At 35.6% G+C, this 144,179-nt stretch overlaps 6 protein-coding genes and 1 non-coding gene across 12 annotated transcripts in view; 4 read left to right on the forward strand and 3 right to left on the reverse strand.

Moving 5' to 3' along the window:
* The window catches only part of LOC117321600 (FAST kinase domain-containing protein 3, mitochondrial-like), an 11,610-nt gene extending 9,076 nt beyond the window's left edge, over positions 1-2,534 (reverse strand). Inside the window, exons 1-3 of one of the 5 annotated variants that reach the window (XM_033876076.1) lie at positions 1,154-1,271; positions 832-908; positions 224-355 (exon numbers count right to left, since the gene is read on the reverse strand). In XM_033876076.1, coding sequence (XP_033731967.1) covers positions 224-329 — 106 coding nt within the window. In that variant the 5' untranslated portion in view covers positions 330-355; positions 832-908; positions 1,154-1,271. The other 4 variants (XM_033876072.1, XM_033876074.1, XM_033876075.1 and 1 more) reach the window with 4 other exon arrangements.
* A 218-nt stretch (positions 2,535-2,752) lies between these two features.
* On the forward strand, positions 2,753-2,825 carry Trnar-ccg. The gene has a single exon. It is a non-coding gene; the product is annotated as a tRNA-Arg (tRNA).
* Positions 2,826-16,201: 13,376 nt separating this feature from the next.
* LOC117321601 (myosin-2 essential light chain-like) lies at positions 16,202-23,691 on the reverse strand. The gene is made up of 6 exons (XM_033876077.1): positions 23,613-23,691; positions 23,482-23,509; positions 20,905-21,045; positions 19,787-19,951; positions 18,591-18,668; positions 16,202-17,470 (listed from the first exon to the last, which is right to left on the reverse strand). Exons 1-6 carry the CDS (start codon positions 23,613-23,615, stop codon positions 17,442-17,444), a joined length of 444 nt encoding a protein of 147 aa, XP_033731968.1. The 5' UTR covers positions 23,616-23,691; the 3' UTR covers positions 16,202-17,441.
* Positions 23,692-31,883: 8,192 nt separating this feature from the next.
* LOC117321602 lies at positions 31,884-39,786 on the forward strand. Its single transcript, XM_033876078.1, has 5 exons — positions 31,884-31,997; positions 34,220-34,347; positions 34,985-35,146; positions 38,970-39,016; positions 39,673-39,786. Exons 1-5 carry the CDS (start codon positions 31,939-31,941, stop codon positions 39,727-39,729), a joined length of 453 nt encoding a protein of 150 aa, XP_033731969.1. The 5' UTR covers positions 31,884-31,938; the 3' UTR covers positions 39,730-39,786.
* A 739-nt stretch (positions 39,787-40,525) lies between these two features.
* On the reverse strand, positions 40,526-64,628 carry LOC117321604 (TBC1 domain family member 13-like). The gene is made up of 15 exons (XM_033876081.1): positions 64,576-64,628; positions 64,372-64,445; positions 61,196-61,236; positions 60,703-60,764; positions 58,882-58,963; positions 58,343-58,425; positions 56,953-57,112; positions 56,527-56,658; positions 52,770-52,836; positions 51,920-52,021; positions 50,683-50,826; positions 48,208-48,289; positions 47,728-47,785; positions 47,469-47,542; positions 40,526-46,486 (listed from the first exon to the last, which is right to left on the reverse strand). The coding sequence occupies exons 1-14, from the start codon at positions 64,593-64,595 to the stop codon at positions 47,480-47,482; spliced, it is 1,170 nt and encodes a 389-aa protein (XP_033731972.1). The 5' UTR covers positions 64,596-64,628; the 3' UTR covers positions 40,526-46,486; positions 47,469-47,479.
* A 79-nt stretch (positions 64,629-64,707) lies between these two features.
* On the forward strand, positions 64,708-89,561 carry LOC117321603. 2 transcript variants are annotated; one of them, XM_033876079.1, is made up of 6 exons: positions 64,708-64,811; positions 68,617-69,473; positions 70,221-70,250; positions 72,892-73,077; positions 86,099-86,248; positions 88,858-89,561. In XM_033876079.1, exons 2-6 carry the CDS (start codon positions 68,618-68,620, stop codon positions 89,538-89,540), a joined length of 1,905 nt encoding a protein of 634 aa, XP_033731970.1. In that variant the 5' UTR covers positions 64,708-64,811; position 68,617; the 3' UTR covers positions 89,541-89,561. The 2 variants fall into 2 exon arrangements, with proteins under 2 accessions (XP_033731970.1, XP_033731971.1); XM_033876080.1 differs by lacking the exon at positions 88,858-89,561 and adding an exon at positions 87,169-87,353.
* Positions 89,562-89,689: 128 nt separating this feature from the next.
* On the forward strand, positions 89,690-93,131 carry LOC117342258. The gene is made up of 3 exons (XM_033904342.1): positions 89,690-89,752; positions 89,806-90,948; positions 91,785-93,131. The coding sequence occupies exons 1-3, from the start codon at positions 89,690-89,692 to the stop codon at positions 93,129-93,131; spliced, it is 2,553 nt and encodes an 850-aa protein (XP_033760233.1).
* Positions 93,132-144,179: the final 51,048 nt, after the last annotated feature.

The following is a 144,179-nucleotide window of genomic DNA, read 5'->3' on the forward strand; positions in this document are numbered from 1 at the left end:
AAAATTGCATGACTTTTGACCAGGACATGCGGTCACTTGACTTCTCATTTAATTCCAACCAAACTTGCTTGTAATGTTATAACAATTGTTCATTAATGAAAGCTATAAAATTTGACCTTAACGGTATATCCATTTGACCATGACAAAATCCAGAGTGATTACTATAGGGCACCTGTATCTCCCATACAGGGCTGCCCTAATAGATTTGGAGCACGATACTTACCACCTTCCTTCAGGAGATGGCTGATAAGACCCAAAGGAAATCTGCCTGCTATGGCCATTCCTATGGCAAATCGCATATTGAAGATATCTGGTTTCTCAATGGTCATATGATTAGATTGTCTCCTCACATCATCTGAAATGTTCAGCTTAGGATAGTGCTCTGCAGACATTGCAGCTTCCCCTGAACTTAACTCAAATAATTTTGATAAATTGTCAAAACAACATATACATGTTTCCGATTCTTCTAATCCATAATCGGCTACAAATTCACAAAGAACTGCCACTGATTTGACTCTAATGTTAACATTGTTTCTGGCTAATTCTTCAATTTGCTTTATTATGTGATGCACAAACAGTGTGTGATGAAACCTTACTGTAGTCAGGCATTTTATAACTGTGACCAATTCTTCAACACCTGTTTGACAGCATCCATGATTTCCAATTGCCTCAAGTTGTTCCACTGAGTTTAAGTGAGATGTATATCGATACATTTGCCGAAGGAATGAAGACATATGAAAATCATTATTTCTCTTTAACTTTCCATTGTAATTAAAGAATAAAGACCAAAATTTTCTGATGACATTATCAGAGGTGAACTGCTTCCCACACCTGTTATATGCACTGAGCACCATCTCGGCTTCTAGCAGATCATACATCTCTAGGTGTTTTTCCAGAACTTTCTCCACCTGATGAAATAAAGTGTGTTTGGTGTATCCATACAGAAACACACAAAACATTAGTTGAGAAATACTTTTTGGATCCCATACAGTGGTATCTTTCTCAAAGTTATTGTTAACAAATTCTAGGTAAACACCTAAAAGCTCATGACAAATAAATTGTTTAAACTTTACACAAAAGGCAATGGTATCCATCACCTGATTACATGACAAGTTACTGAAACTCTCCATAGTAAAGTCTTGTATTTCCTGACCTGTCCAAATCTTTAGCTCTTCTAGTTCATTGCTCCTTCCATCACTGGGCCAAAGAACGCCACACATGTACTTAACATTTTTAGTCACCTTAGCATATGGTTTACTTTTAATATCTTGATGGTATCTTGTTGTCTTTATATGAGGAATTCTGGCTTTCTTTTTATGCTCAGTATAACATTGCCTGTGTACGATACACCCTATAAGAGGGTGTGGCTTTTGGTTTGGTGGAAGACAGTTAAACATCCCTCCACTTCTCTTGCATATCTGTAACTTATCGCTGTTAACAAATCTTTTGAAGTAGACGAAGTTATGCATCCTCATTCCTACATGAATGATCCTGGTCTGCCAAAACGCCATAATCACTGTTCAGAGTTGTTCACCTACAACATATAGGAAGGCAAAATATAAAGAAAATGTAAGACTGAAATAACATAGGAACTTCCCAAGTTTTCTACTGTAGAACTTAGTAAACAAGAGGATCAATATATATATTCCGGTGTTACCTTGAATAGCTAACCTGTGTAGACTTATATAATTATTTCAGTTGTGTCTTGACATAGACATTCCAGTTACCTGTGCAGGTGCGTTGCCATTCAGACCAGAGACTTGTATATCACATGTGATATACAAGTCTCTGTTCAGACCAAATGTTTGTCGGCTATGGTCAACATTTCTGAAATTACTGATCAACGCCGGTCATTTATTGATAACTAGTCTGCATTAATAAAACAAAATATTACAATTATATACTCTTTTATGATTCCGTTATTATATTTGATGATATTGAATATTGATGCTAGCGTAGTATGAGGAGTAACCATATTTTTATAAGCTTCAAGTGTCATGATCCACCTTAAAACAGGGTGACAACACAGGCATTTACTTCTGATTGTGATTAGTATCAATAGACAAAAATATTTGCCACTACTCTAGTATATCAACATAGTAGGAGAAGGGGCTAAATGTGTTTTTTGTTAGTTTTTTTTAAATATAGATAGCATATGCAGACGCCTTGTTAGGACAAGTCTACTGCAGAAGTACATAAAACTGTAAAAATCATCAGGTCCCTGTGGTCTACTACTGGGGCACGTTACAATAATAATGTATACATGAAATTATTAGAATGTACAAATACATTATTATAAATTATTGTAACGTGCCCCTGTGGGTCCACTAACGCAGTGAACTTAATTAAAGTTCTTCGATGGTAATTTAAGTCATCTTGATTTCAACAGAAATAATTGCAATCTACAGTTTTTAGCCTAGCATCAGATAATGATATATCAGAGATTGTGTATATAGGGCAAAACGTTTACGGTTACAGGATACTTACTTACCAAGTTGGACTAGGTAATTGAGCATCGTGCACGACGACCATATGTAGCCGCAGTTTCGGAGGTACAATTTTGCCGTTTCTATTGCATTATATGAATAAACTGGTTGTTTTCTATTAGTGCGATCACATGTACTGGCAATTTCAAGATATTGCAGTAAAGTTGAGACAATATTTTTTAAGTGTGTCTTAAAATATATATATTTAACCATTAATCACCCTTTGCAGGGTTTAAAAAATCCATATTCACACAGTTTTGGCCGTAGACCCTGTGGCCTAATGGATAAGGCGTCGGCCTCCGGAGCCGAAGATTGAGGGTTCGAGTCCCTTCAGGGTCGAATTCCCTTTACAATTTTTTATAATTACATTTTTAATATTAATTGATGTTCAATTGATAAATTTCAAAGGCAGGTCTAAAAAAGAGATGCATATCGTACATATATACGCTGTGTGAAGCCACACAATTGGGGATCCGGTATTATGGGATACATGTACTGTACATGTGGTGTCGGTGTAGCGTGTACTTTGCAAGTCCGTGAGAGTTGCAAGTTCCGCTTCCGGTACTTGTAAGTTTCACGGAGGGGGCACCGGTCGCCGTGAGAGTTGCAAGAACCGTGAGACTTGCAAGCCAGAACAGTTTGTCATTGGAACAGGTCATGAGTTGTGTGTTTTACGTCATTAAATATGTTAACAGATATTGCACTGTTACAATGATCGCGTTACAATGTCGGCGGCGACTGTCATTGCGTTTTTAGAATGACTGTGTACAAAATAGCCAGTGTAGGCAATATACTGTACCTGCATATCGATCGGAGTTAAATAAACTCTAAATTACGCCATAGGGTAATCTTACCTGCCGTGAAATATTGGTCAGATAATTATATATTCTACCTGCTGTTTTGCCTGAGGAGACAGAGGGAGGGAACCCCCGGAACAGCATGATCAATAGCCTACCCCTGACAACAGGAATCGGACTGTCGAGATGATGGGGAAATAAATGGAAATGCATCAATTGAAAATAGCATTCTCGGTAATTAAAAAAGAAAAGAACATTAAAATCTCAGAGCAAGGTTACTTCTTTTTTTTTCTTGCAAAGTACATAATTAGACTGACTCCCTTTTGTCATTTCATTCAATATTAACAAGCTGGAACACTTGCCCACTTTCTTCTGTTTGATAAGTAATGGAACACATTGAGTTTACTTATTGCCGTTTTAAACAGAGCCTTGAATTGAAACTCTACCAGGCCTATTTTTGAAACATTTACAACATGTACATTCATAACGAACGTTATTTCAACTAATTTCACAAATATATTACTATGGACACATATTACGAGCACATCATCATAACAGGATAAAAAGAAAATAATGTCCTTTCTTCGTCAACAATTCTGCAAGCCAGTGTTAAATATGTCTAATATCACCGGTTTAATGGTTTATAATGGTTATTTAGGAATGAGCACACATGATTTGGCCATGAGAAATGCAAGCCAGTGTTAAATATGTCTAATATCACTGGTTTAATGGTTTATAATGGTTATTTAGTACTCAGCCAATATGAGCCAACCATGAGAAATGCAAGCCAGTGTTAAATATGTCTAATATCACTGGTTTAATGGTTTATAATGGTTATTTAGTACTCAGCCAATATGATCCAACCATGAGAAATGCAAGCCGGTGTTAAATATGTCTAATATCACCGGTTTAATGGTTTATAATGGTTATTTAGGAATGAGCACACATGATTTGGCCATGAGAAATGCAAGCCAGTGTTAAATATGTCTAATATCACCGGTTTAATGGTTTATAATGGTTATTTAGGAATGAGCACACATGATTTGGCCATGAGAAATGCAAGCCAGTGTTAAATATGTCTAATATCACTGGGTTAATGGTTTATAATGGTTATTTAGTACTCAGCCAATATGATCCAACCATGAGAAATGCAAGCCGGTGTTAAATATGTCTAATATCACCGGTTTAATGGTTTATAATGGTTATTTAGGAATGAGCACACATGATTTGGCCATGAGAAATGCAAGCCAGTGTTAAATATGTCTAATATCACTGGTTTAATGGTTTAAAATGGTTATTTAGTACTCAACCAATATAATCCAACCATGAGAAATGCAAGCCGGTGTTAAATATGTCTAATATCACTGGGTTAATGGTTTATAATGGTTATTTAGGAATGAGCACACATGATTTGGCCATGAGAAATGCAAGCCAGTGTTAAATATGTCTAATATCACTGGGTTAATGGTTTATAATGGTTATTTAGGAATGAGCACACATGATTTGGCCATGAGAAATGCAAGCCAGTGTTAAATATGTCTAATATCACTGGGTTAATGGTTTATAATGGTTATTTAGTACTCAACCAATATAATCCAACCATGAGAAATGCAAGCCAGTGTTAAATATGTCTAATATCACTGGGTTAATGGTTTATAATGGTTATTTAGTACCCAGCCAATATGAGCCAACCATGAGAAATGCAAGCCAGTGTTAAATATGTCTAATATCACCGGTTTAATGGTTTATAATGGTTATTTAGTACTCAACCAATATAATCCAACCATGAGAAATGCAAGCCAGTGTTAAATATGTCTAATATCACCGGTTTAATGGTTTATAATGGTTATTTAGGAATGAGCACACATGACTTGGCCATGAGAAATGCAAGCCAGTGTTAAATATGTCTAATATCAGTGGTTTAATGGTTTATAATGGTTATTTAGTACTCAGCCAATATGATCCAACCATGAGAAATGCAAGCCGGTGTTAAATATGTCTAATATCACCGGTTTAATGGTTTATAATGGTTATTTAGGAATGAGCACACATGATTTGGCCATGAGAAATGCAAGCCAGTGTTAAATATGTCTAATATCACTGGTTTAATGGTTTATAATGGTTATTTAGTACCCAGCCAATATAATCCAACCATGAGAAATGCAAGCCGGTGTTAAATATGTCTAATATCACTGGTTTAATGGTTTATAATGGTTATTTAGTACTCAGCCAATATGATCCAACCATGAGAAATGCAAGCTGGTGTTAAATATGTCTAATATCACTGGTTTAATGGTTTATAATGGTTATTTAGGAATGAGCACACATGATTTGGCCATGAGAAATGTAAGCCAGTGTTAAATATGTCTAATATCACTGGTTTAATGGTTTATAATGGTTATTTAGGAATGAGCACACATGATTTGACCAGGAGAAATGTAAGCCAGTGTTAAATATGTCTAATATCACTGGTTTAATGGTTTATAATGGTTATTTAGGAATGAGCAGACATGATTTGGCCATGAGAAATGCAAGCTGGTGTTAAATATGTCTAATATCACTGGTTTAATGGTTTATAATGGTTATTTAGGAATGAGCACACATGATTTGGCCATGAGAAATGTAAGCCAGTGTTAAATATGTCTAATATCACTGGTTTAATGGTTTATAATGGTTATTTAGGAATGAGCACACATGATTTGACCAGGAGAAATGTAAGCCAGTGTTAAATATGTCTAATATCACTGGTTTAATGGTTTATAATGGTTATTTAGGAATGAGCAGACATGATTTGGCCATGAGAAATGCAAGCCAGTGTTAAATATGTCTAATATCACTGGTTTAATGGTTTATAATGGTTATTTAGGAATGAGCACACATGATTTGGCCATGAGAAATGTAAGCCAGTGTTAAATATGTCTAATATCACTGGTTTAATGGTTTATAATGATTAACATCAAGTCTTTTATTGAAGCCTTGAAACTTAACTAACCTGGATACGTAGTGTTATTTGAAAAAAATATGCTATTAAGGAAGTTTCATTTAATTTTCTTTCAGAATGTTTACCAATTGATTATTCAAGTGTAAAAACCTTTTCCGGAAAGACGTGTTCAAGTCATGGAGGGAAATAACAGATTAAGAAGATTCAATAATAGAGAAAAAATATACTGAAAATACCTATTAAGTTTATTAAATATTTTAGAGTTTATTTGACAAACAATGGTTAAAAAATTATAAATGACTAACTTAAAGATAAATTTAACTCTTCTAGGAAGTATAATTTTGTTGAATTTAAAAAAAACATGATTTAAAAGCTAACTTTCAAGATATTACTAACACTAAAAAAGCATACCGTATGTCCAATACTTTAAATACTTTGATTAGTTATCCATATATATCCTTAAACTTAGAAATATTCAGAAGCATAAAAGAGGAACGTAATATTTTTTAGTTATTTCTTGAGGCACAGTTCATCCCTTTTGGTTTAAACAAGGAAACATGCATTTTTGGTTTATTTTAATCAAAATAGTATTAGTTGTAGAGTAGATAATGTAATGTAATACCATAATTTTAATTATAAAACAATAACATCACGGTCAGTAGCTGCACTTAAGAACCTTATCAAAGATACATGTACATATCATACTCAGAAATGTATATATACGTATTGCTTCAAACAAAGGTGAATTATCTTTATTGAAATTTCTTACTGGATCAAAAAAATGGGAAAAGTTAATTAATATTGCATGGTTATACCCTGTCCCCAGTTTTTGCCAAAATATGAACACATAACTTTAAAATATTTTATTAATGTATATTTTCATATACATAGTTATACTACTTGAACTCTCTCTCTCTCTCTCATATATCTTACTTTCCAATCTAAGACCTCTATACATATATAAAGTGCCTTCTTTTCTTTTTTCAATCACTTCTAAACAATGCTCATATTTACTTTAATATGTATCTCTTGTATACTTTTGATTTATTGTACTGTATTACTTATTCTCAAATAAATATTGTTTAAACTAATATGTATCTATATAAAACAGACATAATTGAGACTTCAATAGTGGGTCAATTTGACATAACCATACTAAAACCTGCTGTTTAATATCATTTCATATTCATTGAATGAAAGGAAATGTGTGAGAATTAAATTGTTTATGTATGATAAATTATTTGCATTTTCATAGCATTCAACAAATACAAAAAAAAAAAAAAATACAAAAAAACAAAAAAACAGAAAATAATTCAGAACCAAAAAATGCGGCAATGCATGAATTTAATTGCTTCATTACACTCAACTAGATGGAAAACTTCAACATTGTAATTGTACAAATAATCAACAAAGTCTAATCAAAGGTTAACTAGCTGAAATAGCTAGGTGTGGATATAACAATAAATGGAAATAAGTACATTCCAGTTTAATACAGCATAAACTCAACAACTGTACAACTTCATTTTGTGAATTGAACACATTTAAAAAACAAAATCCAATTAACCATCAGTCATAAGCTAAATTTGTAACAGGAACCATGTGCTGAAATGTTCTTGCTTCACTATATGAAAAGGTTAATTAATGAACAATTTGGTGTTTAACCCAGTTGCTTACATTGATATATGTACATGAAATTAACTATGTGTTTCTCATTCAAATGAATCACATGCAAGGATGTTCCTGCTTTTATTGCAAAATATATATAGCCATCATCAGAATTTCTTCAAAACCAGAAAGAAAAACAATGACAAAACAACACCAATTTTGGAAGGGTTTTTTTTATGCCTGAAAAAATAAATTATAGGCTACATGTACTCTGGGATATATGCATTATATTTCTGATTCTTTGTGAAATAATGTATATTTATTCGCAAATTTTGTTAAGGTCTAATAATAAAGTACATGACAAATACAATATAGTAAAAAGTACCAAACCTTTACCATGTATTTCCTTTATAGTTAGTAGGATGATGTCTCATTTTAAATATATTGATAAATTTCTTATAAAAAATGTTTAGTCTAATTTTCTTATTTAGATAAAGCTATTTTATTAGAAATTGATTTCAAAGTTCTCAGACAAAAAAATTGGAGAAATTCTGATATTGACTGTATATTTTATATAACTGTTTGGTACACATACCTCTCAGAAAGAACTTGCTGGCTTTTAGCTTAAAGTTGTCCCTTCTATTTCTGGCAAACTTTGTAGAGCTGTCCTTGAGATCATCTGGGTAAGAACTACAGGTGGATGAAAGAAAACAGACTAAATCGTGATACTCGTCTGGGTCCATGTTGTAGATGTCATTGAGAATCGATAGGAGCATCAACATTTATATCATATATTTTTCTAGAAGAATTTGATTGGTTGATTCTGTCAAATTAGTTTTTACTGTCAGTGAAGATGCTGTCAAATGGAATATACAACATGGCAGACGAAAAGTCTAGGACAAGAGCTAAAGGAAACCCCAAAGTGGTTTAATAATTGATACAAATATTACACAGGTAAGTGATTCCTGGTCCCCTTCTACCCTACAGCTCCACCTCCCATTATGGAGAACAATGACTTGTTTTTTTAACCAAACATAGCCAATTATATGATTCTCACCTGAGATATCAAGGGTTACAGTTAATTAGGGTGACATTTACACACATATTGATTATGTGTTATGTTTGGCATATAGGTCAACATGCGCTTAATGTGCTATTTCAAGAATTAAGAAATAAATAAATTTAAATTTATTTCAAACTAGATCAAATTTAAATGTAACTTCTGAAAGAGTTACATTTACATACAAACACTTTCTTCGGAAATCTCACACCAAAATATATCTATCACTCTATTATAAGACACATATAACACTTACTATCCTTGTATTATTTTTTTGATATAAATGCATATCAAAAATGGTGCATATTTTTGCTCTCAATAAATATTATATATATGTACTTCTGTTCTTTGAACTCTTAAAATGGAAGTTTTGGCTGATATGGCACATCAAAAGAGAAATTGTTGGATAAAACAGGAGGAAATCTAAACATAAACATAAAGCTTTAATTAATACAACTGTTTCAAGTTTTTTTTATTCATCATCAAATATTAAACAAATTTACTCAAAAGTTGTTATAATTTTTTCATTAAATTAGTTCTATAAGCTTATAATCACTTGGGTGTCTATATAATATTGTTTCATAACCTAACTCTGAACTCTGAATGAGCTGGACGTAATAGTATAAAGTGCATCTCATCTTCTACATTATTTTTTTACAGACTGTGTACAGTACAAATTCTTTCAAATCTCGTAATGTCATTATAGCACCGAGACTCAATGTAAAGAGAACATGCCTGTATATGAAATTTACTTAATATTTGTTTGGTATTGGATTTAAGAGACCATAATAAATCATTATAACTGCAGTGATATTTGACCTATTGAACTTGTGCTTGCATTTCTCATGGCTGGATCAGGTGAGCTCACCTCAAAATTTCCATAATCAATCATTATAACAGTGATATTTGACCTATTGAACTTGTACTTGCATTTCTCATAGCTGGATCAGGTGAGCTCACCTCAAAATGACCATAATAAATCATTATAACAGTGATATTTGACCTATTGAACTTGTGCTTGCATTTCTCATGGCTGGATCAGGTGAGCTCACCTTAAAATGACCGTAATAAATCATTATAACAGTGATATTTGACCTATTGAACTTGTGCTTGCATTTCTCATGGCTGGATCAGGTAAGCTCACCTCAAAGTGACCATAATAAATCATTTTAACAGTGACATTTGACCTATTGAACTTGTGCTTGCATTTCTCATGGCTGGATCAGGTGAGCTCACCTCAAAATGACCATAATAAATCATTATGACAGTGATATTTGACCTATTGAACTTGTACTTGCATTTCTCATGGCTGGATCAGGTCAGCTCACCTCAAAATTACCATAATCAATCATTATAACAGTGATATTTGACCTATTGAACTTGTACTTGCATTTCTCATGGCTGGATCAGGTAAGCTCACCTCAAAATGACCATAATAAATCATTATAACAGTGATATTTGACCCATTGAACTTGTGCTTGCATTTCTCATGGCTGGATCAGGTGAGCTCACCTCAAAATGACCACAATAAACCAGTTCAAGTTATATTTGAAAAGCATTTAAAGATAAAAGTGTTAGCTTTTGAAAAAATATTTTGGTCTAATCTGATCTTAAAAGATCTAGTTCACTGATACTACATAATTGATACATATAATCTTGTACATGTAAATAATTTGTTTCTAGGAATCAAATCAAGTTCTCTTGTGCTGATGAAGTTGGTTTAAATGAAATCTAAAATGAAATAACCCAAATTAATATTAATTGGAAAGTTTGTGTGCTGTTTATAAACTAGTCTTCCAGGTAAGATAATTGGAAAGTATATGAACTTACAGAGAGTAACTGACAATTTATAATTCATTTCAAGAATGTTCAACAATTTTACAACTTTTCATAAAGGTTTGATATACATATACACTGCCCATAATAAAATGGGTTGTTAAAGGTACACGATATATATATATATATATATATAATATACGACTTCCACAATGATCATGTCAGGGTATCAGGCCGACCATCACTGTACCATTGAAACGTTCTTTTTTAAGAACGCCGATGTGGCGCAGCGGTATAGGCTGCGGATATTTCTGCCTAGGCGATTGGGTGCCTAGATCGTGAGTTCGAGGCCCGGTCAGGGCACGAGTCAAAAAGTTGTCTAGCTTCCTTCGTCATTTGTGTTTCTAAGCTATATATATATATATATATAAGGGTCAAAGAAGTAATATGAACAGTATAATCCAGATAACACTCTTTGAACTCTTTGATATACTTTCATGTGCGGGGGAATTCAAAATATCTCTGCCGTTGGTCGCATAGCGTTCTAGTGTTGAACATGATGCAGTCACGCTAGTATCCGCCTTCGGCCCACGTTTGCCGAAGGGTTCATTGTGGTTTCTCCAGTTACTAAAACATTATTCTTATTGTATTTTATTGTATTTCCAGTACTTCTTATATAGATTATGTGATTGTATTTGTAATTTTTTGTGTTTTGATAAAGGGGCGGATTGCCTCGAAAATTTAACAAGCCTTATTGTTTACACTGTTTGAATTACTTCTTTGCCCCATATATATATATGATGTAACTTTAGGAATGATTTCATTGATTTTGAAAACAGAAGATTTTTTTCATTTTTGAAGATTTTTCAACAGCACATATACATTTACAATTTAATTTTATTCATACATCATGCATACATTCCTTCCATTCTTCATAAATTCAACACATAACATAGAAGTTGGCCCTTTCAGTTTCTGCAGATCAACAAGTTTATAAGTCTGGATTGAAGAAAGTACAAAACTTTATTGTAAATAACTGGCTGATGATACTCAATCGTATAAAATAGTAAAAGTAGTATTGTATATATATGCTAAAGGAAATGACCATATCTATCTTGCAAAATGCCCATGCCCAATAATAATCCCAGCCACGTCAATTGTAGTTTAATGAAAATGCTTACAAATACAAATACATGTACCTTAAGATTGCCCTGTCATAAACTTACTGTGGCTATACTTTATGTGAATGTTTTTTATTGGTCAGCAAGGCTTATTACAAGATAATATTTTTACATGGTATAAAATTACCATAATCAGAAAAGTATATATAATATTGGGTCAATTGGTTTAATTTGAGTCAACGATAACTATATATAGTAAGCCAGAGGTCCTGTGTTTGATCCCTAGCTCTCAGTTATGGTGCTGCAAGTATGGACTCGTGAATAATGAATTGCATTACATTTAAAAACATCTCTATAACTTATGGAAAATCAAGGAAACATTTTAACTTGAGAAGGAGTATATAATGAGCATGCATACAGTGTTTTTCCTGTCTGTATAACTGTGTGCGCAAAAGACTCCATTCCCCATCTGTTTTAGCCTTATTTTCCCCAAAAAGGCATTATAAATACCCAGTTGTGTCCATTGATTAAAACTTCCAAAAAACACAAAAAAAATAAAATGGCAATTTACAGAAAACTACTGATCAGAGAAGAGGACAGTTAATGGTAAAAATTGGTGTGTGTGCCATGATATATACATCTAGAATTTAAACTGCATTATAAAACTTGTAAGCATGATATACCAGGGACGTATAATAAGATGTCCCTGGATATACTAATGAAAGAAGGCCATGTTTTTTAACATAATTTGGTCAATTGAAATTTTCCAAAAACACTGTCACAAAACTTGTTAGTCATGCAGAGGTCCCTATCGTTTGCTACATGTACCTTAATTGTAAAAGCATTGAAATAATTATACATGTAATTTATCATGGGAATATTATCTGCAGCATGGCCGTATATTTACCTGGTAACATATTTAAGATATAACTTATAAAATACACAAACTATATAATTTCAGATGGACGGTTGCTCATTGAATAGTATGTTATGGGTTAGCTTCTTGTTGTTTCTATCTTTAAATTGCCTATGTCAATAATGTTGGGAAATGATCTTTTACTTGTACACGTGCTAAGCACCTATGCTCATCCAAGGAATAAGGAAATAAAAAAATAAAGCAGTAAATTCCACAGTACATTTCTGCTATACTTACCTTTAATTTTGGTACACCTGCTTTCCCAACCGTTATATTTTTTTCTGCGTTGAATCTTTGTTTACATCTTGTATGCAAACGAGGTGTAACATACGCCGCTCACAGACAACGTTTTACAGATGCTAGCGTAGTATTCGCGGGTTTCCCGACACACTTAATATAATTATGTGATTCCAAGATCTTCACTGTGGTGTTTTCGAATGTTGACACATTTGATTATCATCATTAACAGTGAAATACTTGTATTATGATCTGAAAACTTGTAACTCTCACGGCGGAAATGACAATTTTCATTGCACATGCGCGCTTGCAATTCTCACGGTACTTGCAAAGTACACGCTACATCGGCATCGAAGCGGCAGGGTGGCCATCAAGGGGAGAAAAATCACTTGTATCTTTTTCTAAGCATATATATTTTACTTAAGATGATGTGCACGGATTGAGGGATTGTTTCGATGACTTATCTGTCTAAAATAGGTAGTGCAATTCCCTGCTGAATGTGCAAACACGTACACGTATGAAGAATTTGTGTGTGATGAAAATATGAATTATGGATACTTACTTACAACACTTACAACATGTATAGAAATAATTTTTCTCTTCTTTGTATTTGTTTTTTATTTTTCAAAATTTGTCATTACTGATGGAAAGTAAAAAAAAAAAAAACGGGGGGGGGTTCTCCAACAATGTTAGAGGTTTTACACGGCGAGATAAACTTTTGACAGGCGCCGTCGCAGTCGGCAAAATCATATCCGATAGAAAAAGAGCCACCCACATGTTTAAAAGGTATCATCATCATCATACACTCGTCATTATTATAAAGTATAGTCATTATTAAAAACAATTGTATGAGGTACATACTTATATTATCATATCAATTGTTTCCGATGTACAAGTACTGTGCACGTGCTCACTGTCACGTGATAGAAGTTGACATATTCCACCAGATATTTACTTATTGCTCATTCGTTGCGTTGAGTGAAACATGTAAAATGTATATTCAGTGGTTTCTCGTTGAATTCCACATCTCATAAAAAATATAACCATATTTATATCAGATTCATTGACATGATGAAGCTTACGGAAGATATGCCTTACCCGGACCTCAAATTTGCGGTATGTTTTTGTAACGCTGGGCGACTACATTTTAGCGTGAGTACGGGCCTCTGTATTTAGCGTTGCCTATAAGGCACAATTGTTCTAGTCAAGGGATCTATCTACCTGGGACATAATTGCAACAGAATTCATGTACATGTATTTTTTTTTTTCGTAATTGTCGGTGTTTGTTGTAACAAAAAACATTTTAGCAAGATCAACCTTTGGGAAAATACCTTTTTCCGCCCTAATTGGGGTCAAGAAATTAAGCGTAATTGTTTACTGGACCAACGTAGTAGTGTATTGTAATATTTAGTTCTTGGATAATAATATTACTGGATGCGAGATGGATGACCATATTGCAAGACCAATCCGTGATACTATCTCTTCGTTTTATCCTACTGATTAAGGCCAATAGTACAGAAGGGGTGGGGTTAAAACTATGAAGTTGTATTGTATGAATGCTGAACTTTAAACTTATCTCATAAAACATCCATCTAATGATGACTTTTTCAAGACCTCGGGTAATCAGATAAAACCTGCTTGTTCCAGAAACAAAAATTTTTGTTTGTTTGTTTTTTGTTTTTTTTTAATGTTCAGACATAATTTTAATGATGTTCACAATGTTAGATCTTTGACAGATATGTAAACTGATCTTACCAAAACCAGTATTTCAGGTAAGCGACGCATATTTTGAGCATCTGCTGGCCTTTTATAGTTTTTTTAATTAGAAGTCGGAGAAATATGTATGTAATTTAATAATAACAAACTTAACACAAATTTTAGCATTATGCTCAATATTATTTTTGTATGTGCATGTACCATCGATTGTAAACAAAAATTGAATGAAATGCCATATTTTTGGAAGTAAAACATGAACTCGTTTCGCTTGTAAGTTACTGTTTTTTTCTTCATTTAAAAAGACCAAAGAAAAATCATTGTCAAGGTAAAAGGATTGCAAGCCATATTGATATAGACTGGCCACCAGACCCTAAGTTTATTTGTTAAGAATTGCCAAGCTAAATTCTAATACTAGCTTATCTGCCCCTAGTTTGAAACTTAGAATCAGACATATAATAGGGACCAAAATCAAAAAGCTCAATTTTATTTTAATTTTTAATATTCTAAAGAGAGGGGACCTGTCTAATAGTAGATGCAATGGAATTTTTTTTTTCAACACCCCAGCTCAAAAAAATGGCAAATCTGTGCTGTATTCTAGTTGGGCTTTTTTATACTGTTAATTTTCCATACCCATCATTACACAAAAATATTAGACTCCAAAAAAGGTTAAAAACGACATTTTCTCGTTTTCTTGAATTCAGGAGGCCTGAAAGACATTTCCCCAAAGGTCAATTTTGGTTAATGTTTCCCCTATGATAATAATGTAGGTACCTACCGTTATAAAAACCAAGAAATAAATTATGTTGCAAATATGTCTCGCTTTGAGCTATATTTTGAGTAAATTTACTGGACTAAATGCTTATTTTCAGTTTAGCTCTACTTGTACTTGTGTACATTCCAGAATACGTTATCTTGATATCATTTGCGGGCATTTCTTCTTGCTTATTGTGTTTTCATTACGATGGCCGTCAGCAGCTGAAAATACTATACGAGTTATGCATAAATATGTACAGAATGACTAATATACAAATGAAACTTTTTAAAATGTAATATGTACATAAAGTCAAGTCTTAACATGTACATAATAATCTCAAAGGAATGTTTAAAATGTTCCAGAATTTTGTTCAGTCCATTTTGAGAACACATGGATCATTAATTGCTTGAAGAGATTGCTGGTTGTAGTCGTGTTCTGTTCACCCAAGAGGAATTGTAGAAAATAGGTGTTGTTCAGGAAAGCTATGATTGCGCAATCATGTTACAAATGGCAGCCGTATCAAAGTTTTTGACCTTTTGGTCAGATGACCTAAAAATAGAAATTTTCCAAAATTGAATCTATATTGTCTTTGTTAATAGATTCCACATGAACATCCTTCAATGCCAAAAATTAACACAAGAAATGATCTGACTGAACTGTAGACCACTGGAGAAAATATAATGTTTGTTGTCAAGTCCGTTAATGTCCATCTCATATCAGTTTTGGTATCAGAGACATAATGATGAAGTAAAAACAAGACAATATTACAAGTAATAAACAAACACACAGAAATATATTTTTGAAGCTTATTTTATTAAATGATGTATTAAATAATTACTCAGTAACTCAGTGGTATGATATTGTTGACCATCTAACCCTAGGTATAAATACATACATTTGCGATATCTGCTTCATTGTTGAAAATGTATATACATTCCACAATTTCTTTGTTCGACTCGCCAAAACAAACTAGATTCTCATCATGAATACTGATCAACATCATCAAATACACTAACATACATTCGTGGAATCAACAAAGGGCATACACATCAATTCAGGATACCAAAGACTGTACATTTATATGTGTATGCTGTAGCAGAGTATTACACTATCCAGAAATGCCAGAGGCAGAACTTTACATCTTGTTGTAATGTTTCAAAAACTTAAGTTAGGGCGACAATGAGAAGCTAGAGATATATAAGTAAGGATATATGGAATGACTAAAATATGCTTGTACTAATATCTATAATAATATAATGGTCCATAAAATTGAAGACATTATACATATAAATGAAATGGCAAAAAAAAAAAAAAAAAAAGTTGTTCCATCTCTTACCAATCCGTCTTATTACTGTGCGTATTTCCTTTTTGCAAATAATTTATACCATATATAATGGTATATCCATTTCTTTTCGAATTGAACTAAAATTAAATAAAGGCAAACTCTGTAACAAACTCATCTGATGATGTAACATAACTAAACCAACTTCATGTACTTGCCTTTCTGCCTTAACAAGTAAAATCAATAATGGTGTCAAGTACATAAACTGTAACTTATCTGGGTTTACAGGGAAATAGTTCTTGGAAGGAGGATTTCAAATATTATATAGCACTTGTCAGGGTTCTATACAGAGCACACACTCATCAACATCCATAAAGCTTATACTGCAGAGAAATGACATGTACATTTTTTTTCTTAAAATCGCTTTTCCTTATTATATAACTAATAATGGAGATTCCAAAAACTTTTTCATCTTCAAATATAAACTGAAAATTTATACAACCAAATTGTACTACAGTCAGATCTTCAACCCAGAAATGAATTTAAAGCGATGTTATGAACATTTGCAACCACACTCTAGCTTTCTGCCATTTCCTATTCTAATGCTGTCCATTCATACAGCCCATCCTGATCCTCCCATCGCTCCTCATACTGCTGTCTATACAAGGCATTAGGATAGTAGGTTTAGTTTATCTAAGTAAAATCCAGGCCATCTCCGGAATGACTTGTCAGGGTAATCACACTCTCATCTTAACAATTCATCACCATCTTGATGAATTCTGCAATAAAAAGAAAATCAACGGCTCTCTTTATCATTATAAACAACACAAGTTTTAACATTCATTGTACTTTTATACCTTAACTCAAAAAAAGATGCGACATCTCAAACAATGAGTAGTTATGATGATTTAAAACAAGAATATGCTGTTGTATATTTTTAAACAATGCCAACAGTTACACAATTTATGCTATTATCACCCTCCAAAATGTTGACCTAATTTTTTTCTTCTAAGTATTATTGTGAATAAATAACATAATTAATTGCAACGAAGGAAATTCTAGTACCATACCCTGACTACAGACTAGGTCTTAAAAGTGATCAATATTTTTCAAATGTTGGCTTTAGATATGCTATAGGGTGACTGCACTTTTGCGCATTTTTATGAGATAGTGCATAGCTTCAGGCGATGTAACATCTTCAAAAGCAATAGACTGAAAATAATGGTAACTTGTGTGACTCACTCTAGGAAAATGTTAATCAACTCTCTAATCAAGATTCCTAAACATACCCTGATGCAGCTTGACAACCTAGTTCTGACTTCCAAACAATTTACAGTAGATATTAGGCCTTGGGAGCTCAGAAAATGGCTAAGATTCTACAAATCAACTTAAAAAGATGGCTATTTCCCTCACAAGCAGAAATTGGATTCTATTGGCTATTTTAGGATAGCAATTAGTAGAATAGCACTAGCATCATAGAAAGTTTCTGAGTTTTCTGGTCCAGCTTCCAGATGCTTATAGTTTAAGCAGCTCTGAACCTTAGTAAAATGTTCAATGTGAAGTACATATAACATACATATATTTACTTTTATTGTTTTGTATTACTTTTCTTAGGTTGTCACTGCCTTTTCTTGACCACCTTCATACTTTCAAATTCATACTGACAGAATATGAAGGTTGGTTAATACTGGACACTGACAAACAATGACCTGTGTTCACTTTCATATTTAGCCAGTGCCCTACATTGATATAGACTGTAAGTAACGTGTGTTGACATTCACTGTACTATACAATTGACTTTTAGTAGCCTTCATTTTCATAAGTGACTAAAGTTGACCTTCAGTTTATTTTTGACGTGTTCTGCCTTCTGGTGCTGTGAGCTACTGAATGTTGACTTACCTTCATAGTTGACATTTCCCTGAGCATCCTCCTGTCCTTGAAACAGTTGGTCACAGTCGTCATCTGTCATTCTATCACCTGTATACCCAAACATAGACAACATATATTCAAGGAAATAAAAAAAAAATTCTTTTACTAAAGTTGGATTTAACACAAACATTGACATGTGTATCATATTTTCAATACTTCACATTTATAAAGGTAGAAGAATTTATGCTTACTTAAAATTAGTTACCAATCCTTGTCAACATACCAGTAACTTAAAATTAGTTACCAATCCTTGTCAACATACCAGTAACTTAAAATTAGTTACCAATCCTTGTCAACATACCAGTAACTTAAAATTAGTTACCAATCCCTGTCAACATATATACCAGGACCTTAAATCAGTTACCAATCCCTGTCAACATACCAGTAACTTAAAATTAGTTACCAATCCTTGTCAACATACCAGTAATTTAAATTAGTTACCAATCCCTGTCAACATACCAGTAACAGTGTATGGAATTATATATGAAAATTCCTTAGACAATATGTCTACAGAAAATTCAAATCCCATAGCCCAAGTCATTTTTCGTTAGACCAATTTTTTAAAACATTGTTGAAAGTAAAATAACTGTCACAAAAATGCTTGCATCATCCAGTAATAACACACTGTTATGGGTAAAATAAACTCTATTGTAAGCTCTGATTTCATATGATCATTTGTCAGAAAATAATGGAATGTTGTTTTCATGAAATGTAATTATGTCAGGGCTCAAACTTTTCATAGCCAATGGGGCCAACACTTTGAAATTTTACATAGACCGACCAGGTTTTCTATAGCCTCGGACCATCGGACCACCTTTACTTTCGAAAACACTGCCAGTAAATTAAGATTAGTTACCAATCCTGGTCAACATACCAGTAACTTCTCTGGTATGTTATCATAACTCAACAGAGTGTCAATACAGATTTTACTAACATATTTACCCCCACATAAGCCCCCTCTCCTATTGGTAAACCTTTCCTTTTTTAAAACAGATGATTCTGTAAAACTGAAGAAGGGGGCTTATTTGTTGGTAGGGAGTTATTTGCTGACAAATATGGTAACATAAAGCCCTTACAGCTTAGACTTATTAGTGTGTACATAACACTGCAAACTTTTGTTATTTTTTCAGTAATTATAAGGCTGCAGTTGAAACTGTCTTGCTTACCAAGAGATGTAAGTATATGACGTAATTCTGCTGATGAGATAAAGCCATTCTGATCTTTATCAAACATTTTCAGACCCTCAATGTAATCTTCAAGTGTGGCCTGGTCTCTGTTCTTACTGATAGTCTGAAGAATGGGGATGAAAACCTCAAATGAAACTCTGGCATCTGAAATACAAGCATTTTATGTCTGACATTCGATACATTTAATATCAACATGATGAGCACCACAAACGGATGAATTTGTCAATCTGGCAGTCCAATATTAATTGGTAATTACATCAATGGAAATCAGTGCAATCATGTTTGATCAATATCCGTAAGTATGTCAAGTTATTCACTACATGTCATAATTATAACAAACACCAGAGGATAAACTGCATTATTTAGTTCAATCGAAAAATAGTTTGTACAGGCTTATCCCTTGGTATATAAATGCAATATATCTTATTGTTTTACATTTCATTTCTTTCTTTTTTTATTTCCATTTCACATTTGGCATTTGCAGGCTTTAAGAGTTATACAGAGAGTATAATACACTAAGGGAGTTTTTCCTGTAAATGGCCCTGATTGAACAATTTGTGCATGAATATGAAGCATTTATTCTTCAATATGTATTTCCCTATAAGAACAAGTTATTTTATAATACTTGTTAAATTTCAAATCATCCATCTTTCACCCCGAAATATTTCAGCTACTGAGATTGAAGGTCAAATACCATCTAGCACGATATAACTGAAAAACTTGGAAAGAGAAAATGTGTTGTTGAAAATGTTAACATTAAGTTATATTGATTTATATATTAATCACTCTTATTAGCCCAAACAGAAGCATGTGAGGGGTCTTACGGTGGGAAGAAACCAAAAAACCCTGAGAAAACCCATGTGGTTGGGCACGTGTCCCCTATACCTTTTCACATCAGAGGTGAAAGGCAAGTGTGTTACCACTTGCACTGTGCCACAAAGTACCTGACCACCCAAGGTGGGCATTGTTGCTTGAAGAAAATGAGCATCAGTAGTATAGATGGGTGCTGCTTACATGTACAGCATCAGTAAATATATGAGGACATTCCATTGTTCTAAAGTTATCAATCTTAGAAATGCCTACTAAGGAGGACATACCTGGATTACTACTGTAGCCACATTTTTTCACTTCATGCTCTGTGGGATTCTGACCCAGTGCCCTCAAAACATCCCCAAGTTGAGAGGCTGATATCTTTCCATCTCCCTTCTGATCAAATATGTTGAATGTTTCTTGGATTTCTACATAAAGAGAAGAAATTCTTAAAATACATTGTTTTGACCTGTAAACAAAAATGGAATTACATACTTTATATGCCAGTAAGTTGAAATCTGTACACAAGTTGGGAAGACCAGGTTGTATGCAGAGGTCACATCACTCTAAACTTTCGGATCACTGTTTCACATTTCTTCCACCTACATCATTCTGTCTTGGAATATCAAGATTTTCCACATTCATCAACTCTAGCAATACAATTTCAGGAAATTAACTTAGTATCTTTAAGCTTGCAAACATTTAACAGGCTGGCGAAAACCACCAACTTTGTATAATAGTTAGTAAACACAAACTTGCCTATTATACGCCAATTTGAGGTATAGCTTTATTACTAAAAATAGCCACAATCACTTTTAGCTCAACTTAAAAAAAATAACATTCATCCATGTCACATTTCATTAGTTATCAAACATCATACAAATGCAACAATAAAAATCATTTGCAAATTGGAAAGTACCAAAAATTTATGTTATACTTCCAATTAAGTAGCGTATAAAGTTTCTAAGTGGACAATGTTTTCAGTAAATCAATTATATTTTCGCAAATTAATTAGTATATTGCAAAATTTACAGTTTAAGTGATTTTGATTTTTATGATATGTTAACTTATGTTATATTTGTGTTCAAATACAGGGCTTATTCCCACTGGTTTTTGGAAGGGGCCTGTTTGTTTCATTTTGAGAAGAAAATCTATTTATTGTGATAATTTAGTAATTCTACTATTGATGTAAATTATAATAGTGAGTTATCTCTCTTAGTTATGTATTTGTGTAATTTCCACTGTTCATCCTACTCAGTGTTTAGTTTTTTTTTTTTTTTTTACATATTAATTTATTACAGTGATTCATTCTCTAAAGCATTTAAATGCTGAACTTCTCTCTGCAAATTGGGTTTTGAATAAGTATTTAAACTGTCGAATGTCGGAAATGAATTTGGAATAAAGAACTCATTAACTTTAAATACCGGCATTTCTAGTGTATATTAGCAATTAATAGAGGAAACTTGTGACAGACGGGCTGTGGTTTGTCGGAAGTGGCTTGCATAGGCCTAGAACGAATATTCATACCCTGCCTACAGTTGCTCTCCAGCAGGGATATGAAGTCCCTCCAATTGCCGATAGTGTATACGTAGCAAGCCCCGATGTGATTCACATCGGGCAGTATTAGCTGTGGTTTAATTTTTCTCGGATAAAAAAACACATGTAAATTGATTATTCTGATATCTATTATCAATATTATATTCAAGCCACAAACCTGCACATGACATCAATTGTTTGACAATGAAAAGTAAAATCCGAAACGAGCAAGACACACGGAGATATCAGTTCAAACATTTACCGCCATCTTCGATACAAGTGTGAAGGTCAATTTCCTTATACGGAAATCAAAATAAATTGATGCTAATGAGATTTCCCGCGACAGTAAAACATATTCGGAGTTATATACCTTGGTGAGGAAGGTCAATTCGTTCTGAAATTCTTTCATTACGCAAAGTAAGATTCGCTTTCTTCACAAGAGTTACAAAACAGTGGTTAAATATCTCTGATTGCGTATTTATTTATCGTAGTAGCTTCATCCATATATGGTCATGGGTTCCATATTTGGGTTAGCATCCTCGCGAGAGTTCTTCGAGAAGTATCATGGCGGATCACGGAGATAACTCTGAGCAGAATGATATCAGAATATGAGAATTAAAGATTTCCAGATTAGACGGTAGGCTAATACATTGCAAAATTGTATTAGAAATGTTTAATTATACGAACTATTACTTCAAAGTTACACGATATCCACTATTTGTAGCATTTTCGAGGTTCACCGTTTTGTAACACTACCGTCAATGGAAGGGAATCGTAGCTCTGACGACGACCATCTGTCCGAAATTGTCCGTCCGTCTTCCAGAGCTACGTTATCGCAGCTACGACTATCTGAGAAATTGTCCGTCCGTTGTCCAGAGCTACGTTATCGCAGCTATATCTAGTATAGCCTAGGCCTAGGTCTATATAAATACCCAGTTAGCCTGCCCAGCAACCATTTCCGGGATAGGGATATCAGAAATTGCCCGTCTGTTGTCCAGAGGTGTCTACAGTACGTCTAGTCAGACTTTCCTCTGACCGGACACTAGCCCCGAGTTTCCTCTCTGGAAACTCGGGCAAAACACAAATATCTGATCGCGAGTTTCGTCTCGGGTTAGTCTGTGCCCACTGCCCAGAAACATTACGGGTTCCACTGCACAACAGGAGAGCATTTATTCAAATAATTGTAAGTTATGTATTCAATAAATGTATATATTAAAGATAGATGATAGATAGATGGGCTACTTCCGGCAAGAGAGGTCTATGTAGGCCTAGTTATTTTTATAGGACACACCCGTCATGGGATGAGTAAAGATATTTGCTAAACTTACCAGACAACTGATCTTCAGACATTTGCGACTGAAAAGATACAAAACACAAACATATCAATCAATGTAAATGATGAAATTACAATGAATACATCGATAAAGAACGACAGAATATGTCTTTATATTCAACTTACCATCTTGAAAGTTTACTTCCTGTATATCCTTATTTCCGTTTACAATGTATTATGGGTGCTTACGGTCTTACTAAAACTAGTCGATAATAAATTGACAGTATAAACATCACCTAATATTTACATTTACTATTAGAACATCAAAAATTATGTATTAACAGTCAGTTTGTTTATAAAATAAGCATATATATGCTTTGAATTATACCCATACATGTATTATAACTTTAAAAATATACCTTCATCGACTAGTTTTGTCTATTTCCTTAAGTTGGTAATGCCCATATATGGAAATGGAATTTAAGCTATTACTCACTTCAAACAAGTTTTCCCTTATAGTTTTCAGGTTATCGTTACGAAATAAAGGAACGGCAACATATACATGGAAGCATATCATTTTACAAAATATAAATATTTATTTTTAAGCACGGATATGTCCAGGTGTCGCTTCTTTATTTTTAATTTGATTTTAAAATAAGATACACACACCTGTAATTACCACCAGGTGCGTAGGTGGATAGGAAGGATTTAGACCGGGCGGATATCACCACGGTCCGTGGTATGTCCGTTGTATCACTACGACAAGGCTTGCAAAAACAAAATTATATGGCAAGCCAAGTTGTCATTTATTCGCGGAGTAATATGTTGATCCAGTATTTTACCAAATTATATAAGATGTCTTATATGTTTATCAGATACCTTATTTTAAGTTTATAAGATATCTTATATAATATATAAGATATCTCATAAAAGATATATAATTAATATATCTTATATCTTTTATAAGATATCTTATAATCTTTTCTTCATAAAATATCTGTATATGTCTCTGATAATATATAAAATATCTTATAAAATATATAAAATATCTTATTTAATTTTCTTTATATCTTATCTCTTTTATGAGATACCTCATATATTATATAATATATCTTATAAAGTAAAGTATGTAAGATACTTCATGTAATATATAAGATATCTTATAAAGCATACAAGATAATATTCCGTGAAAGATGTGTCATTCATTCATTCATTCATTTTCATTCATTCATTCATTTATCAATCTACTGTTACTCGAGTTTAGGTTTAGCTATAGAGGATAGAGATCAAATAACGAGAGTGCAGCTCTTAAAGAATTTGCTATGTTGTCCCGATTTCAAGACCGTGGACGTACAACTTTAAAGTTCTATAGAACGTGAAGTATCCAAAGAGTCTTTGACAGTTTACACAGTACAAAACCTTGCCTTGGTAAGGAAACAATGCTATATCACAGGGATGGCCAGTAAAGTTAGCGTCCATACCCTCGATGTACAACAGATAGAAAGGTAGATCTCCTTATGAACTAGCAGGTTTCTATCAATGCATCATTCCAATGTAGATAAATAAGATGATGTGTCCCGAGATTCTGGTATAGTGAGATTTAATAAGGATTACAATGGCGGCGACATACGTGTGATTAAGATGTTTTATATGCGAAGTAAACGGAGTATATTATGGCATTAGAAGTCTCGTTCAATGTCCGTACACCAGAAATAGGTACTATGGAGGTGTCGATCGAAGGAGACACAGGTAGGTTTTGCAAAGATATGCAGTATTTCATACCTTTGTACCATGCTTTAATCAACGCACCATGTACCCAATCATCAAACCTTAGTACACCTGATCATGTTTGTTTTGTGTTGGTAAAGCATTTACAATGACAACAAATCCGACAAACACGTAAACTTATATATACCATAATGTATTCAAATAACATGAAAAATATAATCGGTGAGATGTTAGTTATTATTGTAATGTGGTTTGATAGGTCCTAGTTAGATTACGGATGTGTATCGTGGCACTTGGATGGTTTTTTTTTCAACTGTGCGAAATTTTGTCAACATTGTCTTATTCACGGTGGCACCATCCGGTTCACGAAATCGAATGTTCGGGTCAAAGACGCTCTTTCCAGCGGAGTGCTACATATAATATATATTACGTGAAAGAGTGGGGACCACGCGCACCTGATAAGATTCGAACTTGGATCACATCTTGTGATAAAAAAGTATGAGTAAAAGTGATCTAGCTGTAGTGCACGGTGTTACACATGCTGGAGCAAGTTGTTGATGACTGGCCTCACAAGTAGAGAATAGTTGTAGGTCCGACATTATGAACTAATGACAGCTTGCGTATTAACGGGTAACACATGGTGTTGCCATGCAGGATGTATATATCATTGGCATCAATTAATTGGATATCTGGATCACAGGGATTTGAGAATTACAGTATACATGTATTTTACATTAAAATTCGGTAAAAATGACTCCCCCGGTGTTCATTATGTCCAAATACATGTAGACTGTAATTAATTCTCAAGTCCCTATGATTGAATCTTCAGTGCATATTACTATCACATAATGCGATGATGTCATTCATATGTATCGGTTAACGACCAAAGGCCTGGAATACAAATCTGAAATAAACACGTCTGACGTGAGAAAGGAACGGATAGTCAAGTACTTACTCATACACCAGTATCACCTAGAACCAGGAAGTGTCAGTTACGGTAAGTGGTCACGTGATTTGCAGGGCCACTCGGTTCGGGAAAGCATTCAAGGTTCAAAATAATTCCAATAAGTAAGTATCTTGATAACCAATTTGTCTGAATCTTAGCACATTGATTCACGAAATAAAATATCTAAACGAAATATATCAATATGCAGATAATATATAAATTATAGGATATATGAACGATAAGTACCATTATGTAATGTAAGGCGTTTGAACGCGATGTGGGAGGAACAATGACCAATGTGTAGGATAAGACGTTTGAACGCGATGTGGGAAAAACAATGACCAATGTGTAGGATAAGACGCCTGAATGCGGCGTGGGATAGTGTGGTAACAACAATGACCAATGTGTAGGATAAGACGTTTGAACGCGATGTGGGAAAAACAAGGACAAATGTGTAGGATAAGACGTTTGAATGCGGTGTGGGATAGTGTGGGAAAAACAACGACAAATGTGTAGGATAAGACGCCGGAATGCGGTGTGGGACAGTGTGGGAACAACAATGGCCAATGTGTAGGATAAGACGCCTGTACACTATCCCATACTGCATTCAGGCGTCCTATCCTACACAATGGCCATTGTAGCTCCTACACCATCCGAGGAATAGAGATTATTCGTTTATTTTCACATTAATAAGAGTTATATAATTCAAAACGATATTACACCCGTGTTAGCGTAATACGGATTTTGTTTACTCATTAAAGATTGGTGACATATAATTGAACTCGTCTATTAAATGTACATACAAAAAATGTACTCATGTGATAGGTCAAATACACTGTACAATGGGAAGGCCATGTAGCGGCAATGAACACTTCATCCACTTAGCAAACTTCATTGCATCTTCATATTGCATAGAATAATGTTACTGAACACTGCATTCTGGTGAGTAAGATCTATATAGTCTATACCAGTTACACGCGGTGAATACGATATGCACTTGGAGTTTGTTAAATGGAATAATTTATATCCTTCGTTTATAAAACTTCGTCGTACATATAGGACTGGCGTTTTCTAACAAATCGACCGACAATGGATTTCAACGATTCACTGGTGGACATGTATAATGCTGAGGCGGCAAATGCTCATTTGCCCGGTATTGTCTTCGTCTCGATTCAGATTTTATGTGGATTTTCAGCGAATGCTATATTTCTGTTGACATATTTCCATATGAAAGTTAAGTACCGATGTGGCACCGTTGTGTACTACGAATTATTGATGTACTTGTGTATACTAGACATAGCGACATGTTCTATAACCATGCCAATGGATGTCATTCAACAACGATACACGTTCACTTTTCTTAGCGACGTCGGCTGTAAAGTTCAAAACTACACGAAGTGTGTACTTATCACAGCCAGCGTAGTGATGACGTTAGTTATCGCCGTTCACCGGTACCGCAAGATCTCGTCTCCTTTAGGTCGACATATGACTTTCAAGACGACGCGATGTGTGTTCAGTGTCGTGGTTTTGGGATCCATGGTACTACATGTGCCTATTATTGTGGTAGCTGGCCAGGAAACCTCCAGCACTATCTCACAGTTTAAATTCTGTGGAATTGGTGATGAACTGAAGGATTCCATTGAAGTGAGAGCTTTCTTTTATGTGTGGATTTCCGTATTTTGTTTGTTAACGTTGATAACTGTTGTGCTCTATGGCGCGATAGGAACATACATTCATAAAAAAGAAACTCGAGAGCTGGGTTCACCCACATCGACGACTTCTACATTCTTTAGACCAACTTCTCAAGTTCAAAACGAAATGAAGGCAAAAGACAAAACTGAAAGATCTGATGATAAAATGCAGCTTAGAAGCATTTCGTCTCAGCGGAATGAAACGCAACTGTCTGGAGACGCCAAGCAATTGATTAGTGTTGGTGAGAATAAAAACATTTCACAGACAGATAACGAACACCTCCAATCAAATGCTCCAAATATGTACGAGACCAAAACATTCATCAGATGTCAAACGATGCCAAAAGACTATCGACCACAAAGGACAGAGTTAGAAAAACCTCACAAATATCGTCCACGATCACAAGAACTGTTGGCTACATTAAGAACAGGTCCGTTATATACGAGACGAGCCCGTTCGTTTGGGAATATTAATGATCTCAACATTATGACCCTTCGTACGAAACAACAACAGCAACGTAAACAGCGTCATGACGACATCCTGCGCGTGGGTATCCTCATCTCATTGGCGTACTTCCTGTCAATCGTACCATTTTCTGTTGCATTGCCAATGGTTTTATATAGGCGAAATGGTGGTGACGAAGCTGTCGACATTTTTGTCCATCTTGGAGTTCGGTCACTGTACTTGCGACCAGCCCTAAATCCCCTACTCTATGGATTGTTTGACACAAGACTTCGTAGATTCTTTGTCCGATTTTTCAAAAGACTGAAGGAAGCATTTAGATTGTGCTGAGTAATGTTAATGGTTCTTTCTAAAACTACTGAACAGATATTTTCAAAATAATGTATAGAATACGTATGCCTCCATTCAAGAACACATATGTAAACTTTTTTTACAACAACTGTGAAACAAGTTACTTGTATATCAAGTTGTATTAATCACGCCTGTTGGCCCGGATACAAGCGCGTGAGGGGTCTAAGAACTCGTAGCAGATGTCATAATTTTACTGCTTCCGCTTGGGTCCCACTGGGGTATCGCTGGGATAATTTTACTACTTCCGCGCTATTCTAATAGTACATGTATATGTATTGTTTAGAATAATCATGGATTATCAGGATTGTATATAATTATGAACATAATGTTCTATAATATGTTCCAAACCTCTGATACTTGTATTATACAAAAAATGGCGCAAACACGTACACTTGCATGAATGTATTCGAGTTGTAAGAACTTACGATAATATGAAAACAGAAGACGTGTTTGCATAAGTATATTTGAATACTCAACTAGACATATTAAAATCCTATGTTCTTTGTTATATTGGACACTAATATATGTTTATAAAGAAATAGCCTAGCCACATTAGTGTTTGTTATATATGTGTAGTAGGAGTGGGAAAATGCACGGCCAGACCGGGGTTCGAACCTGGGACCTGCGAACAGCCGGATGCTCTACCAATTGAGCTACCTGGTCGCCGATGATCTACCCGGTCCAGTTCCGCTACATATTTATGGTATTTTAGTGCCAATGATGCTAAAGCTCGTGTTTTTTGTAACTTTTGAAAAATAACTAAATCGAGTGAAAGAAATACCATATACAACAACCACTCGTCGAGTAACCTCTATATAACATGCCATCTAACGATATGTAAACCGTAACTCTGATTCAAATTCGACAAAACGGGACCGATAAATGAACAACAGATTTAACGGAGAACAATAGAAACTAGCTGGAGGATAAGACCAGGTGTTCCGGTAGGACATACATGTCTTGCTTCCTTGCTGACCTGCGCCATGTATACGACTTGCGTCATTTATAAGCCAAATCTAGGTAATGTTAATCCTTTCCATCAGAACCATACTGCACTATGTATATTGATGGGCATCGAACACGTCACAAAAGGAACTAGATTACCTCACATTCATATCATGATCTTGATCATAAAACTTTCTTCAGCAACCTGCATCTCTCAAAACTATTAATTAACTTAACTGTTGCTGGGCCCTAAAAGAACTAAAACAAAACTGTGTCATCTCTCAAGGAAATCGTAATACACTACTAGGAACAGGCTACTGAAACCTTATCAACAAATTAATAACATATTAATACTACGGGCTAGGGAAGTTGTATGTTATTAGTATGGATTAAAGAAGTAGGGATGCTACTCTACATAGCGTGTGTTCTGTACAGTCCTTTGCTACCATGGGTATATGTCTACTGGAAGGGACATCATACAGTTATGTGGTCCTTATAAAACTCGTCAGGGACATCATACAGTTATGTGGTCCTTATCAAATTCGTCAGGGACATCATACAGTTATGTGGTCCTTATAAAACTCGTCAGGACATCATACAGTTATGTGGTCCTTATAAAACTCGTCAGGGACATCATAGTTATGTGGTCCTTATAAAACTCGTCAGGGACATCATACAGTTATGTGGTCCTTTTAAAACTCGTCAGGGACATCATACAGTTATGTGGTCCTTATAAAACCCGTCAGGGACATCATACAGTTATGTGGTCCTTATAAAACTCGTCAGGGACATCATACAGTTATGTGGTCCTTATAAAACTCGTCAGGGACATCATACAGTTATGTGGTCCTTGTAAAACTCGCCAGGGACATCATACAGTTATGTGGTCCTTATAAAAATCGTCAGGGACATCATACAGTTATGTGGTCCTTGTAAAACTCGTCAGGGACATCATACAGTTATGTGGTCCTTGTAAAACTCGTCAGGGACATCATACAGTTATGTGGTCCTTATACAACTCGTCAGGGACATCATACAGTTATGTGGTCCTTATAAAACTCGTCAGGGACATCATACAGTTATGTGGTCCTTATAAAAGTCGTCAGGGACATCATACAGTTATGTGGTCATCATAAAAGTCGTCAGGGACACCATACAGTTAGGTGGTCATTATAAAATTCGCCAGGGACATCATACAGTTATGTGGTCCTTATAAAACTCGTCAGGGACATCATACAGTTGTGTGGCCCTTATAAAACTCGACAGGGACAACACAGTTATGTGGCCTTATACATTCGTCAGGAGCATCATGCAATTATGCAGTCTTTGTAAAACTAGTCAGTAATGATAGGGATATCACACAGCTGTTCCGTCCTCCTAGGACTCGTCATGCAATGATGTTAGGGGCATTACAAAGTTGTCCCGTCCTTCTAGGATTCATCAGTGGTGTTAGGGACAACACACCGCTGTCCCGTCCTTCTAGGACTCGTCAGCGGTGTTAGGGACAGCACACAGCTGTTCCGTCCTCCTAGGACTTGTCAGTGGTTACAAGGACATCTTACAGCTGTTTTGCTCTTCTAAGATTCGTCAGTTATGACAGGGACATCTTACAGCTGTTCCGTCCTTCAAGGACTTATCAGTTGTGTTTGGGGCACCACACAGCTGTTCCGTCCTCCTCGGACTCGTCAGTGATTACAGGGACATCTTACAGCTGTTTTGCTCTTCTAAGAGTCGTCAGTGATGACTGGGACATTTTACAGCTTTTCTGTCCTTCTAGGACTCGTCAGTGGTGTTAAAGACACCACACAGCTGTTCCGGCCTTCTAGGACTCGTCAGTGATGTTAGGGACATCATGCAGCTGTTGAGTCCTTCTAGGTCTCGCCAGCTGTACTAGGGGCCTCATACAGTTGTGTGGTCCTTCTAGGACTCGCCAGCTGTACTAGGGACCTCATACAGTTGTGTAGTCCTTCTTAGACTAGATGCTAAATGTAGAGATTCGGAATGAAAGTTGAGAAATTCGAAATCATAATACTTCAATAACTTTTAATTTTATACCCGAGAATAGCGGTTTACCCAGTAACATACCAAACATATACCTCTCGGTACAAACATGGTTGGACTACGTCTCTTTGATTTGGCATACCCGATGTCCATTTTGTATCATGATCCTTTTCGGTAAACTTTGTAACATAGTTTTGCAATATTAACAAAATATTGACGAGTCGCTCATATTTTATATCACATCAATGTGACATTAATCAAATATCCGTCGTTTTCTAAAATGAAATTGAGCATAATCGCATAAATAATTGTGTAGAGCATGTCACAATAAGTAGATAAGAGCCAACACGTGGAAATGTTCACACCGACAGCCGACTCCTGTGTAACATGGTCACAATGAAGTCCTGCTTTCTTTTTGCCTGCATTATAGGCCTATCCCTTGCACAGTAAGTAACCGTGGGATTTGATAACGTACAACTCACATAATAATTGAATACATAAATCCATGTTGTGTATGTGGTCAGTTGTTTAGGTGTGGACAGCTCAAAACCATGCAATGACACGCATAACAACAGAGATTAATAACGAAAGTGGTCAGTTACGGGGTCATAAAAGAATCATATATAATGTACATTTGTATATTTTAGTGTTGGAATACTATTTACTCCAGAAGTGGTATTATTGAAATATGGATTTTGAAGGACTCATGGACTTTATGACAATCAACTCTCTCTTTTATCAAAACATGTCTTTGCTCTTTACACAACCCTCGTTTTAAACTTTAGAAACGCGTTTGTGCTTTTGAGACGAGAGCTTTCATTACAAAGAAAGGCGAACGGCGGTATAGGTATCTAGTTGAGAAATATACTGGAGCGTATTTCGTAATACACAGAATATGAAATCGTCACAATAACCGAATTTCTGATTAACACCATCTTTGTTGAGTTTGGTGACAATATCATACCCATGGGAACAAACTGTTCCCCTCTCTTGGGCTTAGCTCACTTGTTTTTGTTGTCATACCAGGCTGATTATATTAAAGAGTGTAACAAAACAGGTAACAGAGACCCTTCAAAGTCTTTCAATTTTAATTATAGATACATCAATAAAGTGTTATCTTTAAATAACAAAAACTTTAAAGACCCTATCCATCAGATATACCATGTAGAACTTAAAATCAAAGACATTACCGAATCTTCAACATTATCCTCGATCTTTACTTACAACGTTACCAGCAGGGACCGCTTATAACTAAGCGGAATGATAAGCATAGTGATTACAATATCCAAACTGTTAATTTCCTATTTCTAAATAGTAATATCGCTGCTTTCCCCTACTAACGGTGTTTACATGACACAATTGATTAGATATTTAAGGAATTGCTCAAATAATCAGTCCCCTACTGACGAAATCCCCTAACAGCGCATGGTTTTTAAAAATACAGGTTGGTGAAAGTAATGGGAACGCCTTGTGATCCAAATCATGATATGAACTCAGATGTGTTTGGGGTATGCTGAAATGCTTAGTGTTTCCGTTTATCGTAGTTTTTATTTTGAGAATACAGAAGACGCTAAGCCTTCTGGAATGTCTGGTCCTATTCTCTTTGTACTGTGTCAATTGTCTCCGTGCAAATCTATACATTTTGCTCGTATATGCCGTCGTTTTATCGATCCTGAGTTAGAATTACCGTCAATATGTGACGTCATCGCATTGTGTCTTGTTATATCACACATGTTTTATATGGCTGGGTGTTGTGCATGCTGTTCATGATTTTGACTCTACACAAGCCGAAAGAAATATCAGAGGTGCAACAGCTCCAAAATTAAATGAATTTAAAATATTTGATATTTGATTTCAAACGAACGTCAAGATCTATGCTACTATCTTATTAATAAAAATAAAGGTGTCATGCAAGTTACCCAAATTAATAATAATAATAAAAATACCAATGCTTAAATACAAGAAGAGGATAATACGACTGGTGTTTTGGAATGGTAGTGGCATGTATTCTTCTACTTTATTTTTTTTCTCTCTACAAAAAATACAATGTTTAAAGATTATCAATGACACCTGATGTAAGTCTAAGTAAAAATCAGCGAGTAATGCCATGTTAAAAAAACAGGAACTGGGGTAGTAACAGCGACAACACCATGAATAGAACACCTTAATCTTCATATCGCACAAGGAAAACAACAAGAGATGGTGATGTGGTAATTAATCCGATACAAAAATGTACTTAGAAATAGATATATTCACCTGTCTGCGTCTCTCAATAGCATGCGGTGTAAGTTTGTCTTTTGCTAGTCATTATACTAACTCGATGGAAGTTTTGATGTTTAAAACTAGACCTTGGCTATGGAATCAACTGCGAAATGAACACATCACAGGTAGAGGAAGTAAGTTACGATTAAGTAATGGAAAGTTCATAATATATAAATTGAAATATCACGCTTGTCAGCTCAGCTGTAGGATGAGTTTGTATTAATGTTTAGTTGATATCCCTGATCTACAAGCGCGACATCAGTTGTATTTATTGAAAAAAATGCATTTCTGGTATTTCTTTGGTCATACCATTTTATAAAAAAAAATCTTTGGACTTTGATTAAGATGTTAATATGTGTTTTGATTATTTAGCATTCTACAATTACATAAAACTTCTTTTTTATAGGGATTATATAGAGCTCCGCCCTTATAACCTGACCGCTTTAAACATATTCCATAATTCGGATTTCAACGGCAACGGACAATTTGAGCGCAGCGAGCTCAACGACGTCTTCCAGAACTACGACGTGAACCGTAAGTTATAGTTTATATTTTAGCTATCTAAATCATTTTACGATATCGTGGTATTCCTGATAATGTTTACAGATATACAAAAATGTATATGTGTGCCACAGGGCTGTTTAAACTAACTTGGAATCTGCTACAAGGTGAAAAAGACATTTAGAACAGTGTGATGTTTTGTAAATTATTATCATTTCACGTTTAAAATTTCTGCTATAACTCCGACAAAGTGTAATTATGATCGTTTGAAAACAAGATTCGAATATGTAATTAGTTTGCTGTATGCTTCCCGCTATGTTCACCCTCCAAAATGTCGAGTTTTTCTTATCACCTTAATAATTTAGTGAGCATTCTATAGTACTCCAATTCTATATTAAGTACGTAATTTTCAGTCTTTTATAAGCAATCATTTTCTTTTGTTCCATTTGTTGGTGTTTTAAGTAGATACATGTCCATGTCATGTAATCTGTGACCAGTAGTATCTACCAATCACAGATTTGTGAACATGTTTGTTGAAACAAAATTCTTATCATCCATGGAGATGTGGCTCCGTAATGATTGTTCTATCAGGATGTAGAAACAGAAATGAAAAGGTTGGTGATTTATAAAATGATATAAATGATCTCAGACCTACATTGTATCTCGACAGACGATGGTCGTATAGCTCGGCACGAGTATCTTCACTTCGTCTCCCAGCCTCTGTACAACTTCGCCGTGATACTATTTGAGGACTATGACTGTGCACCGCCACCCGATGGTTTCGTTGATGACGTAGACTTCGACTTATATTACAAGTTAATGGATGGAAACCGTAAGCAAATGTTCTGTTTCTTATTTCCCCTTGTATTTCACGGAACACACCGTCACCGAGACACATGCATACATTTTCTATAAAATGTTTTAAGTGACAGGTTACTTTCAACTCACGGTTCTGCTGACAACCAAGCTCCATGATAAGCCAATCTAATTAAAACTAGAAATTGTCATGGACAATTTGACGGGCTTTTCACTATTTAGCATAAATGACAGAAAGGCTTGGTATTTCCAAACATAAAAAACTATTTTAGAACACTTGATAGGTCATCCACATTCTAGTTTTGATTAATCTGGCATCTGAGATATAACATTTTAACAAAGGAGTGGACGAAGGGAAATAACTCGCACAGCCTTGTACGAGTTATCTCCCCTCGTCCAACTAGCGTTATATCTCAGATGCCGTTATATATCAGATGCCAAATTAATTCAAAATGGCGTTCAGCGTTAATGGTAAACGTTACCGAAACACCAAAATACATGAACATCATCAGAATAACATTTTGAATCATACTAAAATTTCTTTTTTTGGAAAAAGATTAAAAAATGAAGATTTTCTAAAAATAGACTTATTTGACCCCATAGCGAACGCTTTTATTTGACCTCTGACCCTAAAACTAATAGTGAGTAAAAGCTAGAGCCAGGCTTTAACTACAAATAACATAATTACCTGACCCCTGTAAAATGAATACTTTTTGAATTATGGGCATTTTAAGCTTTTTAATACATGACGTCATGGCGGCCATCTTGGATTTCAAATCAACTTAAAAAATAACATAACTTGGCCAGAACAATCCAAGGATTATTTCAGCTAAGATTGAGCTGAATGCCACTGGCGGAACTTGAGAAGAAGTTTAAAATGTAAAACTATTTTTAATAAAGAATATATAGTGGAAATTCAAAATGGCGTATACCGGAAACTATATGTGTCACAGAAAAACTAAAAACGTCAAATTCATCAGAATGACATTCTACATCATGCTAAGAACTTTTTTTTGGAAAAAGATTGAGAAATAAAGATTTTTTAAAAATAGACTTATTTAACCCCATAGCGAACGCTTTTATTTGACCTCTGACCCTAAAACTTTTAGTGAGTAAAAGCTAGAGCCAGGCATAAACTACAAATAACATAATACCTGACCCCTGTAAAATGAAAACTTTTTGAATTATGGGCATTTTAAGCTTTTTAATATATGACGTCATGGCGGCCATCTTGGATTTCAAATCAACTTAAAAAATAACATAACTTGGCCAAGACAATCCAAGGATTATTTCAGCTAAGATTGAGCTGAATCCCACTGGTGGAACTTGAGAAGAAGTTTAAAATGTAACACACTTTTCTATATTGAAATATATAGGGGGAAATTCAAAATGGCGTACAACAGAAACCGTATGTGTCACAGAAAAACTGAAAACTTCAAATTCATCAGAATGACATTCTGCATCATACTAAGATATTTTTTTTTTTGGAAAAAGATTGAAAAATGAAGATTTTCTAAAAATAGACTAACTGGACCCCTTAGCGAGCTTTTTTATTTGACCTCTGACCTTAAACTTGTAATTATATAAAAGTTAGCCCAGTTATTGTCTACAAATAATATAATTACATAACCTCTGTATAATGAAGACTTTTTGAGTTATAGTCATTTTAAACATTTTAGGTATGACGTTATAGCGGCCATTTTGAATTTTCTGACCTACTTTATTTTGTTACATGAACATCTTCAGACCTTTTTATTAAACATACCTACATCATTTTAAACATAACTTATACCATATTTGCTGAATGGCTGTCACAAAATCAAGTGCAGAAGAAGAAAAATTTTTCAATAACTAGAAATTGTTGGCTAACAATTTGACGGGCTTTTCACCTTCTTGGCATAAATTACCTAAAGGGTTGGCATTTCCAAAGGTTAAAACAACTATTTAAGAACACTTGATAGGTCATCCACATTCTAGTTTTGAATTAATCTGGCATCTGAGATGAAACGTTTCAACAAATGTTGGACGAGGGGAGGTAACTCGTACAGCACATTGTACGAGTTATCTCCCCTCGTCCATCTAACGTTATATCTCAGATGCCAGTTTAATTCGCGTTAATGGCAAATGTTACCGAAATACTAAAAACATCAAAATCATCAGAATAACATGCTGCATCATACTGAGAATTTTTTTTGGAAAAAGATTGAAAAAGGAAGATTTTCTAAAAATAGACTAATTTGACCCAATAGCGAACTCTTTTATTTGACCTCTGACCTAAAATCTTTTGGTGAGTAAAAGTTAGCGCTAGGCATTATCTACATATAATATAATTACATGACCTTTGTAAAATGAATGCTTTTTAAGTTATGGCCATTTTAAACTTTTTTAATATATGACGTCATGGCGGCCATGGATTTCGGACCGAGCCCAAGAATTCAAAACTTGGTCAGTACAATATTATAATGATGTTGTCGAAGTTTGTGCTGAATCGCACTGGTGGAATTTGAGGAGAAAATTAAAATGTGCATGGTCTTGATGCAAAAAAGAACAATGGAAATATTCAAAGTGGCATACCGCCTTAACGTGAAACGTTACCGAAAAACTAAAGACATCAAAATCATCGGAATAACATTCTGCATCATATTTCGAAAGAATTTTTGAAAAATATTGAAAAATACATATTTTCTAAAAATAGATGAACTTGACCCCTTAGCGAGCTTTTTTATTAGGCATATTTTGTAATTGCATGAACCTTGTAGATTAAATATTTTTCGAGTTATGGTCATTTTAAACTTGTTAGGTATGACGTCATAGCGGCCATATTGGATGTTTGACCTACTTATCAATAGATAACTACACCCCTTTGACATATGCCATATAATGTAAGATACATGCCATTGTCCTAACCCTTACCGTTTTGGCCCAAATGTGTGGACAAAAAAAAGTGTAGCATAATAATAATAAGAAGAAACAGAACAAAAACAATAGGTCTTTTCACCACTTAGGTGAAAAGCCCTAATAAGAAACATAACAGAAACAATAGGTCTTTTCACCACTTGGGTGAAAAGCCCTAATTAGACTTGTAATTTCCGCTCTTCTACAATACTCTACGATACACTTCAATACAAATACTTGTATTACAGTGTATCGTAGAGGAGTGAAAATAAAAAGTCTAATTTCAATTAGATTGCATGATACATGTAAGTGTGACGATTTCAGTTTCAACTTTCAGTTTTCCCTCTTAACGGTGTTTGTCACGGTTGATTTAATGACCGACTTATTTACTATCACGATTTCAATTGTTGCGTGGTCGAATTAAATCATACTATACAGGGAAGAGCTATCCATCATGATCGACGTACATACTTGGTAGATATACATCCTTTATAAGAAGCCTTCCATCACGTTCGCTTCAGGTTAATCGATATACCTGTTGGTTCTGCGGTCATTACCCCACTTCACATTTTGAGAACGTGAAATTACCTAAATTTACACTAGGGTTGTCCGCGAAGAAATAGATAGTGATGATAATATATATTACTTGAATATTTTATTTGAGCGTTACACATATTTCATATCACGCATTAATTTACACAATACAAAATGCACCCAGACATATTTGATTTATGAAACACTAAAATCCATAACTAATAAATCATAAAAGATTTTTTTTCAAAAACGAAGAAAAGTAAAAGCGACTATATGGTGATTTCTACTTATGAATAGTGTAACGTGTCTAAGATATAGCAATACCCAAGCAATGAGGATGATATCGAGTATATGTTTTGTTATGATATCTGACTAAACACTTCAACTTTTCCATGAATTTACGTTTCCAGAGGACGGAATGGTGGATAGTGATGAGTTCGTGCACCACTGGATAAGCGTAAGTCATTGTTGTAATAAGTCTTAATAACATTTTACTTGCACTGTTAACTTCAACTCTGATTAGAGAAATAATGCACTCGTTATTAAAAAAAAATAATGGGAATTAAAACAAGACTGGTCATTAACCTACATGTAGTACAGATTTCTCAAGCTGATATCGTTAATTCGTACAAGCATTTATCTAAACATAACATTTCCACTGTCAGAAATGAACATGGTCATATACAACGGAATCCAGCAATGCCTTAGTTATCACAAAATATATTTTGATGATCAATATGACCCCATCTTCCAGTTTTTACTTATGTTTACACTTACATGTATATATTATGCATGTGTTATTATTCAACTTGCAAGAAATAATTACAGCAGTAAGATAAGCTGAAGATTAAACCATGTTAAGTGATTGAAAATTGTATTAACTTTCCATGAATATATGTGAATTGGAGTTAATTTGGCAGTATGTCAATTGTGAAAATTAACAAAGAGAAGGAATGACTGGACCAGAGTATATATGAAGGTGTATGTTCGCTAATCCTACATTCTGCAGAATACTGTGATAGAATTTTTTTCTAGGATGAGCGGGTAAAAAACCTCCGTAATTGAACTAGTGGATATATTTTATTATTACTGTAATTTCGTTTTTATTTCAAGGTCCTTGAGAATAATGAGGCCGCCCACTCTCCTTCACAGCCACCAGTTATGCCATGAAGTAGCCAGAGCCTATCTAGAACTTTGCTGGTATTAATAAACCATGATCCTCATTGATGATAGATATTGTTGTCTGTATACTAGTATAACAGTTGGTCATCAGGACAGCCTGTATCACAAATCAGATAAATTATAAGTCCGGGGAATATCTGGAGTGTTGAATCACCATTTACAGCGGGAAGATTTACGTGAAAGGTCATGAAATGAAGACAGCATACTCACCCTCTTAGCCGTTTTATATCAATATATATCTTATCTAGATACAAAAATATATTTGTTATACTAACCAAGTCTATACTAAACCCGCAGACGAAGTGTTTGACTTCCTTGTCCCCAGTTTCTTTTCTATTAGAAAGAAATGGGAAAATTGGAAACAAACCTTGACGAAGTATATGTAGTCTATATCAGGGCACTGTTGCAAACCATGACGAAGTATATGTAGTCTATATAAGGGCACTGTTGCAAACCATGACGAAGTATATGTAGTCTATATCAGGGCACTGTTGCAGACCATGAAGAAGTATATGTAGTCTATATCAGGGCACTGTTGCAAACCATGACGAAGTATATGTAGTCTATATCAGGGCACTGTTGCAGACCATAAAGAAGTATATGTCACAGTTCCGAGGCCAAAATGATGATGTGTTCCTGACTGTTTTGGTCTATGTTTGAATGGTGTTCTTCTAATTATCTTCCTATGTAATATATAAATTTTGTATATATACATGTATTTCCTATTTCAAACACTGAAATTGCTAAAGGTCAACTCCTAATTCACACACAAAAAGCCACAAGAAACATTGTTGGATAATTTTATTTACAGAAATATACAAAAAACACTTTTATTAAATAACATTGTAACAATTTCAAAGTAAAATCATTTTTAACATCAGAGTGCAGAGTATTTTACCATGCTCAAAATAATTAAATAATGGGGAAATAAAATTAATTTGCCAGCTATATCAAATTTAAATAATGCTGGCTAGGAAATAATGATGCTTTGAGCACACTCATGGCATGTCACGACAAACAAGATAAAACCTTACATCCATACTTAATCAGATTACAAGCAAACCAATCAAATAAAGGTCCATCAATCATCTACAATTTAGTCCGATTAACCCTAATAGTGAAATACCCGTAACTGTACAGAAAACATCTTGGTTTGATCATCATACCAAATGTCAAACACTGTCCAAACAGTTACTGTAAATCTGTCCCAATTATCAAGTACAGAAAATACAATATGATCTTAGCACCTTTTACTTTGAACAAATTTACCTTTATTGATACTCTGGTAAGTGACACTACAAATTTGATTTAATCTGTTACGACAGCTATTTAAAGCTGTTTTTATCATACCAATTGCAAGTTGCTAATTTAAATATAATTTTGATGAAAGTCGTAGAACATGAAGTCAGTAACAAAAACAATACTGAAAACAGGCCACATTCATAACAACACTTCCCATAAAGTAGTAGGGTCACAAAAGCACAGTATTAACAATTAAAACATTATAACATTATCTTGGAAAACCGTTTGACAAATGGAATGTATTATCTTAAAGGTTGAATTGTGTTTACAGGTGCTACATTGCCAACAAAAGTCTATATCCTGTCAGCGATGTAGCATCTTTAAATCTAAATTGCAAACAAAAACCAACTGAAAAATTCCTTTATAATAATTATAATGTACAAATGCTTCAATTGATTATTTCTTCCCAATAACTAATTCCGGTCATGAAGCTGGCCCTTAATTGTGTACTAATAGTACCTTAATATAGATCCCACAGGTAGAGTAAATAAAACTGTTAATCTACGTACATATATACCCAATTTTTAAAAGTACAAGCTTGTAGATATCAAAAGTACAAGCTTGTTGATATTAAAAGTACAAGCTTACAAGCTTGTAGATATCAAAAGTACAAACTTGTAGATATTAAACTTGTAGATTAAAAGTACAGGCTTGTAGATATTGTAATTGTATTGCGTGTAATGCCATATGTTACATATCACAAGAAGCTATGTCCAACCCTCAGCTGTCAACCTAAAGTCACCATATGCACAACATCTAATTTGGGATGGTGCAATAAGGTAAACAAATATATAACTGCCTTACAAATTAATACTTAGCCTTAGAGACAAAAGTCGGGACATTATTTCTGAAATACAAGGGTCATAGTCTTCCTTAGCTATCTCATCTTTACATCGAGCATGAAATATTAAACCCTGGAATTTTAAGGATGTCAGAAAATAGTCATAACGAAATAGGAATTAAAGTACTGAACATAATAAAATGCTTAAACAATGCCAGAAGAAAGTGCTGTGCACTAAAAATATGTCCTTTGATACTCAACATGATTTGTAACATCTCTCTATTGATCTATGTTGATTTGTAACATCTCTCTATTGATCTATGTTGATTTGTAACATCTCTCTATTGATCTATGTTGATTTGTAACATCTCTCTGGGTGTTCTAACAACATAATTATATATAAATAAGTACCTTAAATTATACATGGCAGGATTTGTCGACAGTCTTAACCAGAATGTATGGACTGTGTATTTTTGATTATCATGACACAAAGATTACTGATATATGTTAATACACATTTTATTGGAGCTCGTGTTTATGTAGTTAGAGTATTATAAAAAAGTTTTAAACTTAACACATTAAACACATTTCCAAAAATTAAAACAGTGGTGTGATTTGAAATATAATATTCTGGGTATTCATATATGACACATGTTTAAAAATAGTCCTGAATTATCATATCTATTTATAACTGATACTTGTCGACTACCTACTTACATCTACATGTATATCTATTGCCCTAAGTAAAACGTATATAAAATCATTTTATAGGCAAGTAACAAAAATAAAAGAAATCTTTTTTTTTTTAAATTCAAGTATGTTTGAAAAACAACCAAGTAATTATATTAAAAAATAAGTACAATGTATTTAAAAACATAAAAGAACCCTGTTAATAAAGGAAACTTAATATCATCTTGTGCTAATTATTGATAGCATGGCCACTGAGTATATTTCCTGTGACTAAAAGTTTCAGAAAATATTCTTATCAGTATTGGAAGTACATATTGTATAGTACATACACATAGAATTGTGACAACTAGCTGTTCAACATGAGGGAGACAAGATAAACAGACAGTTAGTCCTATAACAAAACTACTACATGTATATAAAATTCTACTTCATTAAAGATTCAACATAGAATTAGCCATAGAAAATGATTTATGGAAGAATAACCATGCATGGTTTACCATTGTTCAATTTGTATATGAATCTAGAGCGGCGATTATTAATGATCCAATGTTTTAATGACTACAACATGTCATGGTTTCGAGACACTTAAGCATTAGGGTGATGCTGAAAATTCAATAAATTTTCGCCTAGATTTAATGTGAATGTGTTAGTGATTAAGCCCACTAAAGTAACCAAGGCTTCTAAAAATATAATGTAAATAATGTAATATTCTAATATAATGTATTAATCAGTAATAAGTTAACCATTGGAAATGGCATTTTAGTTTTCCGTATATTGTTACAATTTACAGGATGACTTTCGGAATAGACATTTGTATGTATCAGTATTAGGACACTAATTTAGATATACAAATGTCTATTCGCATACTTGTGAAATCTAAGGACCATCAGTATAATCAGAGAAAAGTTGCACCATTTGGCCTAGATCTTACTTTACAATCAAAAAAATATTATCTAAACAACAGGTCCAGAGGGCCTGTATTACACACCTGGATATTTCAGTAATCATGGCAAAAATATTGGATTTCTAAAAAATCTGTTCCCTTTCCCCAAATTGCAAGGATACTTCTGACTAAATTGGGTTGAAATTCATTCATAACTTTATGACTAGTAGTGATTTAAAGGAATTACCTCTATTTCCCCTATTGGGCCCTGCCCCCCTGGCCCCTTGGGGTTAGAATCATCATTAATGCAAAATTTGTTCCCCTTCCCCTAAGGATTTTTCTGACCAAATTTGGTTCATTCAGTATTTTATGACTAGTAGTGATTTAAAGCAAATGCTGATGGCACACTTCACCATGGCATAAGCTTGCCAGCCCTTCGAGCCAGGTGAGCTAACAATGCTTAAATTGAAAAGATACAAATGCAGATAAGATATTACAGATCCAAACCAATCTTGACATACAGACATTTGTACATCACAACCAGTACTGAACTGGTCATCAACATCTATTCACATACACTCTTACCAACCCAAAGGAAATGTTTTAAAATAAAGAAGAAACTTGTCTGGTTGTGAGGACTTATTTTAGGAGAGACACACATCAGCGCCCTGGCACAAAGAAACTACAAAGATATCCCAAACGAGCCGGTCAACACATCTCTGCTTCACATATATCCAAAATTGATTTGAGGGACACTGATAATTATATTATTAATTTCAGCATAGGCAAGTGACATTATAAAAATCGATAGAACAAATTCTTGTGATTTTTAAGTTTGTTTACCAATTAACCTTGTATATTGTCCATACAGCGTTAAACCTAAATAAATGCATGTTTATTCACTCCTGAAACCACACGTGTATACTAAACTCAAACACCAAACATACATAAAAGTAAAGAGTTCTTATTTTAAAAACTAAGCCAGGTAACTTACAAGTATATAGGAACATATACTGTCTGGGAGTATTTCTTATCTTGGGTTCACTGTCAAAATCTTACACTTTCTCTAACACTCATGTAGCAAATACACTGTACCAGACTTGGTGTTACAAATCTTAAATTAATATGCATGTATTTTATAACAGTATACAGTTCTTGACTGGGGTTGAGGGCAACAGATGATTTGTTAAACCCTGAAGACAAACAGTTGCCCGAGGCCGAAGGCCGAGGGCAACAGTTTGTGTGAGGGACCAACAAATCATTTGTTGCCCGAAAACCCAGTCGATAACTGTTTTGTTATACCCCATTGACTCAAAACATTTTTAGCATAAATACTGCCGTCTTTTTTCCTTGCAGCGCAGTAGAACTTCCGTAGGATTTCACACAATTCGTCAACTGTAACATTGGTAAGGGGCGATCCAACTGTACATCCAACTGCTTCACAGTATTCATGTAGAAGATTTTCAGCAGTTCTGATAACGTTTTTCGTGTTTTTGCTGTCAGGGTCGTTCAAAATCTTCTGAATTTCATCCTCTGTTGCTTCCGCAAATCGAGTGCTGCCTTCCGCCATTATGTTTGTTTACCAAACGATAAGAGGATTGACGTCGCATTGACGTCACGAATTGTAGGTGTGACGTCACTCCGGTCCAACAGCACATTTTAACAGTCGATTTTAACAGTTCTTTGGACCGCTCGACCGAACAGTTCATTTATTGGCATTTTTGTCAATAGAGTTTATATAGAAACTATTTTATAGGGGTATAACAATGAGTTATGCCATCTTCACAAAAGGGTACAGTTGAAAATATTTAAATAATAGATTTTGCCTGAAATGAATATCCAATGAGGATTAGATTCCTTCTACAGGTAATAGGGCTAATATTGGCTTCTCCAATTGAAATTATTATAATATCTATGCTATATTTTGAAAATTTACTGCCTGAACATAATTAGTTCCTTTTCATTTCACCAATTTTTCTCAAAAAATATAGACAAAATTGCCACACAAAAAAAGTCTTAATTAATTTAAATTCCACTTGTTTAAGTAAGAATAATCAAAATACTTTATGTATTGTCACAGTAACTGTTATGTGATTTTCTGCCTTGACAGAACTGAATTACATTTTGTCCACCATACCTTTTAATTTTAAAGTAACTCACATCTCTATACAAACTTCCTACAAACATCCATCACCGATCGGTACGGATTCTGATTAATGCTGGATTCTAGTGTTGATATTACTTTTTAACCAAAACATATAAATTCACACATATACCCAAACATTGGTCGTTTAGATACAAGCTTTTATAATGTGATGCAAGGTTCTGCCAAATACTTGTCCATACAAGTTGAGGAAACATCTACTTCGATGTGGTACCAGTCGACTACATCCGATACCCAGAAATATCCACAATGATGTGGCACCAGTCGATGACATCCGATACCCAGAAATATCCACAATGATGTGGCACCAGTCAATGACATCCGATACCCAGAAATATCCACAATGATGTGGCACCAGTCAATGACATCCGATACCCAGAAATATCTACAATGATGTGGTACCAGTCGTCAACAGTATAGACCCAGAAATATCCACTATGACGTGGCACCAGTCGTCGACAGTATAGACCCAGAAATATCCACTATGACGTGGCACCAGTCGTCGACAGTATAGACCCAGAAATATCCACTATGACGTGGCACCAGTCGTCGACAGTATAGACCCAGAAATATCCACTATGACGTGGCACCAGTCGTCGACAGTATAGACCCAGAAATATCCACTATGACGTGGCACCAGTCGTCGACAGTATAGACCCAGAAATATCCACTATGACGTGGCACCAGTCGTCGACAGTATAGACCCAGAAATATCCACTATGACGTGGCACCAGTCGTCGACAGTATAGACCCAGAAATATCCACTATGACGTGGCACCAGTCGTCGACAGTATAGACCCAGAAATATCCACTATGACATGGCACCAGTTGTTGACTGTACAGATGTAGTCATTATCCTTACCAGCAATATCCCAACCTCTCTTTATCACAGTAGTTTAGTATACCACTTCATATGAGTATGCTCCTGTAAACAAACCAACATCATTATAAAGACAGGTCAGGAGACATTTGTTGTACATGTTTATATAATCTACTATAGCCATTTTCTTTTAAATTATAATACATTTTTGACAGTATATTCCCAGTTCTATTGTTAGTAACAGTGACCTTTAACTTAGGAGCTTCTTAAAACCTCTATAACTGTACATCTACATATCAAAGTGTATTATTATGTGAAAATTAAGATAGATTGGTTGTCTGTAAGTGCCTTTAATGATATATTATTTAGAGTACATTATTGACATTGATCCTGATTTAAGGATTTTTTTTTAAAGTCCCTATACATATATATACATGTATATACATATGTATCACAAACTTCAGAATGTTTGGACACCTATAAGTGTCTTAAAGATGTATTTTCGACAGAATATTCCTGGTTCTTCTTTTCATAACTGTGATTTTAACCTTGAGTATAAGAACTTTTTAAACCTCAACCGCACATTTACAAAATAAAGTGTATCTCAATGTGAAATTTTAGTAATTTTGGATTTCTGTAACCCGAGATAATCTTTAGAAACAAAAATTGCTGACAGTTGTACGATTGCTGATTTATAAGGGTTTATACCAGCTTTTCCAAGGTCTATTTCAGTTATCTACTTTATCTATTATAGCTGGATATTGATCCATGTCCCAAACCGGCCCCTGCAGAAAATAGTATGTGACCTTGGCCTTGACCTAATAACCCCAAAACTCTAACTTGATCTGTAGCTACTCATACTTTCGCTGAGAAAAGTAAGGAAAACTGAGTGGATGGACTGACAGACGGATGGGGAGGACACTTATAGTCTCCCCCGTTTTACCAGTAGGGGAATAATAATGGTAACGAAATCAATGTTAATAATGAATTTAGTACATTATATAATATAACAAAACAAAACAAAATGGAACATAAACAAAATATCAACATCTGTGTTGCACTAAGCAACGTTCTACAGAACACTCACCACCTGGAATGTTATCTGATTTCCACAGCTTTGGACAGTATTGTCTGCAAGTCTATCTTCGTCTTGTGATAGTTCTGTAATATATAACACACAGTGTCACTTACACATGTTGTCACAAAGGCTGAGGTGTAGATAAAAACCTTTCTATATTTTAGCTAATTAAATGAAGTATTAAACACTTGGATCATCCAGATGATTTAATATACATATAAAAACAGAACACTGATAAGGTAATACCGTGTATAATTAACTTGCTCACCTGAACCAATTTCATACTGTGAGGGAAGTCTCCCGAGATCAGTTCATCTCGTACAAGACTGGAACAAAAACAAAACAACATCTACAAATTAAAATTGGTCCCTGTGGCCTTCAAAGTTGTGAAGTATCTAATTGTAAAAAGTTCAACATCCTCCACCTTAGCAAATTACAGGACATATCTCAAGGCACTGATATCATGTATCTGCAGTCGTTTAAAGGTTTTGATATACTCAAGTCATGTGACCAAACAGTATCTATATTAGGCCCATGGAGACTGTTTCCTTCCATTGTCTCATATAGGAATATTTATAATACTAAATGTCTTTGAGCTTTGAGTAATTAAATTTACCACCGCAGTATGATTATTTTTCGATGTATTAAGTACAGTAAGATTTAATGAAGAGCAGTGACAGTTGAACCAATATCTATAATATTATCTATAGCAGGGTATTGTTGACCAGGTTAATTATGGAAAACTTACATGAGCATTGCACAGCACATACTTATGAGGAAATCAAACCGTTCTTCATCAGCAAATAATGAGTCCCATATCCGTAAAACATCTGAAAAGAAATACCTTATTACAGTACATATAGTCATGTACATCCACATTTCTACATTGACAGGATGGTTCTACAGTATAAAATGACCATGGATTTAATATGTTGATACAGTGGTATATGTGGATACAGTAATATCGATTTCCAAAATTTACAACTCATTAAACATAAATACGTAGGAGAAGTCTGCATTACCTGGGAAATGGCTATATTACATAAGGGATGGCTGTATTACCTGGGACATTAGGAATGGCTGTATTACCTGGGACATAAGGGATGGCTGTATTACCTGGGACATAAGGGATGGCTGCATTACCTGGGACATAAGGGATGGCTGCATTACCTGGGACATAAGGGATGGCTGTATTACCTGGGACATAGGAGATGGCTGTATTACCTGGGACATAAGGAATGGCTGTATTACCTGGGACATAAGGAATGGCTGTATTACCTGGGACATAATGGATGACTGCATTACCTGGGACATGGGAGATGGCTGTATTACATAAGGAATGGCTGTATTACCTGGGACATAAGGGATGGCTGTATTACCTGGGACATGGGAGATGGCTGTATTACCTGGGACATGGGAGATGGCTGTATTACCTGGGGCGTAAGGGATGGCTATAATACCTGGGGCGTAAGGGATGGCTATAATACCTGGGGCGTAAGGGATGGCTGTATTACATGGGACGTAAGGAATGGCTGTATTACATGGGACGTAAGGAATGGCTGTATTACATGGGACGTAAGGAATGGCTGTATTACCTGCGACATAAGGGATGGCTGTATTACCTGGGACATTGGAGATGGCTGTATTACCTGGGACATTGGAGATGGCTGCATTACCTTGGACATAAGTGATGGCTGTATTACCTTGGACATAGGAGATGGCTGTATTACCTGGGACATAGGAGATGTCTGTATTACCTGGGACATAAGGGATGGCTGTATTACCTGTGACATAAGGGATGGCTGCATTACCTTGGACATAAGTGATGGCTGTATTACCTTGGACATAGGAGATGGCTGTATTACCTGGGACATACAGTAGGAGATGGCTGTATTACCTGGGACATAAGGGATGGCTGTATTACCTGGGACATAGGATTTGGCTGTATTACCCAGGATAAGGGAGTATTGGCTGGTAGATAGCTATACTACCTAGAAGATAGTAGTATTACCTAGGATATGGCAATATTACTTAAGAGATGGCTATATCACCTGGAAGATGGCTGTATTACCTAGGAGATGGATGTATTACCTGGGAGATGGCTATATTATCCCGGGAAGATGTTTGTATCACCTGAGAGATGGCTATGTTACCCAGGAGTTGACTGTATTAACTAGGAGATATCTGTATTACTCGGCAGATGCTGTATTATCTATGAGATTTCTTAACTAACCAAGGGATGGCTATGTTACCTAGGAGATGACAGTATTATCTGGGAGATGGCAGTATTACCTGGAAGATGACAGTATTACCTAGAAGATGACAGTATTACCTGGGAGATGACAGTATTACCTGGGATATGACAGTATTACCTGGGATATGGCAGTATTATCTAGGAGATGACAGTATTACCTAGGAGATGACAGTATTACCTGGGAGATGACAGTGTTACCTGGGAGATGACAGTATTACCTAGGAGATGACAGTATTACCTAGGAGATGACAGTATTACCTAGGAGATGACAGTATTACCTAGGAGATGACAGTATTACCTAGGAGATGACAGTGTTACCTGGGAGATGACAGTATTAACAAGGAGATGACAGTATTAACAAGGAGATGACAGTATTAACAAGGAGATGACAGTATTACCTCGGAGATGACAGTATTACCTAGGAGATGACAGTATTACCTGGGAGATGACAGTATTACCTAGGAGATGACAGTGTTACCTGGGAGATGACAGTATTACCTAGGAGATGATAGTATTACCTGGGAGATGACAGTATTACCTGGGAGATGACAGTATTACCTAGGAGATGACAGTATTACCTAGGAGATGACAGTACTACCTAGGAGATGATAGTATAACCTGGGAGATGACAGTATTACCTGGGAGAGGACAGTTTTACATAGGAGATGACAGTATTACCTAGGAGAAAACAGTATTACCTAGATGACAGTATTACCTGGGAGATGACAGTATTACCTGGGAGATTTCAGTATTACCTGGGAGATGATAGTATTACCTGGGAGATGACAGTATTACATAGGAGATGACAGTATTACCTGGGAGAGGACAGTTTTACATAGGAGATGACAGTATTACCTAGGAGAAAACAGTATTACCTAGATGACAGTATTACCTGGGAGATGACAGTATTACCTGGGAGATTTCAGTATTACCTGGGAGATGACAGTATTACCTAGATGAAAGTATTACCTGGGAGAGGAAACTCCTGTGACAACAGAAGGGTGATCCATCTGAAGGCATAATACTGAGGTTTAAGGTCAAGTTCTTGTAATCGTTGGGACACACGTTCATCACTTGACTTCATTTTGTCTACAAGTCTGGACATCATACTACCTGTAATTGAACCATATAAATCAATTTCTTTGAATGTATAAAATTACAGACATTGTCATTGCTACATGTATGAACATTTTGGAATTTGGACTTTGACCTTGAACCATCTAAGGTCAAATAGTCTTGATTCATGTTACCTATTTCAACTCATCTAATTTTTTACCTCAAATTCACCAAATTACAATTTTTATAGATTTTGGAAGCACGGCATAAATATCTGACCTTGAACTTTAGAAGGGTCATACCAACTTGATTCATGATAATTATGTTGTTTTGCCATAAATATGACCCAAAATCTCTAATCTACAATCATTTAAAATCTGCCTTTCAATTTGCTCTTGTAGGTTTTACATTTATATTGATAACTCCTCTCTGATATCTTTCTAAATGAGTGTGTGAAGTTAGACAATATTGGAGTAATTGGTACTTAGATCTTCACCCATGTCAATCAAAGGACACCACAATTCAACCTTTTCTCAGAAAATGAAAATTATATGGCATAATCTGCAAATGCCAAGTATCAACCATTAAATTAGTTTCATACAAATTTACCAAAATTTTGAAAGATTGTTAGGTCTACTGCTCTTGAACTAGATCATGTATATAAAGTTCCCCATACATCATGCTAGCCTCTGAATCTCCATGGGGAGCAGGAGATAATGACCCATAAGATTTAAATTTGTAAAAATATACAGAAGCACTATAACCCCTAGATCATACAAAGACAGTGTGGTAAAGATTAGCTGCATTACTTGCAACAAAGTCAAGACAATGTATAACAAACAGATGGACAAAAAGATCACCATAGGACATTGTCACCTTGATGAAGGCCAAAATGAAAATTTTGAAATAAAATATACAATTTGTAACTTCATATTATACTTACCGGGTAACTGCTAATCCTTTTAACTATATAACGATATTAACTAATGGAATGGTGAAATTATAGATGATTTCAAATTGAATTGTAAAATTTATTTAGTAAGTTATTAATTTTGAAACGACTTCATGTTGACGTGATTTTTAAGTATATCTTATACCACGGTACGTTGCAACCAGATTAATACATACATGTAGCTAAACATACACTTACCTATTCCACAATGTGAGTCAAAGTCAAGTGTTTTCAAGAAGTTATCTCTTATCTCTGACATGAGATTAGTAAAACAGAAAAAGGAATCTGCTTCAGCATATTCTGAAAATGAAACAACAGAGATACATGCCATGTATGTATTAAAGTACAAATAAAGGTAGTAAACATCAAAATCCTATCAACAGCTATGGTCATTTAGTATTGTTTAACATACTATCAACAGCTATGGTCATTTAGTATTGTTTAAAATCCCATCAACAGCTATGGTTATTTAATATTGTTTAAAATCCTATCAACAGCTATGGTCATTTAGTATTAACATCCTATCAACAGCTATGGTCATTTAGTATTGTTTAAAATCCTATCAACAGCTATGGTCATTTAGAATTAATTAAAATCCTATCAACAGCTATGGTCATTTGGTATTGTTTAAAATCCTATCAACAGCTATGGTCATTTAGTATTGTTTAAAATCCTATCAACAGCTATGGTCATTTAGTATTAACATCCTATCAACAGCTATGGTCATTTGGTATTGTTTAAAATCCTATCAACAGCTATGGTCATTTAGTATTGTTTAAAATCCTATCAACAGCTATGGTCATTTAGTATTAACATCCTATCAACAGCTATGGTCATTTAGTATTAACATCCTATCAACAGCTATGGTCATCTTGTATTGTTTAAAATCCTATCAACAGCTATGGTCATTTAGTATTAAAATCCTATCAACAGCTATGGTCATCTAATACTGTTAAACATCCTATCAACAGCTATGGTCATCTTGTATTGTTTAACATCCTATCAACAGCTATGGTCAATCATTTTTTAGTACATGGTAAGTATTTACCTTTACATTTGACGTCAGGGTCTGTTGCAAATGTGTAGTAAATAGGACCAAGGATCTCATTCATACCCTGTAACAAAGGAAAATCAAAAACAATAGGACCAAGGATCTCATTCATACCCTATAACAAAGGAAAATCAGAAACAATAGGACAAGGATCTCATTCATATATTGAACAAGTGCAATCAATGATTGCGAAAGCTCACCGGCGGCATCAATCACACTATGCATTCTTTTTTTATGTATGTATAAGCATGTCATTTTGAAATTGTATGTCACATAATATCGCTCCTAGACCTCTAATGGCATGTATAAATCAAATAAGAAGGATGTGGACTTACAAGCTTTTCAAAACTAACACCCTAAATCTTTAAAGTGAGTTTTTGTGTCAAAAAAAGTAAGTCCACTAACTGGTAAAATGCCAAAATGCCAATTTTTTTCTGCATGATTTGCCACAGCATCACTCCTGGATCTCTAATGAATGTATAAACCAAATTAGAAGGGTGATAGGTGTATACTTTTGGACTCACCCCCAAAGCTTTAAAGTGAGTTTTGGTGCCAAAAAAGTTAAGTCCACAAAATGGTAAAATGCGAAAAAAATCACATTTTTTTTCTGCATGATTTTGCCATAATATCACTCCTAGACCTCTAATGAATGTATAAACCAATTAAGAAGGGCATGAGGTGTATAATTTTGGACTTACAAGCTTTCCAAAAACTTACTCCAAAAACTTTAAAGTGGGTTTTAGTGCTAAAAAAGTTAAGTCCACAAAATGGTAAAATGCAAAAACATCACAATATTTTTCTGCATGATTTTGCCATAACATCACTCCTAGACCTCTAATGAATGTATAAACCAAACAAGGAGCCGCAAAGCTTGGCTTTATCCCCCGCGCCCCGCAGTTGGTATGAAAACCCAAATACATGTATATATCAAGCTCAAAGTAAGAGTTGTTAAGGAAAAAGTAATTTTGTATTTTTGATTAAGTCTCCATGGTGACAGAAAAAATACCGAAATTGGAAGGTCCGTAATAGCAAAAGGCACAACTAGGGCATTAGTCTGATATATACAGAAAGTTTCAAGGAGCTGCGTTGAACAGTTATGGAGTTATAGCCCGGAAACAAAAGGAAACAGTAATTTGGTATTTTTGACTAAGTTTCCATGGTGACAGAGAAAATACCGAAAATGGAAGGTCCGCAATAGCAAAAGGCACAACTAGGGCACTAGTCTGATCATAGGTGTCAACCATCCCGGATTACGCGGAAAGTGCCCGGAAAATCATTAAAATTTCTCTTAAATCCCGATTTGGTATAGTTCCCGAATCGGGGTTAAATTTCTCCCGGATTTGAGCAGTCATCCCTCATAAAACCCCGGAAATCTCAGACACGTCGACCCTGAACTGATCATGTAAATAAAACACCCCCAACACCTGTGTAGCTGCCCTGGCCTGGGGCTTGGTGAGAGAGGAGAGTTGGTCACCGTGGGTGCCTGCCGACCCGGTGTATACATTACAACTGTATGTGGCTTCATTTGACACCGTCAGTTAATTTTGTGATTACAACTAGGATACTTCACTTCAAGAACAAACACTGGTTATATCTGTCAACAAGATTTACTCACATGAAAGCCAATAATGCCTTTCTTAATCGTAGCTGTCAGTACCAGCAGTTGTACTGCCGCCATCTTTAATTGGTTGATACTAATATAAAGTCGTAAACTGCCACAACAATCCGGATATAATTTGGGTCAGAAAAAAAATAAAAAACACTTTTAAGAAGTTTGTTTAATGTCACAATAGAACTAGTAGTAAAACAAAAATAATTAATAAATTACTCTGTAATTAATATTTGAGAAAGGAAGGGAGATAATGTGATAAATTCATTTCAGAACAAATTTTTTTTTTAAATCAGGAGATAATTAGTTACTTTTGTATACTGGTTGCAGATTTCAAGTTACTAAATCATTAATAATTCATTAAATACAGTTCCTCTCTATGAAATGGCTGAAAACATTTTTTAAAAGAATTAATTGTCTTTTTTCTATTTTGTTTTTTAAAAATTGTTATTATCATTTATTCTTTAAAATTAACCATTGTTGTCAAATTTTAATATTAAAATATGTAGCCTGAGGTAATTAACACCAGCTGAGGAACATCCTCTAAATGCAACAAAAATGTCACGATTGTTTTCACGCACTTTCTCCCTCATTTTGGATGTGGAATGAGGGAGATCTCCTTCATTGGAGGTTTCAGGGGTTGACATGTATGTCTGATATATACAGAAAGTTTCAAGGAGCTGTGTTGAACGGTTATGGAGTTATAGCTCGGAAACAAAAGGAAACAGTAATTTGGTATTTTTGACTAAGTTTCCATGGTGACAGAAAAAATACCGAAAATGGAAGGTCCGCAATAGCAAAAGGCACAAAGAATCTCGGACGGACGGACGGACGGACGGACGGACGCATGGACAGAGCCCAATTTAATATCCCCTGCAAACGCGTTTCGCGGGGGACAACAATTTAATATCTCCCGCAAATGCGTTTCGCGGGGGATAATAAGAAGGGCAAGAGGTGTATACTTTTGGACTTACAAGCTTTGCAAAAACTTACACCAAAAACTTTAAAGTTTTTGGGTGGGACGCCGACGCCGACGCCGGGGTGACAGCATAATATTCACTAAATGTCAGTCACTAGGTTATAGCACATGACAAACATTCACAAGAGGTCAGTCTGCACATTAAATCATTATCTTGCATACTGTTTTAAATTTTCATTTACCCATAACTTCTATAGATTAACCTTCTCTATTTCTTACCTGCACAAAGCCTTGACTTCTACAGCAACCTTACCAGTATACATATATAGCTTTGACCTATACAGTAAACCATTCCAAAACATAGCTTTGACTTTTACAGTAAACCATTCCAAAACATAGCTTTGACTTTTACAGTAACCTATCCCTAACATAGCTTTGACTTTTACAGTAACCTATCCCTAACATAGCTTTGACTTTTACAGTAACCTATCCCTAACATAGCTTTGACCTTTACAGTAACCTATCCCTAACATAGCTTTGACCTTTACAGTAACCTATCCCTAACATAGCTTTGACCTTTACAGTAACCTATCCCTAACATAGCTTTGACCTTTACAGTAACCTATCCCTAACATAGCTTTGACCTTTACAGTAACCTATCCCTAACATAGCTTTGACCTTTACAGTAACCTATCCCTAACATAGCTTTGACTTTTACAGTAACCTATCCCTAACATAGCTTTGACCTTTACAGTAACCTATCCCTAACATAGCTTTGACCTTTACAGTAACCTTTCCCGAACATAGATTTGACATATAAAGTAACCTTTCTCAAGCATAGATTTGACATATAAAGTAACCTTTCCCGAACATTGATTTGACCTATTAAGTAACCTTTCCCGACCATAGATTTGACATATAAAGTAACCTTTCCTGAACATTGATTTGACCTATGGCTTTGACCTACACAAGGGAAATCAGAAACAATAGGACCAAGGATCTCATTTATACAGTAACCTTTCTCAAACATAGCTTTGACTTTTACAGTAACCTTTCCTGAAGATAGCTTTTACCTATACAGTTACCTTTCCAGAACATAGTCTTAACCTCTACACTGACCTCATTTGTATGTAGCCTTGACCTCTACATCAATCTTACCTGTACATAGCCTTGACCTCTACATCAATCTTACCTGTACATAGCCTTGACCTCTACATCAATCTTACCTGTACATAGCCTTGCCCGGGATTCAGCTTTCCATATATAAACAGTATCCTCTCTACAACCTCCCAATGCGCCTCCTGTCCATCTGGGAGAGTCATGTACTCTTCGCTTCGCTTACGTCTACTCACTATCATCTGTGTGAAGGTCAAAGCAGGACAATATTAGCTACATAACATCTTATACCTGTATATGTAATTGCTCATATCTAATATATAAAATATTCCATCAAGACATTTTATTATTCATTTATTTTGAATATTGGAATACAGTATCAGGATACATACGTTCTTCTTAAAAATGATATTGTGCTGCTGCAAAACTGTATCGATAACTGATGTTTTTTTTTCTATGTATTTCATGTATTTGTAATATGCAAAAGGATGAATAAAAAGATTTTAAAACTGAAAAAAAAAAAAAAGGATACATACGTTTGCCTTTCCTTGCCTGTCAACCTTGATAGTTTCAGAGTGAAGAACACACTGCTCCACACGCTTTCTAAGTGTCTCAACACCAGAGGCTGCATTAATTATCTCCTTACATGGGAAATCTGTTGCTCGTTGGAAGAAAAAGAGGTCAGGACAAAGTCGCCTGTAAAAATCATGAAGTTCTGCTTCAATTTTAGAAATATAAGCTGTTTACTGCTTATGGACTCACAACACAAAGTACACTTCATGACAGCAGCATTAAAGTCGAGAGCTCGAGTAAACTAATAGGTCACCTTACTAGCTCCCGCTTATGGCAATTTTCCTTTTTTCACCTTACCAACTCAGGCCAACAAGAATTTCTCTTTTTTTCACAATACCAGCTCTGGCTTATGTTAATTTCCTTATCCTTAAGTTGTAAAATGTCCCTTTTAAGAGCAATAGGTCATTACTTCAAAGATATATATATATATTTTGTCATTATTCCTTCCTATTGCAGATTTGGTGCCATGACCACTTAATGTGTAAGCTAGATGGAGATGCTCCCTTGGAACTAAAGAGCCTGGGTTGTGGTTGTCACCTAACATGTAACATCCACACAGTATCAAAACACAGCATAAACAAACAGTAAAACACACAGTATAAACTATGTAACTGACAAGTCAGTGAGGGCCCTGCAGTGAGAGCCCTGCAGTGTCTATACCTTAAACTTAACCCAAGTCATATGCTGCAAATATACAAAATTTACTATGACCTTGACCTTGACCTTAACATCAGCAATTTTTAAATAACTATTGCACAACTGTATTCCATAGAGTACCAACATGCATGTGATATTTCAGAACATATTGCCTTCTTCTGTACAGGGCCTTAGATGATACTTTTGACAGTATTATTTTTGGGTTGTATTTCTAGTAACCTAGACCTTAGGTGTTTCTTTTTCAAACCTCTATTGCACATCTATACATCACATTGTTACACCATGTTAAGCTTCAATGAAAAACAGCACGAAAAAAACAATAAGTTGTATGTCTGACTGACAGATTACTGGAAAGCCTTAAGTACAATCTGCCATAAAGCCAACAAAACACATAATAATTAATATATTTTTGACAGAATATGGAGCTAATACCAATGAACACTTGATTTCTACCAACAGAAATAGTGACCTTGACTTTTGACCTTTGATGCTGAAAAGCAATGCCAAGCAAATTTTATTGCAAAGAAATAAAAGCGCTGACGGATAGACAGACAGACGGACATGGTGATTACTATACGGCATCCGCACTTTGTTGCGGGGCCCTAATATTTAACAGCATAAACGCATAACATAAACACAATATGTCCACTTAGTATAAACACAGTATATAAACACACGTTCTAAACTGTTACTTACCGACAATCTTTGTCTATCTGTAGCAACATTTCATTGTCTTTGAAGTAAGTGCCCCAGTTACTGTTGGGGTTAGGATTTAGTGGCTGAAATTAATGATTTAATAAATCAGCGCATTCTTCAAAATAAGAAACAAACACACGCTAGGTGTAATAAATTACATATAACTCATCTATATACATATAAATATCACATATACCTGACATATATACATATGTATTACATATATACACCTTAAGAATCATGACATGCGTCTGCTTCTGGTAAGTATTAATAGAAAAAGATATTAGATCCTACTCCAGCTATTACCGTGTATAAACGTTACTCTAATAGAGACTTCCTATAGCTATGTATTTGTCTCTGTAACACCAATTAACTTAATTAACTATTGATTTTTTAATAGCAGTAAAAGATAGAGCAGTCTTATTGCTTTTTGACTTTACTAAAACCATACAAAAAACATATAAACCTTGAAACCATGAAGGAAATACCCAGACATTTCATGTTATACTACAGTACATCAAAGATATAGGTCAACATACATGATCATCTGCATGGGCACCAGACGAGGATTCTGCACCAGGCTTTACTATCATTTCATCCACAAAATGGTTGTACAGCTCTCTGAAAGTCAGTAAATTCAATTGCATATAATACTGTACATAAAATTTCTCAAGATTCAAATAGAGACTTTCTATAGCTATGTATTTGTCTCTTTAACATCAATTAACTTGATAAACCATTGATATTTTAATAGCAGTAATCAATAAAAACATCTTTTTAACAAAGTCCTCGGACTCACATACCTGTAGATATACCCTGATCCCAAAAAATCTTTATGCAAATTGATATATAACGATCTGTTATATTTCCAAAGTAGTAAAGTGTAAACTTTGACCTTTTAATCTTGACCAATGACAGCAATAATTCATTCAATTAAAGAACTATGCTATACATGTAGTTTTTTTTGTATATGATCCTTTGTTGTGAATATGAACTAATCTGCTAAGGGGTTGAGATATTCTGTACACCAAGGTCTAATCAGATTTAAAACTTGATGTTATGATGCTATAGTATGGATGAACTAAATATGTTATGAGGTTCAGGTGATATCTTGTACACAAGCTTTGTAATCAGAAGTATACACCATTCTTCTCATCAATAATATTAATGATATCTTCATTATCTTCAAATGTAAAGACACAGGATCACTTCTATTTTTAAAGTAAGTTTTCAACGAATTCATTATTTAATATATCTCAATGTTATAATTAAGTGTACTGTACAGATTTATATTTCCCCAGTAAAGAAATTGTGTTGCTATAATTCCTGGGTTAACTAATTATATAATGAAATTGAAAGATCTTTATTGATCCTTTGTAAGACTGATTTTTTTCTCTACTTTTCCAATTTTTCCCTCTTCTAAGATGCATATTGGCCATTGTTTGTTTTCACGATCAGTCTCAAAATTGAGTATGGACATGCAGGGCCAGAGGAAACCTTCATGTGAAATCTAATAAAGTTCAATTGCAAACTTTCTGAGAAAATGTGGTAAAAAAACTTCAACTACAAGAAAGAGAACCTAACCATCAAGTTTGAGTACTTCTCAGGGAATGGTAAATCTCCATCCATCAAAATCCAAGATTCAAGAGGTAAAACAAGGGGGAACCAAAACAAGGGGGAACCTACATAAAACAAGGGGGAACCTACATAAAACAAGAGGGAACCTACATAAAACAAGGGGGAACCTACATAAAACAAGGGGGAACCTACATAAAACAAGGGGGAACCTACATAAAACAAGGGGGAACCTACATAAAACAAGGGGGAACCTACATAAAACAAGGGGGAACCTACATAAAACAAGGGGGGACCTACATAAAACAAGGGGGGACCTACATAAAACAAGGGGGAACCTACATAAAACAAGGGGGAACCTACATAAAAAGTTCGAAAATTTTCCTTCCAGCATTTCTCAAGAAATAGAAATAACAAACTCCATTTGCTGAAATCCGTGATGATTGCCGTGTGACTCAAAATTGACTGGACACAATTTTCAGAACAAAGGAGACCTACATGTACTTCTCAAGAAATAACGATAACAAGGATTGTTTACCGATGGACGGATCACGGACAAAGGACAATTTGAATAGCTTACCATCAGATGGTGGTGACCTTAAATGCTAAACATATTTAATGAGTGACAATTTTAAACTCTGGTCATCAGCATAGTTTTTATACTGTTCAAATTTTACAGTGAACATCATATGCTATCTGTATATGTACACTGTATATCAAAACACATTTATAATACTGTAGATATCTAAAACAAGACATCCCTTCATAAATATGTACATTTGTACCTTTGCTTAGACAGCACTTCTTTCCATTGAGATTTGTTTTTTGGAAGGTAGTTCAGCATTAACTGTTGAAATGAGAAATAATAGTTAAATCTTGTAATATGAATTCATAAAACAAATGCATTTGTATAGTGTATATAAATTAAATAACTATAATAATGATAGTATCATCCCAATCCAACAAATCTCCAGCAATACTTGTAATCAGAATACATAAAAAAAGATAGGAAATAAAGGACTAAATTTTATTGTTAAAACCCATTTATAGAAAAATGATCCAACAAGACTGTACACGTATCAGAGCAGGCCAATCATGGATATTATTTGAATATGAGCATGTTAGGTAAACATGAGATTTTTTATTTTAGTTCAAAATGTGTATTACATTTTTAAACAATTCATTCAACAATATGCCATCTATACTAGTCTGAAAATACACAAATATTACAAAATGGTCATATTAAAAAGGTTTTCCAGATTAATGCAGTGTACTTACTTTCCAGCATACTGATCTGTATCCATTTTCAAAAGGACATCCTGTGAAATAAATATTTTAATCATTCTCTGAATACACTCAAGTTTTAACAATATGAAAATATAATATATTTTTAAAAGATGGTAGATGTTGTTAATAAATGTTTATTTACAATATGTCAGAGACAGTATACGTAGTAGTCACAATAAGACAATACACAATAGTAGTCTCATCAACACATGAACAAACAAAAGTAGTCTCAATACCTCAATAGACAATAGTAGTCCGACTACATCAATAGACAACAGTAGTCTCAATACCTCAATAGACAATAGTAGTCTCAATACCTCAATAGACAATAGTAGTCTCAATACCTCAATAGACAACAGTAGTCTCAATACCTCAATAGACAATAGTAGTCTCAATACCTCAATAGTCAACAGTAGTCTCAATACCTCAATAGACAACAGTAGTCTCAATACCTCAATAGACAATAGTAGTCTCAACACCTCAATACACAATAGTAGTCCGACTACATCAATAGACAACAGTAGTCTCAATACCTCAATAGACAATAGTAGTCTCAATACCTCAATAGACAATAGTAGTCTCAATACCTCAATAGACAATAGTAGTCTCAATACCTCAATAGACAATAGTAGTCTTAATACCTCAATATACAATAGTAGTCTCAATACCTCAATAGACAATAGTAGTCTCAATACCTCAATAGACAATAGTAGTCTCAATACCTCAATATACCATAGTAGTCTCAATACCTCAATAGACAATAGTAGTCTCACTACCTCAATAGACAATAGTAGTCTTAATACCTCAATAGACAATAGTAATCTCAATACCTCAATAGACAATAGTAATCTCAATACCTCAATAGACAATAGTAGTCTCAATACCTCAATAGACAATAGTAGTCTCAATACCTCAATAGACAATAGTAGTCTCAATACCTCAATAGACAATAGTAGTCTCAATACCTCAATAGACAATAGTAATCTCAATACCTCAATAGACAATAGTAGTCTCAATACCTCAATAGACAATAGTAATCTCAATACCTCAATAGACAATAGTAATCTCAATACCTCAATAGACAATAGTAGTCTCAATACCTCAATAGACAACAGTAGTCTCAATATGGTGCTTAAGCGTCGGAAGTTTTAATTTTTCTTATCATTCTCAATACAACATGTTTTTGAATTCTGGTAGAAACTAAGTAGCTCTCTGTTGAATATTTTCAATCATTTGAATGTCCTTTAGTTTATACGGACTCCATGAGCAGTCTAACTTAAAGCCATTGAGGCAGGTTTTAATTTAATTGTACATAGTGATGATGATATAGTCGCCTTCTAGCTCTGCACTAGGGGGAATTTCCCTTTAGCTCAGTCAGTAGAATGGCGGACCAGTAAGCTGAGAGTCACTGGTTTGATCCCTGATGAAGGCACACTACTCTCTTTCCTGTTATGTTTGGTGCAGTTGACCACTCCAAGTGCAAGCTACAGGAGAACGAGAGGCTTCGTTGGACATAGAACCTAGGTTGTGTGTTCGCAGGCGAACACATTATGAAATCATGGGGAGTAGTGTGGCAGCTTTTCATTGAACATAGTGATATGGTCACATTCTAGCTTCGCGCTAGGGGGAAATTCCCTTTAGCTCAGTCGGTAAAGCAGTGGACCAGTAGGCCGAGGGTCACTGGTTCGATCCTCGGTGGAGGCACACTACTCTCTGTTCTGTTACACCTTGAATAAGGGCAGCCACGGTGGCTGAGTGGTTAAGGTGTCCTGACAATTTATCACTATAGCCCTCCACCTCTGGGTTGCGAGTTCGAAACCTACGTGAGGCAGTTGCCAGGTACTGACTGTAGGCCGGTGGTTTTTCACCTGGTACTCTGGCTTTCCTCCACCTCCAAAACCTGGCATGTCCTTAGATGACCCTGGCTGTTAACAGGATGTTAAAACAAAACAAACCAAACCAAAAACCTTGAATAACTGTTTGAACATTGTCTCATCTAAGTATGTAAAAGATCTTCTGATGACCATGAAGATTAAATTACTTTATTTGTAGAATTTTTAATATGAGTTTTGGTATTTGCATGTATCTGCGTCCACCATTACTCCTTTTTCACTGATGATTTTTTCAAGGGTAATTATATATAACTTCTCCATTTTGGTTTGTAAGACTATACAGGGGTAATTCAAATCATTATTTACACTTAGGACTGAGCCACTGTTGAGGGTAAGAAGTTCCATGTACATGTATTAACAATTCTACATTTAAAAACATGGTCATTAACGTTAATCGGTTTTTGCATAATTTTCAAGTGGTTTACCTATATATGAGTGTCTTATATATATGGGAGAATGAGTATGTATGTGTTTTCGCACGCCCCACAATTTGTTAAATGATATTTTTCAATTGTTTTTTTTTCTGAATCATATATACTGATGAACATCTATACCGTTGCCCATCCAACCTATTAACATGCAAAATTTTGTTTTGATTGGACGAGTGCGTAGATCAGTTTTAGAAGCTCTGATAAACGATGTATAATATGAGAACCGAATAGGATCATTCCATGATAGGTAGGATATTAGGGTTGTGAACAAGTGATATTCATCCAATTGCCCCATTCAGTTTTCCTAATTCATAATCTGCAAACCCTTTAGATAAAATATTATCAATACATAAATGTGCAACCACAGGTCCTAACCTCGTCTGTCAATACATCCAATATATCTTGATTATATATTGGATGTATTGACAGACGAGGCTAGGACCTGTGGTGCAACGGAACATGCATGCTTACTGTAGCGGGACTGGACTGGGTCGATCATCAGTGATCAGGTAGCTCAATTGGTAGAGCATCCGGCTAGTGTTCGGAGGGTTCGAACCCCGGTCTGGCCACTACATTTTCTCCTCTCCTGTTACATAATTGGCGAGCTTGCCTACCCTTGTTTAAAGCATTAGGAGTATGCTTAGCAAGGGGATATCCGAACGTGAGGTCTTCGGGGGCGATTCAAGACTTGAAAAAAAGGAGGGAGGTGTGTAGCGGGACTGGACTGGGTCGATCATCGGTGATCAGGTAGCTCAATTGGTAGAGCATCCGGCTAGTGTTCGGAGGGTCCTGGGTTCGAACCCCGGTCTGGCCACTATATTTTCTCCTCTCCTGTTACACTTACCATTGAAACAAAGTCTTCCTAGTCGTTTTCTGTCGATAGAATCTGATTTCAACGTATCCTCAAATTCTTGAAGCCTGTATCAAAAGTAAAACAAAACGATGCAAACGAAATAAATATCATACACATTTAAACAAAATCATGACATTTCCATGTAACATGACTGGCAAATGATTTCTGAAGGTGGGCGGATGAGCAAAAACAAACCTCGCTCTATGGGCTGCCATTTCAGTTCCTGTTTACATTCTCTTAACGCATGCGTATTACTCGTTTCCTCCACGTGTACATCTTAAAATAGAATAATTTGGTCAGTGAAATGTTTGTCAATAGGCGCTTTTTGTATGAAAGCAATACGCGTTTATTTTACTTTCGTTTCAGAAGAAGTTGGAGGCTCGAACCTGGGCTATTACTCAAGTTGGTGGCCTCATACTGCCAACTGTAGTGTAAGTGTCTCATTTTTTTCAATGGACATTATAAAGGCCTATTTATTATACAAAATAAGATCCCATTAATAGAAAAGAGATTGGCACATAACCTATATTTCCATACTTATGGTTACTTCATTGAACTTTTGGGGCGGGTTATACATTTATTTATTTATTAGATATTTCTTCAATAATGCATATCCCCGTGTCTAAAGATAATGCTTCCCCAAGAACTCTATTAGAAGATTTCCGTCCAGAGAATAATGGAAAAATGTACTTCCCTGATGAAATCTACATGTAATTATGACTGTTTAGTGTTATCAGAGACATATATACAGAGAGATTGGCAGCTCTCTATTTGCCCTTGTGTTTACATAGTGGCCGCTGACCTTCCCACAATCCTTTGCGGTCGCTCGGTTCAGTCTTCACTAGACGCCATATTGGAGAAAACTTGAAAACCAGACACATAGGGCAAATTTGTTGCAAATAAACTGGTTTAGGTTTGGGTTTATGGTTTAAACCTGGTTTTCAAAACGGTTTGTAAACTAAAACTAGTTTGCTCTTGAGAAACAAATGCGAAATTCTAGTTTTCAATATGGTGTCTTTGGGAGAGCAGTATTTGAAACGTTAATACCTCCTGAACGCACAAAAATCCCCCGAATCCCAAATTATGTTGAAGACATACTTCCACAATTCAATGCAATGACAGGGAAACGCATGCAGTTCTAGCAGACTTTCTTTCAAACACAAGGGAAAACTGTCATACCAATGGGAAAACAATTATTATATTTATAATTTATATTTTATTTGTCCAGTCAAATGACACTACAAGCCATAGCTGGCAAGTTTGGAGCACGTAGCGCACTTCAAGAGCACATTCTGCATGTGTGTTGACAACATTCGCCATCTTGTTTTCAGAAACGAAACCTTCCAAACCACAACCGGTGGTGGTTTGAATGGTTTAATAAACTAGTTTAGGTTTATCAGAAACAAATGAATGAACCGGTTTCAGTTTAAATGTGGTTTGAAACTGGTTTACTCAACAAATGGAAAGTTTACAGAACCGGTTCGAAACTAAAACTGGTTTTAGGAGAACAAATTCGCCCATAATTATCGATAATTTCTATTTGAAATCATCACCAGGATCCAATTATGTGCTTTAATTTTATTAATATCAAAGTACAGAAGTGTCATCAATATGAAATATATCACAATTTGCTGTCCAAGTGTTTGTATTTTGAGTATGAAAGTCAAGCACAACGCAGGAAAGATCGGCGGGAATCTCCAATTTTCGAAAAGTCCCTATGGGGTTTTCGAGAATACGGATAAATGACAACAATGTGCATGATAATCAAGACCACATTCCATAAGTATGATAGTTATTGGTTAATGTGGTAACTTTTGTAGTGGCCTAGATAAAACAATGTGCTTTTTGTGTGCGTTTAAAATTGACGATGTTTTGGTCTGACGTAATGGCGGCTTAATTACAAACTTGGACATGTCGAATAGGACCCAATGGATTTTCGAAAATACGGATAAATGACAACAATATGCATGATCAATAAGACTATATCCCATAAGTTTGATAGTTTTTGGTTAATGTGGTAACTTTTGTAGTGGCCTAAATAAAACGATGTGCTTTTTGTGTGCGTTTAAAATTGACGGTGTTTTGGTCTGACGTAATGGCGGCTTAATTACAAACTTGGACATGTCGAATAGGACCCAATGGATTTTCGAAAATACGGATAAATGGCAACAATGTGCATGATCAATAAGACTATATCCCATAAGTATGATAGTTTTTGGTTAATGTGGTAACTTTTGTAGTGGCCTAAATAAAACGATGTGCTTTTTGTGTGCGTTTAAAATTGACGATGTTTTGGTCTGACGTAATGGCGGCTTAATTACAAACTTGGACATGTCGAATAGGACCCAATGGATTTTCGAAAATACGGATAAATGACAACAATATGCATGACCAATAAGACTATATCCCATAAGTTTGATAGTTTTTGGTTAATGTGGTAACTTTTGAAGTGGCCAAAATAAAACGATGTGCTTTCTGTGTGTATTTAAAATGACGATGTTTTGGTCTGACGTAATGGCGGATTAACCAGAACATGTCGAATAAGTTCCAATACTACGATACACACATGCGCATAGCCCGATTTACCTGCGCTCGCGTGTGTTTGATAGGAGACAGGACGCTCTCGATAAGGGATATGCTTGAGTGGTCACGAATAAAGGGAGCCACTATGTGTACGGGGAAATAGCGATGTTACTAATCTCTCTGTATATATGTCTCTGGTGTTATACATGTAACTAGCTACATGTCGAGTAGTCCCTTAATTAGCTGATTTGGTTTTACACGTTAATATATTGTAAGGTAAAAGTGATAGCTCTGTTTCTGACATAAATTCATATATGAATCACATTATGTACACGTATTGACCTTATAAATCACGTATTGCTATCAATATATAAACCATGAGTTCTATAAAACAATTTAACTTATCATTGTCTTACTAACCATATTTAATGAAAAATCACACTCCTGTCAATAAGTACATGTACTGGTGAACCGAATTTGATATTTTATACTATTTACAAATAGGTCAGAAATACCTATGTACAAACTTTAAAATATAGATAGTAACATTACATGTATATGATCATGAATTACAGTGGTGTTTTTTATCCAGATTCTACCCCATTTCCAATAAAATATTTTTTCCCCAGTTTTTCATCCCAAATTCTCATTTGGAAATTATGAAAAAAGTATGTTATCAGTTTGAATGGTAATGTAATCATCATCCAAACAATGACATACTTGTTCTATTCACTTCTATAATGTGCAACAAAACTCAGTCACTTGAAAAACAGCAAATTTGAGGGATGCCTAAGGGTTGAAATACTCACAGATTCACCTCTCTTACACTATGAAGCCTCTCATAGGAGGTCTCTCACTTCTTTCACTCATTCATTTTCATTCCATCGCATTAACTTGTTTTTTGAAACACCATTCATTCTCAGGTCTCATTCATACAATATATTTTTTGAGTAGAGGGGAGATAAATTTGCACACATTGATGCTATATGAGCATCATCAGATACCCACAGTTGATTGCACTATGCTACGCTACATGTACATGTAACAATATGGCTGTGCCCATGAATTGAAGGGGACAGATTCTGTGATAGACATGTAGTGGGCAAGAAGTCCTAAATAAAGCTGTTTATTGTTTTAAACAAGTATAATCCAGTACGACAATGTTTTTGGGATTTTAGGAACAGCCCTGCAGATGTGTGTATATGTAATTTGTGCATCAGTATATAAGCTAAACATAGTATCGCAATTGAACAACGACTTGACAGCATTCACATAGCCTGAAATTCCTGATAACTGACTTTTCCATCAACTAGGTCTGTTTTAATTGATCGGAAGACATCTCTGTCAGACAATAGGATATCAATAATATTATATGCTGAAATGGTTTAAACCTGTTGACCCTAAAATTCTGAGACACATTTTCGAGATCACGCACTGCTTCTATTATTGATATGCAGCTTCAATAAACTATATGTTACCTAGTTCAATCTGATTGGCTGAAATTTCAATATGACAATGTGATGGAGCCAATCAAATAGCCTCTAGAGATGAAACGAGGATTTTTCACTGAGCTGACCCACAGGTGGTAAGTGTAGCGTAGCCTAATTGCAATCAAGCATGGGTATCGGACAATCTGCATATATATATATATGAACTAAATAAGTTTTTAGCAGAACAGGAAATTGAATTGATATAGCCTTTGTTATTTTACAGAATGGCAGCAGCTAGATTTGGAGCAAAATTGAAGTCAATCAGGCCAAATCAGAAATACCATGCCTGTATTTCATATCACACAAACGTGGAGGAAACTGTGGAAAAAAGCATTGTTAAGAGATTGGAAAAGCTCGACTTCAAGATAACAAAAGTATCATGTGAAAACAAAACCAACTTTTCTAACAGTCTGGAATCCTCAGATGCATGGGTGGAGGTAGTTACTGATGAGTATGAAAAATGTGAACATTGTGAGTCTCGCTATCAAATGTTCACAAAAGTAAGAGAGGGAACTAAAACAAAATTACTGCAAAAATGGATACACATACCACAGGATGAGATCAAAGATAAAACAGTCCTTCATGTCCACAGCGATTACTCTGCTGACGTAGACGCATTTAGTGGACAAGAAAATGGCTGGCTTGGTGATCTTCAGCTGGCTATAGTCACTCGATTCCATGCCTTCCTTTCCTACCATGAATCTGATAAAGAAATGGCAGAAAAAATCATGAACTGGTTGAAAGAAAAATGCTATTTGTTTACTCACAAGGGAAAGTTTCTGTCCTTAAATGATACAAAGAAGGCAGCAGTGGAAAAGAAAATGTCAGAAAAAATAATAGTATTGTTCTCTGATTCATATATGAAAAATCGAAGTGATCTTGATTTAGTTCTGCCTGTCTTGCAAGACAGAGGTCCGGCAGCATGGCTCCCAGTGGTCCTTGAATTCAGCAATGATGTCAATCATTTTCTGGACTACCTTCCAAGGCTTGTACTGTTATCAAAAGACATTATTGATGACCAAAATAAAACTGGCACTTGGGAAAAAGAGATGGAAAAATTACAGAATGGTATACATAAGGGTATGTGTAACAATTTTACAATTGATGTATATCAGGTACCACAGGTGCCAGCTGGCTCGTTTTATAAAATAATAACATATAAGAGTCTCATTTATATGTTCTCTTATATGTTATTATTTTATAAAACGAGTCAGGCACCTGTGCAGATACCCACAGTTTGGAACTGACTATGCTGTTTCTTTATATGTAATTGTTGCTGTTTTACCCGGGAAATATATACACATGTATAATCATTAATCCCCTACCAGTGAAGCCTTGGGGAACTTTAGTTTTCTGCACTTTTCTCAGCCATTCTTCAAGGTATGTTGGTAAAAGTTGGTATGAAACTGAAGTATGAGAAGCTACATCAGTCCATTGGTTCAAGTTTCAGTGTTTTTGAGTCAAAGTCAAGGTCAATATTACTATTTTTAGTAGGGGTCGGTAGGGGACATGTATTGCTTTAGCATTACACTCAGAATGCTTGTTTCATCTAAATTTATTCAAGAATGACTTAAAATTGTTGATTCCATAACCAATCTTATAATATTGAGCCATTACTTGCAAATTAATCAATATCCTTTTGCAGGTAATACAAACAAGAGATTCTCATAAGCTATCTTCCTACATTTTAATTTGTTACCTTTGTGATTTGTTTTGTGAATCAGATATTTGATCTTGTCATGTCTAATTATATACTTGTGGTAATAGATATTAGGTGAAATTCCTTGTATCAATATCTTACTTGATGTCTTTTATATTTCTTTACAGCTGACGGCTTGCCTTCAGACTGTGGAACAAGTAAGTTTTTAGGTCATTTGACTCAAAGGGTCGGGATGACCTTTTGATAATCATTGTGCTTCGTCCGTCGCCGTCTGCCATTTACCGTGCGTCATACGTAAACTTTTCACACTTCAAACTTCTTTCCAAGTTCTAATTGTGGGACTAAGCTCTAGCATGCCTGAAATAATTTTGAGATGGTTCTGATGATCAAATGTCATCGTGCTTAATTTGTCTGTCATCATCTGGTGTGGGTAAACTTTTCACATTTCTAACTTCTTTTCAAGTTTAGCCAGTGGTACTGAGCTCTTAATTGCCTCAAATAATCCTGAGATGGTCCTGGCCAAGTATTGATATTTTTGGGGTCAGTCTGAAATCCAAGATGACTGCCATCTTGAAAAAAACATATTTTAAACTCCATTTCCACTGATACCATAGAGCTGAAAATTGGTTGGAATATTGTGGAAGAGGAACCAACAAAATGTTGATAATTTGCAGCCTTGTAAAAACTTTGATATTGTAGCCATGGTGGTCATTTTGTAACATGATTGTTCGATCATGGTTCCTTAACATTCAACAACACCTATTTTAAACTTCTTCTGAAGTTCCACCAGTGGGTTCCGCTCTTACTTACCTTAAATGTCCTGAGATATTCCTTACCAAATGTTATAATTTTTTGGGTCTGTCCAAAATTCAAGATGGCCACCATGGTAGCCATTGCCAACAGTACCACTATACTCGCCACTGAGTATGTCCACTACAATTCTGGGGACTATAGAGGTAGATGACCATTAAGGCCCTTGGACCTCTTGTTTCTAAACTTACAGTTATTGTAAGGGACACAGATGTTTATGAAATTGTTACCCAAAAACGGTTTGATTTACATGTACAGCAGCATCAACATTTGGTACACACATATATACACAATGACAATGTTGTCGAGGTAAAACTTGATCCCTAAGGTGATATATGGCAAGCTAAGGTGTCATTTATTCATGGAACAATGTTGATCCAGTATTTACCTTCTTTATTATATCTTATAAGATATAAAGAATTTAAGATATCTTCTATCTTTTGTAAGACGTCTTTTGTAATTTAAAAGATATCTGATAAAAGCTGTAAGATATGTTGTAATTATCAAATATCTCAAAATATCCTGATGGATATCTTGACTGTGCTAATAAGCTTGACTGCAATTACTTTCCTAGACTATCTTTACTGTTATGTGTAGATAGCACCTGAACAAGTTTGAATGAAGGTGGTCACTTCCAGTAATACTTCTTGATATATTTCTTACGAAAATGTACATAGCGTAGACAGATCAAAATAAAATGGAACTCATCCTCTACATGGTTTTGGATACAATAACGGCAAATCCTATTTACTTTAGGTATTATTATAATACCGACCTTCTTTTATACATAACTGATGAGTTGAAAGTTTAAATTTCGAAATTAATTTAAGGTAGAGACTTTGTTATGTAAAACTGTAATGTAAGCTACCAAATAAGAATTTATACAAACAGCATTTAGAAAAAAATTCAAAAAATTCATTCCTTGTTTGAATGAAGTTATCTATCAAACGTTGCTTAAAACAATGTAAAAATACATTTTTATTATCAACAGCCAAAGTCAGACGCAAGTAATAAGTTTCTATCTTGACAACACCAATTACAATTTCTGTGATTACACTCATCCATGTCATTATAAGCTGCTTTAATAATATAATTATTACATTTAATTAGTTTCAACTTATATTTTATAATTCAACATTTCTTGATAATATGTAAAGGCATTTGCCCTACTCCGAGTACACCATCAAAGATTGCGTACATCTTTTCTTACATTCAGAATTCTTGTTAAAGAAACAACATGCATTTTTTTCTACTTTGTCTGCAGCATGAAAACCTGACATTTTGCAGCCATGATTTAGAACCGATGAAATAAAGATATTAAAAACATTCAGTTTAGATTCTGCATTGAGGGACACTTTAACAGATTCTAGTATATAAATGCTTTTTAACATATAGAATTTTTTTTTTAATTGCAATGTTACCAAAGACTTTAGATTCATATTTATGAGTGAATTGATGAAATATCAAATCGTTGAATAAATTATAGTAATTATAGTAGGTTTTTTTACAATCATGTTTCAGTTTATGTCACCTCAGTCTCAAGTTATTGCTCTTTGTTTTTGTTTTTTTTATTAGAAATTTGTCCTGTTGACTGGTTTCTTTGGAACTTGGTAGGCTTTATACTGTAACCATAACATACAGTTGTGGTTCTCCCTGAATGGCTTTTTGATTCCATTATTTTTGCAAAAGTTATTGCACTTTGTTTGTTTTGGTATTTTATTTTCGTCCAGAGATATGTATTATTTGACCAATTTCTTTTAACATGGTCGAATTTATAATCGCTGTCTATAAATTTGTTTCCATGACAGGTATTTTGATTTGACTATTTATTTGTCTTTGATTTTTTCTAGTGACACTTTCTCACCATTCAAATGAAGTACATTCATGTAGTAAATTAACTAAGTATTTTGTTTGTTTGAATGGTATTTGTTATATATCATTTCTTAATGTACTGAAAAACAATCCATAGAAACATGAACCATTTTCAAAGCTGTACATTTACTTAATATTTTCATGTAATGTTTTCAGCAGGAAGAGACGGGCCTCCAGAAAAACTCCCTTTCCAATCTGTCAATAACTTGGTGCGCTCTGTTGGCAAAATCCATATCCATGAAAAAAATAAAATGACAGGGACAGGATTTTGTGTGGGGAAGAAAGAAGATAAAGAACATCGCTATGTTTTTACAGCTTATCATGTCTTTGCAAGAGCAATTGGTAAAAATCCCAAAACTCTATAATTACAGACATGTATGTATCACTCTATAACTACGGACATATCACTATAACTACAGACATTTCACTATAACTACAGACATATCACTATAACTACAGACATATCACTATATAACTACAGACATATCACTCTATAACTACAGACACACATCACTTTAACTACAGACATATCAATATAACTACAGACACATCACTATAACTACAGACATATCACTCTATAACTACAGACATATCACTATAACTACAGACATATCACTATAACTACAGACATATCACTATAACTACAGACATATCACTATAACTACAGACATATCACTATAACTACAGACATATCACTCTATAACTACAGACATATAACTATAACTACAGACGTATCACTATAACTACAGACACATCACTATAACTACAGACATATCACTATAACTACAGACACATCACTATAACTACAGACATATCACTATAACTACAGACATATCACTATAACTACAGACATATCACTATAACTACAGACATATCACTCTATAACTACAGACATATCACTATAACTACAGACATATCACTATAACTACAGACATATCACTATAACTACAGACATATCACTATAACTACAGACATATCACTATAACTACAGACATATCACTATAACTACAGACATATCACTATAACTATAGACATATCACTCTATAACTACAGACACATCACTATAACTACAGACATATCACTATAACTACACACACATATCACTATAACTACACACACATATCACTATAACTATAGACATATCACTATAACTACAGACATATCACTATAACCACAGACATATCACTATAACTACAGACCTATCACTATAACTACAGACACATCATATTATAACTACAGACATATCACTATAACTACAGACATATCACTTTAACTACAGACACATCGCTATAGCTACACACATATCACTATTACTACACACATATCACTATAACTATAGACATATCACTATAACTACACACATATCACTTTAACTACAGACACATCACTATAACTACAGACATATCACTATAACTACAGACACATAAATATAACTACAGACATATCACTATAACTACAGACATATCACTATAACTACAGACATATCACTATAACTACACACATATCACTATAACTACAGACATATAAGTTTAACTACAGATATATCACTATAACTTCAGACATATCACTCGATAACTACAGACACATCACTATCACTACACACATATCACTATAACTACCGACACATCACTCTATAGCTACAGACATACCACTATAACTACAGACATATCACTATAACTACAGACATATCACTATAACTACAGACATATCACTATAACTACAGACATATCACTATAACTACAGACATATCACTATAACTACAGACATATCACTATAACTACAGACATATCACTATAACTACAGACATATCACTATAACTACAGACATATCACTATAACTACAGACATATCACTATAACTACAGACATATCACTATAACTACAGACATATCACTATAACTACAGACACATATCACTATAACTACAGACATATCACTATAACTACAGACATATCACTATAACTACAGACATATCACTATAACTACAGACATATCACTATAACTACAGACATATCACTATAACTACAGACATATCACTATAACTACAGACATATCACTATAACTACAGACATATCACTATAACTACAGACATATCACTATAACTACAGACATATCACTATAACTACAGACATATCACTATAACTACAGACATATCACTATAACTACAGACATAGCACTATAACTACAGACATACACTATAACTACAGACATCACCTATAACTACAGGACACTATCACTATAACTACAACATATCACTATAACTACAGACACATATCACTATAACTAACAGGACCATATCACTATAACTACAGACACATACACTATATAACTACAGACATTACACTATAACTACAGACATATCACTATAACTACAGGACATATCACTTATAACTACAGACATATCACTATAACTACGACACTATCACTATAACTACAACATATCACTCTATAACTACAGACATATCACTATAACTACAGACATATCACTATAACTACAGACATATCACTATAACTACAGACATATCACTATAACTACAGACACGTCACTATAACTACAGACACATATCACTATAACTACAGACATATCACTCTATAACTACAGCACATAGTACCACATATCACGATAACAGACACGTCATATCACTATAACTACACACATATCACTATAACTAACAGGAACATATCAATATAACTACAGACATATCACTATAACTACAGACGTATCACTATAACTACAGACACATCACTATAACTACAGACACATCACTATAACTACAGACATATCTATATAACTACACACATATCAACTATACTACAGACATATCACTAATAACTACAGACATATCACTTATAACTACAGACATATCACTATAACTAACAGACATATTCACTATAACTACAGACATATCACTATCATACAGACACATCACTATAACTACACACATATCAACTATAACTACATCACATTAACTATAACTGACACATATCACTATAACCTACAGAAACATCACTATAACTACAGACATATCACTCATACTACAGACATATCACTATAACTACAGATCATTTCACTATAACTACATGTTAGGACATATCACATAACTACAGGCATATCATATAACTACAGAACATTGCACTATAACTACAAGACATATCACTCTATAACTACATGCAGATAACTTAACTTACAGACGTACACTATAACTACCGACACAGCACTTATCACTACAGACATATATCACTTATAACTACAGACATATCACTATAACTACAGACACATATCACTATAACTACAGACATATCACTATAACTACAGACACATCACTATAACTACAGACATTTCACTATAACTACAGACATATCGCTATAACTACAGACACATATCACTATAACTACAGACATATCACTATAACTACAGACATATCACTATAACTACAGACACATATCACTATAACTACAGACATATCACTATAACTACAGACACATCACTATAACTACAGACATATCACTATAACTACAGACATATCACTATAACTACAGACATATCACTATAACTACAGACATATCACTATAACTACAGACACATCACTATAACTACAGACATTTCACTATAACTACAGACATATCACTATAACTACAGGCACATATCACTATAACTACAGACATATCACTATAACTACAGACATATCACTATAACTACAGACACATATCACTATAACTACAGACATATCACTATAACTACAGACCACTCACTATAACAAAATTTTACAAAAACTTTTAATCCGACACATCCATTCATATCTACAACATAACAAAACTACGAATTTTCACTAAAAAAACAGACATTTTCTTAAATAAGACACATCAAAACACCCAAAATATCATTAACTACCCCAAATTTAAATAACACAACAAACATTAACTCAGACAAACACTAAATACAGACATTTACATAAATACAAAATCACCATAACACAGACATACTAAAAACTACAGCAAAATCAACTATAAAATTACACAAAATACACTAAACTAAAACCCCAAAATTTACTATAAATACACACATATCCTATAACTAAAACATTCACCCATAACTAAACATATCAATAAAAAAGAAAACAAAATCAACTTTAAAAACTCAGACAATCACTATAACTACAACACAAATTTTTCACTACAAATATCACTTAAAACAGACAATCACTATAATAAACTTTTATAATACAACTATACTTAACACAAAACATATCCACTTAAATAACTACACACATATCCACTATATACTACAGACAATCACTATAACTACAGACACATCACTATAACTCTAGACATATCCACTATAACTACAGCACATATCACTCTATAACTACAGACACGTCACTATAACTACAGACATATCACCTCTACTACATACTATCACTGATAACTACAGCATTCACTATAACTACGGCACATATCACTATAACTACACACATATCACTATAACTACATACATATCACTCTATAACTACACACATATCACTATAACTACAGACATATCACTCTATAACTACAGACATATCACTATAACTACAGACACATCACTATAACTACAGACATATCACTATAACTACAGACATATCACTATAACTACAGACACATATCACTATAACTACAGACATATCACTATAACTACAGACACATCACTATAACTACAGACACATTGATAACTACACATATATCACTATAACTACAGACATATCACTATAACTACAGACACATCATATCCACTTAAAACGACATATCACTATAACTACAGAAATCCTATATACAAATATATATAAAAACTACCAAGAACATACCCCTATAACTACAGACCTACACTTAAACTAAGGGCACACACTTAAAATACAGGGAAATCACTATAAAAATAAGACTACATTTTTAATACAGACTATCACATAAATAAAGTACCTATAACAAGAAATTCACTTAAAAACAACATATACAAAAACTCAAATATAATAACTAAGAATTCACTATAAAAACCCGAAAATAAATTCCCAACCATAACTAAAAGACATTTTTACTAACACACAATATCACTATAAAAACGAACCCCTCCTTAACTACAAAACACTATAAACAAAACCCCTATAATACAACTCACTTAACTACGACAATCACTAACTTACAAAACTCTCATTTAAAACCAGACTATCCATAAAAACAAAATTCACTAAAACACAACATATCACTATAACTACAAAACACAAACAAAGAAATCACAAAAAATACAGACATTTTACAAAAATACGAAAAACATCACGGAAAAATACAATCTTTTCACAAACTAAACACTTTTGGCCCCCATAATAAACATTTCATTTTAACTACAGACAATCACTATAACTTTCAGAAAAATATCCAAACTACAAAATCTTAAATACAGACACTCACTATAAAACAACATTTCACTAAAAACAAAATTCCTAAACTACAGGACAATCACCATAACTACAGACATATACTATTAACAAACAATCACTATAAAAACCACAATACTATAACTACAACATATCACCTATAAAATACAGGGGCACACACTATAATACGACATTTTTTACTATAAAAAACAGACATATCACTAAAACTACAACACATTCACATAAAAAGACATATCACATAAACTACAGAACATCACTAATAAGACCCAAAACACAAAAACATATAACTACAGGACTTTCATTTTAACTACGACAATCACATAATACAGACAATTCCTATAAAATACAGAAAATTTAAAAAAACCATAACTACAGAACATCACTATAAATACAGACATTCACTTTTTAATAAACAAAACCATAATACAGACATACACTATAACTACGAATAACCTATAACTACAGACAATCACTAAACTACAGACCAATCACTATAATAAAGACAAACACTTAAACTCAGACAATCACTTAACTACGACTTCACTTAAAAAAGGGTACACTATAATACAGACTATCACTATAAACAGACATATACATTTACAGACAATCATAAATACAGACCATCACTATAACTAGGCAATTTTTATAACTACGGAAATATCATAAACTACAGAATAACATAACTACAGAAAATTTCCTCTTAATACGACACTCACAAATACAGACATAACTATAACTAAACAAACCTATAACTACAGAATTTTCACTTTAACAAAAAATATACAAAACTACAACATAACTATAACTCAGACTATAAATATAACTACAGACATATCACTATAACTACACACATATCACTCTATAACTACAGACACATCACTATAACTACAGACACATTGATCACTACACATATATCACTATAACTACAGACATATCACTATAACTACACACATATCACTATAACTACACACATATCACTATAACTACAGACATATCACTATAACTACACACATATCACTATAACTACAGACATATCACTTATAACTACTCCAGCATTCACTATAACTACAGACATATCACTATAACTACGGACAATCACTCTATAACTACAGACATATCACTATAACTACAGACATATCACTATAACTACAGACACATCACTATAACTACAGACATATCACTATAACTACAGACATATCACTATAACTACAGACATATCACTATAACTACAGACACATCACTATAACTACAGACAATTCACTATAACTACAGAACATTATCACTATAACTACAGGACATATCACTATAAACTACAGACATATCACTATAACTACAGACACTATCACTATATAACTCGACATATCCCTATAATACAGGAAATCCTATAAACCAGAATTTCACTAACACAGCCTCCTATAAATACAAAACATCACAAACTAAAACATTCATATAAAATACCCAAAATATCACTTTAAAACAGACACATCCTAAACTCAACAAAATCACTATAACTACACCATATCACTTAACACGACATTATAATACAGAAACATTTAAAAAAAACTTTAACACAGACATCAAAACTACAACTTCACATAAACCCCCAAAAAAATATACCCCATAAATACACACAATCCCTAAACTCGACAATCAAAACTACAGAAAATTGCCTTATACCCTACAGAACACAAAATTCACATAACTAAAGACATTCACGGCTACAGGGCACTCACTATAACTAAGACATTTCATTTAAAATACAAAAATCACTTTTAATACAGACACATATACTATAACTACACACATATCACTATAACTACAGACACATCACTATAAAATCAGACATTTCACAAACTCAGAAATCCTATAAAATCACACAAACACTATAAACAACATTCACTATAAAAAACATTCCTATTACAGACACAAACACTATAACACGACATTCACCCATAACTAAAACAATCACTATAACTCGAATTTTTACTAAACTACAAAACATAAAATACAACAATTACATAATACAGACAACACTAAACACAACCAATCACAAAATACAACATTCAATAACTACAACATATACTAAACTACACACAATATTAACTACAGACACTCACTATACCTACAGTACTCACTATACCTACAGTACAGACACTCACTATACCACAGACATTCACATAAATACAGACAAAAAATATAACTCCAACACCCTTTTTAACTACAACATTCATATAAATAAGAATATCCTAAAACTACGACTATCACTAAACAAGACAACACTATAACCAAACACAAAAACTATAACTCAAAACAATTCCAAACACAACATTCCTAAACTAAGAATATCACTAACTACAGAAATCACTATAACCTACAGACATATCACTATAACTACAGACATATCACTATAACTACAGACATATATCACTTTAACTAAAGACATATATCACTATAACTACACGACAACTATCACTATAATCTACAGACCTATCCATCTATAACTACAGGACCAGACTATCACTTATAACTACAGGACATATCACTATAACTACCGGACACTATCACTATAACTACACGACATATCACTTTATAACTACCCACACTATCACTTATAACTACACTACAATATCACTGAATAAACTACAGACACTATCACTCTTCTAACTACAGACATATATCACTATAACTAACAGACATATCACTATCAAACTACAGCCACGTCACTATAATACACTACTAATCACTATAACTCATACACATCTACTTATAACTACAGCACCATATCACTATAACTACACACCTATCACTCTATAACACACACGTATTATCACATATAACTACAGCACACTATCACTATAATCAGTACAATATCACATTAACTACAGACATATCACTCTATAACTACAGACATATCACTATAACTACAGACATATCACTATAACTACGGACAATCACTCTATAACTACAGACATATCACTCTATAACTACAGACATATCACTATAACTACAGACACATATCACTATAACTACAGACATATCACTATAACTACAGACACATCACTATAACTACAGACATATCACTATAACTACAGACATATCACTATAACTACAGACCTAATCACATAACTACAGACAATCACTATAACTACAGACATATCACTATAACTACAGACATATCACTATAACTACAGACATATCACTATAACTACAGACATATCACTATAACTACAGACATATCACTATAACTACAGACATATCACTCTATAACTACAGACATATCACTATAACTACAGACATATCACTATAACTACAGACACATATCACTATAACTACAGACATATCACTATAATACGACATATCACTATAACTACAGAGCAATATCACTTAAAAATACAGAATTTATATTTTTAAACCAGCCTCATATAAATCCCTTTAACAAAACCAAACAAAAATAAAACGACACATATCACTAAATAAGACAATCACCATAACTAAGAAATATTTCACAATTTTTAAAACCCGACCTTTTAATAACTACAGCACATCATAAATACACACATCACTATAACTACCAATTTCACTATAATACAACATATCCATAAACAGACCATCATATAACTCAACAATCCACTTAAAAACACCATATCACTCTATAACTACGACAGTCCTTTAAATACGACCATTATCCTACACATAATTTACTATAAAATAAGAATACCTAAAAATACACAATATCACTAAACTCACACATACACTATCCCCACACACTATCACTTATAAAAACAAACCCCATAACTCGAACATCACTATAACTACAGACATTTTACTAACTCAAAATATCACTTAATACAGGGGCAAATCAATAACTACGACTTCACTATAACTACAGACACATCACTATAACTACAGACATATCACTATAACTACACACATATCACTATAACTACAGACATATCACTATAACTACAGACATATCACTATAACTACAGACATATCACTATAACTACAGACACATCACTATAACTACAGACATATCACTATAACTACAGACATATCACTATAACTACAGACATATCACTATAACTACAGACATATCACTATAACTACAGACATATCACTATAACTACAGACACATCACTATAACTACAGACATATCACTATAACTACAGACATATCACTATAACTACAGACATATCACTATAACTACAGACATATCACTCTATAACTACAGACACATCACTATAACTACAGACATATCACTATAACTACAGACACATCACTATAACTACAGACATATCACTATAACTACAGACACATCACTATAACTATAGACATATCACTATAACTACAGACATATCACTCTATAACTACAGACATATCACTCTATAACTACAGACATATCACTTAAACAACATACAAAATAAACGACACAAAAACCAATCCCATAACTACAAAATCCAAAACGACAATTAACATAAATAAGACATTTTACTCTATAAAAACACAAAAAAGACATACACTTAAACTAAACCAAACCAAAATACACTAAACTACGACATTTATTTTAAAACAGCACATCACTATAAACAACAATCATATAACTAAAAACTATACTATAACTACGAAATACCCAAATAAAAAACTACAGACATTTTACCTTTAACTACAGACCCAAACACTTTTCCTACAAAATTCACTAATACAGAAAATCCTAAATACAGACAATCACTTTTCTAAAACATTCACTATAAATACCCAAACATATCACCAAAAAAACTAAAACACATATCACTTAAAAAAGACAATCACTCTATAATACAAAACATCATAAAACTCGACATTTCATAAATACAAATATCACTATAAACACAAACCATTCACAAAACAGACATTCACTATAACTACAGACAATCACTATAACTACAGCCCTATCACTATACTACAGACACTATCACTATAACTAGACATATCCACTATAACTACAGACATATCACTATATACTAAAGATCATATCACTATAACTACAGACAATATCACTATAACTACAGACTATTCACTATAACTACAAGACATATCACTATAACTACAGACATATCACTATAACTACAGACATATCACTATAACTACAGACATATCACTATAACTACAGACATATCACTATAACTACAGACATATCACTATAACTACAGACATATCACTATAACTACAGACACATCACTATAACTACAGACATATCACTATAACTACAGACACATCACTATAACTACAGACATATCACTATAACTCACAGACATCACGATAACTACAGAACATATCACTATAACTACAGACATATCACTATAACTACAGACATATCACTATTAACTACACTACACTTCCTATAATTCAGAATATAACCAAAAACTACAGACATTTCACTTAACTAAAGACATTTTCCCCATAAATACGAAATCACTAAACTAAGACAATCACATAACTACAGAAAAAATATAATACCCAAAAAACTTCAAGACTTTCACTTTTAAAATAACAACACTTATCCCCCCTATTTTAATACAGACATATACTAATACGACAACACATAACTAAGACATACCTCATAATAGACACCTCACTTTAAAAATAAGCCTATCACTTAACACAAAACATCACTAAAAACAACATATCCTTTAACCAACACTTTCCCATAACTACGACTATACATAAAAACAGACTATCACTTAAATACACATACTAAACTACAAAATAATAAACTATACTTTAAAAAAGACAATCACTTAACTAACCTTAATAAACCATACTTAAAAAGACATATCACTTAACCCCAAAAATATATAAACTACAGACATTACTTAACTACAAACCCTCACTTAACACATATCACTACTAACTACAGAAATCACTATAACTACAGATATATCACTATAACTACAGACATATTACTATAACTACAGACACATCACTATAACTACAGACATATCACTATAACTACACACATATCACTATAACTACACATATATCACTATAACTTCAGTCATTTCACTATAAAACTACAGACATATCACTATAACTACAGACGTATCACTATAACCACAGACATATCACTATAACTACAGATATATCACTATAACTACAGACATAACACTATAACTACAGACATATCACTATAACTACAGACATATCACTATAACTTCAGACATATCACTATAACTACGGACAATCACTCTATAACTACAGACATATCACTCTATAACTACAGACATATCACTATAACTATAGACATATCACTCTATAACTACAGACATATCACTTTAACTACACACATATCACTATAACTACAGACACATCACTATAACTACGGACATATCACTCTATAACTACAGACATATCACTCTATAACTACAGACATATCACTATAACTACAGACATATCACTTTAACTACAGAAATATCACTATAACTACAGACACATCACTATAACTACGGAGATATCACTATAACTACAGACATATCACTCTATAACTACAGACATATCACTCTATAACTACAGACATATCATTATAACTACAGACATATCACTCTATAACTACAGACATATAACTATAATTACAGACATGTCACTATAAATACAGAGAAATCACTATAACTACAGATATATCGCTATAACTACAGACATATCACTATAACTACAGACACATCACTATAACTACACACATATCACTATAACTACACACATATCACTATAACTACAGACATATCACTATAACTACAGATATATCACTATAACTACACACATATCACTATAACTACAGACACATCACTATAACTACAGACATATCACTTTAACTACAGACACATCACTATAACTACAGACATATCACTATAACTACAGACACATCACTATAACTACAGACATATCACTATAACTACAGACATATCACTATAACTACAGACATATCACTATAACTTCAGTCATTTCACTATTAAACTACAGACATATCACTATAACTACAGACGTATCACTATAACCACAGACATATCACTATAACTACAGACATATCACTATAACTACAGACATATCACTATAACTACAGACGTATCACTATAACCACAGACATATCACTATAACTACAGATATATCACTATAACTACAGACGTATCACTATAACCACAGACACATCACTATAACTACAGACACATATCACTTTAACTACAGACATATCAATATAACTACAGACATATCACTATAACTACAGATCCAGACATATCACTCTATAACTACAGACATATCACTTTAACTACAGACATATCACTATAACTACAGACATATCACTATAACTACAGACATATCACTATAACTTCAGACACATCACTATAACTACAGACATATCACTATAACTACAGACATATCACTATAACCACAGACGTATCACTATAACTACACACATATCACTATAACTACAGACACATCACTATAACTACAGACATTTCACTATAACTACAGACACATCACTATAACTACAGACATATCACTATAACTACAGACATATCACTATAACCACAGACGTATCACTATAACTACACACATATCACTATAACTACAGACACATCACTATAACTACAGACATTTCACTATAACTACAGACATATCACTATAACTACAGACATATCACTATAACCACAGACACATCACTATAACTACACACTGGTTACACTATAATGTAGCTATAGACGGGTCACTCTGATACTACAGGTGTTTTTGTGACAAGGAACGGGTTTGATCATTTCAATTTATTTGTGTTGTTGGTTAGGTATGTGAGCTTATCGGATATTTAAGACAGTTGCAATTGGTAATTTTAATCATAACATAGTTTTTGCAATGATGATTCAGTTTTTTGAAACTATTCAAAACACACTTTGTAAAATCTCTACTTTCTACAGATGATATGATAAAACTTTTGGTGGATCAATGTAGTAAAGAGCAGAAGGAATCATTGCTTTTAAAGATTTGTTTTCGGGAAGAAAAGTTCAAAGATCACTGGCAGACATACTGCTTCAGGCAAACAAAAGATGGAGGGGTTAACTTTGGAGGTGAGTTTCACATACATGTACATGTATAGTATATGTTGTAAAGTTTATGATGTAATGATGTACACATATACAGTACAACACAGTCATTTATAGTGAATCTGTTGGAACAAGAACAATGAGCAAAGTTTGTTGTACATTTAAGTGAATTTTGAAAACAATCATGCATAATTTATTACAGGGAATATTAATACAACAGAAGACATTGTATTCATTGTTTTTGTTTGAACTTCAAAATTGGCAACAATGTCCTTTTTAGCTTGCATATCTACTTAATGAATTATTTAATTTGAATTATAAACTTTATTCAATACAATAAAAACCCATGCAAGTAGAAACATATGTGGTATGGTGATAGAGTCAGTTATGCTTTAGACATGTTTCCATAGCAAAAATCTAATGGTTTAGTTTCAGGAGGTATATCTATATATACTCTACATAACTTGATTTGGTATACAGGATTACTCTAAATTTTGACATATGTTACATTATATATGTCCTGATTACATGAAAAAAGAAATGTTGAAATATGAAAATATTAATCAAGATAATTTATTTAAAATCTAAATTAAAATAAATATACCCAAGAGTCGTGAGACAAGCTGAATGTAAATGTATGTAAATATTGCATTCAAAGTCTTCAATTACTAAAAGTATTCTAGAAGCCATGTAGAGTGTATATAATATGCAAAGTCTGTTTAAACTCTCGACCTATTGGTCTCAAGTTCAAACCAAATTTCATGTTCTCATCTAACCTATAACAGTTAGTTATTCTACTTTATCTGTCACCGTGCACTGTGGCCATCCGCCATGCATACACTTTCACATTTCAAAATTCTTCTAAAGTTCCACTGGTGGGATTAAGTTGAAACTTGCCTGGAATAATCTTGAGATGGTCTTGACCAAGTGTTGTTGTTTTTCAGGTCTGTTCGAAATCCAAGATGGCCACACATTTCATACTTCTTTGTTAGTTTCACTGTTGCCATTGAACTCCAAATTATTGAGGATGTTAAGGAAGGGGAGCCAACAAAGTGTTGTTATTTTTCGGCCTCGTAAAAACTTTGACATGGCAGCTATAGTGGCCATTTTGTAACATGATTTTGCAATCATGGTTTTCCTGAGCAACACCTATTTCAAATTTCTTCTCAAGTTCCACCACTTGGGATTCAGCAGTAACTTACCTGAAATGACCCAGAGAAGGTCCTGACCAAGTGTTACTAATATTTGGGTCAGTCTGAAATCCAAGATGGCCACCATGGCAGCCATATTGAAAAACAAAATTTAAACTTCTCCAGTTCCACTGGTGCCATTGAGCTGGATATCGGTGAGGATGTTAAAGAAGGGGAGCCAACAAAATCCAGTTATTTTTCAGCCTCATCAAAACTTTGACGTGGCAGCTATGGTTGCCATTTTGTAATATGATAGGGTTATCATGGTTTTCCTGAACAACACATTTTTAAAACTGTCTCAAGTTCCACCAGTGGGATTCAGCTCTGGTCCATATCAAGTGTTGTTTATTTTCTAGTTGGTCCAAAATCCACAATGGCCACTCTGGCCAACAGTGCCACTTACTTGCTACTGAGTATGTATGCTTCAATAGTACAAGGGTCTTTAGAATCAGATAACAGTTATGGCCTTTTGTTTTGTAAACAAAGCAATTGTGTTCAATGTATTATATAGAACACGTAAAATACTGTATAAGAAGTATAACCATGTTTTCTAAGCATCGTGCAATGAACATTTCTATATATTTCAATGTATGTATATATTCCCTGGGAATTTATTTTCACGTTATATTCAATGACTGCAAAAATCGAGCAATTAAATCCAATGCAAATATGATCAACTATGCAGTAATATCATTAACCTTTAAATTGTTCTAAATATAGACAGTGCTTTTTAGTTTCCCACCTTGCAAACTGTAAATCACATTTTTAGCTCACCTGGCTGAAGGGCAAGTGAGCTTATGTTGTGGTGAGGCGTCTGTCGTCCGTCCGTCTGTCTGTCCGGCGTCAACTTTTTCATTTTAATGACTTCCTCTCAATAACCAAGGGGCCCAGGGACTTGATATTTGGCCTGTAGCATGCTGGGGTAAAAGACTACCAAGTTTGTTCAAATAAATTACCTTGACCTTCATTCAAGGTCACATGTGTCAAATAGGCTATAATCTTCAAATGACTTCTTCTCAAACACCAAGAGGCTAAGGCACTTGAGGCTGGGCCTGTTTGTAGCATGCTGGGGTGTAGGGCTACCAAGTTTGTTCAAATAAATGTCATTGACCTACATTCAAGGTCACAGGGGTGAAATATTTTAAAATCTTGCAATAGCAAAGAGTCACCAAGACCCAATATTAGGCCAATAGTATGCTTGAATGAAGGACTAGAACATTTATTGCCATGAATAAAATTAGCTTACTCTGTTATTTGAATAAATTGGTTATCAGAATAGTATCTGTAGAAATGACCTCAATCAACTGCAAATTTGCTGTAGAGCCAGGTGAGCAATACAGGCCCATTGGGTCTCTTGTTTGTATTTAAATTTAAGGACAAATTATTTGGAACAACAATCCATTCAACGTATCAGTATTGTTTTTTTCCTGTTTTATGTTGCAGATCTCACAAAAGATTCCACGAAAATCAGACAAACATTGGATGAAATGTGGAGTGCAAAAATTGACTTTCTCAATCAGAGAACTTTTCATTTGGAGATGGACATTCCATTTATGAGTCAGACACACGATGTTATCATATTAAAGATGAGAAAAAATGGCACTCTAGAGGGGTCAACAGATTCCACTCTCCCAGCCCCGTTAAAAATTGATTACCATAGTATTAACGAGTTTTGGCACCTGGCTGGATGTTGTGCACAGGACAAAATAGCAGACATTTCTATCGCTACATGGTGCCCTGTGTTTAAGAACTTTTCAGTTGAACACTCCGAGTATTGGTGGTCACGCAGAATATCATGTACAAAAAAACAGGAGGAAACACACCAGGAATTTGCTCAAATGAAGGATTTAGGTTGGGTGCCTTTTAAATGCACAGATGATTTTAAAGAAGGTTGTTCTGGTTCACCCTGTTGGATTGTGGATCAAGTTTCCAAACAAGTTTATGTACAGGGGCTGTATCTTGGCTGCTTGCCTGATGCGTACTTCAGTGAAGAAAAGAAAAAACCAGAGGACTTAGCATTTCGTCATAGACCAGAGAGAGCACTACCTATGAAAAATATCTATGATCTACTCAACACTTCAGAAATGCATGCCTTGATCTTGAATCTTGGATTCTGTGTTCAGTAGAAAATCTGTTTATATTGAAAGATAAATGTATAAATAACAATAATTTTCATGATATTTATTGGAAGCCTTTTAGGAAAAGTATTGTACGTCATTGATGTATTGACTAGTTACAAGATAGCAGTGCGAAATTGATCAAATGCATAAGTAATATGAATGTAGTCAAAGGAACGTTGCACACAGACCACATAGGCCAAGGGTTTTCAGTCCGAAGGGTAGGTGAAGGGTTTCCAGTCCTAAGTGTAGACGTGGGGTTCCCAGTCCTAAGGGTAGGCAAGGGGTTCCCAGTCCTAAGGCTAGGCACAAGGGGTTCCCAGTCCTAAGGGCAGGTGAGGGGTTCCCAGTCCTAAGGGCAGGTGAGGGGTTCCCAGTCCTAAGGGCAGGTGAGGGGTTCCCAGTCCTAAGGGCAAGTGAGAGGTTCCAAGTCCTAAATTTAGGCCAGGGGTTCCCAGTCCTAAGGGCAAGCAAGAGGTTCTCCGTCCTAAGGTTACATGAGGTGTTCCCAGTCCTAAAGGTAGGTGAGGGGTTCCCAGTCCTAAGGGCAGGCAAGGGGTTCCCAGTCCTAAGGGCAGGTGAGAGGTTCCAAGTCCTAAATTTAGGCGAGGGGTTCCCAGTCCTAAGGGCAAGCAAGAGGTTCTCCGTCCTAAGGTTACATGAGGTGTTCCCAGTCCTAAAGGTAGGTGAGGGGTTCCCAGTCCTAAGGGCAGGCAAGGGGTTCCCAGTCCTAAGGGCAGGTGAGGGGTTCCCAGTCCTAAATTTAGGCCAGGGGTTCCCAGTCCTAAGGGCAAGCAAGGGGTTCTCCGTCCTAAGGCTAGATGAGGGGTTCGCAGTCCTCAGGGTAGGTAAGGGGTTCCTAGTCCTAAGGGTGGGCAAGGGGTTCCCAGTCCTAAGGGTAGATGAGGGGTTCCCAGTCCTAATGGTAGATAAGGGCTTCCCAGTCCTAAGGGTAGATAAGGGGTTCCCAGTCCTAAGGCTAGATGAGGGGTACCCAGTCCTAAGGGTAGGCGAGAGGTTCCCAGTCCTAAGGGTAGGCGAGGGGTTCCCAGTCCTAAGGCTAGATGAGGGGTACCCAGTCCTAAGGGTAGGCGAGAGGTTCCCAGTCCTAAGGGTAGGCGAGGGGTTCCCAGTCCTAAGGCTAGATGAGGGGTACCCAGTCCTAAGGGTAGGCGAGAGGTTCCCAGTCCTAAGGGTAGGCAAGGGGTTCCCAGTCCTAAGGGTAGGCGAGGGGTTCCCAGTCCTAAGGCTAGATGAGGGGTACCCAGTCCTAAGGGTAGGCGAGAGGTTCCCAGTCCTAAGGGTTGGCGAGGGGTTCCCAGTCCTAAGGGTAGGCAAGGGGTTCCCAGTCCTAAGGGTAGATGAGGGGTTCCCAGTCCTTAGGGCAGGCAAGGGGTTCCCTGTCTTACTTATAAGGGTAATTATACCAATGTTTGACATACCTCACAAAATACCAAGCAGTCTTCTTAGACATCTGCACTTCTAACTACTAGAAATTATGTCCAAGACAACATGAAAACTGGTCACAAATGAAGAGTGTTTCTTTATTAAGGATAGAAGATTTAGAAAGTACATTGAACAATGCAAACTCTGCTCTGAGCAAGACATTCATATGGAAGAATTCCTGTTGAACGTTATATGGTGAAGTTTTTTTGTCCGGCTGCAACTTTGTGGACTTTTTGTTTTTTAAACATTAGGATATGATTATACATTTTTCCGTGCATTGAATTGTCAAATGCACTATTGTTTGACTCCATGGCTTTTAATATGTGAATTGTTTGCTGATCACACATGGTGATCAATCATTTTAAAGTAATCAATATATCTGTACATACAATGCTTACTTACAAATATTGTGTCACAAATGTGTAGCTAGAAAAAGGTTTGTTCATACAATTTTTGTGAACAAATAAATGAACTAGACAATTTCAAAATCTTTTCAAGACCGAAATGCTGTAAAAATAGAGGGGGAGATTTTAATTTGCTTTACTGAAAATGTGTGTTTCATTATCCATGGGTTTCATGTTCCTCATGGAGGGGTAAATGCTATATTTTGAATAGGAAATTCCAATTTTATTTTCCAAAGCATAACTTCAAAAAAGAAATGCATGCCTTGATCTTGAATCTTGGATTCTGTGTTCAGTAGAAAATCTGTTTATATTGAAAGATAAATGTATAAATAACAATAATTTTCATGATATTTATTGGAAGCCTTTTAGGAAAAGTATTGTACGTCATTGATGTATTGACTAGTTACAAGCTAGCAGTGCGAAATTGATCAAATGCATAAGTAATATGAATGTAGTCAAAGGAACGTTGCACACAGACCACATAGGCCAAGGGTTTTCAGTCCGAAGGGTAGGTGAAGGGTTTCCAGTCCTAAGTGTAGACGTGGGGTTCCCAGTCCTAAGGGTAGGCAAGGGGTTCCCAGTCCTAAGGGCAGGTGAGGGGTTCCCAGTCCTAAATTTAGGCCAGGGGTTCCCAGTCCTAAGGGCAAGCAAGGGGTTCTCAGTCCTAAGGCTAGATGAGGGGTTCCCAGTCCTAAGGGTAGGTAAGGGGTTCCTAGTCCTAAGGGTGGGGAAGGGGTTCCCAGTCCTAAGGGTAGATGAGGGGTTCCCAGTCCTAATGGTAGATAAGGGCTTCCCAGTCCTAAGGGTAGATAAGGGGTTCCCAGTCCTAAGGCTAGATGAGGGGTACCCAGTCCTAAGGGTAGGCGAGAGGTTCCCAGTCCTAAGGGTAGGCGAGGGGTTCCCAGTCCTAAGGCTAGATGAGGGGTACCCAGTCCTAAGGGTAGGCGAGAGGTTCCCAGTCCTAAGGGTAGGCGAGGGGTTCCCAGTCCTAAGGCTAGATGAGGGGTACCCAGTCCTAAGGGTAGGCGAGAGGTTCCCAGTCCTAAGGGTAGGCAAGGGGTTCCCAGTCCTAAGGGTAGGCGAGGGGTTCCCAGTCCTAAGGGCAGGTGAGGGGTTCCCAGTCCTAAGGGCAGGTGAGGGGTTCCCAGTCCTAAGGGCAGGTGAGAGGTTCCAAGTCCTAAATTTAGGCCAGGGGTTCCCAGTCCTAAGGGCAAGCAAGAGGTTCTCCGTCCTAAGGTTACATGAGGTGTTCCCAGTCCTAAAGGTAGGTGAGGGGTTCCCAGTCCTAAGGGCAGGCAAGGGGTTCCCAGTCCTAAGGGCAGGTGAGAGGTTCCAAGTCCTAAATTTAGGCCAGGGGTTCCCAGTCCTAAGGGCAAGCAAGAGGTTCTCCGTCCTAAGGTTACATGAGGTGTTCCCAGTCCTAAAGGTAGGTGAGGGGTTCCCAGTCCTAAGGGCAGGTAAGGGGTTCCCAGTCCTAAGGGCAGGTGAGGGGTTCCCAGTCCTAAGGGTAGATGAGGGGTTCCCAGTCCTAAGGGTAGATAAATGGTTCCCAGTCCTAAGGCTAGATGAGGGGTACCCAGTCCTGAGGGTGGGTGAGGGGTTCCAAGTCCTAAAGGCAGGTGAGGGGTTCTCAGTCCTAAGGGTAGGCGAGGGGTTCCCAGTCCTAAGGGTAGATGAGGGGTTCCCAGTCCTTAGGGCAGGCAATGGGTTCCCTGTCTTACTTATAAGGGCTAATTATACCAATGTTTGACATACCTCACAAAATACCAAGCAGTCTTCTTAGACATCTGCACTTCTAACTACTAGAAATTATGTCCAAGACAACATGAAAACTGGTCACAAATGAAGAGTGTTTCTTTATTAAGGATAGAAGATTTAGAAAGTACATTGAACAATGCAAACTCTGCTCTGAGGAAGACATTCATATGGAAGAATTCCTGTTGGACATTATATGGTGAAGTTTTTTTGTCCGGCTGCAACTTTGTGGACTTTTTGTTTTCTAAAAATATGAGGATATGATTATACATTTTTCCGTGCATTGAATTGTCAAATGCACTATTGTTTGACTCCATGGCTTTTAATATGTGAATTGTTTGCTGATCACGCATGGTGATCAACCATTTTACAGTAATCGGTATATCTGTACATACAATGCTTACTTACAAATATTGTGTCACAAATGTGTAGCTAGAAAAAGGTTTGTTCATACAATTTTTGTGAACAAATAAATGAATTAGACAATTTCAAAATCTTTTCAAGACCGAAATGCTGTAAAAATAGAGGGAAAGATTTTAATTTGCTTTACTGAAAATGTGTGTTTCATGATCCATGGGTTTCATGTTCCTCATGGAGGGGTTAATGCTATATTTTGAATGGGAAATTCCAATTTTATTTTCTAAAGCATAACTTCAAAACAGAAATTATTTAATAAATATTTCTAAAAATATTATGTTTGCCTTGGCCACTAGTTGTGTTGTAATAGTAGAGGATTCAGTATTTGTTAAGAAGTACTCCCTCTGGTCCCTTGTTGTGCCAGTTTGATTTTGGATCTGTTCCAAAACCTGAAACAATTGAGAGATGCCTGTTTTTTAATTTGATAGTTGAAGTTTGGTACTGCTGTTTCTTAAGAAGCACTTTTAAGATACTTCTCAAACTACACATCTAAGTTCCCTATGGTGCTTTGTTGTGCCTGTTCAATTTGAAGTATACGTAATCAAAAACACAAAATGGCCAAAAAGCAGTCGTCTTTGATTTTGACGGTGGAAATTATTATCACTACATGTATTTCTTTGGTACTGGAAGGGTAATTCTCAAACTTCATGTGTATGTTCCCCATAGTCCCTAGTATGCCTATTCAATAGGCTATCAGGATGACACACTAGCTAACATTTTGTCATCTTGCATATGTCAAGTTGAATTTTCTCAGAATGTTCTTACATTTTCTTAGATTTCATATGAATACTTAATTGATATCAAATGATCAAGAGGGTTGATGGAAAAATTGAGCCAAGAACGGTCTTACAAAGAGCTAATACAGTTCATTCACTGGTGGGTGCCAAGATCCCTCTCAGATCTCTCAAACTTCATATATAGGCTTCTCTTGATCCCTACTTGTGCCAATTTGATTTTGAATCTAATCCAGAAATAAAATGGCTTACCGGACTTGAGGACTGAAATGACATTTCTCAAAATTCATTTGTAGGTTCCCATTAGTCCCTAGTTCTTCCCATTTGAATTTCAGTCCATTACATGTAAGCAGTGTTTTAATGTTATCACAGACAGATTTCATTAAATTGACAATGGTGTAGGGTTTTCTCAGTTTTCTTCTATAATGAAAAAAGATATTATTGTTAAACATTGGCTTGATTTTCAGAGCTGATTCAATCTGCTCCCTCTCATATTTAAAAGCAGACATGTACACAGATATACATCCCTGTTAAAAGCAATCACATTTTCTATTACTAAAATTAGCAACATTCCATAAAAATCACTGTGCAGTTTGGATTTAGTATTGACCATCCATCAAAAGGATTTAACTAGTTAACATTAAGATGATACATATCTGTATTGTACGGAAGCCCTGGAGGGACATTTTGAGTTACTACTTATTACTTATAACTTATTAGTTATTACTTATTTGTTATTACTTATTTGTTATTACTTATTACTTACTAAATTATTGTATAACAGTTCGTTACTTTATCATATCGTCAAGATAAATGATGTTTTATATAAATAGTAATATAGTAAAGTATAGTAATAAATTTTCTGATGAAAATCCTGTTTTTAAACAAAACGTACTTAGTTATAATTCATTTAATTAGTTATTTCTTATTTGTTATTTCTTATTTGTTAATTCTTATTTCTTATCAATAAATAGTCACAAATAAGAAATAACAAGTAAGAAATAAGAAATTACAAATAAGAAATAACAAGTAAGAAATAAGAAATTACAAATAAGAAATAACAAGTAAGAAATAAGAAAAAAAAAGAAATAAGAAATTACAAATAAGAAATAACAAGTAAGAAATAATAATTAACAAATAAGAAATAACAAATAAGAGATAACAAATTAAATGAATTATAACTAAGTACGTTTTGTTTAAAAACGGGATTTTTATCAGACAGTTTATTACTCAATTACACAAAAAGGATCGATATGAACAACTTCCTTTATATAAAACATCATTTATCTTGACGATATGATAAAGTAACGTACTGTTATACAATAATTTAGTAAGTAATAACAAATAAATAATAACAAATAAGTAATAACTAATAAGTAATAACTAATAAGTTATCAGTAATAAGTAGTAACTCAAAATGTCCCTCCAGGGCTTCCATAGTATTGTGTTAGCCTGTAAAGGTAATTGGTCATTACTAAGTACCAAAAATACCTACTAAAGATACCTTTTTGTGGAGGACTTAGTTGTCTGTTTGGTTAGAAATGGCTGTTTTATATTTATTGACAAACAAATAAGTTTGGTACAACCACAGAGACCTATATACTACTACTATGCAACCATGAATGTTTTGATATAATTTAAAATGGACGAACCACAAATGTGTTTGACACAAGCCCACTATTTAAATATATATGCGTATAGATGTATTGCGAACTGATATTCATAACAGAGACATACACATCCTTTTGCTAATAAAAACATCTAATGACATTTACTGATGTGTTGTATTTCCAAGTACAAACCCCAGTCGTCTAAATATGATAAACTCACTAGAATACTGCATTAAAACACAATCATACCATACTGATCCTTGTAGTACCCAAAAATTGCAAAGGATCATATAATATACAACAGCTTATAAGGGTCGATTATCCCCTTTACTATCGAAATTGGCCTATAGGTCAGCTGCACAGAAAATTTGATAAAGTGACTAATTAAGGGAAAGGTAACTATGAGCGTTGACTCAGAAATAAAAATTCTAATTAGTTTCAATACAAGGATGTGTCGATCTCCTTCAGCTTGCCATACAGATCCCTTTTCATGAGGCGAATGACACAACAGGCACCGGAGTAAGAATCCTTCTGTAAAATAATGGCCCTTGTAACTTTTGTCAGATAATATTTTCACGTTACATCGGAACATTTGTGAAATAGTGATTCTAGCTCAAAATCAGGGACAACATATGAACAAAAACATGGATTTAATGGGGACCTAAGGACAAGGATAATAAGACGAGGTGTCTCGGAAGGGGAAGCATCCCCTGCCTCATAAAAATGTAGGTCAAATCCAGATCAAATCATGTTCTTGCTATGGAACCCAAGGTATCAACTATCTGTATAAATATATCAGATCTCAGTTTATCCTTAAAGCTCACGAGCCTCTTGCTAATTTTTCATTTTGATTTTCATCACAGTATAAGTCTACTCCTATCGGTTAAGTTTCCATTAGGCCGTTTCTGATACAAAGAACGTCTTAATTCTGCATTGCATGATATAATACGCCACGCAGATTATGATCATTACCGATTTTATAGATGATTTTCTAAACGATAATCCAACATACATGGAATATGACTGTATGGACATTATGATGCTGTTGTTTAGGTCACCGTACCAACGTGATTTCTGGCTTTCTAATCTATTCATCTGGCATCTGCATCATCTCTTGAAAGGGAAGCTTTAATTAGAACAGCTTGTAAATATACTGATTTGAAATTCTGATGAGGAGAAAATTATACCGCGAATTGTTAGGGCTCCTCGTCATTCTTGGTCAAGATAATACACCGAGTGGCCATTGATGTGATAATGGTGTACAATGTATTATATTAGTTTGTGACCGGCAACGTACTCTTAACAATTTCATCCCGGTTAGGTGGTCAACTGAATTATACCATAAATTGATTTTCACCTCTACAAAGTGTTGACCTTCCGCAATAACATTAACCTATGCCTGACTAAAGTTTTCCTGGTCTTGTTTGGTAATATCCGACGTCTACAACAGAGAAAACACTTTATTTGTTGAACGTTCTCGTTCCCGCTGAATGTATAATTTTATGTCGCCCACGGATAAATGTATACTCAGGGAGGCATTTATAGTTTTACCACACTCAATTTAATTCAATGTAAGTTTATTCCGAAGGCCTTACGTTGAACCAATCTACCAATTAATAGTAACATCAACAATAACATTTGTATAATACAGACAACGCGACAGGTGTACGAACAAAAGTAGAAGTAAGAATTAGTTTTCAGCGAATACATGCTTTGCATTCAAAATAATATCTGAAGTTTGAATTAATTAATAAGTGTTTTTCTTTTCTTAAAACCTGTACTGTACTGATAGCGGGCTTATCAGTAGTAGCTCCATACTGCTGAGAACAGTACCAGCGTTATAGATTGCGGTTTGTCTTGGACTGGTTCGTCGTCTCCTTCGTTTTTGCTCGCCGTTGCGAGTACTTTTTAAGGAAATATACATTCAGAAATTTACCCAGCGAAGACAATACACAATATTGGAATGGATTACACGAGGATTGTACAACAGATGCTGAAGAAGCCCGTAGATTTAATTACAGATTGAGAATTGAATAGCATAGAGCCAAAAAATATGTTAAATTATACCATAAAGCGTGTTCACCCTTCGTGGTCTCGTGAGTGATGCTAAGGGAATATAATGTCGATACCTACGAGGCAACGGAGGTATCCAAAATGGGGGAAAATATAATGATACAATCTTTATAGGGATACATGTATGTAGTAGCCAATTTGTTCAATAAAGGTCTGGTTTCAAAGAAGCCCAAGACACATTGGTAGCCTCTGCAGGCCTCCATTTACAAATAGACATTTAAGCCCATACATGTACATACGCAAGAAAATAGCGCCCCTTTTTGTACCAGAAATGGGGGAAAATGAACGGTTTGGAGGGGAAATGACACGATGTAATTTCTTTTTCCTTTTTTTTTTCTTTTTTTTTTAGAAAACTAAACACGAACATGCTGATTATGACATATTTGATATATATGATAAGCTAGAAGCAAGATTCTTTAGTAATTAGGAACGTGAAGTTTAATTATGTGCTAAAAAATCTTTAAAAAAAAAAACAATAGTATGCCCAAAAACAGTAATTAGGAGTTTCGTTCTAAGTAAATCATTGATACTCTACAAGTCTATAAATTACTATTGTGTTGTAATTTAACATAAGTAACTTGACCGATTGTTAATACAGTGTATCATCATGGCTATCCATGGGTCTTGCTTTTGACATTTAATTTGTTCAGCTATCAGTTTATTTTCAGCAAAAACATGCGTAAAATGCAGGTTTCAGGAAAACACAGAAAGCTCATGAGGATCAGACATATTGCATAAAGTAGCAATACCGTTATGCTCACACGTGTCTATAGCAGGTAGTGCGAGCATTTGTTTGACCAGATTTGATTTTATAAAAGCATAAACATCGATTCTCTTTTGACCTTGGAATGCAAATGGCGGCTGTGAATAATACAAAACAATTTGAACATAGCAAGAAGCCCGTATTTAGGAAAAATAGTTCAACCGCAGAGTTTGAGATGAAATATGCCGATTTCTGAAAATAGCCCCACATTCCATTGTTTAACTATATTTCTCTAAAACATTGCTCTTACTGTGCTCAGACGTCTTAATATTATCTAATAAGAGCATTTTTAGTAATACAAATGCCTCCCAATGTGGAAAAAAAATCTTGAATCTGTTCTTGTCCAACCTGTTCAGTCTTTACAGTCTGGATCATCAGAGAGGAGAAACACAGATTAAAGGGAGACTCCTGCTTTGATAGCATAATAGGTGATATTTCCAAAAGATCGCTGATGATTTCCTTTGATCTGGAAGGTAGTTCGGAAGTCAACATTTCTCTTTCACCGGTGTGTATATCAATGTTAGGGTTGAGAATTTTCTCTGTGGTATGATGTGAATAAAAATTCGTGAGGACCAAGGACACCATAGTTTGTGATGAAAGATGATTTGGTGTTTTGCGCGCTTGGGCAAAATGGTCGAGTTTCTACTAAAAATCTTCATACATAGTGCATTTGGCATAGGAAGACTGGCCAGAAATCACATCCTCTATGGGTGATATGTTCTATCACGTATTATCATCAACATTCTGATAATTCTTGAAACACTTCGAACACATGCCAGTCTCTGGATCATCAGTAAAGTTACTGACATCTGCTTTTAAAACGTCAAGCAGCCAATTGTGATGGGGAAGTCGTATGTTTCTAGCAGATTTCGTGGTTTTAATGTCTCTCCTATAAACAGCATTACAACCCGCACCTACACAATTTTCTCTCATTGTGAGAACGGTACTATATTAAGTGTTTAAAGTCTCCGTCAAACGCGATTTTAAACATAGGATAGAAGCGCTTTAATATATTATTTCAAATCATGTACAGAGAAGCTATTTTGAAGAAAATGTCAAAAGGTAATGTCAAAAGAACAATGAGGTTTAGGTATATTGGGTATATTGTTGCAATATTTAATTATTCATTATCGGTCATGTAATATGTCGATTTTTTAAAACGTCCTAATTATAATCAACAGTAATGACCATTTAAGGACGTGGCCTACGTATGTTGGTATAACTTGTATGTGTGCTACAGTATTAGGAAAGGTACATACTTCCATTAGGTTTAGGTCTTTTGTCCACTCTCATTAAACAAGTCGTTGGGGTGACACACATAAAAGCCAAAAATTAATGCTTTGTACAAATGATTGTAAAGTTCTGATCTGTTTGCAGGGTTGGGTGAGTGACAAAGCTTTCTTTATGCTTAATAATTCTGAATAGATTAAATGTAGAAGATATTCAAAATGTCAGTTGTTCACAAAATGATTAGAAATGAATTTATTGGCAGTATACTTACTGTTTCTGTATTTTTTATTTAGTTTATGGTTAACACTTGCCTGTGTCGTTAAAATAAATAACTATTCTTTGATACAGCGCCATGTACACCTATACATGAGATAATATATGATAGTATCACACAAGGTGATCGATTATTTCCAAATAAAATATTGATGAGATTCTCGAACCCCTATATTATAAGCGTTTTTTCTGTTCAGAGATGACATTTATCAGACGGAGAAACAGAAACGCAGCCGTCTAGGAATAGACAGTTAACCCGAGGAAAATTACAGCGCATATCATACATTTTAAAGTTAAGACATATGTTACATTGATAATGATTCCAAGTTACAGTTTATCGACAGGATCAATAGATGTCTGCTATTTAAGGACATCACATTATTAATGTATCTGAAGTTGGGCTTTGGAAATGGAACGTCGATATACCCAAATCGATACCACGAAAGAAAATCAATGAAAGGCTGAGCGTCTTAGTAGAAAATATACAATGTATTAAATTCCTTAAGAATTTTCACCTTCAGCTAATCAATAAAATTTAAAATGTTATTTCATCACATTGTTTGCTCTACTGTTTTTGGATGTAAAACTTTAATACTACACGTTATCGAAGATCTACATGATATATAATACGGAATGGAGATTACATTCGTATTCTTTAACATATCAAACAACCCAGCTACTGTCCCATTAGGGATTTTTCTTTTTTTTTTCAAATATTATATTGACACCTGGCAAAAGAGGTATTTTCCAGTACAGTAAACATGGACAAGTCAAAGTTGACGGGAACACGTGAAATATACTAATCCGGCATTTCGACTTAGGCCTAACAGTTCTTTTAAATACAGAAATATGCAAGGACGTAAATGACCCAAATTAAACGGTTCTCTACCATACACATGTCGGATAACATGGTGTAACAAAGCAATATATGAAACCAAACATTTTATATCATAACAATGATTTTTAATAAATGAAACATTTCATTGCAATATGTACAGGATACAAAAGAATGAAAACGTCATGTGAAGCACTGGCATGTCACGTGAGTACACACGCCGCACACTCGTGTTGACATCGGAATCAACGAAGATCTGCCATGCATACACATTTTGTAATAAAAATAAGTACATGTATGTAATAAAAAGATGGACTTACCCTACGCCATGGATGATCTATTGAAATATAAATGACTCCCATTTTTTTTTAAATGCAGCCAGTCACGTACGTGTCCGTTTGTGCTTTGTGATTTCATGCAATTGTGATTTTATTCAACTGGAAATGGTGTGGGTTTCTCTCACATGAGAGGTCTTACCAGTCGAAAATATGCATCCGATGTAAATTGATTCAAATGACAAAAATCAATGAATACATGTACATTATATACATTAAAATGAAAATGAAAAGTCTACTTTTTTTAATGAAACAAAAAATACGATAGTAAACTAATCATTTCACAAAAAGTGTATACATTGGCATACATGTCAGTGTCATGGATAAATAAATACTTCATTTGCGAATCAATAAGCACATCCATGGTTGGTTAGCTTGATTTGCTTATTTTGAAATATTATACAAAAGCATATTTTCTTCCAATTCTTAAAGATGAAAATAGCAATACCATTTCCTATGACTAAAAATATCAACATTCTATAAATATGAATATATCTGCAGTTTGAATTCATTATTGACCATAAGACATTTACTCATATTTAACATTAAGATGATAAATATCTGTATTGTGGCAGCCTGGGAAGGTTATTGGTTATTACTATTGACCAGAAGTTTTACATTATATGCGAAATGTCCTGTTTTATATTTATAGGCAAACAAATCATTCGACACAAACAACGATGTCTTTGTAGAATTTTGACGGGAAGGACGACAAAATAATTTTGCCACAACCGCTGTATTCAAATTAACAATATTCGAAACATATGTGTTACACTAAGATAAAGACGGAAAACATCGGAACAGAACAAAACATTCGACTCAACTGATATATTCGATTCAAGCGTGTCTGACACATTTGAATTTCAATGTATTTGTGGTTTCATGTTTTGGCGGACGCAACAACAAATTGACACATGCAAGAAATATTGGCCGTATTTGCACACAATTTCAAAAAAAAAAAAAAAAAAAAAAAATCTTTAGCACATCATGACATCAGATTGGTAATATGCTCAGTTTTACACCAGCGTCCAAGTGCAAGTATATCCAGAAAAAAACATGCCAAACAGACATGACAAAAACGATCCAGCAATGTGCGTGTTTCCGTTGGCCTGAATTTAACCGGAGTATCTAAAAATCTCTTGAGGGGCTCAAATGAAATCTTTAACAGTCTGTTTTATCTTAAGAAGTGACAATTATTTTTTTTTTTTAAACCTGCTATACGGTACAATTTAGCTTTATTCACACTGATGATCTTGAAACATAAAAGGCTGAAAAATGGAATGTCGCCTGCTATGTTATAGATTATAGTTACATTCTTATGTTTTTATATTTTTTAAAATTTTTATTTAGTTTTTTACTGAAGCAAACATGCGTTTGTATTTCCCATATATCAGATTAATGCCATCAGTAAGCTCAAAGCCAGCAGCGGAATCATTCAGAATAAGATATATAGTCCCTGGTGTCATCGTAAACGATGCGTTCATAAAATTGATTTAACACAAATTTAGTTTGGTTGCATATTTGACATACAAATGCAGATACCAACCATTGCATAATTTCTGATTGTTTGAAATTAAAGCCATTTTGAGCGTTGATAGGCATATACCACTGGACATCATGTACCCGTTAGGGAATGGTCTTTTCAAGATGGCGGGCCATCATGATCACAGAAGAACGTAGTGAACTTTAGGCTTTAAAATCACTTATTTATCAAATGCGAGTGAGACAAGTACAATGTCTGACTCTAAAATAGTTTAAATTAATATCACAATATTTATCGGATGTTCTACATAATTTTACATTAGTAGGCCAAGCAGATGATGGTTACACGCGATCGGAATAAGGTAGTTACTCTCGATTGTTTAAGGTTTTCGTGAATTCTGGACTCTTAGTTTTGTCATATCATGCATTTCTCAAAATTTGGAACGGAGCCCATGTGACGAATTTGGGAACTTCGTATCTACAAAGGCGCTGATAATAATTGTATTTCTAACAATAGATATGTAGCATCATAACTTTTGAAGTTGCTTAGTTTTTGTGGTGGATTATGTGACTAAAGTGACTAATTCATATTCATATTTATTTTACCTAGAACACGTGAAACTGTATTCATACACTGATTAAATCACTGTAAATTGTAGTACACAGTCTCATAATTAGAATTTAGTTTACTATCGACATATATTGTATATATGCAAATACAAAACAGATTGCAAATATAATTTAATAACACAATTTATGTATCTTTATAATGCGTTCGCCGAGGGGGCCGCGATGGCCGAGTGGTTAAGGTGTACCGACACTTTATCTCTAGCCCTCTACCCCCGCGGTGGCCGAGTGGTTAAGGTGTACCGACACTTTATCTCTAGCCCTCTACCCCCGCGGTGGCCGAGTGGTTAAGGTGTACCGACACTTTATCCCTAGCCCTCAACCTCTGGGTCGCGACTTCGAACGCCACGTGGGAGAATTGTTTGGTACTGACCGTAGGCCGGTAGTTTTTCTTCGGGTACTCCGGTTTTCCTACACCTCCAGAAGCTGGTATGTACTTAAATGACATTGGTTATTATCAGCAGGACCATTGAGGAACAAGGACTCTTCCGACAAACATCTTTTCAATGCAACACGAACTTGATGGTGTAAGCTCTTAATTTGCAATTAACATTGGGTTGTTAATGTATGGATAATATAATGTCATTCATTAGCTCGCCGTATTAATGTGATCCGATGCTTCATTATCTCCATATCTGACATGTTCATCATCTTAAAGAAGGAAACTGTTAATTAGAGCAACATAGATCTATATGAATATACAATTTGAAATTCTAATGAGGTGAAAAATCTAGCTGGAACAATTAGGGCTACGCACCATTCTTTGTGCACAACCTATACTGATGTGCAGGATATGAGACTGGCCGGTACTAGTATATAACATCAGCTTGTGAGCGACAAATTACTGTACATACTTTCATTCTGATTACGTTAATTAACAGTAAAGGCTTAAATGTCACCTGTAATGTTATTGTACTGAGCTCCAGTTTATGATTCATTACAGTATACTGTAGGGACATTTAGATTTAGGAAAATAATGGTAAATTTAAAAAATGCCATCAATTTGCACAAAATCATCAATGATTTGATATAAATACTAACGGTTTCTTTTGTAGAGTTACTTTGAAGTAAGATGAAGCAGCAAACAATTATAAGTGACACATGCCGTTATGCTTACAATTGTCCTCATCACACATTAGGGATGTTTGACCAGATTTGACATGAAAATGGCATAAAGGGAGGCATTTCAATTATAAATGCTCCTATTGGATACTGTTAACATCTTATCATAGTAAGAAGGATGTTTCCAAGACAAGTAGTAAAACTGTGTGTTTTGGGGCTTTTTTACAGAAATATGTATTTTTACCGCAAACTCAGCGGTTGAACATTTTTTCCTGAGTTCTTAATTGTGTCCAATAAAAGATTTTTTGATGATTGAAATGCCTCCATAGAAAACGAAGCAGTCGTGCGGGCTAAGTGTGTACGTTGCTAAGATACTGGGGATACTGTAACGTGTTCGAATCCCGCCGGGCATTGTTTTCCCATAACATATTTGTTTTTATTTGCGTGTTGTTAGATGTGCGCATTTTGTTGTGTTCATGTTTTGTTACTTTTTTTTCAATTTGCAACATTAACATTTACAGATTATCGGACAACGTTCAACGAGATACCTTAACGACCTAGGATATGGAAATACGTTTAATAAGCTGAACTTTCTCTAGAGGTGTGAAGCTATTTTTAAAAAATCAATAAATAAATAAAGATGTGGCCGTTGATTTGTATAATCTGTCAAAGTTGGTTAACATTCGACCTGCGACATTCAACATTCAGAATAATAATTTTGAGCAAGCTTCGACATTCTAGTTCTAAATGCCGAGTGCAGTACAAAAAATTGATCATTTTGCTTCTGTTAAATTGCATTAAGAAGTCAATGGAGGCGTAAGTGGTGTGAAAAATCCGGAACTCTCTGTGTGATGAAATCTTTTGTATTCTTTTTTCGGGGACATAATACAGAAAATGTGTAAAAAAAAATCAAAGCATGAATATGAATAAAAATATTCATGTTGAGTGAGTCTCATTCTTTGCGGGACACGAACACCAGTTTTATGTACTTTCAAGCTTTTGAACAATTAAATAACTTTGAACCTGTAAAAATTAACAATTATTCAAGGAGCAAAATCGATCTTGTATTTCATCAATGCATATAACATTGAAAGTATATGACACATCTTGTATAAGTAACACAACAACACTATATGGTTAACAATAGTTTAATATATAGCTTATCAATTCCATGACCATTGTTCGCTCTCCATCACTTCTGCGTGTCCTCTCTTCTCCCTCTCCCCTTCTCGTTCTCCCCAAAGGAGCTCTCCCTTCCCCGTCCGCGGGAGCTCCCTCTCCTTCAGCGTTCTCCTCTTTCTTTTTTCCCCCTCTCCTCACTTTTAGCTTTCTCACTATAATACCTAATATCCCGTGTACATAAGTTTAGCAACTTTCATTCCACCCGCCTCTCTGCATATAGTTAACAAGGCATGAAGCTGGTAATTGCTCCCCCTCTCAGTAATCTATCTATTATTGTCATCGCATCCCTATCATGGTTAAAGCAATACCATCTAAGATTGGAGTGATCCTTCCCCTGTTCTATCACTCAGGAAGTCACGCGGCCTACACCCTTGAACTCTGTATCAGATTCTACACACAACTTGTTAATTACAGGTGTTGTTTTCCCTAGTCGAGTATTACATGACTTTTGACCTGCTGTCTCTGTTACTATTTTAAATGATTATTAAACATATTATAAGCCCATTTTGTTACAATAATATAAATTCATAGAATATACTAGAAAATTTCTCACTAAATACTTTTGGAAAATTGAAATTATATCACACATATTATAACACTTGGTCCAGGATATCCATGTTGGCTGTGTGGTAAGTAAGGAAAAGGGTCATTTTGGAAAAAGTATATCCGATATACATTATAAATAACCCACTTGTTATTTCAAAGCAATACGCCATAATTTTATAAGTTTGAAATATGCGAGTGAAAATTATGTGTCCCACTCGCAAGCTAGGATAATATCGTCTCAGCCTTCTTAAATAAAGCATAAGCCATCACAATGCTTTGCAGTCCCCTTCAACTATCTCTAGAAAATATTGGTCGTTTGTTCTTTTTCACGATTCCAGAATATGGTTGTTTTAATGAAGAATTGTGTTTGTCTATTGTATATTCTGCAACACGTTTATATGGGTCTCTATTATCTAATTAAAAACACATACTGGCCAGGTCGTGATCGCTTAGTGCTGCCGACCCACCAAGAAATGTGACGAGTCTTTGACGTTGTTCCGTATAAGTCCAAGTGACGAGTGTTGATTCTGGTTCTACACTGTTGTCTCTTAGACATATGTATATAGCCGCCATGCCACTGACTGAGCCGAACTTACTGTAGTCGAACCGACCTTGTAGGTCGCCAATTCCGTGATCACTATGTAAAGACATTGCCACTATCAAAGTGTTGCGTCTGTCATCATGGCTGCTGCTATACAACCAGAACTTATCTCTCCATCTTCCACGCAGCAGAGCGACGAACAAGACATCAAACACTGAAACAAGATAATGATCTTTGTAGGAAAATCAGTATGCATTAATATTTAATTTAAGGACTGTTTTTAATCGATTAATATATTTTGAATTCATTCTGTAGATTTAAGATTATGGATATTACCTTTCCTGCAGAAGTCTGACATGTTTTTTGGTTTTGTTTTTGTTTTTGTTTAGACTACGGTTTTATATAAACCTTTGAACGGTGTTACATGCATCACATCCCTGTTAAACTTTCCTTTCGGTTTGCTGCCTGATATATGCAAATGATTTCATAATCATGCTGATTGTGATCGTCAAGTGTTAGAGGCATGTGTGTAGGATAAATTAAAGAGATACAAATAGCACTATTTCAGTCAGCATTATACACTATAAAACAGTTTCCAATATAAGGTATACTTGCCATCCATGTCGGAGTACATCAGCCCGGGTGCGGCACTGGTCGTTACGTACGAGGTCATCCTGAAGGGGAAGCCTATACATTGTGGGTACTTGTAGAAATAGCTGAGGCATGTTCCGTCCGTTTGACATATTATGCAGCATTCCGCTCGACTTCTACTGGATACTGTCCACGACTGACCTTTCTTAGGCAACACATTGTCAAAGGCCGAGTTCTTCATATACTTGGAATAGAGAATTACTAAAGAAAAAGGGATAGGTTTGAGACTATTTTCATTATTTTTGTTAAAAATGAATCAATAAAACACAAAAAATCAATGATTGATATGCAATGCATGTTTCGAACTACTAGTAGTTTTGCTAGAATGCATGTAAAATCATGTAAGAAATGTGCAACATATTTTAGCATGTCTACAAATACAAAAACAAAGAGATGGGATGTGAATGGATATGTCTATTTATATCTGTTACTAAATTAGTGAGGTGCTATTCACTGAAATGTGATTTCGGCAAGTCTGCTGCATTTTATTGCATATCGAAAGAGGTATGTGGGGTCCCTGCAGGGTTAGGGGTGTTTCTCCGAGAGTGTCGGGTCCCTGCAGGGTTAGGGGTGTGTCTCCATGAGTGTCGGGTCCCTGAAGGGTTAGGGGTGTTCCCCGAGAGTGTGGGGTCCCTGAAGGGTTAGGGGTGTGTCTCCGAGAGTGTGGGATCCCTGCAGGGTTAAGGGTGTTTCTTCGAGAGTGTGGGTCCCTAAAGGGTTAGGGGTGTGTCTCCAAAAGTGTGGGGTTCCTATAGGGTTAAGGGTGTTTCCCCGAGAGTGTGGGGTCCCTGCAGGGTTAGGGGTGTGTCTCCAAAAGTGTGGGGTTCCTATAGGGTTAAGGGTGTTTCCCCGAGAGTGTGGGGTCCCTGCAGTGTTAGGGGTGTTTCCCCGAGAGTGCGGGGTCCCTGCAGTGTTAGGGATGTTTCCCCGAGAGTGTGGGGTCCCTGAAGGGTTAAGGGTGTTTCCCCGAGAGTGTGGGGTCCCTGCAGGGTTAGGGGTGTGTCTCCAAAAGTGTGGGGTTCCTATAGGGTTAAGGGTGTTTCCCCGAGAGTGTGGGGTCCCTGCAGGGTTAGGGGTTTGTCTCCAAAAGTGTGGGGTTCCTATAGGGTTAAGGGTGTTTCCCCGAGAGTGTGGGGTCCCTGCAGTGTTAGGGGTGTTTCCCCGAGAGTGCGGGGTCCCTGCAGTGTTAGGGATGTTTCCCCGAGAGTGTGGGGTCCCTGCAGTGTTAGGGGTGTTTCCCCGAGAGTGCGGGGTCCCTGCAGTGTTAGGGATGTTTCCCCGAGAGTGTGGGGTCCCTGCAGTGTAAGTGGTGTTTCTCCGAGAGTGTGGGGTCCCTGCAGTGTTAGGGGTGTGTCTCCGAGAGTGTGGGGTCCCTGCAGTGTTAGGGGTGTTTCCCCGAGAGTGCGGGGTCCCTGCAGTGTTAGGGATGTTTCCCCGAGAGTGTGGGGTCCCTGAAGGGTTAAGGGTGTTTCTCCGAGAGTGTGGGGTCCCTGCAGTGTTAGGGGTGTGTCTCCGAGAGTGTGGGGTCCCTGAAGGGTTAAGGGTGTTTCCCCGAGAGTGTGGGGTCCCTGAAGGGTTAAGGGTGTTTCTCCGAGAGTGTGGGGTCCCTGCAGGGGTTTAGGATGATTTCCCGAGAGTGTGGGGTCCCTGCAGGCTTAGGGGTGTGTTTTGGGTTTTTGTTTGGACCGTTGGGTCCCTAACAAGATTTGTTTTTTTCCAATCGTGTGGGGTCTTTTCTAGACTAGGGGATTTTTTTTATTTGTTTTTCAGAATGTATGAAGTCCCTGTAAGACTCGGGAGAGGGGGTTCCTGCGGGGCTAGGGGTGGTTTATCTTATGCCTTCTGCTTCTTAGACTTTTTAGAATTCACGTATTAAGAAAAGCTGCATCCCACTGCATCTCGTTAAAACAAAGGACAAAAATCGTCTCTAGCAAAATCTGAGATTTTCTTCTTTTTATTTCAGCATATTTTGTTGGTTCTCTTTTGATGTATTTATTTAAAGCATATCCGGTGATAATAGGAAAGGAAAACACAGGATATATAGAAAGGTTTATACGACATAAAACATAAAGAAGATATCAATGCATGGTATCTATTAAGGAGATGGGGAAGCGCCTATTAGTACCAGAGGTTTCCAACTTCAATGACCATCATTTTCTTCGTTAACAATATTAGAAACATTAAAGATATCTGATTTCCTGACACTTAGGATCTTTGAATTGTCTGTTTTTATAAACCCTGTTTTCGTTTGTAGGGAAAAGCAATCTAATAAAAACGAAAACAATGAATACACATTTTATGAAACACCTACCTGATTCCCCTTCTATCAAGCAAAACAAAATCATCCACAGCCTAATGTTCATGTTCGGTCCGTTATTTATCCTTTACAACAGGATTCTTGTCGATTTCCGATCTTGACTTCAGATATACGTAGACGCAAATTTAAGCTCGACGAAGTTAGCGTGTCTGTTAAACGCACAAATGTGTTTTGTGACTTAAACACTTGATTAATTATTTATCTATTTTGTTTAGGTAGTACAGTAACGTGTGTAGAAGCTTCGATCGAAGCTTGATTAGCATCTGTTAGTTCTCATCTATAGTTTTAAAAAATGATCTAAATAAAGTATGTGCATTATTCACAAAATTACCGAACACTCGTACCGATAGAAAAAGTAGATATTACAACGACATTTCAGTCCACGTAAACACAATATAATAAATAATATTTAAGCATTAATCTTTCTTCTTTGGGAAGTTATTAGCGTTGGTTTGATGTTTAATGCTTATGTTTCCTTGTTAAGTCTTAGACTCTCTTATATTCCAAAGTCAAATATCGAGATATCACTGGGACCTTTTTGTGACTTCACGATTATAGGCGAAAGTATCTGGTAAAAATATAGTTCGAGCAAATAAACACTAAATCATCGATTGAATTTCAATCAATATATTCTAACACGATGATATTAACCTTTCATACGATTAACTTCATTAATTGTTGCCAGTTACATTCATCAATCGGATATTTTAATTCGGTTGCACGAGTTTTCTTGGCGTCAAATATACATTTAATGTAGTGACATTAGATAAACGAGGGTTATTTAGCAAAGAAGAGCGTAGCCTGCACAACGAACCGAGCCGCATTGATCAGAAACCGTTTCAAGGCAGTGTACGTACCTCATAAGGTTTGGAAAATTGTAAAACAATGAATAAATCACGTGACTGTCTGATAAAGAGTCTGTAAAGAATCACATTACGTATGGTTTGTAGATAGAAAGTCAGTACTTGGACATATTAAAGATGTGATCCCATACGATCCTGTAAGACTGGGCGACTTTTCGGTTGGCGCTATAACAGCTTTTACTATTGCATTTCCATTGACTCCATTGACTCTTCAGGGGAATGTGTCATACTGAAGGTATCATTTAAAGTAGGCAACAGTTCGTATGATTGAAACAATCTAGTAAGTATCTGCTATTGCAACTAGTTTCTAAATTTCCAGATAGCTCACGAATATCTGCTTCTCCGGGTACTTTGGTTTTCCTCCACCTCCAAAACCTGGCACGTCCTTACATGACTCTGCATGGCTGTTAATAAGACGTTAAACAAAATAAACAAGCGTTGGTCGACATCAGTCTGGTTACACAAAATCAGGAAGAAGGATGACAAAGATATAATGAATCAGTGTGTAAGTACAGACGGGAGAATGTAACTGATTCGTCACCAATATCTCTAAATGCTACACATGTTAATCTAATGACTTTGTTTAGCCTATTGCTAAGGAAAGGTTTTCACATTTAGTTCTGAACGGTTTTAGTCTAGAAAAACCACATTTGGTTATAGCTCACGTTTTCCGGTGTAATATATCCAGTCAAATTACTGTTAGGGTCCTAGGACTTCCTGTTTGATTTACATGTCATATGATCTCTTCTGTTACGCACCTATTGCTGTTCAATAATTCAGTAGATTTTTAATTAAAAAACAATTCTAGTAAAATGCACGCGTAGCTGCCACATAAACAAATTCAAGATTTAAAGATTTATTTCGGGTCTAATGGTGCGGAATATTGATAATATGGTTTTTTGTTTGTTGTAAACATGTTGTCGGAGAAAAAACAGTTCTGTTTATCTCCGCTTCACGCCTGCAAGCCAACTTAACAGTAATTCCAAGAGCAATATCTATCTTATATTTCATCAATTTATTTAAGATATTATTTGAATTATATAAAATATCTTGTATAGTATAATAAAATGTATAAGAATATTGTAATTTGATAATTTATACCAAAAGTGGTAATTCAAGTTGTCCCCCAAAAATGGACGGCCTCAGCTCCGGCAACGTTATTTAATTGATACTTTTGAAAAAGCTAACGGTAATCGATACGCTTAATTGATTAAAAGTGAATACTTCAATGATTGCCTGCGTAATTAGCAATAACAAACAAGGAATATATATTAACAAATAGGTTAAATGAAATCATAACAAATAAGAATGAACAAATGACAAATGTACTTTAAATGGATCCCAGACAATTGAATTCGGTACCCGACGTACTCCTTAACGGAACCTCAACACAAAAGGACGAATATAAATAAAATCCTTAAGGGTACATCAAAACAACAAATCCAGTAAAAACATCGATATTTTACAAGTCCGTAAATTCCTTCTATGGTGCAATTTAACAGATTTTTTAAGTATGTGTCATGGCTAACTGTGTTAAACTGTTTGTAAATTTAAAAAAAAAACATGCGAAGAATACATGTTTCAGAGGGGCACAATTAGCTCATTTGCAACACATATATTGAACAAAACAGCATCATGCCGTTTTGCTAACATGTGTCTTAAGCACACAGTTGGAGCATTGGTTTGACCGACTTTTTAATATATATAAAGGCTGATTTTATTTTGATGTTGAAATGCAAATGGCGGTTCTGAATAATATTGCACAAATATGGCATATTGAGAGGTTTTTCAAACATAACAAATGCTCTTATTAGACACTATCAAGAACTCTAGACAATGCAAGAAGACTGTTGTTAGGTTAAAATGTTCAACCCACGAGGTTTGAATAAAAGATGCATATTTCTGAAAAAGGCCTGCAACTCTCCAGTTTAAGAATTTGTTGTCAAAACGTCCTTCTTACTCTGATCAGATGTTTAACATGTTAATTTTGCTCCAGATTTAAAAAACACATCGATAAATACAAAATCCCGTGAACAACGATTACTCCGTGAGTTTTTTTTTTTTTTTTTTATGTTATGAGATGATAACATAATTTTTTGAGCCAATGAAAATGCTTGTTACAAGCAAAATTAAGTTATTTAGGTATATTACATAATTTGTGTTCAAATATTGATATTTATTCATGTTTGAAATTCAACATTATTCTCCTTTATAGATGACCCTTAATCAGAAATATTAAAAATAACATATATAATTATCAGTATTATAAGTATTAAATGATAAATAACAAGTAAGGAATAACACGACGGTAATACAAATAAGTGATAGCTAAAAATGTCCCCACGGCTTCTGTAGAAGCGTCTGTTGTGTCATTGATTACGAGATAGGTTATATCAAAAAGACATTATTACACCACTTGGTTTTTAAAAACATCATAATTGTATCTAAAGTTTGAAGTGGGTATGACAGAAGAAACATTAACAACATTATTGATGCCAATCATAGTAACAGGAAGTACCCGAGAAAAAGGATAGAGCAGAAAAACATCCATTTATTAAAGAATGTCCTTGTCGAGTCTTATGAAGCATCTTTACATTGATTAGGTTTTAAAGTGCAGTTATTACAGTTTACCCTGCAACTGCCACCCCATTGTCGGAATACATTCACCGTATATATATTTGCTGTATACGGCAGTCACGGAAAACAGCTGTATTTTGGAATCTTAGCACGTGCGTCATTTCGACTGACCTACTTCAAAGTGAAACAACGTTTAAAAGGCGAACATATTTCTGTCATTTTTGACACCGTTTCACTTCAAAATTATTATTATTGATGATATTTTTTTATTGTCGCAGGATAAACAGAATACATGATAAGTGTCTTAAAATATAAGCTGTGTTTTTGGCTCGGGACAAGGCTCTCCACTTTCTTTCTTTAACCTCGCCAAAATACAGCTTATATTTTAAGACACTGACTTTGAATTCTCTATATATTAAGATTAATGAGTACCAAAACAGTCACCGAAGCGCCACGTATAAATCCAATACTAATTGCGATAATCTGCAGTCTTTATGCACATCCTTCAACAATTAAAATTCTGTATCCTACTACCAAACTATGGAAACATCTTCTTAGTTGTCTTTGGCTGTCAGAATTATTTGCAGTCCCTTCAACTGAATCTGGTATATATTGGTCGTTTATTCCTTTTATCTTTTGTCACCAGTCCGTAAAATATAGCTGTGTGTACTGTATACGATTAACATGGGTACCTCTATCTTACTACAAACACATACTGGCCAGGTCGTGTTCAGAAGGTTGATTAAGTGCTGCCGACCCTCCAATGTGTAAAACAAAAACAACAACTAATAAGAATTAACAAATGACAAACATGTACATTTTACTTCCGGTTAATTACATTACTAGGTTCTAGACGACACTCCCCAATGTTATCTTAACACCACTTGTTATTATAAAACATTTTTCCATAATTCCGATCAATGTGGTTAATTTCATAAAAAAAAGCGTGTGTGTCCATGGTACATACTAAATCATGTTGCATAGGTACCTCTATATTACTACAAACACATACTGGCCAGGTCGTGTTCAGTAGGTTGATTAAGTGCTGCCGACCCTCCAATGCATAAAAGAAAAACAACAACTAATAAGAATTAACAAATGACATACATGTACATCTAACTTCCGGACAATTTAATTCCGAACAAGACGATACTCCACAACATTTTTCCATCGATCCGATCAATGTGGTTGTTTTCATAAAGAAGCGTGTGTGACCATGGTACATACTGAATCATGTTACATGGATACCTCTATCTTATTATAAACACATACTGGCCAAGAAATGTGATTAGTCTTTGACGTTGTTCTGTATCATTCCAATTGACGAGTGTTGTTTCTGGTTCTACACCGTTGTCTCTTAGACACATATATATATAGACGCCATGCCGCTGACTGAACCGAACTCACTGTAGTCAAACCGTCCTTGTAGATCGCCAAATCCGTGAGCACTATGTGTAGCCATCTCTCCTATCAAAGTGTTACGTCTGTCATCATGACTGCTGCTCAACAACCAGAACTTATCTCTCCATCCTCCACACAGCAGAGTGACGAACAAGGCATCAAACACAGAAACAAGATAAAGATCTTTGTAGGAAAAGCATATACATTAACATTTAAGATAAGGATTGTATTGCTTTTTTTATCTATGAATAAGTACTATTCGGATAATACCCGTGAATTAATGTAGAATATATATATACATTTGTATATATATATATATATATATAGCTTAGAAACACAAATGACGAAGGGAGACAACTTTTTGACTCATGCCCTGATCGGGCCTCGAACTCACGATCTACGGCACCCAATCGCCTAAGTTTTTAAAAACATAATATTTTGAGCCTATTCTTTGAAACTAAAGTGTTCTTTATTATGGAAGTGTGGCCTGCGTCACTATGTAGTGGTAATTTTTGTCTTATTCTTACATATAAATTTTATATGGGTTTGCATGCAACATAGTCCTGTTAGATTTTACCTGTTTGCTATCTGCTTTATGCAAATAGATCGTGCTAATTTTGATTGTCATGTCTTAGATTCACGTGTTTTGGATTCAATGATGCAAATAACACTTTTTTTTGTCATTTCATTATACATAATAAAACAGTTGATTCCAACCTTAGTTATGCCATCCATGTCGGAATGGAGAATCAGTCCAGGTAGGCATCGAAGGTCGTCCTGAAAGGAATGCCTTACATTGTGGGTACTGAGAAATACCTGAGGCATGTTCTGTCCGTTTAACATATCATGCAGTATTCCGCTCGACTTCTACTGGATGATGTCCACAACTGACCTTTCGTAGGCAACATATTGTCGAAGGCGGATTTTTTTCATATATATAGATTGGAGAATCACAAAAAGAAAAAGTGAAGGGTTAAGGTTGTTTTCATTATGTCGTACGGAAAGTATACAAATGTAATGGTATAATGCGTATTTACATATAAGAACACTAGCATGTTCCAAAACAAGGTAATGACGCTTAAAGGGGTGTGTCTATTGATATCTATTACTTAATTCGTGATATGCTATTCCCTGAAATGCGTTTTGTGCAACCCGTTGTATTTCACTGCATATCGAAAGAGGTATGTCGGGTCCCTGCAGAAATAGGGATAGTTCCTGACAACGTATGGGTCCCGTCGGAAAAGGGACAGCTCATCAAAACTTGTGGCATCTTTTTCAGACTAGCAGTGGTTTCTGTGAACGTGTGGGGTCCTTGTCAGTCTGAAGGAGGCTTTCCAGAACGCATTGGGTCCCTGTGCGACTCGGGATGATTTCCAGAGCGTGTCGGATTCCAGCGAGACTCGGATTGGGGTTCCAAGAGCTCTTGGACCCTTGTGTGACTCGGGGTTGTTCCTACAGCGTGTCATGTTCCAACGGTACTAGGGATGTTTCCCAGAGCGTGTCGGGTTCCAGCGGGACTAGGGATGTTTCCTAGAGCGTGTCGGGTTCCAGCGAGACTCGAGATTGTTCCCAGAGCGTGTCGGGTTCAAGCGGGACTCGGAGTGGTTCCATGAGCGTTTCAAGTTCAAGCGGGACTCGGTGTGGTTTCGAGAACGTGTCGGGTTCCAGTGGGACCAGGGTAGCTAGAACGAGCGTATCGGGTTCCAGCGAGACTCAGGTTGGTTCTCAGACCAGAGCGTGTCGTGTTCCTGTGGGCTAGGGGGGTTATCTTAAGTCTGTTTTTAAGACGTTTTAGAAAGCACGTATGCTGTACTGCTGTATCCAACCGCATCTTGATAGTACAATGTAAAATATCGTCTCCCACAAAATCTGGGATTTTCTTCTTTAACTTTCAACATATTTTATTGGTCGAAAATTGGATCGACCAGAAGACTTATTAAAGCTAAAGCCACATATATTTATCCCGAAGCATTATCGATCACAAAAAGAAATGAAAAAAACGTGGTATATGTAAAGTTGATAATTATCGTATATGATCGTTTTATGAAGTTTTAATCTCGTTTTGTTATTGTTACATAAAATCAGAGAATATGTATCGTATATATGAAGGAGAGTGGTAGATGCCAACCAGTACAAGAGGATTCCAAATTAATTGTCCATAATTTTCTCCATTGAGTTAATTAAGAGATCTGATGCTCTAACGCTTCGGATTTTTGTATTTTTGAAATTTCATTATTATTAAAGAGACATTTTATACCAGGTAAACACAAAAAAGGCAATAACTTCGCATTAAACTGCCTTCTTTAGGAAGTTTTTGTCCTTTAATTCCCACAGCATACCAGACAAACAAAGAATAACACGGTTTGGCGCTAGAAGGAAGTGAAATACTACTATTTCCGTGTTCAAAATTACGATTCAACCTATAACAGTTTATTACATTCCAGAGACAAATTTCGAGCTGTCATTGGGGGAGTTCTTGTGACGTCACGACTACAGCGAACAATACGATATCACTACATAATTTGTTACAAGTTACATAGATCAATCGGGTTTCCTCATACGGAAACATTTAATATAATGACTTCAGACAAAAACGACGTCGTTTATTGACGACGTCTCGATATTTGAATTATGATATGATAACTGTCTATTTTGTTTGGTAAGGTTATAGTATCATTGTAGAGCATATGGAAATATTTATCTCTATCACACAACATAACAATAACACATCACATAATATTTTGCCTCGTTAGTGTAAGGGATCATTGCTTTTGTGCTGTCCATCAGACAACTTTCATCATCAATCATCATCATCACCATAATCAACATCATCATCACAATCAGTTTTCGGAGGATGCTGTGGCACCTTTTATTTTTGCGCTTCCATTGACACTTTGAGGGGAATGTGTAAATCCGAAGATATGAATTCAAGTGTGGGAGAAGTTCGTATCTTTAAAACACTTTCAAAATATCCGGAAAGAATTTTCTGTTAAAACTAATTCCAAAATTGCAGACAGCTCGAGAATATCCGCTTAACTAGTAAGGTTTGGTCTATCGAGATAAGTTTTTTGAAGATGAAACATCTTCTTTCTTCCAAGCATGGTCTCTAAACCAAAAATGGGCTCGGTAATATATGATCTAGTGCGACGAGTTAAACTAAATAACAATGAGCTAACTTAACGGTGTAATGTTGGAGACGAACTAATTTTGGTTGATCGTTTAAACCGAGCTGCACATTATGTTCATATCCATATAAGATTGGTATCAAAACCAATTTGTGTTATAGACTGACATCTTAAAAAAGGAAGAAAAGATCGATGACAATAATATAATGTAGAATTCCTCTTCCTTCATTACATGCAATGTAACTCTCAAAGGTTTAGCGTTTGGTATTTGCGACAAAACTATAATTCCAAGATTACTTTTATATAAAGTTTCCCCAGGTTGTCCGGACTACATGTACATATCACCAGTATGCCATACAGTATTAAATGCCCTTGACAGGTCTAGGAGGATACTGTAGACCTTACATTTTAACTCCAGATTGTGATAAATAATCTCCTGTAGAGAAAAAATGGTTGCCGCACATCATAAAAATTTACGGAAGCCGTCCTGTTGCGCGTTCGGGAACGGTGGAACGGAAGTATCTATGCAGTCCCGTGTTAGGATTCTGATAAAAGTTTGTAATCATATTACCATAAACCAATATAAAAAGGTTATCGGTCTTTAACTAGCGGGGTCATCACCTTTGAAAATGAAGAATAAAGCCTCTTTTCCAAGAAGCAGGTGCATGCTCGAGCTCAAGGCATTTGGCAAATACCGGGGTAGTTTCTGTAATCATGATATTTAAATGTTGTAATTTTTTGTTCTGAATACAATCGGTCCCGTGTGCTGCCTTTGTGAGTTCGGATTTTCTGTGGCGCATTCAATTTCCGGTGTGTCTAAAGCGTTTGACAACCTCTATAAACGCCTTTGCATGGAAATATTACTAAAACGTCAAAATTCAAACCAATTTAATTTTATAACGAGAATCAATTAGAAGATTTCGACAGTCAACAACTAAATCACAACGTCTAGAATAAAAAATAAAAAATATTATATAATAAACTTTACACTGCTATAGGGGCTATTTACCTTGAATAAATAATACTGACATCCAACCGTCATTCCCACAAAGCTAAATAATGCATGATATGGTATACCATGAAGGTCTCTGTGGCGGCTTTTATGTCAACCCCACGAAGGCTTGCATAGGTTCTTGTATGTTTTTATCTACATTTTGATATCGATTGTAGTTGCCATTATTGTATGGGTGCAACTACTTTGCAATCATAAAAAAAAATATTTCATGTTAGAAGCCACTAGGTGGCTTTCTCAGTAATAAATTTAAATGTCACCCAATTTCATATACTTGTCGGAGTTATTCTTGATAAATGTGGAGGGGCATAAATAATCCCTATCAAATATTATACTGCGGCTACAAGGCCATACATGCTAATACCTACACATGATTAACAGTAGAAACGACTCGGCAGACAACGTGTTCATAAATACAGGGAAAGGCGCGTCCTTTTACAGTCAAAAATAAGTAACGGGAAAGATTATCGACTCCACTGCAAGACTATAAGTAACGTTATCATTAAATAGGAAGTGGTCTAAAAATCAAAATAATCGTATATAGACAGACACTGTAATCTACAACAGCAGACCTACTTACGTCAATAATCATTTATTCGCATTGATAAATGCAATAGATAAGTTTGATAACATTTACGTATATTCATAGTATTTCAAAAACGCTCCTGTCACACAAGGAAAGTTCTTTTTTGTTCCATTGCCACAACAAATAGCTTGTATCAATGGGCGAAGCACATGTATTATATCACAAGCGTTGGTTGAGAGTCTGTTAACACAAAATCAGGAAGAAGGAATGGCAACGATATAATGAACCAGTGTGTTAGTACAGACGGGAGAATGTAACTGATTCGTCACCAATATCTCTAAATGTTACACATATTGGTCTAGAGACTTTGTTGAGACTTTTGCTCTGGAGAGGTTTTCACATTTAGTTCTGAACGGTTTTAGTCTAGAAAAAGTACATTTGGTTACAGCTCACGTTTTCCGGTGTAATATCTATTGATATCTTGACAAAACATTGTTAAGAGCAGTGGACTTCGTGTTTGAATCACGTTTCTTCGACAAACTTGCCATATAATCTATTCTGTTACGCATCGATTTGCGTTTGATGGTTAATTATACTGCTGATTTTTAATGTACACATTTTTTTTCTGTTGAACCACGCGCGTGGTTCAGAAAATTGTTTATATGATTTTTGTTTTCTTGTCAACATGTTGTCGCAGACAAACAGTTTTTCACAGCCCAGCTACACGCCTGCAAGCCAAAAGTTATTCAAGGAGAACTATATATCTTGTATTTCATCACTTTATATAAGATATAATTTAAATCATATGAAATTTCTTATAAACAGAGCATGACCTAGGGCATACGACGCGCGTTATTAATTCATTCTGCAATCCTCCGAGAATGCTAAGACCATATCTTTCCAAAGTTGACATACTATACAATGTATACGTGTTTTACTAATATTGATGACTAGTGCACAAAATTACAGTCCATTGGATACATGTGAGAAGCTATAAAATATTAAAAAAAATATATGATATGTAAGACTATCATAATTTTACAAAATAGGAGCCTACTGTAGGGGAATTGAAATCATATCGCACATAGTATAAGACTTGAAGCTAAGATATCCCTGGTGGTTGCGTTTTAAGTGAAAATTGAGGTAAAGCGTTGCTTAGGAAACGAAAATTGTTACTGGATTATTAAGACAAAACACGGAAATTTAGATTGTGCAGCAAAATAAACGGTTTTTGCTCTAACATATCTGCAAAATTATTCATTTTGATTTATATTGTTGATAAAAGAGCTAACATTAATTGATACGCTTCAATGATTAAGTTATTTTTAAGAAACAGAGGCTGCCAGCGTTATTAGCAATAACAAACAGTAAATTAACAAATGAGTACAAACCAATGCTTAAATTAAAAACAACGACTAATAAGAATTAACAAATGACAAACGTGTACGTGTAAATGGATTCCGGACAATTAAATTTTGTACTAGACGATACTCCCAAACGTTATCATAAAATAATACGTTAGTCGGTTGTGTAATGATTTCGAGTAAGATTAGATACACATTATCATAACACCACTTGTTATTATAAAAAAAAAAAATCATCAGTCCGATCAATGTGGTTGTTTTCATAAAGAAGCGTGTGTGTCCATGGTACATACTGAATCAGGTTACATAGGTACCTCTATATTACTACAAACACATACTGGCCAGGTCGTGGTCAGTAAGTTGATTGATTGCGGCCGACCCACCAAGAAATGTGACTAGTCTTTGACGTTGTTCTGTATCATTCCAAGCGACGAGTGTTGATTCTGGCTCTACACTGTTGTCTCTTAGACATATGTATATAGACGCCATGCCGCTAACTGAGCCGAACTCACTGTAGTCAACCCGTCCTTGAAGATCGGCAAATCCGTGAGCACTATGTGTAGCCATTTCTCCTATCAAAGTGTTGCGTCTGTCATCATGGCTGCTGCTCAACAACCAGAACTTATCTCTCCATCCTCCACGCAGCAGAGTGACGAACAAAGTATCCAACACTGAAACAAGATAAAAGGATTGTATTGTTTTAGTTTTTTATTATTGAATGTATTTTTAATTATTTCTATTAATTTCTCGGATATAACCTTGGATTATCGTAGAATTTTCTCCTGTAAATGACTTGCAATAAATAAGTTATTTGAATCTATGTTTTGGAACAAAAGCATTTTGAGGGATAGACCGTTCGTTGGTGACAATGTGTAGTGATAAATTTCTGTCCTAATAATACATTTGATGCTACTTGGTTTTTACATTATTGTATCAAAATCATTTTTATATGCATCATAGCCCCATGATTTTTTTCCTTTTAGTCTGCTCTCTGGTTTATGCAAACATATCATAATCATGCTGACCGTAATCGTCAGGTATTGGAGACATACGTGAAGGATAAAGAGATACAAATAGCACTATATTAGTCAACAATATACACTGTATACCAGGTATACTTGCCATCCATGTCGGTATACATCAGCCCGGGAACAGCACTGGTCGTTATGTACGATGTCATCCTGAAGGGAAAGCCTATACATTGTGGGTACTTGTAGAAATAGCTGAGGCATGTTCTGTCCGTTTGACATATTATGCAACATTCCACTCGACTTCTACTGGATACTGTCCACAGCTGACCTTTCTGAGGCAACATATTGTCGAAGGCTGATTTTTCCTCATACTTGGAATAGAGAAATACTGGTGGAAAGGGATGGGTATAGGCTGTTTCCATTATGTCATAATTGAAAAAGTACATGAAATACAAAACATTATAAAATCTTTTTTAGATTCTGTTAAAATATAATGCATGTTTCTGATACGCTTTTAAATTACTTAATCGGTATTGTTGTCAATATTTGTTTACTAAGTTTGTGATTCAAAGTGATATTCCTTCAAGTGTGTTTTGTGCAATACTTCTGTATCTCACTTAATGTTGAAAGAGAGCTGACAGATCCCAGAAAGATTGTGGAAGGATTCCTCCGAGAGTATGGTGATCCTGTGGGAATAGGGACAGTTCTTCAGAGATTGTAGGGTTCTAGCGGGACTAGGGGTAATGTCCCAGAGCGTGTCAGGTCCATGTGGGGCTAGGGATGGTTTAGCATAGCATGTTGATTTCCTACTGTACTAAGGGACAATTCTCAGAGCGTATGAGGTCCCTGTGGGCCTAGGATTAGTGTCCCAAAGGGTGTCAGGTCCTTGTTGGACTAGGAATGGGTTATCATAGCGTGTAGTTTTCCTGCTGTATTAGGGGAATTTCCAAGGGCGTGTCAGGTCCTTGTGGGGCTAAATATGGTTTATCATAGCGTGTAAATTTCCTGCTGTACTAGGGGACATTTCTTGAACGTATGAGGTCCCTGTGGTAGTACCAAGTAGTGGTGGTTTCCCTGTAGGACAAATGGCAGTTCCTACAGTGTGTGGTGTTCCTGCAAGACTAGAGAGTGGTTTACCAGAGTATGAGGAGGGATACCAGTTGGCGTGTTTGGTCCTGAAGGACCAAAAGTGGTTTCTCAGGGCTTACGGTATCACTGTGGTCTAAAGGTGTTTTTCCAGAGCATGTGGTTTTCCTGCAGGACTAGGCGTTGTTTCAGAGCGTATGTATAGGGTTTTATGGATGTCTGTTGTTTTCAGGACTATATAGAACACAAGTATCAACAATTCCTGTTACCCACTGCTTGTTTATATCAGGAAGGAAAACGTCATTTTCCATAAAATCAGGGTGTTTTTTTTTTCACTTCCCACAGAAAATTTGGGTCGAACAGAAAACGTATCAAAGATCTCGCCAAAGCATAATGCATTTATTACAAATCATATCAGGTAATAATATAGAATGTAAGATAGTGTATATACAAACAATAATATCTGTACACGCATCATGCAATCGTGAAATACCATTTTAAGAAGATATCAGTGCTTGGTATCTATGCAGCAGGAGATGGTTAAGTCATAATTAGTACCCGATCCCAATTCTATCATTTTCTTCTGTAAAGGACATCAAAGAGATATAATGTCCGAACACTAGAGATTTTTGCCATTTCCTGTAATCGCCTTCTTCTATTATTTTGTACATTGTTTTTGTAATTAAATTAAATTCGAATGAAAGCGAAAAGATAAATAAATAGTTGTCGAAACACTTACCTGCATGCCCTTTAATCACACAAAACAAAATCATCCACGGCCTTATATCCATGTTCGGTCTGTTATATATCCATTACTACTTTTTTGTCGTTTTCAAACGTCGAGGAAGCGTGTCCGATAAAGCACAAACGCAGCGACACTGGCATGCAATATTTATAGAAGCTTCGATCTGGAACAAGAACTCGTTGACAGAGTATGTTGGATCTCATTAATAATGTTTAAAAGGAACAAGGACATTCTGTTTCCTTAAAACCATTCTTTTTAGTGCCCTACCGGTAAAACCGGGGGGACTTTAGTTTTTGCCTGCGTCCGTTCGTTCGGTTATAGTTTTGGTTAAAGTTTTATAACGGCACTTAATAATGGTATTAGGATGCTGATTCTTTGCAGAGAGGTTCTTTGGGTGTGTGGCATTACTTTTGTATCGTTAAAACTGAAAAACAAATGTTTTAACTTTTTGAATTTTTTGGCTTATTATGGATTTAACTGTTTTCTCTTTATTCTTTAGGTTAAAGTTTTGGAATAAAATCAGTGTACAAAACTACTATGCTGTGCTATACAGAATCATGTATATATTTCAATCCCAGGCTGTTATTACATATTTCACTTTAAATTCACTTTAGATTATTTTACTCTGTAGAGTAGACATACCAAAAGAATACGTGAATATCTTTTAGAGGTAGGAAACATTTATTTATTCAATCCAATAGAGTTGAATTTACACATTGTTTGGAATGAACTTATTTTCTTAAAATGATCATGTTTCAGTTTAAGCTTAATTTTTTACTCAAATTTGGCTGATGTTTTAACTTGAGGGCGCCGGTAGGGGACATGTATTGGTTTAGTAATACTCACAGAATGCTTCTTCTGGTAAGTTTTACTAAACGCTAATAAAACATCTTCTATTAAGCACTTAAATAAAAGAGCTCTTGTATGCCTTGTTGTTGGCTTCTCACGTGTATCCAATGGACTGAAATTTTGTGCACTAGTCATCAATATTAGTAAAACACGTATACATTGTATAGTATGTCAGCTTTGGAAAGATATGGTCTTAGCATTCTCGGAGGATTGCAGGATAAATTAATAACGCGCGTCGTATGCCCTAGGTCATGCTCTGTTAATAAAACAGAATAACCGTAACACTTCTGTACGATATCGTCTGTTATCATCATCATCATCATCATCATCATCATCATCATCAATAACAATAACTTTATTTCCCCAATAAACAGATAATTACTAATTAACAAATCAAAGGAATCACAAATGTAATTTATTTCATTTCAACATATTTTATTGGGAATCAAATGGTTGAACATCAGGCTAAGCCTATATTACATTATCTCCATAACATATATTTATTTCAAATAATTAGTATCTGGTTATTAGTCAAGAATGGAAAGTACAGTATATATTATATAGAAAGAGTATTTGTGAATAATATATAATGATAATCTTATGTATTTTCTTTTCTTTATAATAATTTTCAAATTATTGTTGAATATGTATCAGAACTCGTTTACTACGCTGGAGAGAGACAAGTGCCTGACCAACAACAGAGTTTCAGACTATAATGTCCATTTGGTAAATACCAGTAGTCTTCTACTCATGTGTTGACCAAACACGCATCTCCCTACCGCATATAAACTGGTACCGTATAAGAATTTAAAATAAAACATACAATTGTCTAATTCTGATTAAGCCCAAATCAAATAAGATTGTCAATTGAGATTGAAGAAGAAATGGTATGATGTTTCTAACCCAATGCCACAACTGCAGATGATCTTTAAATAGATCATAGTTTAACTGGCTTGCACCATTCTTTAATTGACATAAAATTATGTTATCATGTCAAGTACTATGATTTTTGAAGATAGCTGAAGTAGTATTATTACAGAAAAGGTAACTCCTAAGTGAGTTTGTGAGTCACAAGTCATTATTTCAATATTATCTAACTTGAGGGTTAGGGGTAATTTATTTCTTTTTCTTGAGAAGAGGACTGATTTTGTTTTAGTTGGATTGAATTTAACATTCCACTTCTGGGCCCATAAGTTAATATTTTATAAATCGAGACTTAATGATTCCTGTGCAGTTATCCTATTATAGGTGTCAATAATACAGAATAAAGATGTATCATCAGCAAATAATTTCATGTAATTGGTTATATCTTTTACTATATCATTAATATATATAAGAAAAAGAAATGGCCCAATACTGATCCCTGCAGGGACACCTGCTTTAACTGATTTGAAAGATGAGTAATGGCCCTCAGTAAAGCCTCTGCTTTCTATCTTTTAAATAGTTCCTAAACCATACTAAAAAGTTTCCTGTAATCCCACATTTATTAAGCTTGTAGATTAATCCCTCATGCCAAACACGGTCAAATGCCTTACTGATATCACAGAATATAAAGAGTTAATTTCAAACATCTAGATTACAAGTCATGAGATGATATATTGATAGTTTTTGGTTTAGAGTAGAGTCTCGGAGTGTAAATCCAATGTAATTTATTCTCGTTTTGATCTTGTGTAAGGATTTATTTCATGATTTTTAACAAAATATCTTATTAGCAAACACAAATATCAAAAATGAGGAAAAATTCTAGATGTCTGTTGTTTATAGGACATTTTTCGCACGATTTATTTTTTTTTAAATTACCATTCTGCAGCCATTTTGAAAACGTGTATTTTTTGTCCTTTCATGAAAAGCCTATATCCCTCTTTTTTGACACTAGAGTTATCACTCAAATCATCAGTGTGCGGATAATTTTAATTGTAGCAAACTCAATTTTGCTGTACAACTTTGGGTATTTCAATATAATTTGATTCATGTGTTATGCATAAATCTAATTATCAGAGGCATACGGCATTCTTGTTGTGTGCAATTTGTCCTCGTTCTCAGATAGTTGCCTTGCTTGTACTACACTCGTGCTGTCTTGACTCAAGAATTATATCCCTTGTTGAGAATATCTCTTGTTGAGATTATGCAGTACGGATTGAAAATAACAGCAGTCAGGTAATAATCTGCCACACCGGCCACACCATATTTAATGTATTATTATATATTTTGTCCTTGTATTGCGCTGTTGTTTGCTGCCGGTTTTCTATTTTATTTGCACCATTATCATCGATCACAGTTCTTTTATTTGGCAACGGAAAATAATGTCTTATGTGGAAGTCAATCACCCAACTTAAGACTGTGCAAGAGAATTCTATGAAATGGAACTTATGCTGAAGACAGTGAATATTTTCGATATCCATGTCCACATCTCAGGAAATCAGTACCATTATTGATGAAGTTTCCATGACTGATGTTTGGAAACAATCATTTGATTGAGGTTTCCTCTTGACGCCTTTTTATTGTATTTTGTGGTACGCCAATTGCGTACATTTGCATTATTGTATATAAAACTGTCTACATATATCCATTGTATCTTCGTTGGATTATATCCTTTAATATTGTTCATGTCATTGATCTATGATAATAAAAAGATTATACAAGAATGTGGAAAAGTAGTGCATTTTTGAAGGGGTAACTTAAATCGCTTTTTTGAGTTAAATGAACAGGGTAAATTCAACTTTTACAATCAAATAGAAAATACTATGTTTGTCAGATCTGCATGCATCTATACATTTCAGACAACACATGAGGAAGATTTTCTAAGAAATTGTCCAATAAAAGGTCAATGCAGCAAAAATTCATTTCAAATAACATTTTATGCCAAATACGTATCCTTGACTGATCATATCACAAAAAAACGAACACACGGACATATAATTCCTCTTGCATTTACAAAAATGTATATGAGAACAAAAGTTTGATATCGGATTTATTTATTTTTAACTAACTTAATGTAAAATTCTTAAGTTAACTCTTTGTGTGTTGGGGGGGGGGGGGGGGGGTCATTCACAGCCAAGGAACAATATTGGCCTCGAAGATATTAAGTATATGAAAGATATTTCATATAATATATTTGATATAATTGTATATGATATATCAGAATATCATAATTTTACTATGGGGATATTGAAATCAAAACACACATATCACAAGATGTTTTAAATTTGTTATTCGGTATTTACTGTCAATATCTATATCAATTTTGTGCAATAGTGCAGTATCTCAATGTTAAAAGAAGCATGTGCTGTCTCAGCAGGACGAGGGGTAATTTCTCCAAGCGTGTTAGGTTTCTGATGGAGTAGTTTCCCGGAGGTTGTGTGGTCCCTGTTGGACTAGGGGTTTCCCGGAGGGTGTTTGGTCTCTGTGGACTAGAGATGGCTTTTCAGTAGTTGTAGGGTTTCTGCGAGACCTAAGATGATTTCCCAGAGCGTGGTTGGCGTCATGTGCGACTAGAGATGTCTTCATAAAACGTTTGGGGTTCCTGCAGGACAAGGGGTGGTTTTCTAATGCGTGTGTGGTTCCTGCAGGACTAGGGGTGGTTTTCTAATACGTGTGGGGTTCATTTGGTACTGTGGTGTGGTTTCATGGATGTCTTCTGTCTTCTGATATTTAAGAACAGACGTATATTAAAAGAAGGAATGAAAAATCGTTTCCCGCAAAATTAGGGATTTTCGTATTTTAATATCCACAAAATGTCGAAATAATGGTTTGACCAGAAGATCTATCAAAGGTCTCTCAACAGCATCTTAAAAACGTAGCGACTCTCGCATGTTGGTTCTGTGGTATTTGACAAAGGGCCTGTTTCCAAAATGGTCCCTTCTCTGATTCAAATTTTGGTGGTGCATTGCCCATGCTGCTGTGGTCACAAATCTATAAAGTATAAAGATTTAGGTCACTTGGTTTGTTTTTTATGGTTCCTCAAAGTTGTACCTTTCAGAAGCTGTCTAAGTGTTGATAAAATGTGCATGTTATGTAAAATATTAATGAAAATCTAATCAAATGATGGTCACCGTAAAGAATGCATTCATGGCATGATTGTGGCAAAAAATCATGTTTCCATCGCGCCATTTGGCTGTTTTATGGAAGAAACAATCTCAAAAATGCCATTTTCGATGATAACATTTTAGACACAAAAACTGTGTTTTTTAGAGAATACACCCTTTTATGGGCGTTGGATGCAAACCAATTTTTATCCTATTAAACAGTACGTAATATGCTATTGATGAGAGGAAAAATCATCAACATGTGAGTGGTGGAACATTTTCAAATCTTGGGTTGAATTAGCCTATGGTTGAATTGCCGATTTTCGACTTCCTTTAGATAATTAACAAAAACACGAGAGTATTTGCTCGGTATGTTAAGAATATGTACACAGATATGAAAAAAAGTGAGAGAAACACTTTTTCATAAAAAAAAAATCCAAGATGGCTACTACACAAGTCCCCGTGGTTGAAGACATTGGCTGACAAATAGACAGAACAACAAACAAAACGTGTTCCTTATGATTTTGGTTGGTTTTCGCATTTACGGGAGTGTTCATAGCTACGGGCGATTGTATAATACCTATATTTATAAGTTTGGTTAGTCACATGGTAACGGGGATCTTTCATATCGAGCCCCAAACATACTTTCGACATATGCACTCCGTTGCCGCATGGAAAACTATTTCAAGTTTTGTCGGAATTTCTTCACCTGTGGTTGTAATGGTCGAGCGTTTTCCACCGCCCTGTAATACCCAAGGTAGTACAAGATACTGGAGATGTGCGCACACATTCCCATCGTTCTCTCTCCAACTGGGCACTGGCAGTAGTAGTCCTTTATTGGGGCCTCATCATCGGGTGAAACGGTGAACCGTATCCAAACGTTATATTTCGTTTGGCTTTTGTGTCGAGAATGTATTTGACATCGGAGAAGGTCTGGGGAGTGCTGGTAAAGCCACACCTCATAGTCTCCGTCATCACTTAAATGCTCGGCGATGTAACCAGGAGCCAGAGATATCTGATACGTTCCACACGTAATGGTTCTCAACATTGTCATCTGGTTGTAGCCAAGTAACTAGCTTGTCCATGACTTTTTTGTAATTGTAGCATCATTTTCGATGCCAGTGAATTGTCCTACTGTGTCCAGAATGTAGCCATCTGGTAAGGCGATGCTCATGAATTTGAGATAGTTTCTCTTCTGCTGGCCACAGTAGGACATTCTCTGGAGCTTGTGGTTGGAGCTTTTCTGGATATAAATATAGGTGCCATCTAATATGGCAATGGCTTTATCTCCAAAAAATGCTTCTGAAAAGACAGTATTGTGCCCGAGCAACTGTTCTCTTGTCAAGTGATCCGGACCTAGAAATTGTGGGACTATCGATGTGTCTAATGCCTGTACTATGGAGTGGAAAGTTTTGGACACACTTGACTTGGAAATTCCCAAAAGAGAAGAACACTGACTCCAGGAAATGTCGGTTTTCAGTTTTACCCAGAACAGTAATAGAGCATCGTGTGTAGTCTTGGTATATATACCAGATGAAAGATATGGGGAACAGTGCGAGTGGATTTCGAGGAACTGATCTTTGGACCAACCTGTCCAGGCCATGCATGCCGAGTCATCAAGAGAAGAAAAGCTTATTGCAAACGCAGACTGGTTCTGTGAAAGGACGTGCGACACATCTAGGAGGTCATTAATGATTTCGGACGATTTCGATGGTAACTGAGATTCCAAGGAACCTCTACCATCAAGGACAACCTCTGTAGACGGATCTAAGTCGTTACCAATAAGGTGAATGGAGCAGACGCGGGATGAGGTGGGACACCACAGTTTGTGTGAATAGATCAGGTGATGTCTTGCACGTTTTGGTAAGACTGGTGATTTAGTTCCATTTATTGCACAGGTAACAAGACAGAGACAGCATTTTTTGTGTGAAGATGATCCATTCAAAAGATCATGAAGGGTCAGCAACGGCAGGATATGGGACGGGGAGTCGTCTTCTTCCTCTATTTCCTGGTTCTGCTCGGGTTCAGGTTCAGGCTGATTTTTGTTCCGAAGATACTTCATGTAGCACTTCTGGCAAATTAGTGCTTGTTCCTTTGCTGACATCAATCCTTGTTGCACCAGCGTATCTAGGAGCCATTTATATTGTGGACTATTTACATTGCGTGCACTTCTGTTCTTATTGCCACTACGTTTCTTGAAGTATAGTTGACAGCCTTCTCCAACACATTTACCCTCCATCTTGAAACAATAACGATTGGTTTATGAAGCGTCGATAAAGTAACAAAATAGCAAGCCACCGATAATAAATCACATTCAATACCTCCAAGAAGCGCAGAATTGATTGATTACTTAGAACAAAATAAAGTATTTCATATGGATAATCTATCTATTCGATGTGGCGTGGTCGGCAGGCACAAAGAAAGTGAGACAAGTCAGGGTCCCAACCCTGACAGAGCCACAACGCTTTGGAGATGGGACAATAAAACAAGGAAAGTGAGACAAGAATAGCTAGCGTCGAGTCAATGATTCCGTAAACGTATAGACAAAGACAAGAAGATACGGATAAATGTACAAGGCCACACGATCAGAAAATTCAAAAGAGGACAACTTGAGATAGAACAGTATTCATGTATCAGGGTGTCCTCAGTGTAAATCTTTATATCGATACTGTTTATTCAGTCGTTAGATATCATAAAACTGTCATGAAAATATCCGCTCTGATATTCAATATAAAATTTTGTATATAATAAGCTATATAATAGGGTTTCAGACAAGGTTGTTACTCATTTCCCCTTTTCTTTCAATTTACAACCACATTCAGGCGGCGATATGAGAACGTTCCACCACATGGAATTAGCTGATTTTTGGTACACATATGAAACAAGTAAAGCTCTATCCGATTTTGTGATGGAAATTTGCATCCGAAACTATATAACGGGAGAAAATTGCAATTTTATGGCAACCTTTCTTTTATTTACGACCTTATGTCTTTGATGCTCAAAATGACAACTTTATAAAAATACATTTTCACTGACATTATGAAATCTGGGTGTCGGAAAGGTGTAAAATTATTCTTCGGAAAGAAAAAAACTGTAGTTGAGCTAGATAAGAAATAATACGGGGGCAGGCTCTGGAAACAGGCCCTTTGTATTGGCCTTGTTTACGGGTATGAAGCACTTTTAATGTAAAGATTACAAAAGCATCTGCTTGAACAATAACTAATCAATAGCGTCTGGAAGACCTCATTAGTATTTTTTTCAAAATGATCAAAAACGTTCTGTTTCCTTTAACCCATCCATGTTGCTAATTAGGTATAGACTAAATGCTGTAAGATAGAACATCTGCTATTGAGCATTAAATGAGCCATGCTGTTGGCTTCTCACTATATCCAGTGAGATTGTAATTGTTGACATTATAATCTTTTACCAAACACACATATAAAATCATAAATTGCCTGCTTTGGAAAGTTATGGTCCTATACTTCTCAGTCAAAAACATTTATTAACGGGCGTTAGCGTATTATTATTAATATTTCAGATTCGTTGGTCAAATGTCATGCTCTGTTAATTAAACAGAATGATCAATTATATTTTTCCAATTAGGAGATGACGACTAACGACCAATAAATGAAAATAAAAGAACAGATCATATGGCGTGAATTCAAAGGAAATTACAAAAGTAATTGAGTCACTATCACGATGAGACCTCATTCAACTTTTTTTTAATAGCAAAGAAGGGTAGAGCATCCACAAATAACAGGGCCGCATTGACCAGAAACCGTTCCATGGCAATATCATTAAAGAATGGGACGTCCGTTCATGTGGAAGCACCTAATAAGGGTTGTACAAAAGTGTAATTGGCGTAATTAGTGTAATCGAGTTGAACATACTCAGACCAAACTCAGACAGGACTCATTACAGAAAATTCTCGCGGAGATCACTGGTATACTCGCATTTGGATCAGAAATTAATTATGGCTTCACTGAAATTTCGGAAGCATATGGAACACATTGGTACGATCAGGAGTAGCGGGATATGTCAATACTGAACACATTAAGTCAATCATATGAATCGGGTGATTAACATTGCACGTTTTCCATGAGTATAAATGAAGCAATGTATCCACAGAATGAAGAATCGCTGGCGATTGGATAATACATTCCAAAACTGCATGGCCAGACGCAATGTCTGTAATTGGAGGAAGACAAATATTGCATGATTGAATACAGTTTATCAGAGAAAATATAGTCGATAGTAGTTTCCAGGGATTTAAAGGTGTAAGTGAGGCCAGCATACATTTCCGTCTTGTTGATAGGAATAAGAATATTTTCTAGCTCATGAATCAGCCATTTCCGTATTTTTGTCATTGAGAAGCGTTACATCAACTATATCACCGTGGACGCGCACGATGACCACAATTTTTTCAACAACTTCCATCAACTTCCTAACATTCGATTTGCTCGGCCTGTAAACCCTTAACGGAAAAAGCCAGCATGGGTGTATAATCATACCGATGATACCATTTGATTGTCTGATATATATACCCTCTATAGACTAGGAAAGTTCTTTGCAGACGAGGAATATAAGCCCGCAATTGCCACAGCAAATAGAATTATCGTTCGTATCAATTATTGGAATGTTTGTATATACTGTGTGTAAAATCGGCACATTTACTCGTAGACTGACATTACAGAGATAACCTATGTCACAAGCGTTGGTTGAGTCTGTTTACACAAAATCATGAAGAATGAATGACAATGATATAATGAGCCAGTGTGTTAGTACAGATGGCAGAATGTAACTGATTCGTTATCAATATCTCGAAATGTTACACATATTAATCGAATGACTTTGCTCTGGAGAGGTTTTCACATTTAGTTCTGAACGGTTTTAGTCTAGAAAACATACTTTTGGTTACAATAACTTTTTCCGATAGAATACCTAGTAAATGACTGCTAGGGCCCGTTGACTTCCTGTTTGATCGACGTTTTCCGACAAGCATATCATAAGAGCTATTCTGTTACGCACCTATTGTCGGCTAGACAGTTCCGGATGTTCTCCTCTGTGGTTTAAATTACGTTTAAGTCTCGTTTTGATCTTGTTTAAGGATTTTTTTTATAATATTTAAAGAAATATGGTTTATCTTATTAGCAAACACGAATCTGAAAAATGTGACAAAAATCTAGATGTCTGATGTTTGTTAAATATGTTTTACAAGAATTAGATTTCACCTTTCTTAATTCTCGATTGATCACTGGAATCATCAGTGTGTGAACATTTTCAATTGTAGCAAGTTCATTTTTGCTGTACAGCTTTATAGATTTCAACACAATGAAAAAAATATACATTTAGATATTTTTTTCTACATTTTAGAAGTAACTTATGCACTTTGGAATTCTGATACCGAAATGGTAAAAAAATGCACAAATAATAATTGGACAAAAAGAAAGCACACAGACCTCCCATCGCACATCCTATTTTCATGGCTGTTTTATTAATATTAACTTGTTTTCTTTTGAATTTGCTAAATATCATTAAAAGTTGAATAGCAGATATTTTCTATAAATGTTAAATTTGCACAAAAAAATAACATGAAAATTTTTGCAATTAAAAAAGAGGGGAAGGGGTAATTAAATTGATATTCTGAATTAAATGAACAGATTAAATTTAAATTCTACAATTAAACAGAAAATACTATTTTTGTCAGTTCTGCAAATATCTATACATATCTGACGATTCATATCAAATGTATGATGATTTGTCCTGTAAAAGGTTCAAATAGCAGAATTCAGTTAAAATGATATTTTTGGTCAAATTGGACAGTGTGTATTTCCTTAATGTATGTATTATTTTTAGCTGTCACGTTATCAAACACAGAAATGTTTCTTTTTGTGTTTTTACGGTTCGAAATATTGATTATATGATTTTTGGTTTGTTGTCAACACGTTGGCGAAAAAAAAAAACCTGTTTTTCGTTTTAATCTTTTGAATTAAGTCATTGAATAGAACACTTACTACAACAAAAGCAACCACATGGCAAAGTATTGAACTAAATACATATGTAATCTAAAATTCTGAACTTGAATCGGGGTGGCGATTGGGGGGGGGGGGGGGGGTCACAACCAAGTTACGTTCTTACAAACTTACAAACCAACATAGTTCATCAATTGATATAAGTATTACTTAAATCATCTGCAATATCTTTTATAATTTAATCCTATAAGATATATCAGAATATCATACTTTACACAATACTGTAGGGAAATTGAAACTATAAAACAAGATCCATGTTGGTTACGTTGTAAAATAATCGAGGTAAATGGCAGTTTAGAAAATGTATTGAAGTTCTGAAAGGACATTTTAGGTTACCACTGATTGATTATTTCTGATTTTTTCATCCTTATTCCTTATTGTTTAATTGCCTCAACTTATTTGTTGTCTTAACTTATTTGTTGTTTGATCATTCAGACAAGACATGACAATTAAGTTTGTTGGCGAAATGGACGGTCACGGCTATAACAAAAATGCTAAATTACTCACTTAACTTGATATTGTTAGTAACAGCTAGAGTAATCGATATCAGATTTATATTTTCTTTACACAACTTGTTATCTAAAACAGTATATCAAATTTGCATTTAAAATTCAGACAACATTATTGGTGCCAATCATAGGAACAGAACAAAGAACTTCTCGTACATGAGAAAAGAGAAGAAAAACAGTCACTTTAAAGAATGTACTCGTCGACGAGTATGAAGAAGCTTCTTCAGATTGGTTAGGACTTAAAGCAAAGCGAAGCCGAATCGACTTGAACACCATATACCACTTCAGTATTCTACGATTATATTGTACTGAAACGAAATTGTTAATTACAAACTAGTACACAGTACAATTCAATGCATATACACTTCACTTGGCAATTGCCTGCTGAAGGCGATATATTTTAGTCATACATTAATTTCGCTAATCTGCAGTCTATACGAACATCCTTCAAAAGTGAAAATTCTGTGTCTCAATCTCAAGCAAGGTGGAACAAGTTCTCAGTCGTCTATAGGGGATCATTGTCATGGCTGTCAGAATGCGTTGTAACCCCTTTCAGCTATCTCTGGTATATATTTGTCGTTTGTTTTGTTTTGTTTTTGGGGTTCTTTAATACAACTGTACAGATATTTCATAAAGAAGTGTGTGTGTGTGTGTTTCCATTGTATATATTGCACCAAGTTGTCTGGGGTCCCTACTATCTAATTAAAAACACAAACTGGCCAGGTTGTGGTCACTTAGTTGATCGAGTGCTGTCGACCCACCAAGAAATGTGACGAGTCTTTGACGTTGATCCGTATAAGTCGAACCGACTAGTGTTGCTTCTGGCTCTACACTGTTATCTCTTAGACATATGTATATAGCCGTTAGGCCACTAAGTGAACCGGAATCACTGTAGTCGGGCCATCCTTGTAGGTCACCACCGTGAGCACTGTGTTTAGCCATCTCCACTATCAAAGTGTTACGTCTGTCATTATGGCTGCTGCCCAGCAACCAAAACTTATCTCTCCATCCGCCACGCAACAGAGCCACGAACAATTCATCCAACACTGAAACAAAAACAGACAAGAACATTGGTGACGAAAGCATCAAATTGGGCCGGAAAGCATATTTAAAGATGATGACATATTTCATGAAGTCATAGTGTGTGATATAGATCGGAAGTTCGTTCCATGATTTTTTTTTTACAAAAGACTATTTTTCTTTGCCAGTATTTTGTGTTTTTTATGGAGACTTAGGGATTAGCTCACGGTTATTGCAAGCTTAGATAAACAAATAAACATAGCCTGATTGAACATTTATCGCATATCAAACTGTATTCTATCTTATTACCAATACAATTCAAAGTAGAACCACATCGCATTACTTCCTTATTTCCTTATCTAATATGGACCCAGATATGTTAATAGCGTATTTCCATATTTAATAGGACCCAAAAATGGTACTTAGTGTATTTCAATAATAGCTTATGACCAAAAAAATGTTATATAGCGTATTAACATTTTTTTTTTTTTTTTTGTATTTGTTTTATTTTTGAAGAAAATCATTTATACATAAATACAAACAAATCACACATCTGTTACATTCTCTGAAATGTACATCATAGAATTCTTTCTTTTATACATTTTAATATTTGTCACACATCCATCTACAGAGGCTACTTACACACTTGCAAATATATAATGACATACAGAACAGTTTATACACATACACTTACTCACATGTCTGCTCATGTAGTTAGAAACAACAATAGCCAAATACATATCACTCGCATGCACTTCCTTACTCGTATTAACATATTTAATAGGGATCCAAAATGTTACATAGTGTATTTACATAGGGTAATCCCTACCGCCCAGTCCATGACTAATTATAAGGGAGGAGCTATCTACTGGTGATAGCATCAGCTGACCAGCTGCAGTGTTTGTAAACACAGCTATGCCTGATCCCCCAGACTGCTGGTGGTCAGATTTATGCAAGTACATCAAATTCATCAATGCATTTGTAAAAAAAAGTTTTTTCTTCCATAATGATAAATTTGCTTAGTTGTTACCCTCGTATTTCTGTATAACTTTTGTTGTTAAAAATGTGCAGAATCTTGAGTGAGTGGCCAAATACTGCTACATGTGATGAATCAGGGTTATTTCATTTTTTTTGGAGGGGGGGGGGGGGGGGGTGGTAGGAGTTTGGATATATTGATATTGATGTATTGTCATTTACGCCATTATACTAATTCTATATTTCTATACATTCTTATTATCTCAATTATATTTACATTTTAATTTAGCTATTGACAAAATACACCCTGCACAGATGTTTCAGCAATACCATAATATCATCCCATTTCACCCTTCTTGACCATTACTTTACAAGGATAGAAACATCTGGAATGGTCATCTTATAATTATATGGTATAGGGAAGGAAGGAATGTTATGCAACTTGAAAGGTTAGACATAGCGATTATGGTATTAAAAATACAAGATATATTCTAACAATTTAATGAAATATTTGTTTAATTGATCATTAACTTGTGTCACTCCAGTCTTTGCAAAATATTGTCTTTTGAAGTAATGCAAAAAGTAATAGCATCCTCCTGTTCCCTATACAAGTAATTTATGGTACCTCCTAACCTGACCTGGGGACATTTCCCTCCAAAATCTGCTTCTCCATTTGACCATATACCGTAAAGAGGATCAGTTGGTTCAGTTGGATATATTACATAAAGAATCAGGAATGGCAAATCGTAATTTACTGATAAGGGTAACTGAAGAACAAGTACAAACAATTGAAGCTCTATTTGCACATCACAACTGGAATTTTGATGGTCCAGTGATTGAGAACCAGTGGGTCATTGACCAGGAATCGGACAGTATAAACAGTGGTGTACAGATTCTGACCACCTCAGATCATGTTACCCCCACAGCTTCGGGCAGTGAAACTGGCACTCCCAGTTCACAGGACCTGGCAGGGAGTGCTAATGATGTTAGTCCTTTGATTGAACTAAGTGGTTTAGGACTTCCTGGATGTGTATATTGTTTTTGTACACCTTGTGTTATTGAATCTAGACAATCTTGGCTAGGCCCTAGTGCAGAAAAACATGCAAGAAATTCGGGGTTACGCAAAGACAGCCTGTATAAAAAATATTTGACCATGCTGTCTAGGTGAGGGGCATGGTTAGATCAAAGGTACCTTGCCAAAAAATAAAATTCATGGCCAGAAATGAGAACCGATGGAACTGTGTGGACAAAGAGAGAAATAATGCCTGAGTGTGTCTGATCACAAGTCCGGGAACTGTACCCAAATCCCGATGATAAACCGTACATGGACCAAAAGTGGATATAATAGCAGTGTTACATACCATCACATACATATTGAACTCCAATAGAATAAACTATATTTACAAGATTTGGTGTTGTGCATTAGGTACTTTTATTCACTTGTAATTTGAATACTATTTTGGAATAATATATTCCTGGATAAAATGCAGTATATATATATAATGAGGTAAGTGAGACTTTTGTATCAATGTGTATACATTAACCATGTGCTGTAGCACGTGCTTATGTTGATCTGTGTTTATATTCTAGGTGATGGAAGTTCACCTAAGGTCAGATTTCCCTTATTCGGAATGGGGGCAATTTCAAATTCTCAAGAATTAATCTCACTTCAGATTTTTGTACTACATATTCTACTTATATATTAATTTATCAAATAATTAAAGCAGGCATAATTGTTCATTGAATCTTGAGCTTTATCCACAACAATTTTGACGAATTTTTGTTTCTGATTTTTTCTGGTACTTTAGAAATTACTGAAAAAATTGTCTGAGCTCTTATCTGCTGCTTAAAACTAGACATTTTCAAATTTAGGCTCCGCCTCTTTCCTTTTATAGTCTGGGCCCCGGTTTAAGGACCGAAACATGTTGCACAGAGTATTTCCATATTTACTAAGGCCTCAGAAATGTAACATAGCGTATTTCCATATTTACTAAGGACCCAAAAATGCAAAAACAAAAAAGTCAAAATCATACTGACTTAGATCGTCAGGTATTAGAGCAATATGTGTGTGGGATAAGGAGATGCAAATATCACAATTTCAGTCATCAATATACACTAAAAAAAACAGTTTCCAATCTAAGATATACTTGCCATCCATGTCGGAGTACATCAGCCCGGGTGCGGCATTCGTTATAACGTACGAGGTCATCCTGAAGGGGAAGCCTATACATTGTGGGTACTTGTAGAAATAGCTGAGGCATGTTCCGTCCGTTTGACATATTATGCAGCATTCCGCTCGACTTCTACTTGATACTGTCCACAACTGACCTTTCGTAGGCAACACATTCTCGAAAGCTGAGTTTTTCTCATACAGGGAATGGAGAATTACTGGAGGAAAAAAAGGTAGGGTAATGTTGTCATTATGTCAAGATTAAAAAAAATACATACAAAGTTTATTTCAATACATTTTTTTAAAAGAATGCATGTTTCAGACATCTAGTTTTTTTCTGGGTTGTATGTAAGAGCACGTTGGGGATTTTGTATAAAGTATCTTACTTTCTACATATAAAATAACTATGTGGTTTTAAAAACGTTATTCAGTATTTACTTTCAATATATATATATATAACTCAATTCGTTTTTAAATGTGGTCGGTAAGGTCTCTACATGATTACGGATGGATTTACGAGCGTGTGGGGTCCCTGTGGGAATAAGAGCGATTTTCCATTGCGTGCTTAGTCGTTGTGGGACCAGGGAGTGGTTTTTGAGAGCGTGTGGTGACTAGGGGTGGTTTCCCAGATGGTATCGGATCACTTTGGACTATGGATGGTTTCTCTAAACGTGTGGGGTTCCTGCGTGACTAGGATCGGTTTCCCAGAGTGTGTGGGTTCCCTGTGTTCTAAGTGTTTCGCAAAGGCGCATGTGATCCCTGTACACTAAAGGTGGTTTGATAGAGCGAGTGAGGTTTCTGCCTGACTAGGGTTGGTTTGTTAGAGCGTGTGGGATTTCTGCCTGACTAGGGATGGTTTGTTAGATCGTGTGGGATTTCTGCCTGACTAGGGGTGGTTTGTTAGAGCGTGTGGGATTTCTGAATGACTAGGGATGGTTTGTGAGAGCGTGTGGGATTTCTGCCCGACTAGGGATGGTTTGTTAGAGCGTGTGGGATTTCTGCCTGACTAGGGATGGTTTGTTAGAGCGTGTGGGATTTCTGCCTGACCAGGGGTGGTTTGTTAGAGCGTGTGGGATTTCTGCATGACAAGAGGTGGTTTGTTAGAGCGTGTGGGATTTCTGCCTGACTAGGGGTGGTTTGTTAGAGCGAGTGAGGTTTCTGCCTGACTAGGGTTGGTTTGTTAGAGCGTGTGGGATTTCTGCCTGACTAGGGATGGTTTGTTAGATCGTGTGGGATTTCTGCCTGACTAGGGGTGGTTTGTTAGAGCGTGTGGGATTTCTGTCTGACTAGGGGTGGTTTCTTAGAGCGTGTGGGATATCTGTCTGACTAGGGTTGGTTTGTTAGAGCCTGTAGGATTTCTGTCTGACCAGGGGTGGTTTGTTAGAGCGTGTGGGATTTCTGTCTGACTAGGGGTGGTTTGTTAGAGCGTGTGGGATTTCTGTCTGACTAGGGGTGGTTTGTTAGAGCGTGTGGGATATCTGTCTGACTAGGGGTGGTTTGTAAGAGCGTGTGGGATTTCTGCTTGACTAGGGGTGGTTTCTTAGAGCGTGTGGCATTTCTGCCTGACTAGGGGTGTTTTTTTAGAGTGTGCGAGATTTCTGTCTGACTAGGGGTGGTTTGTTAGAGCGTGTGGGATTTCTGTCTGACTAGAGTTGGTTTGTTAGAGCGTGTGAGATTTCTGTCTGACTAGGGGTGGTATATTAGAGCGTGTGGGATTCCTGCCTGACTAGGGATGGTTTGTTAGAGCGTGTTGGATTTCTGCCCGACTAGAGTTGGTTTATTAGAGCGTGTGGGATTTCTGCCTGACAAGAGGTGGTTTGTGAGAGCGTGTGGGATTTCTGCCTGACTAGAGGTGGTTTATTAGAGCCTGTAGGATTTCTGTCTGACCAGAGGTTGTTTGTTAGAGGGTGTGGGATTTCTGTCTGACTAGGGGCGGTTTGTTAGAGCGTGTGGGATTTCTACCTGACTAGGGGTGGTTTGTTAGAGCGTGTGGGATTTCTGTCTGACTAGGGGTGGTTTGTTAGAGCGTGTGGGATTTCTGTCTGACTAGGGGTGGTTTGTTAGAGTGTGTACGATTACTGCCTGACTAGGGGTGGTTTGTTAGAGCGAGTAGGATTTCTGTCTGACTAGGGTTGGTTTGTTAGAGCTTGTGAGATTTCTGTCTGACTAGGGGTGGTTTGTTAGAGCGAGTGGGATTTCTGCCTGACTAGGGATGGTTTGTGAGAGCGTGTGGGAATTCTGCCCGACTAGGGATGGTTTGTTAGAGCGTGTGGGATTTCTGACTAACTAGGGATGGTTTGTTAGAGCGTGTGGGATTTCTGCCTGACCAGAGGTGGTTTGTTAGAGCGTGTGGGATTTCTGCATGACAAGAGGTGGTTTGTTAGAGCGTGTGGGATTTCTGTCTGACTAGGGGTGGTTTGTTAGAGCGTGTGGGATTTCTGTCTGACTAGGGGTGGTTTCTTAGAGCGTGGGGGATTTCTGCCTGACTAGGGGTGGTTTGTTAGAGCGTGTGGGATTTCTGTCTGACTAGGGGTGGTTTGTTAGAGTGTGTAGGATTACTGCCTGACTAGGGGTGGTTTGTTAGAGCGTGTGGGATTTCTGCCTGACTAAGGGTGGTTTGTTAGAGCGTGTGGGATTTCTGCGTGACTAGGGATGGTTTGTTAGAGCGTGTGGGATTTCTGTCTGACTAGGGTTGGTTTGTTAGAGCGTGTGGGATTTCTGCCTGACTAGGTTGGTTTGTTAGAGCGTGGGGGATTTCTACCTGACTAGGGTGGTTTGTTAGAGCGTGTGGGATTTCTGCCTGACTAGGGTGGTTTGTTAGCGCGTGTGGGATTTCTGCCTGACTAGGGTGGTTTGTTAGAGCGTGTGGGATTTCTGCCTAACTAGGGATGGTTTGTTAGAGCGTGTGGGATTTCTGCCTGACCAGAGGTGGTTTGTTAGAGCGTGTGGGATTTCTGCATGACAAGAGGTGGTTTGTTAGAGCGTGTGGGATTTCTGTCTGACTAGGGGTGGTTTGTTAGAGCGTGTGGGATTTCTGCTTGACTAGGGGTGGTTTGTTAGAGCGTGTGGCATTTCTGCCTGACTAGGGGTGTTTTTTTAGAGTGTGTGAGATTTCTGTCTGACTAGGGGTGGTTTGTTAGAGCGTGTGGGATTTCTGTCTGACTAGAGTTGGTTTGTTAGAGCGTGTGAAATTTCTGTCTGACTAGGGGTGGTATATTAGAGCGTGTGGGATTCCTGCCTGACTAGGGATGGTTTGTTAGAGCGTGTTGGATTTCTGCCCAACTAGAGTTGGTTTATTAGAGCGTGTGGGATTTCTGCCTGACAAGAGGTGGTTTGTGAGAGCGTGTGGGATTTCTGCCTGACTAGAGGTGGTTTATTAGAGCCTGTAGGATTTCTGTCTGACCAGAGGTTGTTTGTTAGAGGGTGTGGGATTTCTGTCTGACTAGGGGCGGTTTGTTAGAGCGTGTGGGATTTCTACCTGACTAGGGGTGGTTTGTTAGAGCGTGTGGGATTTCTGTCTGACTAGGGGTGGTTTGTTAGAGCGTGTGGGATTTCTGTCTGACTAGGGGTGGTTTGTTAGAGTGTGTACGATTACTGCCTGACTAGGGGTGGTTTGTTAGAGCGAGTAGGATTTCTGTCTGACTAGGGTTGGTTTGTTAGAGCTTGTGAGATTTCTGTCTGACTAGGGGTGGTTTGTTAGAGCGAGTGGGATTTCTGCCTGACTAGGGATGGTTTGTGAGAGCGTGTGGGAATTCTGCCCGACTAGGGATGGTTTGTTAGAGCGTGTGGGATTTCTGCCTAACTAGGGATGGTTTGTTAGAGCGTGTGGGATTTCTGCCTGACCAGAGGTGGTTTGTTAGAGCGTGTGGGATTTCTGCATGACAAGAGGTGGTTTGTTAGAGCGTGTGGGATTTCTGTCTGACTAGGGGTGGTTTGTTAGAGCGTGTGGGATTTCTGTCTGACTAGGGGTGGTTTCTTAGAGCGTGGGGGATTTCTGCCTGACTAGGGGTGGTTTGTTAGAGCGTGTGGGATTTCTGTCTGACTAGGGGTGGTTTGTTAGAGTGTGTAGGATTACTGCCTGACTAGGGGTGGTTTGTTAGAGCGTGTGGGATTTCAGCCTGACTAAGGGTGGTTTGTTAGAGCGTGTGGGATTTCTGCGTGACTAGGGATGGTTTGTTAGAGCGTGTGGGATTTCTGTCTGACTAGGGTTGGTTTGTTAGAGCGTGTGGGATTTCTGCCTGACTAGGTTGGTTTGTTAGAGCGTGGGGGATTTCTACCTGACTAGGGTGGTTTGTTAGAGCGTGTGGGATTTCTGCCTGACTAGGGTGGTTTGTTAGCGCGTGTGGGATTTCTGCCTGACTAGGGTGGTTTGTTAGAGCGTGTGGGATTTCTGCCTAACTAGGGATGGTTTGTTAGAGCGTGTGGGATTTCTGCCTGACCAGAGGTGGTTTGTTAGAGCGTGTGGGATTTCTGCATGACAAGAGGTGGTTTGTTAGAGCGTGTGGGATTTCTGTCTGACTAGGGGTGGTTTGTTAGAGCGTGTGGGATTTCTGTCTGACTAGGGGTGGTTTCTTAGAGCGTGGGGGATTTCTGCCTGACTAGGGGTGGTTTGTTAGAGCGTGTGGGATTTCTGTCTGACTAGGGGTGGTTTGTTAGAGTGTGTAGGATTACTGCCTGACTAGGGGTGGTTTGTTAGAGCGTGTGGGATTTCTGCCTGACTAAGGGTGGTTTGTTAGAGCGTGTGGGATTTCTGCGTGACTAGGGATGGTTTGTTAGAGCGTGTGGGATTTCTGTCTGACTAGGGTTGGTTTGTTAGAGCGTGTGGGATTTCTGCCTGACTAGGTTGGTTTGTTAGAGCGTGGGGGATTTCTACCTGACTAGGGTGGTTTGTTAGAGCGTGTGGGATTTCTGCCTGACTAGGTTGGTTTGTTAGAGCGTGGGGGATTTCTACCTGACTAGGGTGGTTTGTTAGAGCGTGTGGGATTTCTGCCTGACTAGGGTGGTTTGTTAGCGCGTGTGGGATTTCTGCCTGACTAGGGTGGTTTGTTAGAGCGTGTGGGATTTCTACCTGACTAGGGTGGTTTGTGAGAGCGTGAGGGATTTCTGCCTGACTAG

Source organism: Pecten maximus, chromosome 2, assembly GCF_902652985.1.
Source record: "Pecten maximus chromosome 2, xPecMax1.1, whole genome shotgun sequence".
Lineage (NCBI taxonomy): Eukaryota > Metazoa > Mollusca > Bivalvia > Pectinida > Pectinidae > Pecten > Pecten maximus.

Bases quoted from the DNA above. Each gene is read 5' to 3' on its own strand.
- LOC117321601 (XM_033876077.1), bottom strand. The intron at 19,952-20,904 runs GTATGTCCTCCT...CTTGTATTTCAG, and splicing joins TGGCTACAGTAGTAATCCAG to ATGCCAGAGTTTCATTTGAG. The intron at 18,669-19,786 runs GTAAGCAAGACA...TTGGGTATACAG, and splicing joins TCATATACTTACATCTCTTG to GTGATAGAATGACAGATGAC.
- LOC117321602 (XM_033876078.1), top strand. From the start codon at position 31,939: ATGGTCACAATGAAGTCCTGCTTTCTTTTTGCCTGCATTATAGGCCTA. The intron at 35,147-38,969 runs GTAAGCAAATGT...TTACGTTTCCAG, and splicing joins CAAGTTAATGGATGGAAACC to AGGACGGAATGGTGGATAGT. The intron at 39,017-39,672 runs GTAAGTCATTGT...TTTTATTTCAAG, and splicing joins TCGTGCACCACTGGATAAGC to GTCCTTGAGAATAATGAGGC.
- LOC117321604 (XM_033876081.1), bottom strand. From the start codon at position 64,595: ATGGCAGCCCATAGAGCGAG. The intron at 57,113-58,342 runs GTAAGTAACAGT...TGATTTTTACAG, and splicing joins CAGATAGACAAAGATTGTCG to GCGACTTTGTCCTGACCTCT. The intron at 52,837-56,526 runs GTAAGATTGATG...CCTTTGTTACAG, and splicing joins CCGGGCAAGGCTATGTACAG to GGTATGAATGAGATCCTTGG.
- LOC117321603 (XM_033876079.1), top strand. From the start codon at position 68,618: ATGGCAGCAGCTAGATTTGGAGCAAAATTGAAGTCAATCAGGCCAAAT. The intron at 73,078-86,098 runs GTAAAAATCCCA...TACTTTCTACAG, and splicing joins TGTCTTTGCAAGAGCAATTG to ATGATATGATAAAACTTTTG. The intron at 86,249-88,857 runs GTGAGTTTCACA...TTTATGTTGCAG, and splicing joins TGGAGGGGTTAACTTTGGAG to ATCTCACAAAAGATTCCACG.
- LOC117342258 (XM_033904342.1), top strand. From the start codon at position 89,690: ATGAATGTAGTCAAAGGAACGTTGCACACAGACCACATAGGCCAAGGG. The intron at 89,753-89,805 runs GTAGGTGAAGGG...CCCAGTCCTAAG, and splicing joins AAGGGTTTTCAGTCCGAAGG to GGTAGGCAAGGGGTTCCCAG. The intron at 90,949-91,784 runs GTAATTATACCA...TGTATTGACTAG, and splicing joins TCCCTGTCTTACTTATAAGG to TTACAAGCTAGCAGTGCGAA.